The 134,948-nt window shown below is 48.0% G+C and overlaps 6 protein-coding genes and 1 long non-coding RNA gene across 12 annotated transcripts; 3 read left to right on the top strand and 4 right to left on the bottom strand.

The window, feature by feature from the left end:
• The first annotated feature begins 8,689 nt into the window (after positions 1 to 8,689).
• NHP2 (NHP2 ribonucleoprotein) lies at positions 8,690 to 12,671 on the top strand. The gene is made up of 4 exons (XM_059917849.1): positions 8,690 to 8,954; positions 9,164 to 9,233; positions 11,527 to 11,632; positions 12,306 to 12,671. The coding sequence occupies exons 1-4, from the start codon at positions 8,795 to 8,797 to the stop codon at positions 12,429 to 12,431; spliced, it is 462 nt and encodes a 153-aa protein (XP_059773832.1). The 5' UTR covers positions 8,690 to 8,794; the 3' UTR covers positions 12,432 to 12,671.
• An 896-nt stretch (positions 12,672 to 13,567) lies between these two features.
• Positions 13,568 to 28,151, bottom strand: RMND5B (required for meiotic nuclear division 5 homolog B). Its single transcript, XM_059917848.1, has 11 exons — positions 27,909 to 28,151; positions 27,629 to 27,750; positions 23,323 to 23,485; positions 20,156 to 20,301; positions 19,887 to 20,027; positions 17,257 to 17,357; positions 16,908 to 17,074; positions 15,771 to 15,936; positions 14,468 to 14,570; positions 14,222 to 14,376; positions 13,568 to 14,134 (listed from the first exon to the last, which is right to left on the bottom strand). Exons 3-11 carry the CDS (start codon positions 23,459 to 23,461, stop codon positions 14,071 to 14,073), a joined length of 1,182 nt encoding a protein of 393 aa, XP_059773831.1. The 5' UTR covers positions 23,462 to 23,485; positions 27,629 to 27,750; positions 27,909 to 28,151; the 3' UTR covers positions 13,568 to 14,070.
• A 2,901-nt stretch (positions 28,152 to 31,052) lies between these two features.
• On the bottom strand, positions 31,053 to 43,223 carry N4BP3 (NEDD4 binding protein 3). Of its 2 annotated transcripts, none has more exons than XM_059917840.1 (5): positions 42,972 to 43,223; positions 37,422 to 37,772; positions 36,384 to 36,899; positions 35,713 to 35,940; positions 31,053 to 35,588 (listed from the first exon to the last, which is right to left on the bottom strand). In XM_059917840.1, the coding sequence occupies exons 2-5, from the start codon at positions 37,740 to 37,742 to the stop codon at positions 35,061 to 35,063; spliced, it is 1,593 nt and encodes a 530-aa protein (XP_059773823.1). In that variant the 5' UTR covers positions 37,743 to 37,772; positions 42,972 to 43,223; the 3' UTR covers positions 31,053 to 35,060. The 2 variants fall into 2 exon arrangements, with proteins under 2 accessions (XP_059773823.1, XP_059773824.1); XM_059917841.1 differs by having other exon boundaries at positions 37,422 to 37,769.
• A 23-nt stretch (positions 43,224 to 43,246) lies between these two features.
• On the top strand, positions 43,247 to 88,246 carry LOC132362815 (uncharacterized). The gene is made up of 3 exons (XR_009502502.1): positions 43,247 to 43,609; positions 82,289 to 82,336; positions 87,865 to 88,246. It is a non-coding gene; the product is annotated as an uncharacterized LOC132362815 (long non-coding RNA).
• Positions 88,247 to 89,986: 1,740 nt separating this feature from the next.
• Positions 89,987 to 100,018, bottom strand: B4GALT7 (beta-1,4-galactosyltransferase 7). 5 transcript variants are annotated; one of them, XM_059917842.1, is made up of 7 exons: positions 99,860 to 100,018; positions 97,926 to 98,081; positions 95,831 to 96,193; positions 92,734 to 92,977; positions 91,562 to 91,645; positions 91,192 to 91,296; positions 89,987 to 90,659 (listed from the first exon to the last, which is right to left on the bottom strand). In XM_059917842.1, the coding sequence occupies exons 1-7, from the start codon at positions 99,907 to 99,909 to the stop codon at positions 90,504 to 90,506; spliced, it is 1,158 nt and encodes a 385-aa protein (XP_059773825.1). In that variant the 5' UTR covers positions 99,910 to 100,018; the 3' UTR covers positions 89,987 to 90,503. The 5 variants fall into 5 exon arrangements, with proteins under 5 accessions (XP_059773825.1, XP_059773826.1, XP_059773827.1 ...); XM_059917843.1 differs by having other exon boundaries at positions 92,734 to 92,959; XM_059917844.1 differs by lacking the exon at positions 97,926 to 98,081 and adding an exon at positions 97,656 to 97,735 and having other exon boundaries at positions 99,860 to 99,942.
• A 2,546-nt stretch (positions 100,019 to 102,564) lies between these two features.
• On the bottom strand, positions 102,565 to 106,243 carry TMED9 (transmembrane p24 trafficking protein 9). The gene is made up of 5 exons (XM_059917839.1): positions 106,011 to 106,243; positions 105,741 to 105,841; positions 104,863 to 104,988; positions 104,355 to 104,501; positions 102,565 to 103,399 (listed from the first exon to the last, which is right to left on the bottom strand). The coding sequence occupies exons 1-5, from the start codon at positions 106,192 to 106,194 to the stop codon at positions 103,250 to 103,252; spliced, it is 708 nt and encodes a 235-aa protein (XP_059773822.1). The 5' UTR covers positions 106,195 to 106,243; the 3' UTR covers positions 102,565 to 103,249.
• Positions 106,244 to 106,417: 174 nt separating this feature from the next.
• Positions 106,418 to 132,041, top strand: LOC132363951 (transmembrane emp24 domain-containing protein 9-like). Its single transcript, XM_059919681.1, has 4 exons — positions 106,418 to 106,687; positions 130,825 to 130,950; positions 131,519 to 131,665; positions 131,791 to 132,041. Exons 1-4 carry the CDS (start codon positions 106,601 to 106,603, stop codon positions 131,938 to 131,940), a joined length of 510 nt encoding a protein of 169 aa, XP_059775664.1. The 5' UTR covers positions 106,418 to 106,600; the 3' UTR covers positions 131,941 to 132,041.
• The last annotated feature ends 2,907 nt before the right edge of the window (positions 132,042 to 134,948 follow it).

The following is a 134,948-nucleotide window of genomic DNA, read 5'->3' as shown; positions in this document are numbered from 1 at the left end:
GCTGACATTTCATATTTTTGTAGGTCATTTATGTTTCTTTTTCTGTGAACTTTCTGTTCTGTTATTGTCCAGTTTTTCTATAGAGTTGTCTCTTAGTGCTCTAGAAAAGCTTTTTGTATTTTAAGGAAAATTTTCTAGTGCTTTTGTGGTTTTATTGTTTATATGAAAAATTTTGATCATCAGTTTTACTGGCGAGTGTGAGGAACAAGGCAGGGCTCCAGCTTTGCTTTCTTCCAGATGGCTTGCCATTGTCCTGATGCCATTCATTGAATTCTTTCCCTTTCCATCCATTCATTTAAAATGCCTTTGTGATATACTAGATTCTAATATGTGTTTGGGTCTATTTCCAGCCTCTCTTTTCTTTCTCTAGTACTAAGTTACTTTGATGGCTTGTTTTTTTAAAAAATTGTTTGTTTGTTTTTAAACTATTTTATAAGGTTTTGGCAGTTTACCAATTAAACCAGGTCTAGGGAAAAGCATGTTATAAGGAGAAAGGAAGTGTCTGGGAGTCAAACAGATCAGGATTTGATCCCAGATATATAGTTTATCAACTTTTTAGCCCTGAACAGATTCTTCAACTTTACTGTGCTTCAGTTTTTTCGCCTTTAAAATAGAATGAGGTTTGAGTGAGATGCTGCCAGGAAAGCGCTCCCTGCTGCTGTTAGGCACATGCTGGATGTGTGGCTGTTCACTTCTGGGCCACCAGGCACCGCCAGGGCCTGAGCTTTAGTGGGCCAGGGTGAGGCATTTGCAAGACCAAGGGGGTGTGTCCCCGCACCCCAAATCCTCCAGGTGCAGGAATTCCCTGCCCAGTCAGCTCTGAGTCCATTACTACTGCCTGCCCAGCCCTCTCCCTCGATCTGCTATTCAGAGAGAGAGCTGTCCCTGAAGGGAGGCCAAGGTGTGTGTGTGGGGGGCGGTCGTGGACAGAGTGTGGGTCCCTCAGTATACAGAACAGGGTGGGACGGATAGGTGGAAATAGAGGAGGGAACAGGAATCCATCTATGCTCTTGCCCTGAACCCTTGAAACCTGAGGGGTGGGCCTGCTTCCTTTTCTGTTCCCTCAGGATGATAGATTGGGGTGGGGAGGAGAGGTATTCATTTGTTCAATAAGCAGATCCTGGGGACTGGCTCAGTGTGTTAGTTTCCTAGAGCTGCACTAATTAAGTACCACAAATTGGTCGGCTTAAAACAATACAAATTTATTGTCTCATAATTCTGGAGGCTAGAAGTCCAAGATCAAAGTATCCGCAGGGCTGTGCTTTCTCTGCAGGTTCTAGGGGAGAATCTGTTCTGTGCCTTTCTCTTAGCTTCTGGTGTCGCTGCTATCCCTGGTGTTCCTTGGCTTGTAGACACATCTCTCTAATCTCTGCCTCTGCTGTTACACGGCATTTTTCCTCTTCTTATAAGGACACCAGTCATATTGTATCAGGGTCCATCCTAATGAGCTCATCTTTACTTGATTACGTCTACAAAACCCTATTTCCAAATAAGGTCACGTGCACAGGTACCAGGATTAGCACTTGAACAGATCGTTTTGGGGGACACAATTTGACACTGGGAATGCTGGCCCTTAGGAGGGTTAGGGTTAGGGTTAATGTAGGGCATCAGCACTGACTCTCCCTCCTTCCCACTTTCCCAGCCAGTGACCTGGGGCAGCCAGTGGCATGTGGATTTGATTTCTGGCAGGGATAAAATTAGTGGGGAGGATGATATTTTTAGAAGTCCAAGGGACCCTAGGGACCACCTAATCCAGACATTTAACAGATGGGAAGCTGAGACAGTTCCACGAGACACTTTGTGTTATGGTTGGACACTTTGTGCTGAGGCAGCTCCCGTGGGCCATGGACTGTGGCTCCAGTTGGTGGTGGGGAGAGGGGGAGGGTGGCCACTGAGTCCGTTGTCAGCCCTGGATTCCCAATCGCAGCCTGACGCAGACTCTACTTTGGGCCACCAACACCTACTGAAAGCCCGTGCTTTTCCCAGATGGGTTTTTTGTCTGGGGCTGCCTGGAGGGAGGAGGCTGTGCGGGCCGGTGCTGCCACTGTTTCACTTCTGACTCCCACTCACACAGTCCCGGGGCCTGTGGGTGCTATGCAAGGTGAGTTCCCTCTGCAATGCCCCTGCCACCCCCGAAGCCTCTCCTGGGCTGCAGCTCTGCCAACCCATTTCATCTGTTACCCTCTTCCATTGGCTTTGCACGCTCTCAAAAATCAGGGAAATCTCTCCTCTGTTGGAGACTCTCCTGTTTTCTTTGCTGTTTTGGTAGAAGTTGGTGATGTGTTGATGTGAGTGTGTGTGTATGTGTGTGTGTTTCTGTGTGCATGCACATGCATGCAAAACCTATCCTGTCTCCACAGTGCCAGCTGCCTCCCACTGCTTAACGGGGTTCTTGAGCATAGTGCTTGATGGGCACACTTTCTGTTCTTGTGCCCAGAAAATCTCATCCTTCTCCCTTGCTCTCCTTGGACTTGACACTGGCATGCCTGCCAGACTTCGTGCCATGGAGTGAGCTCTGGTCCTTAAATAGCTGATCCCCAAGCAGCAACATCCTGGGGCTCCAGCTGCAATTTACAGCTAAGGCCAGGACAGAGGATGCCAGCGTAGGCACCCATGGGCTAGAACTCTGAGCGGCTGGAGTTTTTGCTGCCAGCATTTTCTGTGGAGTTAGCAGACCATCAGGAGTAGAGAAGATGCTGAGGAGGTTTGCAACTCCACCATTGCCTATCGGACTCTCCAGTCATTCCAAAAATTGTACTGAGCATCTATATGTGTCAAACACAGTGCCAGGCATCAGAGGGAGCTAGAGAAAGTCCTTGCCTCCCCAGGGGTTCCATATGAACTCTGCTGCTGTGTTCCATGACTGGGAAGCATCAGGAACTCTAAGAACTGGAACCTAGGCAGGGATCTGGGAAAAAGCTGCTTCCTACTGAGATTTGTGGAATGGTTGGGGGGAGGGGGTGCTGGGAAAGCCTGGAGGTGAGGAAGGGGGAGGGCAGGGCTGAAGACGGCCTGGTCGCAGGGCCCAAGAGAATGGCCACTCTCAGCACTTACCGCAGCCATGTTCATTGTTGGGGTCCCTCCGTCTCACAACACAGAAAGCTCCAGGAGGGCAGAGACTGTCTGTGGAACTGGTACCTGGCAGGGAGTCAGTGCTCAGAAAACATTTGAATGAATGAACTTCACAGAGTTTTGTTTAGATCTTGAGGCTACTGGGGAGCAGGAGTTTAAGTGCAGGTTAACCTAGTTAGTTTTATGCTTTTGGAAGATCATTCAGGCAACTGTGGGAAAACGGGAATGGACAGTATGCCTGAGGAGCTTCCTCTGCTGTTCGCTGAAGGGGAATCAGATTTGAACCTAGCACCTGAAGATGGAGGAGGCCACCTACGAGGACCAAAGAGCAGCTGTAAGAAGCTAGAAGGATCCCTGGCCAATAGGAAGCTAGGATCCCAATCCTACAACCACAAGGAACTGAAATATGCCAACAGCAGGAATGAGCATGGAAGAGGATCCCAAGTGCCAGATGAGATCACAGCAGTTGGAAACTTTGATTTTTACCCCTGTAAGCACTGATCAAGGAACCCAGCCATGCCATCCTGGACTTCTAACCTGTAAACCTGGGGGAGAATAAAAGGATATTGTTTTAAGGCACTAAGTGGTCATATATTACAACAACAATAGAAAATGAACACACCAATTGCTGGAATCATTCACTGAATTGAAAACACAGGTAGAGGGGCAGGTCAGGACAGGCTAGCTGAGAAAAGACACCCAGGAGGAATTGGAGATGATGATAAGCATCCCCACCTCATCAGGTTGTGGAGAGGATCAAATGCTTAGAAAGTAAGTGCTGGATAAACGTTGGCCGCTGTGGGTGTGGCTGGAACTGCGGGGAGACTTGGGGCCCAGATGTAGGTGGAGATCTGGGAGTCATTGCAGAAGGGCCGCTGCCTCCAGACACTGAGCCTATCCCATAGTTGTTGATTCCGTGGGATGTGATAGGATGGAGAAAGCAGGTGACACTGCCACTGCCCAAGCTCTGCTGTACCCCCTGGGCCTGGGGTCTGTCAAGTGGGCTGGTCCCAGCCCTCTCTGACCAGGCTCACATCTCCTCTACTTTGAGTGTATGCCTACCCTCTGGAGAAGTGAGGAATTACCAGGATTGATTGTGGCCAGCTCTGGCTTATGAACTTTTTATTACCGTGCTCTGTTGACAGCTGGTTTCTTGCTTTGCCTTTGGAGAGGGGCATGGAGGTCATGGTCCTACTCCTAGAATGTGAGAACTGGAAGCATCTTTGGGGCCTGTCTATTCCCTCTCCTCTGGTAACAGCAGGGGAATGATGAGGCCCAGAGAGGCAGGGACTTCTCCCAGACCACAGAGCAAACCAGGGACCAGGCTCCCCTCTCCCTCAGTCAGTCTTTAGCTGGGGATGGAGAGAGGTGGGATTCAGGGAGCAGCTGGTGGTCCCCTTCCTAGTCCTGTCCTCCTCCTCCACAGCCCCCACTACTGCTGAGGAGGAACAGAAACCTGACCATACTCGGTTTTGTCTGGGCCTTCCTTTTCTACACATGGAAGGAGGAATCTATTTTTCCTCTTTCTTCAAGAGGGACAGAGAGGAGGGCAGACAAGCTGGAGTGGAGCAGACTGGGGAGGAAACTGGGTTGAGAGTGTTTGGGGCTTGATAGGGAGAACTTGGGTGTCAGAGTCCATTTGATTTAAATGAGGAGTCAGCAAACGTTTTATGTTAAGGACCAGAGAGTCAATATTCTAGGCTCTGTGGGCTACACAATCTCTGCTGCAACTATTCAACTCTGCTGTTACAGTATGAAAGCAGCCATGGGCAGTATGTAAACAAATGGGTGTGGAGTTTCTAATACAACTTTACTTATAAAAAAAGACAGGGACTTTTTTTAGAAGACCCAGTGCTGCCCCCCCAAAATTAATTAATTAATTAATTTTAAAACCCCACATATGCCCACATGAAAACTTGTACATGAATGTTCACAGCAGCACTATTCACAATAGCCAAAAGGTGGAAACAACCCAGTCCATCAACTGATAAATGGATAAAATATAGTATACCCATACAATGGAATGTTATGTAGTAATGGAGCACTGACACATGCTACAACATGGACAAACCTTGAAAACATGTTAAGCGAAAGGAGTCAGACACAAGAGGCCACATACTATATGATTCCATTTCTGTGAAATGTCCAGTACAGGGACATCTATAGAAACAAGAAGATTAGTGGTTACTTAGGTCTAGGGAGGATGAGGGGGTCAGAGGTGATAGCTAAAGGGTGCAGGGGCTCTCTTTGAAGTGATGAAAATGTCCTAAAATTGACTGTGGTGATGGCTGCACAACTCGGTGAATACACGAAAACCAATGAATCGTATACTTTAAACGGGCAAATTGTATGATATGGGAATTATATCTCAATTTTTAAAAATCATCTACCTCAGTTTTCTAAAAGAAGGGACCTTAGTCCATCTAGGTCTTTCTTATTTTATAGATGAGGCACTGAAGCCCAGAGAGGTTAAATGACTTGCCCAAAGTCATTTGTCATTTAGAACCCTGATCGACTACCCATTAGCCATTACATTCTCACCCATTTTACCCTGCTTCAAGTGAGCGGGAGTGGCCATTCACACAAAATCAGTGAAGTCACACAAACCACCTTGGATCTGGCACAGATCTCTGAGACTGGTGTTAGAAATACATGGTGTGGTTTACTGAGGACAGATCTGTTCTTGGCACTTCATTGTCTTATGGCTCAAAAAACTGACACTTGTGACCTGGCCAAGCCAAGATTCCCACACTTTCACTATCCAGCCACATTTCATAAACTTTAAGCTAAAGTTGAATACCAAGTCACAGGAGATGAGCAGAGCATGAGCTTGGACACTAGCAGACCAGGATTCAAATTCAGCTTTGTGTGAGCTGCATGAAGCTATTACCTTTATGAGCCTCAGGAAATTGTGAATAATAAAGGTATTCTTTGTGAGCACTAGATGAGATATCACATGTAATGTGCTTGGCATATAAATATTAATTCCTTCCTCCTTCCATTTGAGAACTGAGAGGTCTCCATGAGACCTTGGTGAGGTCAGTCAAGCACATTTGCTTGAACTGGGTTTCCTGGGGATGATAATTCTTTGTGGAGTTCATCATGCCCAGTGCACACATCTAGGAGTACCTTTCCCCTTTGCAACCCTGACACACTGTCACCCAACCAACAAGGCTAAAAGAGGAATAGAAAACCACCCTGCACCCTCTTGCACTGTTGGTAGGAATGTAAATTGATACAGCCACTGTGGAGAACAGTATGGAGGTTCCTTAAAAAACTAAAAATAGAACTACCATATGACCCAGCAATCCCACTACTGGACGTACACCCTGAGAAAACCATAATTCAAAATGACACATGTACCCCAAAGTTCATTGCAGCACTATTTACAATAGCCAGGACATGGAACAATCTAAATGTCCAATGACAGATGAATGGATAAAGATGTGGTAAATATATACAATGGAATATTACTCAGCCATAAAAAGGAACGAAATTGGGTCATTTGTAGAGATGTGGATGTACCTAGAGTCTGTCATACAGAGGGAAGTAAGTCAGAAAGAGAAAAACAAATATTGTATATTAACACATATATGTGGAATCTAGAAAAATGGTACAGATGAACCTATTTCCAGGGCAGGAATAGAGACGCAGGCGTAGAGAATGGACATGTGGACACAGTGAGGGAAGGGGAGGGTGGGATGAATTGGGAGATTAGGATTGACATATATACACTACCGTGTGTAAAAGAGATAGCTAGTGGGAACCTGCTGTATAGCACAGGGAGCTCAGCTCTGTGACGACCTAGATGGGTGGGATGGGGGGGTGGGAGGGAGGTCCAAGAGGGAGGGGATATATGTATACATTGTACAGCAGAAACTAACACAACATTGTAAAGCAATTATACTCCAATAAAACAAAAAAAAATACTAAGATTGAAAAAGAAAAGAAAACCACCCTGCAGAGCCCTGCCAGCTGTGTGCTCAGAGGAGCTCTGCTCTCACAGCCTCACGTGCCACTTGGGGAGGGCTCCCCAGGGAGGGCCAGAACTTCTACTGCAGGACCTAGGGGGAGGGAGAAGGTGGGGGAGGGTTTGGGGTGAGAAGTGGTACAGCAAGTGGTGGACAGTAAGGCAAAGCTGACAGTAGCCACCAGTCCTAAAGCTCAGGAGGGACTATCTTTTCCCAAGAAATTCCAAAGTGCAAACATTTAAAAGGCCAAATTTCGGTTACATTGTGCATACAAACTTTGCTTATTTTCAAATTATATTTTGTTGCTTATATAACTATTCTCATTGTTCAACTGATATATTTTTCTCTTTGTGAAATTATTTGGGGTCTACGGTTAGTATGGATTGCATCCTACTTTTTCTTATTAAAATACTAAATTTTAAAAAGCTACTTGTTTTTTATGTAACGACTGCACTTGGTTACAGGGTTAAAAGGTCAGTTTTCAGCTGGCTTAACTGCCTTGTGCTGGCAAGGCCACGTGCAGACTTCTAAAGTTCCACTTTCTGGCCTGTTTGGCCACCACAAAAATGACGGGCCTTACTGACAAATTAGTTGCCTTTGTCAATCCTATAAGCAAAGGCAACTAATTTGTAACAATGATCTAATTAATATTCATCCAGTGTTCCAAGACAGGGTACATGAAGTAAGTCAGAGGTGCAAGATCCACCCCAGTCTAGGCCTGCTCGCCTCCCCAGCGTTACAGTCCATTAATCCTCTAGAGTTAACTGCAAACCGGGCGCCTACTCAGAGCTCTCCCCCACCACACCCCGAAGTCTCAACCCCAGTGTTCATGCTGTCTTCCCTCTCAGCTCTCGCCAGCTGTCTCCGCCATGAAAACAGAGAGTTAGGGGATGCCGGTGGGAGGTCGGCGGGAACTGCAATTTTAGATAGTTTGGTCAGGAGAACCTCTCCCGTGGTAAACATCTGAGCAGATTCCTGCGGGAAGGGTGGGAGCGAGCCACCGGCTCCCTGGGGAACAGCGGTCTAGACCGAGGCACTCAGTGAGTGAGTGGGTCCATCCCTTGCCAGGAAGGAGAAAGCAGAGTGTGAAAAATCGTGCTGGAACGAAGGAATCGTTAGCACTGTCAGGCTTTACCTTAACCTTGGCACCTAGGGTACACCAGCCAGGACCAGTTCAGGACCCGGGACCTGACCAGGCTAGGCACTGCCTAACTAAGGGATCAGATTCTAAGGAGGTTTGGAATCACACCGAGCAGACTTCCCATTCTTCCAGTCCGGTCGCAGACCCCGCGCTTTCGGCAAGGATCCTGTCGCCTTAGATGTGGTCACGACCCTACAGGTACAGCCTCCTCCTCCTCCTCTTCCTCCCACCGCCTATTCTGTGACGCCGAACTCTCAGACGGGCCCAAGCCTGGGTCCTAGCGCCTTCTCACCTACTCCAGGGCCCGAATCCCTCAGGGCTCCGCCCTTCGCCTCCTGAACCCTCCGACTCCGGCCCTAATCCGCTCCGCCCCGCCCCGCCCCGCCTCAGTTATGGGAGTGGCCCCGCCCCTACGGCCGAGACCCCGCCCCTCAGTGCTCTATATTTAAGGAGCTGGGCGTCAAGGATTGGTCAGAGTCGGAGACCTGAGTTCCTAATTGGTTATGGTGTACTGCCTGCTTCCCGCAGAGCGGCATGACCCGGAAGTGATTCCTGAAGCGCCGGCCGCGTGGATTAGCATCTTGGGCACTCGGTTGCCGCGGTCGCTGCCATGACCAAAATAAAGGCAGATCCAGACGGGCCGGAGGCTCAGGCGGACGCGTGCTGCGGAGAGCGCACTTACCATGAGCTGCTGGTGAATCTGAACCCCATCGCGCAGCCTCTGGCTTCTCGCCGCCTCACGCGGAAGCTCTACAAATGCATCAAGAAAGGTGCGGCGTGACTTTCCTGGTGGTCCAATGGTTAAGACTCTGCGTTTCCAGTGGAGGGGGCATGGGTTCGACCCCTAGGTGGGGAAGTTCCGCAGGCCGCGTGGCGTCGCCAAGAAAAAAAAAAAAGGTGCGGTGGACGCCGGGGTGAGCCGGGACAGGACGCGGGTGGCGGTCGGAGGTCCCCTCGACTGATTCTTCTGTCGTTGCAGCCGTGAAGCAGAAGCAGATTCGGCGCGGGGTTAAGGAAGTTCAGAAATTTATCAACAAAGGCGAGAAAGGGTAAGAACCCCCTCCCGCCGGATTTTGCATTTCTAAACGATGACGAAGGTATCCCTGCTACTTAGTAGGTAGTCGGTAAAAGAGCTATGACTCCTCCTCATGTGCAGAAGGTAAATTCCCTTCCGTACGGATGCTGATACATCACTTACACGAGCGCAAAGGGACACCATGGGGAAAGTGAAGTCCAGGGGAAGCGAATTGTATAAGCCAGCTCACTTAGGGTAGATCCCAGCTTCATTCATTCAGCGACTATTCACTGTCTACTCTTTTTCAGGCACTATACTATGGGGAGACAATGAATAATCAAATACACACAAAATTACAAGTGTCATAGGTAACCGTGAAGGAAAAGTACAGGGTGCAGTGAGAATGACTTCATTACCCTACATCTTTTCTTTCTGGCATTTATCAGAACCTGAAACTTATTTGCATTTTTATTCCCTGTATCTCCCACTAGGGTCAGAAAGTAAGCTCTTTGAGAACAGGAAAAAGCCTCTCATTGCTTTATTTTCAGAAGTGTCTGGTACATTGTAGGTGCTCCAGAGAGAAATAATGCTTGGGGGGATTTGATGCTCTATGGAGTCTGACCCAGGTGGGGTAGCTGAGGTCTGAAGATATAGGAATTAGTTTGTGGGCTGGGGGGGGAGGGGAGGCATTCTGCCAGAAGAAAGTGGATTTCAGGGCAGGAGAGGGTAGTAGTGGGCAGAAATGCTACCTTTGCATGGGGTTTTTGTAAGCCATGGTAAGTTTAGTTTTTGTACTCAGAGCTTTGGAGGCCACTGAGGGTTAAAGCCAGGGAGTGACATAATTATGTTTACACCTTAAGAAGATTTTTCTGGCAACTTTGGAAAGGATCAGAGGTGGAAGAATAGATGGGGAAATTGAGATAGAAGGCTACTGTGGTATAGAAGAGGCAAGGGCAATTTTCGATTGGGTTAGTGATGGCGAGATGGAAAGAATTAAAGCGGATGGATGAGAGGACTTTCCGATATGGAGTGAAGAGGTGTGGGTTCCAGGCGAATGGACAGAGGGCGCACTCACTGAAATAGTGAATAGTGGAGGGAGCCAGGTTTGTAAGGGAAGGTCATGAGTTTGGTTTTAGACAAGTTTTTGAGGTGCCTTTTAGACATATGAACCCTCTCCCTAGCAGAAATGTCAAACAGGAAAGTGGCTATAAGGGTTTGCAGTTTGGGAGAGGGTCAGGCTGGAGAGAATAGATTTGGGAGTTGTCAACACATAGTTGGCGCTTGAAGCCTTGGTTATGGATGGGGTCAGCTGGGGAGAAAGTACTGACAGGGCAGCCAAGGACCAGGCTGTGGGAACACCAGCATTTAAAGGCTACTGAGGAATTCCCTGGCGGTCCAGCAGTTAGGACTCCGTGCTTCCGCTGCAGGGGGCCCAGGGTTCGATCCCTGGTTGGGGAACTAAGATCCCGCAAGCCGTGCGGCAAAGCCAATAAAATAAAATAAAGGCTACTCAAAGGAAGAGGAGCCTGCAGAGGAGGAGAGTATATGAGGCGAAAGGAAAACTAGGAGTGTGGATGCAGTGCTTTGAACCAAGAGCTCTTTCCTTGTGTTTTCCTCTCACTCCCCTAGGGAACAGACTCTTCCCTCTGTGTCATCAGGGCTGCTGAGGCCCTTGTCCCAGAACCCCAACACCTTGCCAGCTAAGAGCCCTAGCTGAGGATTCTCTGGCAAGCTTTCATTGGTTCCCTGTCACTCTTGCGAATGATCCTGGAAGCACTCAGGGCCCTTAAATGTGACGAGTTTTTCTAGCCTTCTGCCTGCCCCATCCCCATCCGGGACTCCGGAGCCATCCCTGGTTCCCCAGCAGTAGCCAGCCCCTGTGTGTCTGGTGTCCTTCTGACTCTCCCGACCTTAGATGCTTCCCCTGCCTCCAGCTCCTCCACGGGCTGCCTGACGGATGTTCATCGTTCAGCTTTCCTCTCCAGTGTCACTTCCTGATTCACTTCCTGATCTTCCAAGGAGAGCTGAGCTCTTACTCCTTGGCATCTCTCTCATACCTCATCTGTCCCAGCACGTTATGCTTTGTCACACTTGGTGGCATTTACTTGTTGCCAAGCAGTAGAGATCACCTCCCCAGAGGAATGCACTCACCAAACAAACCTGCATGAATTTCTAAAGGTTGGGAGACACACATTAATAATTGGACTCTTTGAGGTCGGGGGCAGCTTACCCATCTCTGTACCCCCAAGGCCCAGCTCAGAGGCAACACTTATGACTGAAAGAGGGAACAAGCAAGCTGGAAATGACAGTGGTTTCTCTTATTTCAGGATCATGGTTTTGGCAGGAGACACATTACCCATTGAGGTATACTGCCATCTCCCAGTTATGTGTGAAGACCGGAATTTGCCGTACGTCTATATCCCCTCTAAGACGGTAAGGAGCACATGTGCCCCGGATCTTGGTCAGCACAGGAGGGAAGGTGTCTGGGATCAGGTATGTGGCAGCAGGCCATAGTGGGAAGGAGCGTGAGCTTTGGAGTTAAGACAGGCCTGGATGGATTCTTGGCTCTGCTGCTTCCTAGATGAGGGACTGCAGATAAGTTACCTCTCTGCACTTCCATTTCTTTCTTGTAAAATGGGAATCCCCTTCTCCATGGACTATGGGAATGAAACAGAAGGTGAACTTGGATATTTAAGTCCTATTAGGCAAGTGCAGTTTCAGAGGGGATGTTCTAGGGACCTGAAGCTGTCCTTACCCTTACACAGCAGAGGCCAGGTCTGGAGTCCAGGGAGTGGGGGATGGCAGGGACCTGGAAAGCATAGGCGCTGCCCAAGGGGACAGCCCCTGCTGGGCTGGAGCCCTTTCACAGTTGCCATGTGGAACTGTAGGCCCAGTGTTGCTGGACCACAACTCGAAGGTTGGCTGAGTTTAAATGGTGGCAACCAAGTCAAAATGTTAACATTGACTGACTAGCACGTGTGTCAACACTGACACTAGCAATAGTCTGTGGGCTGGATTAGGCTGGTGGATCATCAGTTTGTGACTCCCTGGTATACAGGTTGTGCAGCCTTCTTTCCAAACAGCCCTTCTTTTTCCTTCTCTGCAGGACCTGGGTGCAGCCGCTGGCTCTAAGCGCCCCACCTGTGTGATAATGGTCAAGCCCCACGAGGAATACCAGGAGGCCTATGACGAGTGCCTGGAGGAGGTACAGGCCCTGCCCCCGCCCATGTGAAGGACTTAGGCAGCAACCTGGGCACCTGCTCCAGAAGCTGTTGGATTGGTGGCGCACCAGCTGGCTGGCCTCCTGCTGCCCACATTCACGGCATCTCTGTGGTACCCTGAGGCACGTGTTCTTCCCAGATGGCTCCAACAGCTACTTCACGGCAGCAAAGCCAGCATCTTCTCTATCAGTGCTATTTTCTGTTGAGCTTCAATGAAGATGACGTGGGAGAAGTAAATGCTGAAACTAAAATGTGCTGAGTCTGTGGGTGTTTTTTTAAGCAGCAGCTGCTGGTGGGGCTGAGGAGTTGGTGGGGAAGAAAGAGCAGAAGCAGCCTTTCTCCTCAGAGGACCCGAGGACTTGAAGAATGTTCAGTGCTAATGCTTGGCCACCAGAGCCAGTGCTAGACTCAAGCTGAGAACGGACCCTACTGCCCACCCTGAGCTTTCCACTCCCGCTTCCAGAGTAGCTGGGAGCTGCAGGGCGAGCCAGCTGAGCCCAGGCCCCACTTCATCTAAGCCTGTAGCTCCTATGTCGGGGACACCCCCATTCCTCTTTTCTTTTTCCCCAAGAGCCTTAAATGCCACTGGGAAGCTGACAGAAGCAATGTACCCTCCCACACAGTAAATTTTAAATAGGTATATGAAGTTAATTGCAGAACCCCAGGCCATCTCTCCTGCTTGGCATAATGGCCCCATAACCTAATCCCTTCAAATATTTTAGACTTACGGTGCCTTCCTGTTCTCAAAGGCCCAGCACAGGACTCAGTACACACAGCAGCCAAGCTTCAGGCACCCTGGAATAAACTGGAAGGACCTTGGGCTTGAGGGTTGGATCTGGTTTAAACTCCAAGCTCTTCTTGACAAGCTGTGAGCCTTTCTGGGCAAGTCATTTCATCTTCCTACATCCCTTCACACTCATTTCTAATAAGGAGGTAATACGATTTTATATGTGTATGTGTAAAAGCACCTTGCCCAGGGTCTGCCATCTCCTAGCTTTTTCTCCCAATCAGATGCAGGTTGGGTTCTTTCGACTGGGCTCTGTGGCTGCCATGCTCCCAACCAGCAGCAATGGTTAGGCCATGCCCAGTACCTGTGCGCAGTGGGCACATGGTAATTCTTTGCCAGTGAAGCTAAAGGTGGGCAAAGTAAGGAGAAGGTCTGTGAATATATTTGCTCAAAGTTATAAAACAACGGCATTCAGTTCTATCCCAGACTATTTACAGTGGGAAATTGATGCATACAGTTGTGAGGCTGTACAGTGGGAGGAGTGGACACAAGCCTTGGTGTGGCAGTAAGAGACCTGGCTGAGGGCAGGATGGAAGACATCTGCTGTGCCCGCCAAGTCCTTTGCTTCTCTGTCAGTTGCTACTAAGTCAATAGCAAATATAATGAAGGGGAGACAGAGCAGGAGTACAGAGGCCAGAGTCTCCCTGCCCTTAGAGCCAAGGAGCCAGCTGCCGGATGTAGGCTGCTTCATCTCCCTCCTTGGCCTCTGCCAGAGGGCCACTCCAGCCCCTGCCTGTGGTGGCACTCCTCAGCCAGTTGCTGTGAAATGAACCACAGTCCACAGAAGCCAACCACCCCCACGGAGACAGACCAAGGCTCATGGGTGAAAAACCTCTTTCAGCAAAGTTCCTCCCAGGCAGGAATCAGAATATGATGCGTTTCCCATCTGCTGGGTTCTGCTCCATGGGACAGTAGGGACACTTCAGCCTACAAAGGGAGGAGAACCAAGAATGTCTCAGGGGGCCAGCCAGCAGAAGGATCACGCCCAGGTGGAGCAGAGCACATGGAACTTACTTTCCTCCGTTAATGAGCTTGTTGAGTGCATCTCGGGAGATGACATGGCCACAAATGAGCTTGATGGGAGGGTTGGAATCTGACGTCTGCTGGCGGAGGATGGGGCACGCGAACACTGAGTGGTACCAGCACTTCATACCTAGTTCGATCTCAATCTGGGGAGGCCAGCAGAGGGGTGAGTCCCGCTTCCCATGGCGGCTGTCCTCCCCAGCGCCTCCTGCTGTACCTCCCCCTGCCAGGCCTCACCGGTAACTCATCCTTGTGACTCCAGACCCCAGTGCACTGCCTCTGCTCGATCACAGCTTTAATGTTCATCAGCACTGGCAGCGCCACACAGCCAGAGGCAAAGCTGCAGAACAAAGAGCAGGGGCTGGAGTGACCCTGACCAAGAACCCAGCAGACAGACAGAAGGACCAGCACATTGTTGGAATGTGACTTGGGACAAGGTTTCAAAGTGGCACTTGATCAAACCGGTCCTTAAAAATCTCTCAGGTCACGCATAAAGCCACATATGTACTTATGCGTCCAACTCTAAAGAGTCATTCTAATGCACCCCCAAATTTGAGAACCTATAATAAACACAAAAGGAACATCCAGGGGACAGATAATCTGTTCATCCCAAGCACTGATAAGTCCTTGGTGTGACAGGGACAGTGATGTCTGGAAGGGCCCCATCCTGCCTGTCTACCCCATTCCGTTGTCACAGTGCACCTCTGTAACTGCAATCAACCAGGGCACTTAGAAATGGGAAAAAGCAGATTCAGTTCTCACAAGGATTGGGCGGGGGGTGGGGAGCCGGCTGGCTGGAGCCTTGGGTACCAAACGCCTACAACATGCAGGGCAGTTGTGCGCAAAAGAACCGTCCTAAGGCACCGGTGTTCCCACTGGGAAAGACTGTTCTATAACCAGAGTCTGTGGTAACGAATTGGAGGGTGGAGCCTATCACAATGGGGCAAGGCGTGAGATTCCACAGCCAGCCTAAATAAAATACACCACTGTGGTGCGGTATGTGGCGGGGTCAGGTCCAGGTGACCTTTATTCCCTGTGAGGCCCTAGGAGCCTGTTTTCTCATGTAAAATAAGGGTAACAGTACCTCTAACTCCTTGGTTTGTTGTGAAGCCATGAGAAGAATATTAACTATAAAGGAGTCTTCTGAGTGAAAGCTCTCAGCACGTGTGACTCAGCAACTCAAGTCTCCCTGAAGGGAAGTCGTGTTTGAGAGATGAGGTGGCAAGAAGGCCAGGCTGTCAGAGGGTCCTGTGATAATCCAGGGGTGAGGTGCAGGAGACACAGACCTCACTCACGAGACCTTACAAAATGGGAACCTTGGCCCTGCCATTGACCTTGTGGTGATCCCAGGCCACAACTCTTTCTAAATCTGTTTCTCCAACTGTAGAAAGAAAGGTAATTCCTATCTGGAAGAATGACTAAGACAGGCAGTTTAGGTCTGTGAAGGCACCAAGCACCATCCCTGGACGTGGCAGGGCCTTGGAAAATTGGGTTTCCCTCAACCCTCCCATTTGTGCTGCCCCCACAGGGCTGGCTGTACCTGACGCTGAGGGGTGACTCCACAGAAAGGCCCAACAGGGAACAAGCATCGCGTGTAAAGGTCTCACAGATCTCGGCCCAATGGCTGTTGTCCAGGAGGTGGCAGTAGGGTGACTTCTCCAAGCCCAGCCGCAGGTATACCAGACTGCCCATCATCACCTGGATCTCTACAAGGCAAGGGGGAATCAGGGTACAAGGAGGCAGCCTTTTCCCAGGGCTCCGCGTCCAGCCCTGCGGAGGCAGGGCTGCAGAGGCAGTATGAGGAGCAGGCTCAGCCCCATGGCTCCCAGGCCCGAGACCTGACCAAATGGGGGTTAAAACGCCCTCTGGCAAAACCAGTTTTCCCTACAATCCAGTGAGGAAGTGGGGTCTCAGGCCTGCTTCTGTGGCAATCATGACCCCACAGCATGAGGTAGGGAGGGGTTTCGGTTTCCCTCCCATGCTTTCAGCTGCACCAAGGAGCGAGCTCAGGCCAGCGCTCATGTCTCTATTCTCCAACACTAGCTAATCCCCCCCTTGCCTTTTTTTTTTTTTGGCCACGCCTTGTGGCATGCAGGATCTTAGTTCCCTGACCAGGGATCAAACCCATGCCCCATGCAATTGGAAGTGTGAAGTCCTAACCACTGGACTCCAAGGGAATTCCCTAATCTCCCTTTTTAAAAAGCTTTCAGGAGGCAGCAGTATCTAGCTAAGACTTCATAACATTGCTGGGTTTTCATGCTGTTTATCTCTAAATAAAATGTGAAGTAATAAATGTGAGTGGAGCTAAAGAAAAAAGTTACTAGTAGTCGGGTGGTTACTAATTGTGAACATCTGGAAGGTGAGGCTCAAACAACTGAGGTTTGGAATTCCTACTGTGAGGCAGAGCAGCATGAGGGCACGCGTGTCGTGGGCAGGCCTGGTGAGCTCTGGGTGGGGGTGTGGCACGTGGCTGGGGACCAGAGGTGGTGTGAGATGAAGCTAGGAGGGTATGGCAGAGGCGGTGAGGAAGGGCCTTGAGTTTGGAGTTCACCTGGGCGACAGTGGGGGAGGGGTTCCGGTAACACACAGCCCCACGTGGGGCAGGGACGGGCCATCCCAGACGTGCTGATGTCCGCCAGAGCCCAGCAGTGCCCACCCTGGCACTCAGGGCACGTACCCCGCTGGTGAAGCCGAGCAAAGGGCTGGAAGTGCCGGGCGTAGCTGAGGGCCTCCAGCTGCTTCTCAGGGCCACCTGCCAGGAGGCGGATGAAGTGCAGTCGGTGCAGCTTGAACTCCAGGGAGCTGTTGAGCTCGAGCAGGCGCTGCCTGTGGGAGACGGCCCATCTGGGAAGAAAGGGGCCAGCTGAGTGTGGAGCTGGTGGGGCGAGAGAAGGGGCCCTGGCAGAGCCTCCAAGAGCCTATGTGAGGCCCGTGAGACACAGCTGGAGACGTGTCAAGTACGCTGAGTGAGGTGAAGAGCACAGACAAGCCCTGTCCCCTGCGGGCCCACCCAAGGGCCAACGTACTCCAATGCTGGCCCCAGGTCTTGTTCATGCAGAGCTTCCAGGATTCGATTCAACTCCAGGAAAGGCTGCTTGAAATCCAAATCCACATTCAGTGTTGATTCCTAGAGGGAGAGAGAACAATTCACCACTGGAGGACAGTGTTTCCAAAATTCTCTGCTCTACGCCTAATAAAACCTCATCCACCAAAGACAAGCTAGAGAGGGCCAGGTTTTGCATGAGGAGCCATGGTCTCTTGCCAGCCACCTGGACCCCTCTTATTCCCAGTTCAGTTCTGGGAGGCTGAGTGCTACATGCTGGCCTCCTAGAGAGCAGACTGCAAACCCCACCCCACCTGCTGGGGTACTGGAGACCCACACTGAGTAGCATGGAGCGAAAATGATTCCTTTTCAGTCCCCCTAATTACATTAAGGGAAAGTATCCTTTACTTTCACTTCTAGTGTGTCTTCAACACCTAACAAGTGCTACTTCGTCATTTTACTAATCTTCCTTTTTAAGAAAGGGAATACCAGGCACTCAGACCTCTGGCTGGCAACCAACTCTAGCTAGAAATTAATAACTTCACTTTTCATTGTATATATATATATTTTATATTTTAAAATTTATTTTATTTATTTGTGGCTGCGTTGGGTCTGTTGCTGCGCGCGGGCTTTTCTCTAGTTGAGGCGAGCAGGGGCTACTCTTGGTTGTGGTGCACGGGCTTCTCATTGCAGCTTCTCTTGTTGCGGAGCACAGGCTCTAGGTGCGCAGGCTTCAGTAGTTGTGGCACGCGGGCTCAGCAGTTGTGGCTCACGGACTCTAGAGCACAGGCTCAGTAGTTGTGGCGCACGGGCTTAGATGCTCCGCAGCATGTGGGATCTTCCCGGACCAGGGCTTGAACCCGTGTCCCCTGCATTGGCAGGTGGATTCTTAACCACTGCGCCACCAGGGAAGCCCCCATTGTATATATTTTTATAGCTACTCTCTTTTTACATCAGGGGCACTGATTTCTAAAATTTATTTAAAGAAGCAACAAAAGCAAAAAATAAAAAGTAGGACTACATCAAACTAAATTTAAAGCTTCTGCACAGCAAAGGAAACCATCAACAAAATGAAAAGGCAACCTACCAAACGGGAGAAAATATGTGCAAATCGTGTATCTGATAAGGGGCTAATATCCAAAATATACAAAAACTCATATAACTCAATAGCAAAAAAAAAAAAACTTAAAAAATGGAGAGAAGATTTGAATAGACATTTTTCCAAAGGAGACATCAAAATGGCCAACAGGCACATGAAAAGATTCTCTACCTCAATCATCAGGGCAGGGCAATGCAAATCAACACCACAGTGAGCCATCACCTTGTACTTGTTAGAATGGTTATTATCAAAAAGATAAGAAGTAACAAGTGTTGGCGAGGATGTGGAGAAAAAGGAACCCTCGTGCACCACTGGTGGGAATGTAGATTGGTGCAGCCGCTATGGATAACAGTATGGAAGTTCCTCAAAAGATTAAAAATAGAGCTACCTATGATCCAGCAATTCCACTTCTGGGTACTTATCTAAAGAAAATGAAAACACTAACTTGAAAAGATATCTGCACCCCCATATTCATCGCAGCATTATTTACAATAGCCAAGATAAGGAAACAACATAAGTGTCCATCAATGGATGAATGGATAAAGAAGATGGTGTGTGTGTGTGTGTGTGTGTGTGTGTGTGTAAAATGAAATATTATTCAGCCATTAAAAAAGTAGGAAAGGGCTTCCCTGGTGGCGCAGTGGTTGAGAATCTGCCTGCCAGTGCAGGGGACACGGGTTCGAGCCCTGGTCTGGGAAGATCCCACATGCCGCAGAGCGGCTGGGCCCGTGAGCCACAATTACTGAGCCTGCGCGTCTGGAGCCTGTGCTCCGCAACAAGAGAGGCCGCGATAATGAGAGGCCCATGCACCGCGATGAAGAGTGGCCCCCACTTGCCGCAACTAGAGAAAGCCCTCACACAGAAACGAAGACCCAACACAGCTATAAATAAAAGTAAATAAATAAATAAAAGTTAAAAAAAAAAAAAAGTAGGAAAATCCTGTCATTAACATGGATGGACCATTATGCTAAATGAAATATGTCAGACAGAGAAAGACAAATACCATATGAACTCATATGTGGAATCTAAAAAAGTTTTTTTTAAGAAAACCAAGCTCATAAATACAGAGAACAGATTGGTGGTTACCAGAGGTGCAGGGTAGGGTGTGGGAGAAATGGGTGAACTGTTTTTGTTTTTTTTTTAGTTTTAATAAATTAAATACAATTTTTAAAATAGCTATTAACCCGTTTAAGGAAAGAATGCATCAACGGAAAGGAGCTGGTCTACAATGGAAGCAAAGTTAAGGGGTGACCTTGGAGGAAACGTTGGACTTCCCATGTGCAGTCCAGAGGGGAGGATGCCCTGCCAGGCCAACTGTCCACTGGAAACAGGTCTCTGGGAACAGGTATCCCTATCAGACAATCAGAGCTGATGACATACATATTTGAGTCATGTAAATAAACTGACCTGTCTGGATACAAGAAAAAAATAATAACGGGGTCCTAATATCAAGAAAACTACCAAGTAGAAAGCAGAACAGGCAGGTACCAGTGCCCTCCCAGCGGGCTCGTTACCTGGCACAGCTCCTCAGCAACACTGAGCATGCCCTGCTGGTACAGGTGCTCCAGGATGGCCATCTGCAGGATCTGCTGCTGCTTCTCCCGAGAGTCCCACACTGCGTCGGAGACTACACCGCAAATCTCAGAGTCAAAGTTCTGACGAGGATGAGAGACAGGGCCCTGTGACTCAGGGTCTCACTTCTCACACTGGCTTCCTGAGAAGCCCTGCTACACGCTAGCAGCAGGTGTTCCCGCCCCCAGTCCGGGGCCACCCACATGCTCACCCTGTCAATGGCTTTGCCCACTCGGGAGACACTGCTGTGAATGTCCTTGTGGTCTGAAGCCAGTTTCTGCACGGTGTCTTTTATCTTCCGGCAGCACTGAGACATCACCAGGGAGAGGGTGGCTGAGAGAGGGGTCCCCTGGAGGGCTGCAGAGAAACACTGGCAATGAGGCAGGACACAGAGGAGCAGACCTTGTCCCTGCCTCCTTATTCTAAATGCCAGCATGGAGGCCGGGAAGCAGCCCTGAACTCCAAAGTGAAAGCTTCTACTACAGGTCCTGCCACTTTTTAACTACATGACTTGGAATTGGTCAAGTGGGACATGCCGGTTCATCTCTCAGAGTCTTCATTTCCTCATCTGCAAAATGGGGGTGATAGCACTGGCCTTGTAGGTTGCTGTGAAATGAAGATGATTTGGCACTTACTGTGGGCAAGTACTTGGTTTTAGCTCATTTAATCCTCATCACCATTCTATGCAGTGGGCACTGTTAGTATCTTGTACTACAGCTGAGGAAGCTGAGGCAGTAACTTGCCAGATGTCACAGCAGTGATCTGAAGCCCAGGCTCCTCACCACCACACCAGATGGCTCCTTATTATCTTGAGGGAGACACCCTGTGGGAAGGCTTTGAACCATAAAGTATTGTCCCCATGTTAATGCCTCTAATTAACCCAGAGGACACCAGGCAGGCCAGGGTCCTCCAGGGAAGCACAAGGACATTTCTGGCTCAGGATGCCAGGTTTACAGTGGTTTCCACCCCCCATGGCTGGATGAGCCACACGAACTACCAAGAGCACGTGGGGCTTGGAATAGAGAAGGGCAGACAGGGCACGGGTCCCTTCTTCCAGCCCAGCATCTACACCCCTTCTTTAGATGGAAGCACCTTGGTTCAGGGAAGAAAACACGACCCAGGGAAGGGAACGTGACCCAAGAGGGCCAGGGAGCGTCTCAAGCTCCGAGACCAGAAGCCCTGGAAGACAGAAGCATTCTGCCAGGTTGCTAAACAAACAAAAGTGAACTGGAGTTGCTGGAGCACCATGGCCACCTCAGGGGAGCACTGCTCTGAGAATGAAGCCAGTGTAGATTGAAGGTATCACATGAGCACTTAGATCCAACTGGGCTGGACCTTTCAGTTACCTGAATCTATAAATCCAGCAACCATACCCCCTTTGTTTGTTTAAGCTAGTCTGAACTAGGTTTCTGTCACCTGTAACCGAATGAGTCCTGACAAATACAAACAGGAGGTGGTGGCTGGGCCTACTCCTACTAGGATGGCTATAACCAAAAAGACAGGTGATAACAAGTGTTGGTGAGGATGTGGGGAAACTGGAACCCTCATACATAGCTGGTGGGAATATAAAATGTTGCAGCTACTTTGGAAAACAGTGTGCCAAACAGTGTGCACACAAAACAGTGTGCCAACATTTTCTTCAAAAAGTTGAACAGAGAGTTACCATATGACCCAGCACATAAAAAAAAATGAAGTACATGGTACAATAGGGATGAACCTTGAAAACACACTAAGTGAAAGAATATAAAAGGCCACATATTATATGATTCCATTTATATGAACTGTCCAGAATAGGTAAGTCCATAGAGAGAAAGTATATTAGTGGTTGCCAGAGGCTGGGGGAGAAGGAGAAATGGAGTGATTATTAATGGGTGGGGGATTCTTTTTAGAGAGATGAAAATGTTCTGTAATTAGATAGTGGTAAAGACTGTACAATTCTGGAAATATACTAAAAACCCACTAAATTGTACACTTTAAAAGGGTGAATTTTAATGTGAATTATAGCTCAATCAAAAAAAAAAGGACATAGGAACTAGGGGTTACCTCTGGTCAAATCTAAGACAATTTGATCATCAAAATAAATAATAACAGTAATGGATTATAACCCATTGAATAATATAAGAAGTTATGAGTATGAACTTGGAAGGAAGGAAGGAAGGAAGGGAGGGAGGGAGGAAGGAAGGAAGAAAGAAGGAAGGGAAAGCTCCTTTCTTATAGTTAAATGCCAACTAATAAGTGTATAGGGAATGATAGACCAGGAAAAATCACCCATGTTGCAACTAACTTTGTAATGATTGGTTCACGCAAGAATCATCAATGAATGCTAAAACCAGTGGGCAGAGTCTGAGAAAGCACAGGAAATTTATATAGTCTCAAAGTACCTCCCCACAAATTACTTATTGATTAACTCTAAAGAAAGAAATATTAACCTTAGGGTGTAGGAACCTGGCAGACACCATTTTAACCAAAGATCTTGATCAAAGTTAACATCACCCATAATGGAACAAGCTGATACCTTGTACCTCCTGATGTGATGCACTGAGAAACACATCAGTTCTGAAGTACTCTTGCCCAAAATGCAAAAAAATAATGAGGAAACAGCAAACAAATCCAAATCGAGAGACATTCTGCAAAATCACTGGCTTTAATGTTTCCAAAATGTCAATGTCATGAAAGGCAAAGGCAGGTGGAGGAAATGTCCCAGATTTTAAAAACTAAAGATTAGACACAAGAAACTAAGTGCAATGCTTGATCTTGGATCGGATCCTGGACTGGAAAATAAAATTTAAATGTTTTACGAAAATTATTGGGTAGTGGCAAATTGAAATATGAGCTATATTCATTAGGTCATATTATTAATGTCTAACTTCTTGATTTTAATAATTATACTGTACTTACGTAAGAGAATGCCCTTGATCTTAGGACATATACACCGAAGGCTTAGGTGTATGATATCTGCAGCTTACTTTCTAATGGTTTTAAAAGTAATACGAATATGCAAGAAAACTGATAAAGCAAATATGGCAACATACTAGCAGTTGGTGAATCTTGGTGAAGGGTATATATGAGCTCTTTATACTGTTCTTAGGACTATTCTGTAAACTTGAAATTATCTTAAAGTGTCTTAGACATTCAAAATAGAAAAGCAAATTGAAAACAAAACGTAAATGAAGATAATCTCAGGTAAATTAATAATTTCTGTTGGGCTTTTTGAAATAGCTCAGAGACTTATTCCCCTTCGAAGAGGCCTAGGGATCCATGTATCAATGCCCTAACCATCATCCTTCCAGAACCCTATTATCAAGCAGCCTTGGGGGGGGGGGGGTCTCCTAGGCCCCAAGGGAGGCAGGTGTGGGGCTCTAGTGGGGGGACACCCACCTGCGCTGGCCAGCTCAGCCCGCAGCTGGCCCACGTAGTGCAGCAGCTCCTCCAGGCTCTGCTCACAGTGCTGCCCATAGGTCAGGAACTTCTGCAGGACCTTGTCCACCTCTCTCTCCACACTCGCACACTGCTCCATGGCAGCCACTGTGTCAGGCCCCACCTGGGCCAGAGGGGCACAGTGAGGACGGCTCCCAGATCCCACCTCACCGTTCCCGTCTCAGGCATCAATGCTTAGAAATTCCCAGCTTAACATATCTGTACAGAGCTTCCATCACCCCCAGCCAGGGTGCCCAGTGGAGGTGCAGGTAGGCGTGAGGACGGGTTTTCTGAATCATGGTGAGAAAATTACTCTGTTTTCAACTCTTTTCATTAGAATCCTTGTTCATCTCTTTTTTATTTTTTTTGGCTGCGCCGCAGCATGCGGGGATCTTAGTTCCCCGACCAGCGATCGAACCTGTGACCCCTGCAGTGGAAGCGCGGAGTCTTAACCACTGGACCGCCAGGGAATTCCCCTCATCTCTTTTTTAATCGGAAAAGACAGCAGGCCTTGCAGAGCCCTGAGCAGGGAATACTATCTATGCTATCTAAGTAGAAATCCATACATACATCGCATATTCTAATGTTTCATGTATTTTCATACGTTCATTATGGCCACCTCTTCACTTAGTGGACTTGGTTTTCCATGTACTATAGTGACAGAAGCCATGAAGGCAGTCCTTGAATGGCTAATGCTTGAAAGCACAGCCTATGGAACAAATGCTGACCACAACGACCTGAGAGGCCTTGCCCACCACTCCTACCTCAGCCTCCCTGCCGCTTGCCCACAGACAGGCAGCTCATATTCCCTTGTTCCCTCACAGCTCTGTGCCTTGGTATGCTCTCCACCACCCCTCACTTCCTCGACTACTTGAGAAGCTGGCCCATCCTTTCCAAGGCAGCTCAGAGGTCATCTCCTTCTGCAGCTGTCCCTAGCCTGCTCTCACCTGGCTCCCTCCACTCTCACTTGGCACCCTTCTATTTCAGTTTTGATCACTGGGTAACGATCTGTTTGAGGGCTTGCCTCCCCCACTAGACTAGAACATCTCTTGTTGTAAAACTCTTCCTCCTCATGATACCATTGATGAAAGTTGACTTTTCTTGTCCCACCTTTCCTACCACTAAGGTCCCACTCCTAAGTCTCTTCAACACTGGGCCACTGCTCCCCTCCATTTCAGAGCAGCCTTTGACACTGAACACATGGACGATCCTTAAAATGTTGGTGATAGAGTTGACTTCGCTCCCCATCTTTCCATCTATGGGATTTGAAGTGAGAGGGCTCTGTCAAATGCACCTCTCAAACGTTCAAATCTAGCCAGTTGTTCATTCTCTCAAAGAAGGGTACAGAGTAACATCACAAAGAGAATTCTGTGTCCAAAGTGACCATCGGGATTCTCCCAGTCTCACCAGACTCTCTTCCCATTCCCACCAGTACTGTTAGCCCTGGCTCCATCATCTTGGCCCAACCTGTAGCCACTATCTCCTTATCAGACAGGGGGTGAGTGATGGAGAAATGGTACCCAGGGCCTTGAGATGTATTTATGCCCTCCCTCCTTATGGTTGACACTATCACACTAGAATTTGTTAATCAGGGTGTCTAGAAGACATGCCCCCCTCTTCATGCTCCCTGAGGAAATACCCTATAACTGGAATATGAACCATTACAGGCAAAATATAACAGGGACACTTGTTGGAAATAATATAATAATAATTATTGCTATGAATAGTTAATATTTCATAGGGGCTTATTATGTGACAGGCGCTGTTCTAATGACTTGGCATGCATTAACCAATTCACTTAATTCTTAAAAAAGCACTATGAGGTAAGTACAATTATTAGACCTACTTTACGGATGAGAAAATGAAACTCAGATTAAATAAATTGCTCAAGGTCACGTAGCTGGGAAGTAGAGGACCTGGAACCGAAGCTGGGCCGTCTGGCTCCAGGCTCCAGAGCCCTTCTCTGAAGCACAGTCCTCTCTGGACCAGCTTAACAGGCCACCATCTCACCAGGAAAGGAAAGCAGCCAATATCTGTGGTTGGAATGAGTGTACAGCAATGATCAATGATGACAAGAAACAGGAAAGTAACCACAGAGCCTGTGAGATGATCTACCAGGAAAGATGGCAGTACAAAAGAATGTTTGCCAAGAGTGGGAACCAGAATCACAATTTACTGAAAATAAACACAGCTCAAGAAAGGTTACAACCTCACCAAGGTCACATCAACTAATACCAGGATTATCAAAGGGAAGCCCAAGTCAGCATCCTGAAATTGTATTAAAAAGCTGAGGGAGGAGATGGGTACAAGAATTTTCATCCCATTGCTGTGTTGTGGCAGGGAGTTTGAGACAACCCAGGGGTCTACGGGAAGTGATAAGTCAAGTAAAATGTGGGAGATGCATCTATGGAAACCTGGGTAGCACTGAGAAACCATGTTCCGGATATACCCACAGCAACATCGTAAGATCCCAAAACATGGTACTGAAGGGAAAAAAAAGAAACAAAGTGAAGTCCAGGCAGAATACCACTTATGTTTTTAAAAAAATATATGCATACAACCAAGGACACACGCAAATAAAAGGATATGTACCAAATACATCAGAGTGGTTTGCTGCAGTTGGGTGGGGGGGGGGGAATGGGGGGAATGGGGATAAAGGGGAATATGCAAACAAATGCAAAGGAGAAAAAGGGCCTGTATGGACCAGTTAAATGTACACTGAACTGATAAATGTGATTATCTCAATAAAATTTTTTTAATAAAATAAACGAGATGGGAAAACAGAACTGCTTGCAGGTATTCCATCCGAAAAGCCCAAGAGGCCAATTCAGCCTGTACAGGGTTAGCCACTCTGCCTTAATCACAGCCGGTCATCTTCACCAGGCACAAGGATGGATGAGTGTGAGTTTGTCTTCAGGATTAATCCAGGGAATTTCATTTCCATTATCCTAAGCCCTCCTCCCCAAGGTCTCACATGGACAGAAATTATCTACCAGGGTGATCACCCCAAAACAACACATCAGATCCTGTCACCCCTTTACACATCACTGCCATGGTTTGACATGCATGCCCTCTGCAATTGTACATTCACTTCCTTTGCACAAGCTATTCCTGTGTCTAGAGTGCCCTCCATGCTTCTCTGCACGGAGAACACAAGATGCCGTTTAATCATGAAGCCCATGAAGCTCTCAATGAAATCTCCCTGCCTCCTCCTCTGCTTCACAAACCAAACCTCTCTCAAGGGCCCCTATACCCCACACATCTGAGTTCTCAGCACTGCGGCACAGTAAACCGCCTATTCACACGTCTGTCTCCCCGCACTAGACTGAGCTGCTCAGGGCTGGAGTCCAATCTCATCCTCTGTCCCCTCAGTGCCCAGCCCAGGGCCTGGTCCACAGGGGGTACATCCATTTCCTAACTAGGGGGCCTGAGCTCAAACTTGTCACAGTTGGGCAGGAAGAGACATGAGTGTAATACTGAAATCCCCACCAAGGCCTGCATAGGGGTTTTGTCCCCAGTCTTCAGCATCCTAACACAAGACAGCCCCTTCTGGGGCCAGGGGAGAAGAAGGGAAGTTTGCGCAAATCACAGAAAGGTCCCCTTTGCCTGACACAGAACTGGAACAACCTCCACTGACCCAACACTTAATCTTTTCACCCCCCATCTCTATCCAGTCTTCACCTTACACATCACTCCTCTGCTTAAAACCCAATAGATTTCCACATACTCAGAATAAGTATGGGAGATGGGTCTACAAGGTTCTATGTGAGTCAACTCCCAACCACCTCTCCAACTTCATCTCCTACCACTCTCTTCCTCAATGGCCATATTCCAACCACACGAGTCTTCTTTCTATATCTTGAACATCAGTTTATTTCTACCTCAGCGCTTTTTCCCTCTGCCTGGAACACTCTTTCAGATCTCCCTATGACTGGGTCCTTATTAGGGTTTCAAACGCATTTCTTCAGAGATGCTCTCCTAGACCACAGTATCTAATGCTGCCCCCTCTGCCCCACCCCATACCTATTAGTCTATCATATCACCCTGTTCCTTTTCTTCATTGCACATCTTTATTTCAAGTTTCAAATCTTTCTTCTGTCATTAACCAAACCTGGAAAGAGGAAACAGCCCACCAGTCTTCTTGGACTACAGCCCCTCCTGGGAGTTTCACCTGCATTAGCATGCAAATTACTGGCAAACTCCTACTCATCCTTCAAAAGACCTTAGTCGAATGCCCTGCCTGGCTCCCACGTCCGCAACGGGTTACCTCCGGCTCGGCAGGGTCGCAATAGGCTGGGACGTGTGAGTTCGAGCTACTCCCCAGGTAGGGGCGGCTCCCCGAAGGGCCTCTGAGAATGTGGGGGTCCAACTCCCGGTCCTGGCCGACGTCTGAGGAGAAAACAAACCCAAGGGCGGACTGGTGAGGGGGCTTAGTCCCGAGGCTTTGCAGAAGACCCGGGGCCTGGGAGCCTGCGTAGCCGAGCAGCCGCCCACCGCGCTCCACCCTCGGACCGCACCTCCCGGCAGGGAAACCAGCCAGCTCTCACCTGGTCCCGCAGCCCGGGCCCTGGTTTCCGGCGTCGCTGTCAACGGAACCGGAAGCTGCGGCAGTTCCTCCGAGGCTCCGGATTCGCCCACTCGCGGCTCAGCGGAGGGGTGGCCGAGCCTCCCCCTCCCGCGCACGAGTGGAGTCGCCCGCAGGGTCAGGGCGGCAGCTGGAAACCGCACCTCCGACCGTCGGGGGGCTGCGCCGGGGCTCCCCCGGGAGCCCGAGGCCGCCGGCCCGGCCCCGACTCTGCATGTCTGATGGAAGGAATCGGAGCGACCCACTCGCTGGCCAGCGGGGGTGCGCGCGGCGGCTCCGCGTTCAGAAGCCCTAGACCAGAAATAACTGTGCCTCCCCCGGTGCGCGCCCTCCCACCCTCATTCAAAGTAAAGACAATACCGAACAACACAATGCATGTAAGGTCCAACAGTTAGGCTTTCCCGCGATGGCTCCTTGATGCTCTTTTTGAAACATCAAATGATGTTTAAAAGAGAAGTCCCCTTTTTTCTGCCCCAGCCCTGCTGCTCCCCTAAGCCCGTACTTAACACACTGGGCAATTAAATTCTGCTGTGAGGGACTCAGCTCTGCCCTGCTGCCCTAAATTGGTCTCTCCCCTTCCAGAATGGAGGGGAGACAGGGGTTGCGCAACCGCCCTAAGGAGGAAGGGTAAGAGTTAGGAAGGAGGTGAGAGGAGATGGTGACCCAAAGCCCAGGCCAGGGCTGAGTTCACGACCCTCCAAGGCCCCCTTGCTCTGCAGGGAAGGGGCAGAGAAGCCTCCCGCCCCCTCCTCAGGCTTCAGGGACTTGGACTAGAAACAGCCCAAGAAAAAAGACTCGGTCTCTTTTCCCCTGACTTTAGCTTCCTTTTAGGGCCAGTCTCATTCCAGGGCATCTTACCCTCCAACCCTCCATACCTCCTCCCCACCCCCACAAAACACCCTTGCACAATCCAGCCCTGTTTTCCTTATAATATTTGACTTTAAATTATCTTGAGCGTTTATTTGTTTATTCTGTCTTCCTGCCCCTAACCTCCCCCCCTCCCCCCCACCTTTTAGGATAAAAGCTCCATTGGGGCCAGGAGTTTGTACTCATCGCTGCTGTATCCCCAACACTATGTGCTTGGAACACAGTAGCTCCGCAGAAATAGTCTGAAGTAGCCGATATCCTCCGTTTATGAATGGGGAAACCCCGGTTTCAAACCTGATGAAACACGCAAGGAAGAGGATAGTCCACAGCCTGTCCAGCAGCAGCCCGCGGGGGCGAAGAGGCCTGTCCCTGCGCTGTGAGCCTGGGTGGTCCTGGCCCAGGCGGGAGTTGTGGGGGTCGGAGGGTTGAGTGAACCTTGCCTGGGGCCACAGTCCGAGGCTGAGGCTGCATCCAAGCCAGCAGGACCTCACAGGGTTTCGCGAACGCCCCAGGCTTCCCCACTTCCTCTGGGGAAGCCTGCCTCTCAGCTATACCGGGTGTGAGCAAAGCCTAGCTTCTGCCAGAACTTAGAATGCCCAGCTCATACGTCAGGCTCCTTCACCTCTGTCTGTCATTGTTTTCCCCAGTATGTGGCTCTTCTTACATCATGGTTTCGTTACTTTTCAGGTTGCACCATGTTTTCTTACATGGCTGATTTTGTCAATCTTTCCTTGTTGGGATTGTGTGGTTTTGTTTTGTTTTGTTTTGTTGGAGGGTGGCTGCTTCAAAGCAGAAAAACTTAGCTGTTCTCCACTAACTCAGTACAGTCTTTTTACCTTTTGCTAGTTTCCTAGGATTTGATTTTTAAAATTTAATTCCCAATGCATGTCCATTTTATTTTGCAGGGGGTGGTGCAAAGTATGACTTATTTTTTCCCATATTTTTGTCCAGTTATCCCAGAACTGCTTAAAAAATAATCTTCCTTACCCTCTCATTTGGAAGCCCGTTACCATAATATTAAGATTTTTCTACAAAATGAAATCTATTTCTTGCTCTTCATTCTTCCCACTGAGGTATAATTTTATTTTTATATGAATGTCGTATTGTTTTACTCACTACTTTGTAATATGTTCTAATATGTGGTGGGATTAAACACTGCTCACAAAAAGGGCAAAAAAGAAAAACAAACACAAGGTTATTGAGAAAGCAGATCACTGGTTGCCTGAGGTTGGGGTAGAATGGCTGACTACAGAGGTACACGGGGATTTGGGGGGGATGATGGAACTATCCTGTATCCTGGCTATTCTGTAGGGCTGGTTGTACAATTCTCTGTACTATCAAAGCAGTGAATTTTCCTGTATGTAAATTATACCTTAAAAATGGCAGGGGGCAGGGAGGCCAGTACACAAAGAGCATACTAGATAACAAAGAAGGAAGGAAGGAAGGAAGGAAGGAAGGAAAGAAAGAAAGGTTCTTGATAGAGAGGACAAGCCCTGGAGTGCTCTCCTGAAAAACAGCCTTCCTTGCCTCCCAGAGTGTGTCCAGGAAGGCCAGGCTAGGAAAAGATGAACCTCCCCTGATAGCTGGGGGGATGGGGGGCAACGGCAGGTAGTGCAGCCACCACCTGCCTTCTGCAGAACCTGGGAGCATCAGGGCTCAACATCGGTTCAAGTTGCCCACTCAGGCCCTGCTCTTCCTTCCACCCTCCAGGTGGCTCCCAGACAGTCTCCTGTTTCTCCCTACCCCTGCCACTCCTTGCAAAGCTTTGGTTCAGGCCAGGAGCAGCTACGTCATTTGCAGGCCCCAGAGCAAAATGAAAATGCGAGCCCCTTGTTCAAACATCATTAACTTCCGGATGATGACAGCAGAGCATTGCACCAAGTCTAAGGCCCTTCTGAGTGTGGGGCCCTTGGTGACTACACAGGTCACACACACACAAAGCTGGTCCTGGTTCTGGCCCTTCTCCTTGGCTGCCTGAGGGACCCACCCACAGTCACAGGAGGTGAAGTCCTTCTGTGCCAGCTTGCCAGGCTGTCCAGCTTGCCTCCTTTCACCCCTTTCCAGACAAGACCCTCCCATAGACATGCCCCACGCTTCCCTGTGGCCAAACCCAGGCCTATCCTGGAATGCCCTCATCTCACCCTACTCCAGAGGAAATACCCCCAACTTCCCCTCCTCTGAGAAGATTACCCCTTTAAAGAAAAAAATTACTCATGACATGTGTTAAAGAATGGTAAGGAAGACTTTATTCAAGGGGGGCTACTGGAATGGGGTTTTGTGGTAGGGGCCAGAGAGTGGCCTCAACTCCAAATGTAACCAGGAAACATTGAATTCATAGCCAAGGAGCAGGGTGGAGGTCAGCAGATGGAAAATTACTAAGAGGAAACCTCAAGGTGCAGGGGGAACTGGCTAAACAACCTCAGAGGATTCTCAATGAAGGCAGGCCAGAGTGACCAGACATAACCTGGGAGATGGTGGAGGCTGAGGAACCAGATTAGCTATGGAAGGTGATCAGATATGGAGGATGGGAGAACTCTGTCTAACCTAACTTAGCAGGATTCTCGCTAGAACTGGACTGCACAAGGAAACAGGAAGGCACACTCAAAAAGAAAGCTCGGAAGTGGCCGACCAAAGTTTGGTCAACATCCGTCCCCCCGCCCCCCTATGACCTGGAGTGATAAGTGAGCCAGCTCTCCTCTGAACTCCCATGGCACTCAAACTTCACCTCTCATGACCTATTTCACTTTTGTTTTTGTTTCAAGAAACAGCACATTCTTTTTCTTTCCTGAATCCAATACAGAGGACTAAAGCCCCACCTACTAGGGTGGTGGGTTATGCAATCTGAACTGTCACCTGCACGCTCTTTGGAAAAAGTTTCCCTAATACCTGCAGCTCCCCCAGTCTCAAAGAAATTTACTCTCAATCCCCCAGACGGGCTCCCTCTGCCTTCTCCGTGATCTGCTGACTTGCTCACCACTGTGGAGGTGCCTCTGTTGCCCCCACCTCTGTACGTTTGCACTCTTCTGGCCCAGTCACTACTGTGGACTTGTGTGTGTGTTGTCTCTCTCCCCCACCCTCCAGGAAGGGCCATGGGGGCAGAGGCTTTGACCACCTTGGCTTCCTCCCCGAGGGAGGCACTCAGTACATCACTGTGCAGTGAATGGCAGTGCTTGGCACAGACCTGGTTCAGACCAGGTGGCACGAAAGGTGAATGAACGCTCAGAGCTGGAGCCTTTGCCATCTTTCCCCCGCCCCACCAGCTTGAATCCATATGCTAGTCAGGGGAGGGGTGTGGTCTCTCTTGACTCCAAAGCCCCCCAGTGCCTGCTGGGCTGGAACCAGACAGGCTCTGGGGATGAAAACAGAAGAGCCGGCCCTGCCCCAACCATGCCCACAGCCCAGTGGAAACAGAGGCAAACTGACAATTCCAACAGCACAGAAAAAGCTGGTGGAGAGACGGAGGGGCTGCGGGCATAGGGAGTGAGGAATTGCCTAGGCAGGGTGTCAGTGCAGGGAAGCCTTTCCTAAGGAGGCAAGATCTGAGCACCGTGAAGGGGCATCTGGAGAATGAGGGCTCCGAGGGCTGCCGGCATCAGGAGGGGCACCACTATCAGTGACCCTGGAGGGAGACTGTCAGAGGCCTCAAGTGACAGGTTAAGGGGCCCAGGGAGCCACTGGAGGGTGTGAAGCTGTCTGAGCTGAGAACAAAGGGACCGAGGGCAGGGAGCCCAGTGTAGGGAGCTAGTCTCAGTCTGGAGAGAATTAGCTCTTGGGCCTAGTCTGCTGGGGGAGGGGGTCTGAGGAAAGCTGGGGAGCTGAGGGGTCCACCAAGGGCAGGACAGAGGGGCTGCCCCAAGCAGTAGCCACTACAGTGGCACCTGTGATCGGCTGGCCCCAGAGCCGCCCAGCCGGCTTGGGGACAGGGAACTGGTTTTCCCAGCAGGGATGAGCTCACAGGGATCTGGTTCCCTCTGAGCCACCCCAGCTTCGGCTCTCTCGTGCCCTCCCCGTACATCTGGGCCTGGCCTTGGTTTCTGGCACAGTTGCCAAGTTTTGGTACCGCCCGCCCACTCCCCGCTGGCTATACTGGCCAGCCCAGCTCCCTAATTGCTGGGTGGGGAGCTATTCTGCAGAGCTGGGACACCAAAAGGTGGACCCCAGCCACTGTGGGGCACGTGGGCACCCAGCCTGACCAGCTCCAGGCCCTGGGGGTGACCCAGGCTTCAAGCTAGCACTGAGCTCTGGAGGGCCCTTTGGGGGAACCATTGACCCGGAAACCTCGATTAGAAGGGGTGTGTGAAATGGGTATCAAGGCCTGTCATGGACAGGCCAGCCTAACCCAAGTGTCCCTGCTTTCCCTCCCCAGGCAGAGGACCTGGGCTCAGGGGTGAGCCCAGATGGGTCTCAGCTAGGCCCAGGGGTCTGCCCTGGCCACAGGCTCCAGCCAAGCCTGGCCAGTGCTAAAAGGGGCTGAGACTGGTGGGAAAGAATGCAACAGAGGGAGGGACCAGGAAGCAGCCCTCCAGGCCTCCAACCCAGGAACCCCAAACACACCCCCTTAGACACACCCACCACCCACAGCACATCTCTACTATACACACCTGACACTCACACAGACATAAACACACCACCCTGACGGCAGACAACACACACCCCGCTCTCTGCCCTAAAAAGGTGGGGCACACTGGCTCACACTCCACAGCTGCATCCAAACCCCTGCACAGCGACTCCACTCCACCACCAGGACCCACCTGCTGGGGCCTGAGGGGGCCGCCAGGCGTGGCCAGGGAAGGAGCTGATCACAGCCATAGGGAACAAACTGGGGGTCTCTGCAGAGATTACCAGAGGTGGCCACTACCCCACCATGACAGGGCCTGGGAGGGAGACGTCTGTGTCCTGGCTCCCTTGTGGCAGGAAGCGCATCTAATTCAACCCTGACCCCCCATTGCCCTGACCCCCCATTGCCCTGACAGCCTAACACAGCACCAGGCAGGCAGGAAGCGCTCCTTGCATGGCAGCAGTTACACGGATGCATCTGTAAGGACACCAAACTTCAGAGCAAGGGCTAGGGAGATGCCTCTTGCACAGCCAGACTGGTTCTGTGCTCCAGATCACCCACCCAGGAGGGAGCAAGGGGCCAGAGGGGAAGCCAGATGTCTGAGAGGGCAAGGATGGGAGTGGGTTTTAGGGGCCAAGGACCAGGCTTGGCTAAGAGCAAGGGTCAGGGAGCCTAATGCAGGGCCAGGGATGGGGGTGCTTCCTCCCAGGAAAGAACTTTCCAGAATACAACTCAGATCATATCTCACTCCTGCTCAATACCCCATGGCCCCCCATGCCTACAGGGAAATGTCCACATTCCCTGCTGTGGTTCTGGCCCTTTACCAAGCTTTCTCTGCCTCATCTCCTGTACCTTCCCAGGGCCCTCATCCCAACGGAGGGAGGGGTGCACAAGCCAGAGAAAAAGGTGGGAGGTATGTTCTGGGAGGGGCAGGGCCCCTCCTGGAGGCTTAAGGTTCTCCAGCAGAAGCTGTCTTAGGCCGGCCCCACATCCAGCTGGGCCTGGGAAGCTGGGGCCCAGACTTTCCAAAAAGAGGACCTTGGCTGACTTGCCTTCTGAAAAGTCCCACTGATGCTAAAGAAAGGAATTTCATCCCACATGGCAGCTAAGGAACTCTGTGGTTCCAGGGCAAGGATTCCTCCACTCCCCACCGTGCATGTCCAGCAGCTGCACACAGAGGCACAAGGCATACCCTCCCCACTGACCATGAACATGGTGGAGCGACAGCCCGGTACAACAGCCCTAACCCTGACCATCCACGATCCTCTGGACTCAGGTCAGGGACAGGCCCAACATCATCACCTGGTGCCTCCTTGTAGAAAATGTGATTTTATTCTGGGGAGGCCAGTGTTCCCACCCCCAGCCTCCCTCCCTCACACTGGCCCTTTTGCATCACAGGGCTCTTCATTCCCAAACCTCCTTTCCTGGGCCACACCTACTTCAGAGAGCAGGGCTGGGCTCTGCCTGGGTATTCCTCCGCCAGTAGAGCCTTGCCCTGGCTCCTGCTGCTGGCACCCCATCCAGCCCACAGCCCCACTGGATCCCTCCTGTCAGCGAGCCTCTCCATCTTTGGCTGGTCTCAGCAGATTCTGCCCCAGACCAATGTAAGGAAGGAGCTGGCCGTCTCAGAGTGGGCTTGTCCAAGCCATCTTCTGACAGTGCTTCTGCTGTCAGCTCACTCCGCTGGCCTCAGATCTTGGAGGACTCAAGCCGAGGGCTCCAGGGCGCGAGGGGCTCCCGCAGTGCCTGCAGCTCCTGTTCCAGAGCCTGGTTGCGGCGGTACATGTCCATGTAGCCCCCCTGGATCTCCCGCTGGTAGCGCAGCACCCGCTCCTTCTCCTCCTGCCATATCCGCCGCTCCTGCTCAAAGCGCAGCGCCTGCTCCTGGCCCCGGAGCCGCTCCTTCAGCAGCTCAGCCCGCAGCTGCTCGGCACCATCTCCGGCCTCACTGCCTCCTGCCTCCCCCAGCAGCCCCCTGCTCTTGCAGTCATCGGTCTCACAGCTGCCTGGGGCCTCCTCCCGAGGGGCCTGCTCCTGCAGGCTCCGCACAGCCTCTCGCAGCTGGGCCAGCTCTGCGTCCTGGGCCTGGGCTTGCACCCGGCTGCCCCTAAGTTGCGTCTTCAGGCTGAAGATCTCAGCAAGCTTCTGTGCCAGCTCAGCCTGGGCCTCCCGCAGCTGCTGCTTCAGGAGGCTGATCTCTGCTGTCTTCTGGCACACCTGAAGGGGGACAGGGATGGGCAAGAGCCAAGCAAAGCAGGGTAAGGGGGGACCAGTTGGAAGGCAGGCAGAGGATGGGATGACAGTAATGAAGGCAGGAGTTTCTGAATGCCTAGTCTCTCACCTCCCATCGGGCTTCTTCCTCTGGTCGGGCACTGGGATCGGCCTCTGGGCCCAGGCCCTGCTGTGCCCGCAGCTCCTTGCGTAGGCGCCTCTGCTCCTGCTGGGCCATGAACAGCTGTAGCTGGAGGTTGCGCTCACTACGCTCGGCCTTCTGGGTCACCTCGTGCAACTGCTCCACGTATAGGCGCTTCAGCTCAGACAGCCACAGCCGCTGGCGCTCCTCCAGCACCTGCCAAGGGGAAGAGGCACCTGCCATGCCCTGATATCCACACACGGCCCTGCCCCCCGGACACCGACTGCCTGCACTCCCACGGCTGGCCCACAGATCCAACACTCCAGCTGCTTCTAACGTCCTGTGCCTCAACACCACAGGGTCCAGGGTCCAATGCTCTGGCCACACATGTGCCCTAACCCAGGATGTCCTCCAGAGGTGAAGTGTCCTCAACACATGGCCCTCCCAGGGAGTCTCCCTCCTACCCAACTCCCAGCAAGGACCACCAATGCCATGACATCCCCACCACGTGGGGCTTGGGGAGAGGAGCCAAATCACCTCTCTCTTCCTTATTCTCTTGTGCCCAGAGCCATGTGGGAGAGCTGGCTGATGACCCTCTGTCTGCCCTGTACTCTAATGCCAAGGGACAGACCAGCCCCCAAGGCAGGGGCTGCTCTCACCTGCGTGAAGGGGTTGGTGCCGTCCTCATCACTGAGGCCCCTCTTGAGCTCCTCACAGGAGTCGGGCAGCACGGCCACCGTGTCCTCGGCAGCGGGGCAGGAGAACTCGTAGGGGGGGGGTGGTTCGGGCAGGCAGCTCAGCACAGCCTCCTTGGGACCCCGTGAGGCCCGGTCCAGGGAGCCCCCGAGGTGGTTAATGTGGCCCAGGGAGGAGCAGAAGGGGCCGGGGCCGGTGCTGGGACCGCGGCCAAAGCTGCCTCCGCTGGAGGAGTCGGACAGACTTGGCTCGGGCTCGGGGCCACCCTCATCCAGGCTGAGGGCTTGCAGCAGCTGGGCACGGGCCTGGGCCTGGCTGGCCCGGGGCCCCGGGCTCAGGGGCGGGTGGCAGGCCAGCGTGTGCAGGCTGCCATTGCTGCGCCACAGCTTCTGACCCTTGTGGGCCGCCAGGCTCTGCATGGACAGAAAGCCTTTCCCGGTGCCCACTGCCGGCTTGAATACTGATGGGCGAATGTGGCACTGCCAGGAAGAGAGGGCAGGAATGAGACCCTGGGCTGGCTGCTCTGCTCTCCCTCCGATGCTCCCTCCCGCAGCCTCTGGGAATCCTCTTTGAGAACATGGGGGACATGTCGCCAGGAGGCAGTGACCGAGTCTCAAGCCAGCCCATAGCAACACTTTCACGGGACTTCCCTGGTGGCGCGGTGGTTAGACTCCGCGCTCCGATGCAAGGGGCCCCAGTTCAATCCCTGGTCAGGGAACTAGATCCCACATGCATGCTGCAACTAAGAGTTCACATGCTGCAACTAAGGAGGCCACCTGCCATAACTAAGGAGCCCATGTGCTGCAACTAAGGAGCCTGCTTGCCGCGACTAAGACCCAGCACAACCAAATAAATAAATTAAATATTAAAAAAAAAATTTCCGCATGTTATTTAAAAAAAAAAAAAAAAAAGGCTTTCACATCCCATCCCAGCATCAGGGTCTCCAAGGAAGCCCCCATCCCCACACTACCACAGTAGGGAGGGGCACAGCAGAGGCACACCTTGTCAAAACGACCCCGCTCAGGCAGCGAAGTCTTGCTGAAGTCACCAGCCCGAGGATGTTCCTGGTAGTAGAGGGTGGTATAGTCGGCAGGCTCGTTCCGAGGGGCCTTCTTGGTGGTCTTGCTGTCCTTCTTGGGGAGGTGCAGGTAGCTGAAGAGCTCGCGCTGGCCCACGCCTTTCCGGAAGAGCCCATCAGGCTGGCGGGAGCCCCGAGACCCTGCGAGTGCTGCCCGTAGCTCTTCAGGGGAAAAGTCCTGCCGTTCCAACAGGCTGCCCACGTTGCCCATGGCAATGCCAGCAGCGCCTGGGGCTGTGGCCATGAAGTTTCACCAGGGCACAGGCAGCTGCTTCTGGGGGTCGGGAGGCTCCATCAGAGCAGGTAGGTGCTTTCTGCCCAACTCCCCTGATGCCCTAAAACCAGTGCTTGCTCTCTGTGTCAGCTCCCCACCTGGCCCACCCAGGAGTGGCAGATGTGGGTTCTAGAGAGAATCCAGGACAGGATTCCTAGAGAAAGGAGTAAAGGTCCCAAGGCCACCTGTCTAGTGCTCCAGCTCCAACTAGGGGCCAGTGTGTGACTGGGGTCACGGGGGACCAGGACCTGAAGCAGCAGGATAGGGGCCCCTCCCAGGACTGGGCCAGCTGAGGACTCCATCGCTGTCTGACTCTAACTTTGTTCATTCTCCTGCCAGGCACCCAGTGTGGTGGGTGGGCAGAGGGCACCAGGGAACCAGGGCCGGTGGCCTCAGAATTTCCATTCCTTCTTCCCTTGGGAGGGGGAAAACCCCATTCAACCCCTCTTCCTGTAGAGGGTCAGAGTTTTCCCAAGGGAAGCACCTGGCACGGGTGGGGTTGGGGGCTACCGCAGGAGGGATACAAACAGGAAGGGCCCGAGGGGAAGAAGGATGGTGGGAACAATGGCCACACGTTCCGGAACAGGTGTCCATGTTGGGGCAGTGGTGCGAGGCAGGGGGAAGGGGCAGCCAGAGCCCCTGCCAGCCCCTGTATATGCTGCTCCTCCAAAGCCCACCGCCAGGCAGTGGGGCCCAAATCCTAACCCAATGTGTGGAACCAATCAGTGTGTGGGCCCTGGCTTCCTCATCTGGACAATGGCCATGACAACTCTTATCACTCAGGGATGCTAGGAGGACTGGCTAAGATTAGAGGACAAAACGCCCAGTCCAGGGCCTGGCCTACAGCCAGGATCAACACAGGCTGGCTGAAGCTGAGCTTAGCTGGTAGACACGTGAACGCCACCAGCAAGTTCCCGAGCGACCAGGTCTCCCACCTGTGCTGGGACCACACTGTGGAGGGCAGCGCCTGTCCCTAGTGCCCGGCTGGATCCCCTGTGTCCAGCCCAGCACCTGGCACACAGTAGGTGCCCAGAAAGGACTTGCCAAATGAACGAATGCCACCTTCTCTGCCTCCCAGCCAGCTGTTCCCATTCACGGACAGACACCCAGCAGGCACAATGCAGCTGCCCATCCACCCCCGCACCCCCTGCCCCGCAACCCAATATGCTTCCGGGACACTGACTCCCGCTCCAAACAATGGTTAGGAGGTTCCATCTTCCTCAACCATTTCCAGGTTTTGTGTTTGTAGAACACAAAGCTCACAGGGAGTGGGAAGGAGGGAGGGGGGTGGAAGGGCACGGCCCTGCCCCCACACCCTGTGGCCCTCAATCTCACGCCGGGCAAAAGCAACCTTCCCAACCATCCCCTACCAGCCCCCAGACAGCTCAACCCCTCTGGGGGTGTCACAAGCCACACAGGGTTAAGGGAGTCATCCAGATAAGGAATGACACGTGCTGGGCACCTACAGTGACATGGCCCTGTGTAGGGGTCTCACGGAGTCCTGGCACATGGTTAACTATCTGGTTTTTTAGATAAGGGCACTGGGGGCGCCGAAAGGTGAAGTGGCTTGCCAAAGGTCAAAGAGCTGGTCAGAGTGAGGATGTCTGTGATTCTAGTACCACGACTGCCAAATGTCTAGTGGGGACCCAGGATGCACCCACGGCCCAAGAGTTGGACTTGAAGCATCTTGCCCCCCAATCTGACACCCCCCTCACCATGACAAGCCCACCCAGCAACAGACACCGCTGTGTCGGAGAGCCCACTGAACTCCTGTCACTGCTTCTTGGGGAGGTAGACAGCAGAGAACCTGGTCTCCAGCCCACTCTCACACCATCTCTCCACGGGGCACCTCCCTTCGCCATGCCTCAGTTTCCCCACCTTTCCCCAAAGTGGGAAAGACTCTACCTGCCCTGCCATCCTTATAGGGTTGCTGTGACAGTCACAGAGATGGGGAGGTGAAAGGGCTTGTGAACTGCAAGCCTGGTGACAGCATGGGGGCTGGGATGGTGGCAGTGGTGCCAAATATGCCCACTTTATCCCAAACACACAGTGCCTCACGTTCCCCTGGCCAGAGCCTCATTTCCTATCTCAGGGAGCAATAACCGACACTCCATAATCCCCACGAAGGGTCTCAGGTCCAGGGGAGAGGCAGCCATGGGCCAAAACAGCACATACACCACACACATACGGCAGTCCAGTCAGCGCCACCAGCGGCACAGAAGTTCCTCCGTTAGAGGACACAGAGAGGATCCAACAGCAGACACAGTCACGCGCAAGGTCATCCACACAGCACTGATCACCTTCCAGACACACACATAACACACGAATACATACTGTCTTCCCTAGCCCCAAGGCTGCTAGATGTAGGGGAGTGTGTATGTGTGTGTGTGCGCGTGCGCACACACGGGACCGGCTTTTCTCCGCAAGTGAGTTGAGCAATTTGAAATAACTATGGAGCTAGATGGAGGGGCAAAAACAGCCCTTCCCTTTGTCTTTCCCAAAGGCCCCCACCCTCTCCCCTCCACCCTCCACCCCTCCTAGATAACTTCTCTGGCTATATTATTAGCTCCCCCAGTGGGGCTAAGGCCCCTGGCTTTTGAGAGGCTCCACCCTAACCAGGTTTCAGTCTGGGGACAGTCCTTTTTCCTAAAGGAGACCATCCACCTCCCCTGCCTCCCCCACACTCCCAATACACACATTCCTTCCCACTGCTTGGAAGCCCAGGGACTGGTCCACTCAGGCCAGGGCAGCTGTGCAGGAGAGGATGTGGCGGGGGAGGAGGGAGGGAGAGACAGCAAGTGCCTTGCAGCCCCACTGGGACCGCCAGAGCAAAAAACAGGGCCTCCTCCTCCAAGTGCCTGGGCTTCCCCGCCCAGAACTCATTACGTGCCTGGGGCCCAGAGCTCTGCACAGAGCTGAACCTCACCACCACCACCCCACTGCCCTGCCAGCAAGGTTTCGGCTGGGCCACATAGGTCCTATTCTGCACAGGTCCTGGTTGGCCCCAACAGGGCCCCTTTACTCCTGCTTCCACCTCCCCCTCCACCCGCTCCAAGATTAGCCAGAAACACGGAGAGCCTAGACACTGGGAGCATCTCCTTTGGACCAACCCTTGGTGGAGACAGGAGAACAGGGCTGGGGGACCACCCTGGCCATGAAGCAGAAAAAGAGAGGACACTCAGGGAGGCATCCCAGTGTCCCTTAGTGGGTGCCTTGTTGAGTCAGCCTGATGCTGGGCCTACCACATGCTCACAACACACATGGGAAGGGAATAGTGTCATCCCCCACTTCAGAAGAGAAAACTGAGGCCCAGAAGGTAAAATAATGTGCCTAAGGTCATGTTCAGTGCATTGGAAAAAGTACACAGGCTCCCCACGTTTAGAAGCCTGCCCTGACCCCACTGTGCATCTCCTCTGGTGTGTACCCAGAGTACTCGGGTAGGAAGCTCCCAGTCTGGCCTTGGATGCCTTTAGCCCCTCTTGAGCCCTGGCCCCAGGGGAGGGTCCCACCACCTGCTGTGGGATCAGCTTTGCTGAGGGGCATGACTGCAGCTGCCCCTGAGGAATGGGACTGGAATGTCCCAGCTCCAAAAGAGGGGGCAGTCAGTAAGAGGGGCCCAAGGAGGGAATGGGAGAGGCTGGCATTCCGTAGTCCCACCTCGACCTGTGAAAAGGCAGAGTCCAGCGTCTAAATGCTGCAGGAGTGATTCTTAGTATCACTATATGGTCACTTACAGTTGCACAGCACTCTACAGTTTTTATCAGCCCTTTTGTTTCATCATCTCATCTCCACGACAGCCTCATGGAGGCGGGAAAGACAGTAGTTACCCTTACCCCATCTTACAGCTAGGGAAACTGAGGCCCAGAAAGAGGTGAGCTGCCTAAGATCCCACAAGACGCGCAATCCCAACTCCCCAGGCAAGGCCCTCTCTTCTGCTCCAGGTTGTCCCAGCCAGGGGTTACCAGCTGCCCTCCATGGGCACACACTGCTGTGTATTATATCTGCTCAGCTCCCCACACTTGCAAGGGCACCTGCAACCAAGTTGGTTTGGATCCCAGTCCCCTCAGCCTGGAATCCCCCCCTGCTTGCCCCTGGGTCAGGAAGAAATAGTGGAAGCACGGCTGCATTTGGACTCTGAGCCCTGGAAGCTGCTAGCTCTATAGAGGCGGTGGCGGGAGCAGGCTGGCTGCATTCATTCAGTCTCGCACATACACACCCACACACAGCCAGCCGGTAGAGAGAGAAGCCCTGCCTAGGAGGGCTCTGGGAGGAGGCCGATCACCGGGCCCAGGATAGCCTCCGGCCTCTCTCCCTGCCTAGGCCGGGCAGGGAGCACCGAGGCCGAGGGACAGGCTGAGCCCCTGGTGCAAGCAAGGAGAGCCCCGATCTGCTCGTGGAGGCGGGGAGATTGCCGGGTAGGAGATGACAGGTCCCAGTCCTTTTTCTGGACGCAGTCAGGGCCCCGATTTCCGCCCGGCCCCAGGCGGGCCCTCACTTTGGCCAAAGGTTGTGGCCAGACTGGGATGGTGCTCAAGACCTGGGAGCGTCCCCTATTCATGGGACCCCTGGCAGCAGGCTGGCAGCTGCCGCTCGTACAGGGTAGGGGGTTAGTGGAGGAAGGGGGTATCCCGGAGGGGGCGGGAGAGGGCAGGAGAGGGGTCTCGTGGGTAAGGTGGAGGGGCAGACGAGGTTGGCATCTCCATGGAATTTCCCCGGGGAAGGCTGTGGCCGAGGCGAGGGCTCCCCCAGAACTGCGGGAGGTCCTCCAGCTACCTGAGGGGCGGAAGGGGATGTCTCTTCCAGGCTCCTCTCTAAGGCTTGCCCCGAGCGGATAGGCTGGGGGCGCGGAAGCCGAGGTCAGACTCCAGCGCCAAGGGCACCTGCCCCACCCCAGCGGTGGTGCAGGGGTCCCAGGAGCTGCTCCAAGAAAAGCGCGTTTGCAGCGTAACCTGCCGCCCGCCCTCCCAGCAGAGCGTCCCTGCTCGCGGACGGTCCCCGATCCCGCACCTCGGTGCTTCGGTATCTGGAAGCAAGGGGTACCTGGGCGCACACCGCACCTTGCCACCCTCGCTCACTTCTCAGACGTGAACCTCGGCTGGCGTAGGGCTCCGGCTTAGCCAAGGTCGCCGGGTTAGCTAGACCTCGGCGGTCGGCCCCACCCCCCGAGTCCGGCCCCAGGCCGCTGCGCGCCCCACTCACCATGCCGGCTCCGCTCCGCTCCCCTCGCGCGCTGCAGCTCCCTTGCGCGGATTTGAACCCTCCCTCCAGGGCGCCGTCTCCAGCCGAGACTGCGAACCAGGCTGGAGCGGCCAGGCGGCAGGCGCCGGAAAAACGCGGGCGGGCGGGCGCCGAAGCCGGATTGGCGAGGGAGGAACGCCAATTCGTTCGGCAGCGCTCCCTAGCCTGCCCCAGAGGCGGAGGGAAAACCCGGCCTGACTCACTGGCGCTCGGCCGGCCCACAGCCGGGCCCAGGCCCCCGGATGTGGGGGGCGGGGAAAGGGGTCACCCCCGCCCACTGCGTGCCAACCTGAGCCCCGCCCGGGGTCTCGGCTCCAGCTTAAGCCTTCCCGCCGAGATGTTGCGCGGCGGTGGCGCCTGAGCTCCCTGCTGGTTGCGCTCTGCGTCGCGGGCGCCCGATGTGCGCCAGCTCGGACCCGGACCAGTCCGCAGCCCGAAGCGTGGCCGATGCTCCCAGAGGGCACCCAGCCCGTCCCGCTCCTCCGCCGCCGTCTCCTCTCCTCCTGCCTCGCCCGCCCGTCTTGGTTTCCAGAACCCGACAGCTTCGGAAGAGGCGCGTTCCGTCCATCACCTCCTTGATTCTCGCCGCCTCCTCTTAGGTAAGCAGTATTATTCCCTTTTGAGGCTGAGCAAAACAGTAGTCCGAGAGGTGTGGAGACATTTACCCAAGGTTTCGGGCTCGTTAGCGACTGAATTGGGCGCTAAGGTTTTTTTTTTTTTTTGCTGCCAAAGCCTTGTAGGGGGAGCAAATTCATATGCCTTCAGGGGCCAGGCAAATAATGTGAGTCAAACGGGCAATAGAAGATGGAAACCGAGACAGAAATGGACACCTAACGGCGTTCAGATTCAAATAACAAAACACCGCGTTTCCCACAAAAGGTTATAAACATATAGTGAGGTATGACCCAGCAGTTCCACTCCTAGGTATACCCCAAAGAATTGAAAACAGGGACTCAAACAGACACTTGTGCACGAATGTTCGTAGCAGGACTATTCACAGTAGCCCAAAGGTGAAAACAACCCAAGGGTTCACCAACAGATGAATGGATACACAAAATGTGGTATATCCACAGATGGAATATTATTCAACCATAAAAAGGAATGGAGTCCTAATACATGCTACAACATGGATGATCTGCCAATTTTGCTAAGTGAAAGAAACCAGACACTAAAGAGTACATGTGGTATGATTTCACTTACATGAAGCAGGTAAATCCAGCAGAAGGCAGATTAAGGCCAGAGGCTGTGGGGAGGGAGGAATAAGGAGTGACTGCTTAATGGGTATGGGGTTTCCTTTTGGGATGAGGAAAATGTTTCGGAACCAGATAGAGGTGGTGGTTGCACAACAGTGTGAATGCACTAAATGCCATTGAATTCTACACTTTAAAAATGGTTAATCTGGGGACTTCCCTGGTGGTCCATTGGTTAAGACTCACCGCTCCCAATGCAGGGGGCCCAGGTTTGATCCCTGGTCAGGGAACTAGATCCCCCATGCCCGCAACTAAAAATTCTGCAGACTGCAACGAAGATCCCATGTGCTGCAACTAAGACCTGGCGCAGCCAAAAAAAAAGTTTAATTTTATGTTATGTGAATTTTACCTCAATTAAAAAAAAAGACATCATTACCCATTAATCAGACTTGGCCCACAGGCCACCAGTTTGCAGCCCGTGTCTTCTATGCTGCCCTGACCAATGTCCTAACAATAGAAGTGCCAGACTTCAGAGGACTTGTCTAATTAAGAAAACTCATTAATAACTACTTTGGGTGTCAGCCCTTGGGGAGCCCCCAGTCCGGTAGGGTTACAGATGAAGTTTCAGCGCAAGGACGCGCTTCACCTTTATGGGCACCTGAGGGAAGGCCTCACTGGGGAAGTGGCTTTTGAGATGGCACTTGAAGGATGAAAGCCATTTCCATGGAGGAGGGTGCTCATGATGGAGCAAGAGCCTACGGCTGGAGAAAGCAGCACATGGCTGGGTAAAGGCAAGCTTGCTAGTGAGCCTGGAGCCCTGGCATGGGAAAGGTCAGTGGGAGAGATGGAGCACAGGTGGCACATTTGAGCAGACCCAGGAAGACCTCTTGAACTAGACAGTGGGAGCCTCTGAGGTGTTAAGAGAGGGGAGTGTGAGGACCAAGCCGGACTTTGGGGCGTATACACAGGCACTGTGAAGTGGTTGAGGCAGGGAGGCCCGATTAGAGGAGTGTCAGGGAACAGAAACAGGGCCACGGAGGGCAGGGGCAGTAAGGAGAGGAAGAGATGAAAGACGTTCATGAGATGGTCTGAAAGAATTGACTTGTCTTGGCAAGAAATTCCGTGAGGAGGAGAGGGAAGGGATCAATGATAAGTGACTTATCCAAGGTCTTCTGACCCCCCACCCCCAACCCCCAGCCCAATGTTTTTTCCCAGCAGTAAGCTGCCAGAGGGAGGTGGGAGGAGAAGCGTGTTCAATATCTTAGAACATCCCAGCAGGAGGGAAGGAAATCAGAAAGTACTCTGGAGCCCAGAGATATAAAAGACAGGGTGGGGAGGGGAGAGGGGCAAGAGTGTCTCCGCTGAATGGAATACCAAGAAACTGGCTTCAACCAGAGACAGCAGCTGCAGGTGGAAGGCTGGTGGACCCTTGGCTGCTGGGCATCAAGGTGCAGAGCGCAGTGGGCTGGGTAAGGGGTAGAGAGAAGCCTGGCTCCACCCCTCTAGCAGAGCTGTCATTCACAGAAACAACTCAGGTCTGTGGCCCCCTCCAGCCTGGACTGGGCTACCTGTCCCCAGCCTCCTGCACAGGCTCTGGGCTCTGTACTGCTAAGAGGACCCCACCACCACTTCCCAGAAGTTGAGGAGCTGGCCTGGCAGAGTTCCTTCCTGCCTGGCTTCTCGGAGCCCTTTGAGGTTGTCCCAGTCACCTGGATGGCAAGGCTGAGGGGACCAGCTGCCTTCAGTTCTAATCCAGAAAGTGCCTCCTCCTCCCCCTCCACGGCCATGCATCCTCATATCTTCCTATGCATATTCAGAAGCTTAATACCTTAGGACGTTAACCACAGAGCATGACAGTGAACCCTTGGTTGCCCTCAGTCCAACTGCCTCTGATGGAAAAACTAGGGTCTAGAGAAGACACATGACTTGCTCATTCAAAACACATTTCAGAGCTAGTTCCTGCAGAGCTGGGGTGTGGAAGCTAAAACTCTTGCCACCTAGGAGTTCAACTATATTCCTTCCCTCCACGCTGGCTGCCTCTTGTTCTCACCTCTGTCCCCTTGGCCCTTAGCTTCTGATCTGCCTTTCTGAGGCCTTTAAGAAGGTGGGCTGGGCTCCCTGGTGGGGCAGTGGTTAAGAATCCACCTGCTAAGGCAGGGGACATGGGTTTGAGCCCTGGTCCGGGAAGATCCCACATGCTGCGGAGTAACTAAGCCCGTGCGCCACAACTTCTGAGCCCGTGCTCCACAACAAGAGAAGCCACTGCAATGAGAAGCCCATGCACCGCAACGAAAAGTATCCCCCTGCTCTCTGCAACTAGAGAAAGCCCGCGCACAGCAATGAAGACCCAATGCAGCCAAAAATAAAATAAAATAATTTTAAAAATAATAATAATAATTAAGATATCAGTTGCTCATAGACAAATATACTTCATTTCTATAATGTCTAATGGTTTTTGGAAACTGCAAAATAGTTAAAATATTTTCCTTATAAATGTATTAGAATTAATATTAGTAATAGTATATCCATTCTGCAAAGTAATAAACTAAGCTTCTGTTATATTTGTATTATAAAAAAGACAAATCAACCTAATTTTGACTATTGTTTAACAGCAGGGATGGATTCTCAAAAAGAGTTATCTCAGTGTCTCTTATAATATAAAGCTTCCTGAAAATTACCTCATAAAAATTTAGACAAGGATATATTAGCAAATCTGAGGATACTGATTTAATTAGAGAAAATGATAACATAGCCCCAAATTACATGAAGCAAAAATGCATATAATTGAACCAAGAAATAGAAAATTGCACAATAGTTGGAGATTTCAATACCCCACTTTCCATAGTGGATAGAACAACTAGTTAGAAGATCAACAAGGAAATATAAGACTTGAACAACACTATAACCCAAGCAGACCTAACACTCCATCCAACAGCAGCAGAATGCACCTTCTCCTCAAGTGCACATGGAATATTCTACAGGCTAGGCCATGTGCTAGGCCATACAACAAACCTCAGTAAGTTTAAAAGGATTGAAATCATATATATTATGTTCTCTGGCAAAGGAATTAAATTAGATATCAATAACAAAATTAATTTGGGAAATTCACAAATATGTGAAGATTAAACAATACACTTCTATATAATCAACGAGTCAAAGAAGAATCACAAAGGGAATCAGAAAATACATTGAGATGAATGAAAATGACAATCCAACATGCCAAAAGTTTATTGGATGCAGCTAAAGCAGTACTTAGGGGGAAATTTATAGCTCTAAATATTATTTGGCTGTAAAAATGCGTGAAGTACTGATACCTATTACAACATGGATAAACCTTGAAACTACTATGCTAAGTGAAAGAGGCCGGTCTCAAAAGACCACATATTATATGATTCCATTTATATAAAATGTCTAGAATAGGCAAACCTATAGAGACAGAAAGTCAATTAACGGTTTCCTGGGACTGGGGATTTGGGAGAAATGAGGAGTTACTGCTAATAGTTATGAGATTTCTTTTTTGGTGATGAAAATATTCTAAAATTGATTGAGGTGATTTCTCAACTAGAAATCACTGAATTATACACTTTAAATGAATTAATTAAATGGTATGTGAATTATATTTCAGTAAAGCTATTTTTCAAAAACAAGTTAAATTTGAACGTTGAAAATATCCTTTAAATATAGCACAAAAGTGAAATTATATATGTTAATTGGATGTTCTCCTTTATTTTAACCTAACTGGTGTCATTTTCAGTTTTGTAAAATATTCTACTCATTGTGTTTGCTTTTCCACCTTCTTTCTCCTGTACATTCCTTGAATTATCACATTTTTAGACACAACAACCAAGTGCATTTAGTCAAATTCGTGTATCACAGAGTTGATGTGGTTACAATAATAAATAATAAATGCCAGCAAAACTAAATGCCAGCAGCCTCAGTGAAACACAAAACAAAACAAAACAAAAAAAGAAGGTGGGCTGGGCAGGAACTAGGTCTCTGTCCCCCTCTACATGCTTGCCTGGACAGCGTGGGAGAGGCCAGAGTGGGTGGGGGTGGGGGTTGTATGCAGTGAACTTTGCTCACCTTCCTGGGCTCACAGGGCAGGTACCTCTGCCTGGGCCACCTGCCCCCAGACTCGGCAACCCTGCGGAGCTGGCTCAGGAGCCACACTGCCCATATGTCAAGGGGCAAGGCACTTAAGGCCTGGGGCCGCCGGGGAAGGGAAAGAAGCTCCCTGGGTGCGCCCACTTCCTGAATCAGCTGGCCTTGGACAACTTCGTTGCTTTCTCTGCAGCTTGGTTTTCTCATCTCAAAAAGGAGATCATAATTTGGCTGGGAGGATTAAATGAAGTATCATCTGTGAAGCACATGCGCAGCACGGTATCTGGCAGATAGTAGGCGTCTGTAAATGTCAGTTTGTCGTTCTCCTCCTTATGGGGAAGGTTGATCAGAAGGTCAGAATGCTTGCCACAGAGCCTGACTTAAAGTGGCTGGGAAGGCTGTTAACCCCCACCCAGCACGCACTCACGTTGTCTTGGGTCTGTTTCCCTGGGCTGGGTAGGATGTGCATCCATGCTACTTGTGAGTGGCCAAGACTGTAGAACCCTGGAGCCACCCACGGAGGCTTGGAATTTTCCCCTTCTCTCTGGCTGCCACCTCTGGCCTCATCACCTTTCTCCTTGGTTTTTGCAGCAGCCTGCCTGGGCTCCCTACTGCCTGCTCTTGGCCTTTCCCCACTCTGCCCTGGAGGGCACTTTCCAGCCTATGCATTATGTCTCCACTCTCCTCTGTTTGAGAGGTGGCGTCCCATCTTCAGGACTGGTCCCACAGCTCCTTCAGGCCCAGCTCTGGCCCCTGCCTCACGGACCTCTGTGCTGGGGACTGCCTCAGTGTCCTCCTCTGTAAGTGCTTGTTGTTGGGAAAATCCATTAAGGGCATCCACTGTGCCCAAGGCCCCTCCTCCCACCGCCAAGGCAAAACCACTCCCCCATCCTCTGTCACTGGGGCAGTGCTTGATGCAGTGCATCGGCACTTGTGGGTCATCTGGCTGTCACCCCCAGGAGACAGTGAGTTCTGAGCCCCCAGTCCACGTCCCCCAGTGCCTCCCCAAACCTGACGGTTGACCATGCTCAGCTCCGACCCACCATCTGCAAAAAAGCCACTTCATGACTGCTTTCTAACCAGGAGGAGGAGGATGAAGAAAGGCGGCCCTGGCTCTAATCCTGAGTCTGTAACTTCCTGGTGACCTCTCTGAGCCTCAGTTTCTTCACTTGTAAACAGGCAGAACCAGGTCATAAATGAAATGGCTTAACCCATGGGAAAGAACTGGCACTTACAGGGGCTTCACAGCTGTGTGTCCCCCGCCCACCCACTCTTCACTCCTTGCCCTCCTTTGTCCTCTCTTGTCCCCTGGGGCCAGGCCCTAGCCCGAGGGTGAAGGGAGGAGGGAGGAGAGCTGGCCATTCCTGGAGAGGCAGCAACTGAGGATTTCAGACCACGGCAAGAGCAGGCTAACAGGTAACTCCTGGTGCCCGCTGTAGCTTCTGCCAGGTCCAAGATTGTTCTGAACCCAAGAGCTGTGTCACAACCGGGGCATTGTGGCTGTCCGGGTGGAGGGAGTAGGACCCTGCTCACCTGCCTGCACCCCACGCTCTGGGCTGAAAGTGGACTCCTGGGACCTGGACTCCCCTCCTTGAGTCACTCGTGCTGGGGAGGAGCCTGAGTTCACCTCTCTTGCCCTCCCTGCCCACCCTCCCCTGGTGACCTGGGGCGGCCTCAGGCCAACAGGTGGAGGTGGAAGCTGAGAGCTGCCTGGACTTGCTCAGGTGCCTGCCCTGGGGCAGAGAGCTCAGATCTGCAGGAGCCAGCAGGACTGCAGTGTGAAAGCTGCCCGGAAGTCCAGGCTGCCTGGCCAGCCCACTGGCCCCACAGCCAGGCCCAGGCCCAGCTGCCACCCAGGGTGGTAGCAGGGAACCTTGCCCTGGAACTTGTGAGACCTGGGCTCCAGTCCCTTGGTTATAGTGATTTATGGGTGGCAGGCAGTGGGGAAGTATGGGAGGGAGGGGGAAGGATTGAGAGAAGTCTGGGTAAGTCCATGGCAAGATGAAAGGGTTGTGGAGATCGGTGGCCCAATATAAATGTACCTAATACTGAACTGCACACTTGAAGATAGTTAAGATGGTAAATTGTGTGACGTGTATTTTACCACAATTAGAATTTTTTTAAAAGAAAAAAACTACACTGAAGTGAACTTAGATTTTCATATTCCAGTGTTCACTGAAAGGTGCTATTAGTAGAGAATTTTTTTTAACAAAGACTTTACCTAGATTACTTTTAAAGCTTAATTATGGACATTTCCAAACATGCACAAAGGTAAAGAGAAGAGAATAAAAGACCTCCAGGTATCTATCACCCCATCATCTGATTTTATTCATCTCCATATAAACCCTCCCCCACGCCCCCAGCCCCTCCCCCACTCTGGGTTATTTTATTTTATTTATTTTTGGGGACACCGCTCAGCATGTGGGATCTTAGTTCTCTGACCAGGGATTGAACCTGCGCCCCCCACATTGGAAGCACGGAGTCGTAACCATTGGACCGCCAGGGAAGTCCGCTCCAGGTTATTTTAAAGCAAAAACCAGACATGATGATATTTCATCCATCAATATTTCAGTGTAGACAAGCATTTTAAATTGTAATATGCATTTATTTTAGGCCGGGTGATTTCATAGGTATGAAGGGTTCAGACTCCTCAGGGTCTGCCAGATAAGGCCACCTGGTGGTCTCTGCTTTGCCCTCCACCAGCACCAGGGTCACTGCTCTCCTGAGAGAGAACAAGGAAGCTCATTCCTCTCTCTTGCCCTCAAGGGAGGGCCAGGAGGAAAGACCTTGGGGTCACCTGTAGGAGTCCTGCATGTGTGGAAAAGATTGCTGATGTGCTGAAGTGCAGGCTTCAGTGCCAAGACAGGAATGCTTCCCACGGTGGGTGGGAGCCACAGGCCTGACCAGTTAGGTTGTGGTCTTGGGGATCTCAGCTATTTTGCCACCCACGCACCCCCTTACTCACATGTCCACCCAGCAGGCACCTTATCTGCCCTTCCATTTATCCATGCCCTGCCCTGGGCCCTAATACATGAAACACCACAGACCTTGGAAGTCTGCAAATCAGCCCTCTCCCCTGTGTCTTCTGCCCAGGCAGAGGTTTCCCCAGGCCCCTGCTTTGTTCCCCTTCCTCAGCCCACTGAGTAGATATGCCTGACACAGCCTGCCTATCTGGCTTCCATCCCCAACCCACAGAGGCTCGACTCAGACTGAGAGACTGGTGACGGCTGCGGCCTGTATGCAAACATTCATTTGGCCCTACCCAGGAGAGCCAGACAGGCTGGCATACACCCTCACCTGCCTGGCACGCCCCCACCCCACCCTCTGACCAAACCTCTTCGGGCAGCCGTTCCCCCTCCCACTGCTCCACCTCCTCTGACATCCCGGCCACACACAGGTCCTCATCTGGTCCTCAAGGTCCTCGAAGCAGGAGTTGGTCCATGCCCCTGGTAGGTTTGATGGCAGGATGGGCACAGGATTGTGCGTGTGGTGTGGACATCAGGGAGGTCAGGCCCTGGACCAGTCTCTTACTCTGCACACAGCTTTTAGCCTCAGGGGGCTTACCAGGCTGACAGGGACAAAGACCACCCCACCCGTTGTCCCTGGGTTAGTTTACCCACAGGAGCCAGTGGGAAGGTCCGCAAATCTACTGAACAGTTTGTTGCAGGTCCATCCCCTGGGCAGCAGATGCTGAGATGGAGTTAGGAAAGGGAGAGTTTATTGGGGGAACATCTATGAAAGAAAAGGGAAGGGAGCAGGATTGGGCAGAGGGCACCACCAGCCGATACAGACCCCAACAACTGTGCCCGGCGAGGGGCTCCAGATCTAACTGCCTGTTGGAGGATCCTTGATCGAATAGGTATAAGGTCCTTATACTACCGCCTTGCTGGCTTCCAGAGAAGAGTGTGACCTCCATCTGAAAGCTGAGATGGACCCAGAATATGCAGTTAGCTGGGCACTGTCATCCAGCCACACTCCTTGCAGCTGGACAATGAGTCCTTTCTTGCAGGGGCACATCACCTTGTGCTACCCAGTCACACCAGCCAGGCTGTGTGGCTGGGGGCCCTGGGCTGCAGTATAAAACCTTTAGCATGGAAGCAGGTTAATGGTGGGATCATGGTCTCCTAGACTGTCTCCCCCCAGCAGGTGCGGGGTATGGTCGAATGCATACGTGAACAAGTGGATGAACTTACTCTTCAAAAATTGAGTTAGTGCGATTCTGGAATTTAGCATCAGGCGACCTGCACTCACCTTGAGTCTGGGCCTTTATTAACTGTATGACCTTTAACCTGCTCTAGACCTTAATTTCCTTATTTGTAAAATGAGGGTGATGATGCCTGTTGTAAGATTTAAACATGGTAACATCTCCGAAAGCCTGGTTTAGAATAAAACCACGTGTCTGACATGATCTTACTTATGTGGAGCGTAGAACATCACCCCGTGCAAGATAAGGGATAGGCAGAAAATACACCAGAAATGTTAACAGTCAGTGTTTCTTGGTGATTTGTTTTTAGATTTAATTTTGAAATAGTTTTGGTCTTAGAGAAAAGTTACAAAAATAGTGAAGTTTGCTTATACCCTTGACTCAGCCTCCACTCATGTTAATGTCAAACATAACCAAGTACAGTGTTGACAACTGAGAAGTTAACAGCGGTTCGGTACTGTAAATTGTGGACTTCATTTGCATTCAACCAGTTTTTCTACTAATGCCCCCTTTCTGGTTCAGGATCCAGCCCAGCACCCCACAAGGCGTTTAGTTGTCATGTCTTCTTAGTCTCCTCCAGGCTCTGACGTTTCCTTAATCCTTACTCATCTTTTGTGACCTCACTTTTTGAAGAGCACTGGCCAGGTGTGTTGTAGAATATCCTCAGCTTGTGTTTATCTGCGGCTGAGCAGCATGCGGAAGGGTACCACAGAGATATGTGCCTTCTCAGTGCGTATCAGGGGCTATAAGATATCAGTGTATCTCCTTACTGGTGACTGCGAAGACCTTAGAACACTTAAATTCCGGTTACTACCCTTTGATTTCCGAGCTACTGTTCTCTGTATAACTCCGCAGGCTTTTTTTTTTTTTTTTTTTAATATTTATTTATTTTGGCTGCGCCGGGTCTTAGTTGTGGCATGCAGACTTCTTAGTTGCAGCCTGTGGACTCTTAGTTGTGGCATGCATGCGGGATCTAGTTCCCTGATCAGGGATCAAACCCGGGCCCCCTGCACTGGGAGCATGGAGTCTTACCCACTGGACCACCAGGGAAGTCCCTCCACAGACTTTATTATTGTTCTTTCACTCAGCCAGTCTTCAGTTCGATTGACCCACGTATTTACCATGGTTTTTGTCCTTCATTCCTTCCTGCATCCATGATCTGCCATCTCAGATAATTTTCCTTCTCTCTGCAGAACAGCCTTTAGAATTCCTTCAATGTATAATAGTCTCCTGGTGGCATACTCTCTCAGTTTTTTATGACAATGTGTTTATTTAATGTTTCTTCTTAAAGGATAGTGTCTTGGTGTATAGAATTCTAAGTTGGCACTAGTTTTCTTTTTAGTACATTGAAGCTATTGTTCAACCATTTGCTGGCTTCCATTTTTGCTGTTGAGGAGCCAGATGTAGTCGAATATTGTGAATCAGTCAGGTTTTGCTAGAGTATGATGCAGTAACAAACAGCCCCTGAATCTCCTTGGTTTGCAACAACAGAGGTTTGTTTCTAGCTTCATTTCCATGTCCTGCAAGTGTTGGCTGCAGCTCCTACCTGGGACATGCTAGTCTCCTAGCAGAGGGAAAAGAACCATGGCAAAATCATGTGATGGTTTGTAAAGCTTTTGCTGAGAAGTGGTGGCAGATGTCGTTTATCCACACGTTATTGGCCAATGCCTGACTTCAGCAGGGTGGAAAAATACTAGCCTCCCACTGGGGTTGGTAACAAATACAGCTGACCTTCCATATCCAAGGGTTTTGCATCTGTGGATTCAACCAACCATAGATCAAAAATATTTGGAAAAAACTCCAGGAACTTCCACAAGCAAAACTTGAATTTGCTCTGTGCCTGCCTACTATTTACTTAGCATTTACATTGTATTAAGTACTATAAGTAATCTAAAGATGATTTAAAGTATATGGGAGGATGTGTGTAGGTTATATGCAAATTCTACACCATTTTATATAAGGGACTTGAGCTTCTTAGAACCAATCCCCTGTGGATACTGAGGGATGACTGTAATTGGTGACAGTAATGCTATCTACCACACTGTGGCTTCTTTGAAGAGTTCTGTAGCACTTAGGGTACACCCAGGAAAATATAAACTATGTTTGTTTTTTCAAACAAAGGGGATATAATACACAAGATGGATTGTTTACACAGATTTTTGAGGGCTGCAAGAGCAAAAGAGGATGCTGAGTTTACCCAGATATTAGTAATTACAGGAAGCAGCTGCCACCCCTTGGCCTGGCAGGATAAAAGGGAAGAGGCAGGGTTAGCAGGACCTAGGGGCTTGGAGGAGGACCTGCAGCTGGGACTCTGACCATAAGAAGGGCCCTGCTGGCTTGGGCTATTACCTGGGAGGGGGTTTGGTGTGGCTGGTGCTGGGAGCGTTGAAGGGAGCTGGGGCTGCTGAAGCGAAGCTACAGGAAGGAATCCCCTTCTCCCACCTGTTAATCTCCCTTTAGTGCCTCCCATTGGCCTAACGGAACAGAAAGTCAGCTGGCAAGGGGGCCTGGGAAATATGGTTTTCAGACCCTCGCCCCAACATCACAGAGAAGGTTACGGAAGGGTGGGCTGAGACCTGAGAGACAAGAGGTAAATAACCAGCATTATTACCTGTTTTTCTCTGGATGCTTTTACTATTTTTCTATTTGTCTTTGATTTTCTACATTTTCACTATGTTGGGTCAAGACATGGATTTCTTTTTATTTATTCTGGTTGGGATCCATTTGAGTTCTCAAATCTGTAGATTAATATCTTCCATCCGTTCTGGAATATTCTCAACCCATCTTTTTAAAAAAATTTATTTATTTTATTTTTGGCTGCGTTGGGTCTTCATTGCTGTGCACGGGCTTTCTCTAGTTGTGGTGAGTGGGGGCTATTCTTCGTTGCGGTGTGGGGGCTTCTCATTGAGGTGGCTTCTCTTGTGGTGGAGCACGGACTCTAGGCACGTGGGCTTCAGTAGTTGTGGCTCGCAGGCTCTAGAGTGCAGGCTCAGTAGTTGTGGCGCACGGGCTGAGTTGCTCCGCAGTATGTGGGATCCTCCCGGACCAGGGATCAAACCCGTGTCCCCTGCATTGGCAGACCAGGGAAGTCCCCTCAACCCATCTTTTGAATGTTGCCTCTGTTCTGGTCTCTCTTTCTTCTTTCCTTCTGGAACTGCAGTTAGAAATATGTCAGATCTTGTAACTTCTGTAGCCTCTGTATTTTCCACCTTTTCGCCTTCCCATACTTCTTTCTGGTTCGTTTCTTCTGAGTAGCTTTCCTGTTCTCTAATTCATTCTTCAGCCATGTCAAATCTGCTGTTAAACCCATCCGTTCAGTTTATAATTTGGGTTTCGAGTTTTGAGTTTCTATTTATTCTGTTTTTGCATATGATATATAATTTTATGGAGTTCCCAGTTCCTTGCTGAAATTTTCAATTTTAGTGTTTAATTTCTTAAACATAGTAAGTATAATTTGTTTTATAGTCTGGAGTTCCTCCAGCTCTATTTCTGTTGATTATTATTTCCAAAGGTTTTTGCTCAAGGAATCTTGCTTCCTCCTGTGTCTGGTTATTTTTGTATGTTGAATATTGTGTTTGTGAAATTATTTGTAGAGATAATTTGAAATAGGGTGATTTTGTCATTCACCAAGGAGAATTTTCTATTGCTTTTGCCAGGTGCCTGGAGGGATTAGCAAACTGAGATCATGTTAGTTCATACTTAGGGCATGATGTTTTCTGGGGCACCTGGATGAGTCAGAGCTTGACTGCCATTCAGGGCAGGGCTGGTTTGCTTTCAGTTAACCCTTACTTCTGGGGTACAGTCCTTTGGGGCTGAATCCAGTGTCAGGCTGGTTTGTCAGTCCCCCCCCCACCCCCACCCCGGCCTTGGCAGGCCCTTGAATCTGATTTTTGTCTCTAGCCATGCAAGGCCACTAGAGGTGAGCTTGACCTCTCAGCCACTTCTTTCCAATTGGCAAAAGTTTCTGGGGGCAACCACAGCATCAAGTATCAGGGTCACCTCTTTGGAATCCTGTCCTCCCTTGGACCTCGGCACAGCAGTTCCTCAATATCTTGTTAGCTCTTTGATGCTTTTAAGAGTAAGTGAGTGTGTGTGTGTGTGTGTGTGTGTGTGTGTGTGTGTGTGTGTGTGAGAATTCCCTGGCTGTCCAGTGGTTAGGATTCCAGGCTTTCACTGCCCAGAGCCCAGGTTCGATCCCTGGTCAGGGAACTAAGATCCTGCAAGCCGTGATGCGGGGCCCAAAAAAAAAAAAAAGTGTGTGTGTGTGTGAGAATTGTATGAGCATTTGCCCAGCTCCTTTAGCTGTCTTCAGCAGGAGGTTTTGTCCAAAATATCTAGACTGCCTTTACTGGAAGAAAGGTCCTGGTTTGCCTTTTTTTTTTTTTGGCCGCGCTGCAGGGCTTGCAGGATCTTAGTTCCCCGACCAGGGATCGAACCCGGTCCCGGCAGTGAAAGCGCCGAGTCCTAACCACTGGACCGCCTGGTTTGCCTTTTAAACTATTAAACTGTCAGTGTGGAGAGTGGATCAGAAAGTACAAGAGTGGTTTTGGGGAGATAAGTTATGTTAATCCATGTGGAAGATGCTGTAAGCTTGGATGAGGGCATTGGAGGCAGAACTGGAAAGAGGACAGATTTTGAGAGCTACTCTGGATATTGAGATGATGGGCTTGGTTTTTTGTTGTGTTTGGCATGAGTAACTGAATGTAATAGTCCCAGTCTCAGAGACAGGTGTCTGAGAGGAAGAACAATTTGGGAAGGGAAGATCAACAGTTTGGCTTTGGGTATGTATATTTGATGAGGCTTTGGGATGTCCAAGAGAGAATGTTCCATGGGCAGTTGCATATTTGGGTCTGGAGTTCAGGCAGTGATATATAACATTGTGAGTCTTCAGTAGGAAGGGGGCACTTTGACCCTGTGGTTTTCTTGAATGGAAATATTTTAATTAGAATTTTTTCCAACACTGATGATTTTTTCTTGGGTCAATGAAGCATTTTTTGAATAAATTGCATTAAAGCAAATTATTTTATAAATTTATTTATTTTTGGCTATGTTGGGTCTTCATTGTGGTGCGTGGACTTCTCATTGTCGTGGCTTCTCTTGTTGGGAAGCACGGGCTCTAGACGCGCAGGCTTCAGTAGTTGTGGCACGTGGGCTCAGTAGTTGTGGCACGTGGGCTCTAGAGCGCAGGCTCAGTAGTTGTGGCTCACGGGCTTAGCTACTCCGCAGCATGTGGGATCTTCCCAGACCAGGGATCGAACCTGTGTCCCCTGCATTGGCAGGCAGATTCTTAACCACTGTGCCACCAGGGAAGCCCAAAGCAAATTATTTTGATGAAAAAAATTTAAATACAGAACAGTCAAACGACTTCTTATTTTTTGCATTTAAAGTTTATTTTGCAAAAAATTATTTTCATGGTTATCACTGCTTTTCAATTTTTTATTCAATCTAATTTTAAAATGAAATCAATTTCTTCTCCAATCAGTTTGCATTTCCTTTTGCGACTGTTATTTCTATCAAGTCCAACCTCCTGGATCAGGTTTTGCAGATCTAAGCTACGTCAAGAAGATTTGAATTTTTCCAACATTTTAAAGCCAATCATACATTTTGCCGGTGCAGTTTCAGCTGTTGTCAATTTTATTTGGTGGTGTTCGGTGGAAGAGTGATAGTTTGTCTCTGTTTCTTAGGGAATCCAGGAGAAATTTTTGAGGAGTTTTGTGATCAAGACAGAAATGGAGAATGAGAGAATAGAATAGCTGAGGAATACCAGGACATGGGGATAGAGGGAAGGAAGAGAGGGGAAAGGGCAGAGGGGGGCAGAAAGAGAGGGGGAGGGAGAAATGGAGGATTTGGGGAGACAGGAGAGCATACAGGGTACAGCAGGACAGAATACCTTGGGGTTTAAACAAGCAGGGTAAAAAATTGCCCTGCTGTCGCCCTCTGTATAACACTGAAGCCCTGAGGTTCAGATCCTCTGGAGAGAGAACGGGGTTCAAGGTCAAGGCTGGTGGGACTACCAGATGTGAAGGCAAGTCAAGGAGGATGAGGAGCCAGCGAGACCCTCAGAGAGGGAGGAGGAAACCTGGCTCGGACCCCCGCCTACGCTCCGGGTCTGGCTGGGCCCAGGTGTGCACGCGCTGCCCTGGCCGTCAGGCAGTCGGTCGGGAAGGTAGAGTGACCGGGAGCCCCGCTCAGCTGACCTGATGGGAAGACGCGTGGTGGGAGTGCTTTGCTGTGCTGAAGGGAGAGGCCCCTGCAAGGACGGAGTCCTGCTGTTCTTCCTCAACTCCAGGGGCCCCGGATCTCCTCACTGTTCATGAGCCCAGCCTGGGGGTCACCCTGCAGAGACTGGACTGGAGCAAGGAAGCAGGGGTGCAGGTGTCTGGGATTCTGCCGGCTCTTTGATCCAGAATGGTGGCTCGGGTCTGGGTTCATAGGGCCGAGCCACCCTCACCAGGCCCCCCAGCCGGGTGCTGCTGCCCTGCCCTGAGCCACCTGGGACACCGCACAGAAACCGCCCCCACTCCCCACATGGTCAGTTCTTTATCAAGTGCTCTCAGTTCCACAGCCCTGGGACCTGTCTGTAAGGCGGCCAGGTTTAGCAAATGAAAACACAGAACTCCTAGGCAAATTGGAAATTCAGGTAAACAATGAGTTATTTTTTATACCACTTTTTAATACTAAAAAAATAGTCTGTCTGAAATTGAAATTTAACTGGGGGTTTCACTGTTTTGTCTGGCAACCTTACACTCCTCCCGCAGTTCTCCCCTCCTTTCCATTCCCACCCCTGACTCAGGCCCACCTGAACTACTGCAGCCCCCTCGAATCCTCTGCAGCTGCTTCTACTCTGGCCCTCCCTGGGCCATTTTCCACACCAGTCACCAGTTTACTGGGCCAACAAACATCTCTGATCTTGCCACCTAAAACCCTGCCCAGAGGCTGCAAACTCAAGACCCATAAACATGTTTGGTGGTGGTGGTGGTGTTTTCCATCAGAACATTTCACTATAAAGACTGGATTTCTGGCTTCTCTTTTTTAAAAATGTGAAGCTATGGCAGCCCTGAGCCCAGATTCCCACCTTTGCCTCTATCACAGGGAGCCAAGAATGCCTCTCCCTTTCAGAAAGGCCCTAGTCTGCACTTCCCCTGGGTCTCATGGGCCACATTCATTTCCTTAACCTGCCCTTGTTCCATCTGAGCTTTTGACCCCTGATCTGCTAAAGTCAGATTACCAAGCTTGACATTCAACGCCTTTCCAACTCAGAAGACATCTCCTCTCTCCCACCTTCCTTCTCCCTCCATTCCTTTTCTTACCTTCTTCTCCTGGCCCATGGAACGCTGGATGGCTTCTTAGCCTGTCCCATCCTGGCCACACTGTTCCTGCACCTACTGACCCGTCTGCCTAACAGGTGATCCTCCTTCCTGTGGTCATATCCTGGCCCAGGCGACAAGGACAGCCTCCCTGAGACGCCCTCTGTCATCTCCCCAGTGAAAGGTGCTCTCTGCGTCTCTTCTCTGGCCATCCACAAAACCATTTATGTTCATTGCCAGCTTCTTTCTCAACACACATACACACAAATAGATCCCCATGGCTGAGCATCCACTCCGTAGATGCTGGGGAAACAAAAGGAAAATGACCTTTGCGAGCTCCCAGGTAAGTGTGGCAGAGCTCATGGGCAGGGCTGAGAACAGGTTCCCCTACAGAGAAAACATTCAGCTGCCTCTAACTTGGAAGAGGAATTTCCCAGACTGAGGAAACAACCAGGAAACTCAGGAAACTGAGCCTGAAGGGGTGTGGCCCACCTGGAGCCAGTGGGAGCGACTTCCTGGGAAAGGGGGAAGGTGCTGGAAGCAGTGGAGCCAGATGTGAGCAGTCCCAAAAGCCAAGCTCAAGACTTGACTCTAGCATAAGTAATTAAAGACCAGTGGAGCTTTTAAAGCAAAGAAATTAGGTAATGAGTTACTAGAGTTACTAGAATGTAAAACCCATGAGGCGCAGGGATTCTGGTCTGATTTATTTTCAGAAGGCTGGTAACTAAATAAATATTTATGTAATGTGTGAATGAGTGAATGAATGTGTTGCGCGAAGGTCATTCTGGCAGCAGTGAGAGGACTGACAGGAGTGGGAAGAGCCTGGGAAGGGAAGTCAGGAGGTGTGGGGAATACCAGGTCCCAGGTGAGGGTATGCATGGACAGGGGGAATGAGCAGGGGGACGGTGGGGCCACCTCTAAGGTGACTTAACTGCCTTTAGTCTGAGGGTTTGGCCTTCATCTTTGCAGCAACTCTGCATGGTGTCTGGCCCAGAGTAGCTGCTCAAGAACTATTTGTTGAACTTTCAACAAAAGAACGTCCTAGGTCTACTCAAAGACAGAACCACATGCTCTTGTCTCCAGCAGTATGGTGGCTGGTCTGGAATTTCCTCCTCCAGAAACTGGTCGTTCTTACAACATTTCTTCCCAGTTTACTTAGAGCTTTTGCAGACATTGCTTCATTTGATCCTTATCACAGCCCTGAGAAGTGGGAACCATTAGCTCCATTTCACAGATACAGAGACAGAGGCCAAGAGAGGTTGTATGACTTCACCAGGGTAAAACGTGGGAGAGATGGAATTCAGACCCAGGTCTGCCAGTGTCCACATCCAGGCTTCTTTCATCATTTAGCTGGAAAGATGTGAGTAGCAAATGTGAAAAGGCACACGACGGCCTGTGGATTCAGTGCTGAGCAGGTATTAATGGTCACAGCTCATGTTCATTGAACACTTCCTGTATGCCCGGTACTGCTCCAAGCAGGTTGTAACAGGGAAGAACAAAATCTGACTCCATGTTGGATCTGTTTCTTTTACTTTGACCTTTGCTTTCTGTTACTGTTGTTCTGTCTATAGCTATAGGCATACATAATGGCCTGCCTTGGGGAACCCTGCCCCTCTGCCTGAATGTTAAACTAAAGTGCCTTTGTTCAGCTCACAGGGAAATACCCTGACCCTGCCCACCTGTGAATGGCTGCAGAAAAGAAGAACTTAACACATCCCCTCCCCCGAGGCTGGCCAAAACCAGGAGATATTTTGCAAGACTTATGGCCTTTTTACTTTACTTCCTCACCTCCTCCCCCCTCTGCTCTATAAAAGAAATTAGCATCCAGACCCCGATAAGATGGTACTCTAGGACGCTAGTCTGCCATCTTCTTGGAGACCTGGCTTTCTGAATAAAGTCGCTATTCCTTGTCTCAACACTTCATCTTCCAACTTATTGGCCTGTCATGCGGCCAGCAGAGTGAGCTTGGACTCAGTAACAAGGTGACACGAGTCACCTCATTTATTCCTCAAACACCCTCTGAGTTTGGTCTGTCACTCTCCCCATATTACAGATGTGGCAAAGTATAAGGGGTGGGGAAGGGCTGACACTGCCAGGGAAGGCCTTGGGTGGAGGTAAGCCTGTGGGTGGGGGAGGAGGAAGGCATTCCTGGAGGGAGGCCTGGCTTGAGTAAAGGTGTGGAGGATTGGGCAGAAAAGTGGGGGGCTTCCGTCAGAAGAGGGGGAGAGGCTAAGGGGCCATGTTAACCAAGGCCCTGGCCTGTCGGCTCTCTGGAAGGAACCAGACCTGGCTGATTGAAGTCTGGCCACAGTAGGTCCTAGGGCGGGGACTGGGGTGATGGGCGTGCACTGGGCAGTGGTGAGGAGGAGGCAGGAGAGGGAGAGATGGCTGCTGGTCAGCATACTGCAGGCCTAGTCCAGGTGAGAGATGGTGAAGACCTGAAACAGCAGACATCAGGAGGGAGGGAAGAGCCTTTCCCAAGGAAGGATGGATGGGATAGGTCAGCAACCACCTCTGAGTGTCACATTCAGTTTTAGGTGGCACATTCTTATCAATAGATGCCTGTAGACCAGAGATTACATACTGGTGTTCGTAGGTTTTTGTTTTGCCTGCACAGTATTGACTCATATAGTGTTTTGTTTTAATTAATTACCAACTTAAAAAATCAGGACATTTCAAATACAAATCCAGATTTCCTGTTTCTACTGGAAAGTGAGAGAACTGGCAATACTGGGGCCCCACTTCTGCATGGTAACAACTGGCTTGTTTCCAATAACCAAGGTACCAATTGTTGTTTCCAGTAACTGAGGTACATACTCTCTTTGCTGCAGTCGCTGCCACTCTCTATTGTACTCCACGCACCTCACACGCTGATGTCACTGGCTTGGCCCCCCCGTAGACACTGAGTTTGCAACACCTGATTTGGATAAACTGGAGCATGTCTGGAGGAGGGGACAGATAAGTTAGTGACTTGAAACATGTTATACAAGACCAGCCAGAACAATGGGGGTTATTTACCCTCTGGAGGTGTGATCGTAGCCTTCATGTTTAAAGGGCTAAGATGCAGGCGGAGGAGGCAGGTCTGTTCTGTGAAACCCCAGAAAAAACTTAGGACCAGTGAAAATGTGTGTGTGGGAAGCAATTTTCAGCTCAACCTAAGGCCACTTTTCAACATCATAACTGTTTCAAGATGTAACAGGTAATGTCAGGAAGTGGCCAACTCCCTGGCGTGGAGGTGGGGGCAATGTTCAGGCTGAGCCTGGACGACAGTTTTGCCTCAGCCATTCAGAGGGAATCCAAGTGTTGCCTGTGTAGCTGAACTGCATGCCCTTCACGGTTTCTTCAGCCCTTCAGGGCTGGATTCTGTGCCCGTAGACTGGATGCCCGGGTGAGGGAGAGGGAATAGCTAAACTGGCTCCTGTGTGGCTGTCCTGGAAGCCTGAATGTGGCTGCTGCTGCTGGGAGAAGCGGGGAGTTTAGGCTGCAGCTGAGTGGCAGGAGGGGCAGGATAGTATGTTTTCCGTGGTGCAGCATGAAAAGCTTTGGGTCAGACCAGTTGGGTCTGTAAGAGGAGAGGCATGTTGGATGACCTCCAGGGACCCTGCCTGCTTAGGCCACCCGATGCCCTGATAGGAGTCTGGATGGCTAGGCCCTTTGTCCAAGAGGGGCAGGGTAGGAGTCAGAGTAGTGGGTGTTGGGGGCTCCTGAAGGCAGCTGCTGTAAACGTACTTCCTAAATGGGAAAGGGAGCTGTGATATTGTGATTTAAAATGATAAATATATATTTGGTCTTCTTGTTTCTGGCACAGAGCTCCTAAAACCCTTGGAATTTCCTAATCGATAAGAGAGATTTAAAGTGTCTTTTGTTATGTTAATGAGGTGACTTTTGGACGCACCTAAGGATGAGGACTGTTTGCCTGGAGAATCAACCATGTGATTAGAGGGTTGGAACTTTCAATCCCACCCCCTGACCTCTGGAGAGGGGAGAGGGGCTGGAGGTTTGGTCAGTTGCACTGGTCAATGATTTAATCCATCATTCCCTGGTAGTGAAGCCTCCATAAACATCCAAAAGGATGGGGTTTGGAGAGCTCCTGGGTTGGTCAACACCTGGAGATTGGGAAGAGTGGCGTGCTCGGAGAGGGTGTGGAAGCTCCGAGCTCTTTCCCCATACTTTGCCCTGTGCATCTCTTCCATCTGGCTGTTCCTGAGTTATATCCTTTTCTTTCTTTCTTTCTTTTTAATTTTTATTTTATTTTTTATTTTTTAATTTATTTTTGGCTGTGTTGGGTCTTCGTTGCTGCACGCAGGCTTTCTCTCTTTGCAGCGAGCGGGTGGGGGGGGCTACTCTTTGTTGCGGTGCACGGTCTTCTCATTGCGGTGGCTTCTCTTGTTGCAGAGCACGGGCTCTAGGCGCACAGGCTTCAGTAGTTGTGGCTCGTGGGCTCTAGAGCGCAGGCTCAGCAGTTGTGGCGCACAGGCTGAGTGGCTCCGAGGCATGTGGGATCTTCCCGGACCAGGGCTCGAACCTGTGTCCCCTGCATTGGCAGGCAGATTCTTAACCACTGCGCCACCAGGGAAGTCCGTTATATCCTTTTCTAATAAACTGGTGATCTAGTAAATGTTTTTCTGAGTTCTGTGACCCACTCTAGCAAATTAATTGAATCCAAGGAGAGGTTCTTGGGAATCTCTTGATATAGCCAGTTGGTCAGAAGTGAAACCAAACGCCCCCCAAACCAAGTTCCCCTGCTGAGTTTATGATTAACTTCTCTATCCAAAACTTTATTCCCATTCTTGTCTCACCCTTGTTTCCCTCATGATTGAGGAGGATCAAAGAAATGGGGGGATCAAAACCAAGCAGGACCCTGCAGGGCCCTCCTGGATACAAAAGCCCCTCTTTGTCTCCTGTTTCTTATTTATGGAAAAAGGCTTTAGTCTCCTAGACCTTCCCTGAGTTCCAAAGAGGAGACTCAAACAGTTACTAATTAGGAAAGTGAGGGAATGCAGAAACAAAGGAAAAGCTGTCAAACAAGGGAAGTAAAGATAGCTAAAACAATAGTTCAGCCATAAAGCAGAGTCCTAGCTCCTCCTCAAGGGATTCACATAACAATCTGACACATATCTTTGAGCTCTTCTGCAGAAACTAAGACCCACCCCCACCACCCAGGTGGAGGATGGTGACTGCATGCTGACCACAAGCACTACACCCCAGACTGGTTAGAACCAGAAGGTTGATTAAGATTACAGAAACTTCACCCTATTACCTTACCATGAACCAGTCAGAAGAAAGTCCATGAGCTGCCACCCTCACCCCAAATACTGCCTTTAAAAACCCTTCCCTGGGGCATTCCCTAGCTGTCCAGTGGTTGGGACTGTCACTGCCATGGGCCTGGGTGCAATCTCTGGTCAGGGAACTAAGATCCCACAAGCTGTGGCGGGAAAAAAAAAAAAGAAAAGAAAAGAGATTTATTTGAGCCAAACTGAGGACTATAGCCCAGAAGCCAGCCTCCCAGATTAATCTGAGAAACTGCTCCAGAGAAGCATGGTTTTCAGCACAGCTTTATGTCTTGTCAGAACAAAGAACCACAAACAAGTCAGCGATACATTTCTTGAAGGTTTCAAAAAAACCAGACCAGCACGTACACAGCAAGTCAGTATGGCCTTAGCACCTGGGAGGGGAGTCTTATCATTGAAGGAGTACCAGCATTGGCGTCCCAGGAAGGGAGGCATTTAATCTTTATTTTTAACATGAACATTCTTTACTTCTGGTCAATGTGCCCTGTTCTTTAATAATTAAAGCAGATGTACAATATATGTTTGATAGGCCACAAACAGGTTATTCTAGTTAGCATAAAATTCAAGTTAACTCATGTATAAGCCAGAATGACTTCCCCATACCTCAATATGTAAACATTTCTCTTATCAATTGCTTGGCGATGTGGGAGAAAAACCCACACGTTGGAACTGGGGTGCAGAATTGGAGGAGCATATACTTCCCTGAGTTCATCTTTTTGTTGCAGGAAGGGGGACCCCTTCCAGGGCCCTAGAGTGGGCTCTTGTCTAGCACTTGGAAATGAATTGTCTGAGGAGACACATGTGCTGGCAAAGCAAGAGACTTTATTGGAAGGGGGACCAGAGTAGAGAGCAGCAGGGTAAGAGAACCCAGGAGAATTGCTCTGCCACGTTGCTCGCAGTCTCAGGTTTTATGGTAATGGGGTTAGTTTCCGGGTTCTCTCTGGCCAGTCATTCTGACTCAGGGTCCTTTCTGGTGGAACGTGCATCACTCAGCCAAGATGGATTCCAGCGAGAAGGATTCTGGGAGATTGGTAGGACACATGTACTGGCATCTCCTCTCTCCTTTTGACCTTTCCCAAATTCTTCCAGTTGGTGGTAGCTTGTTAGTTCTGTGTTCCTTACCAGGACCTCCTGTTGTAAGATAACTCATGCAGGTGGTTACTATCGGCCTGGCCAGGGCGGGCAGTTTCGGTTAGTGGTTCCCCTGACTCCCTGCTAAGAGACTTCGTACTCAGGATACTTCTTGGGAATTGGGGCGGAGGTCTCTTTCTTCTGTGACTACTTCCTGCTGAGAGTGGACATAATCCTGCCTAGTAGAGTAGAAATCTCTCTCCAGCTGATCTAAATCGAGGTATTCTGTGCCCAAAACTGGCATTCACCCTTGTAATAACAGCAATTTAGCCTGAAACTTGTTGGACCCTGTTGGACATGAACCTTGTAAGCAGTTGAAATAGACAGGGGCCAAACAGGAGGCCTAACAGGATGGTCATTGCTGGGCCCAGAAAAGGAAGGCAAAATTTGGGGTGAGGGCTGCAGGGTATGTGACTTTCTTCTGATTGGTTGGTGGTGAGGTAACAGAGCGGTGCTCCAGGAACCTTGAATTCAGCCTTAAGTTACCATCCTCCACCTGGGTGGGGGCCCCAGCTCTGTGGAAGAGCTCAAAGATATTCTTATGCATACTCCTTGAGGAGGAACCAGGATCCTGCCACAAGGGTGCACCACCATTTGATTGTTCCTCCCCTGCTTCTGCATCCCCTCCCTTCCATGATTAGCAACTGTTTGAATCTGCCCTTTGGAACTCAGGGAAGGTCAAGGAGGCTGAATGAAGCCTATATCCTACAAACAAGAAACAGGGGACACAGAAAGGATTTGTACTCTGGAGCCCCACAGAGTCCCACTCAGTTTCAATTCAGGGAACTAGGTGACAACTGCTCTGGCCACTTTCTGCTAAAATGGGGCATAGTCCTGCCTCAATTTGGAGAATAGAGTCCTGGATCTGAGTCTTGGATCTGAGTCTTGTATGATCAAAATCTCAATCCCTTGGCCTGCCATTTTGGTGTAACAGACCCTATTAAAAGTAGTTGGGGGCTTCCCTGGTGGCGCAGTGGTTAAGAATCTGCCTGCCAATGCAGGGGACACGGGTTCGAGCCCTGGTCTGGGAAGATCCCACATGCCGCGGAGCAACTGGGCCCGTGCGCCACAACTACTGAGCCTGCGCGTCTGGAGCCTGTGCTCTGCAACAAGAGAGGCTGCGATAATAGGCCCGCGCACCGCGATGAAGAGTGGCCCCCGCTTGCCACAACTGGAGAAAGCCCTCGCACAGAAATGAGGACCCAACACAGCCATAAAATAAATAAAAATAAATAAATTAAAAAAAAAAAAAAAAGTAGTTGGAGGAGTGACAACTAGAATTTTATAGACAAAATAAATCTCATTCCCTGAGGAATTCAGAAGAATAAGTCTGAAACCCAGTCTGGACCTCACACCCTGAGGAGACTTGTAGCCAGGTAGCCAGTTGTTTGCTTTTATCTAAGTAGGTTTAACTTCCAATGTGGTATTAATATATACATAACAGGAGCTATTGGCCACTCCACGTCTCCTTTTTCTACTATCTGATCTAAAGCAATTTCATTTTCTGAAAATTTAACAGTTACAAGAGGATATCTTGAAACCATAAGGTTGCAGCTATCAGCTGCCAGCAGACATTGTTTTGAGAATGGCTGGTGGCATCCCAAGTCTGACACAGCTCAGAAAACTCAAGTTCTTAGCAATACAAGGACTTGTCTGAAATCATGTCCATAATGCCACCTAGTATTACCTTGGATGTCTGAACCACAGCTACTGCATTTTGACTTTCAATTGCATTTCTCTCCTTAATGGCCAAAGCAGATGTCACCATTAATGATTTTAGTGATTTTCTAGATATGAGAAGATGCAAGAATTTGGACTCATAAATTCTTTTCCTGAAAGTATCTAACTATCTGAAGGCCTGTTCTGCCAGTTTTTCCAGAGCACAGAGTGCCTCATTCCTGATCTCCACCCTGAACTCCTTTCAGGGTGTGTTGAAGGTCAGTGGCTGCAGTGGCCATTGACCTAATCCTTGCAGAGGCAGATGGCAAGTGCCAATTTTCAGTTGGCAGGGCCCCTTCAGGGTCATAAATTTGACCATGGTTTAGGGGGCATTTCATGACCATTTCATCTCATGGTGCTAGGAATGTTCATTCCTAGGTCTGGCAAAGATTTTGCTGATAGGCCACTCAATGTGCTATTACTGGACTAGGCCTTATTAACAGTAGCCAAAAGTCTCTGGACCACCTGTCTTACTAGTCTCTTATGGTCCAGGAAAATATTCCCTCTTGTTGCTTCTTTCCATATCTAGAGTTACACTGTTACAATCATTGATCTCATATGGAACTAGATATCATCATTTTATCAGAGGCTCAGTCACACATTTGGTAATGCAAGAAACAGCAATTTTGTAAAACAGGCAATATAAATATAGTACTGTTAGCAGTGTTAGTAAGGTCATAAGCAAGAATATAAGTCAAGAACTTCCATTAGGTACAGCCCAGTATATCCCAGGTCGTCTGACTTAGTCTGTTCTGTACCAATCCTTATCTTTAAGGGAAGTTTTATATTGGTATTGTCCATGAGGCACCCAGCCCTATTTCCTAGTGTTACCAGGCTGGTTATCCCTAGTATGGTTTAATTGTCCCCAACCTAAGGGAGCCTTTAAATTTAAATGACCATAGCCTGATATTAACTTCCTGGTTGCAGATCATGGACCATTTGATCTTCAGCCAAAGACAGATTACTGAGTTAAGTTTCAAAAACAAACTTAGAGTGTCCTATTAATAATTCAATTAAACTTTGCAACAATATAACATAATAGCAAGGAATTATCTGAGAAGTGAGTCTTAGTGAATATAGACCTCAATAAACAGAATTAGAATTTGATATCCATTGAAATATCTTTTTCTCTCTAAAATTACCCTCATTTTTGTCAAATATAGCCAAATCAAGATTAATTTGTTTCTAAAGTAAAACTGGTCCATCAACCACATAGGCTCTTCCACACTGACTCTGGTGTAATTTCTCAGGAGTCTCAGACTGAATTCCCCAAAAGACCTCTCTGGGCCAGGAAATCCATGCTGAAAGTGCGTCATCACATTTTGCCTTGGTGAATTTCTCGCTTTCAGAGGTCCCCAAAATATCAAGATTCCTACACCTGTTAGGAGGTGGCCTTCCTAATTTATCTGATAAAGCTGCTGGGAACCTGAAAGTTTCCAGTTTCTGGAGGGAGCAGATAGAGAGCAAAGATAAATATTTCAATTCTGCTTACAAAGGTATAATTTACCAAATTACTGTAAGTCATAATTAGTTTGAAGGGAAGGGTTTTCCTTACAGCTGGAAAACACAGATTTAAACCAGTAATTTTTCAGATAGAAACCATAAAAATTATATCAGTATTCACCAGTTCACTCAGTCCTATGTAACTAATCCTTTCGTTAACAGTTTTATGAAGCCATCAGGTTTTTCCTTAGGATTCTTTAATATCTTACGCAGGGCTTCCCTGGTGGCACAGTGGTTGGGAATCTGCCTGCCAATGCAGGGTACACAGGTTCGAGCCCTGGTCCAGGAGGATCCCACATGCCGCGGAGCAACTAAGCCCATGCGCCACAACTACTGAGCCTGCGCTCTAGAGCCCGTGAGACACAACTACTGAGCCCACGTGCCACAACTACCGAAGCCCATGTGCCACAACTACTGAAGCCCATGTGCCTAGAGCCCGTGCTCCGCAACAAGAGAAGCCACCGCAATGAGAAGCCCACGCACCGCAAGGAAGAGTAGCCCCCGCTCGCAGCAACTAGGGAAAGCCCGCGTGCAGCAGCAGAGACCTAAATAAAAAAAAAAAAAAAATCTTACCGAGCTCCCCAGTACAACCTGAGATTTATCAAAGTACAATAACTGTCTATAAATGACAGAAAGACTTAAAAAGTCATGGTTATTAAACATCTGATCACAATGTAATTGACAAAAGAAACTTACTGCTGTGACATGCAACATTTTAAAATAGCTAAAATTTTGACTGATAACATTTTACTAGTACATACTAGATTTTTAAGAATTCCATGTAGGGCTTCCCTGGTGGCGCAGTGGTTGAGAGTCTGCCTGCCAATGCAGGGGACACGGGTTCGAGCCCTGGTCTGCGAAGATCCCACATGCCGCGGAGCAGCTGGGCCCGTGAGCCACAACTGCTGAGCCTGCGCGTCTGGAGCCTGTGCTCCGCAACAAGAGAGGCCGCGACAGTGAAAGGCCCGCGCACCGCGATGAAGAGTGGCCCCCGCTCGCCGCAACTAGAGAAAGCCCTCGCACAGAAACGAAGACCCAACACAGCCAAAAATAAAAATTAATTAATTAACTAAAAAAAAATCTCAACCGTTAAGGTGTTTAAAAAGCAAAGAGGGAATTCCCTGGCGGTCCAGTGGTTAAGACTCGGCGCCTTCATTGCCGTGGGCCCAGGTTCGATCCCTGGTCAGGGAACTAAGATCCCAGAAGCCGCAGGGCATAGCCCCCCCCCCCCCCAAAAAAAGCAAAGAAATTGTCTGGAAGATACTCATGTACTTACTTGCTTTGGAAGAAAGTTTTCTCACTATTGAGCGAAATGTCTGACCTTTAATGAAGACTGGCCCAATGCAAGGTTTGCAGGGGACCAACTGACTTGGCTTTGTGGGTGGGAAATCTGTAATGCAGGATTGTCTATAGGAAGCGAATGACCACAAGGGGGCAGTAAAAGCCAGTGGATGAGTGAGGAGCTCGTGCTGGGAGGGGGGAATGAACAGCCCCCATTCAGCACCTGGAGTCTCCCTGAAAGTTTCCCTTTACTTATAACACAGGGACCCAAGAGCACCTAACTTTTATCCTGGCACGTCTATAGTGAGACGTCTCCTTGTCTGTATTGATTGGGGGAAGTAGAAGAGGGGAGGAACAGGAATTATCAGGAAAGATTATCCCCACCCAGAGTCCACACCATGTCTTTCCCCTTCCCAGGAGGAGGCAGAGGCCTGGGGTTGGGGTTGGGGCGGCCAGGCTCTTGTTCTTAGCTCCGAACTCCTTCTCAAGGGCTATCAGGCTGTGCCAGAAGGAGTGGAATGAAAATGTTTGGTGTTTTTCTAGAGGAACTGAGGCAGGAGATAGATGGCCCCAGGCTGAGCAGCTGGAGTTTGTCCCCTGTGGACAGATACTCCAAGATGAAGATAATAGCAGGAGCGGAAGAGGAGCTGAGCCCTGCCCAGAAAAAAGATAGAGAGACCACATATTTCTCATTCTCGAGGTTAAGGAGACCTTCTCACTACACACATGCAGAAAGGCTCCTCAGGGGGCCAAAAGGGAGGGGGCGCCACCCCATAGTAGGTGATGTCAACCTACCCATAGCCCTCTTCGCTAGAATCCATCTTGGCTAAGGGATGTGCACGCACACAAGGGAGGACCCTGAGATAAACCAAATATGGACTCAGAGCCAGGCAAAGCAAGGTGATTGGCCAGAGGAAACCCAGAAGAAATGCCCCCGTATAAATAGTGATTCAAACTACCACGAGGGTGCGACTGTTTCTCTGAGCCTGCACGTGTGTCTATCCACACGTACCATTTTTCCTCCTAATAAACACTTTACTTGTTTCACTACTTTCCATCTCTTTGTGGGAATTCATTTCTACAAAGCCGACGGGCCAGGGCCTTGTCTCTGGCCACTGGCCCTGGTGGTCTGGCCAGGGAACCAAAATCCTGCTTCAAGCCACTGCAGGTCGAGGCTACCCAAGATCAGAACTGCTTTGGTCTTTCAGGAGGTTGAAAAAGGAAAGTGGCCCCACTTCTGGCGCATGGTTTCCTGGTCCTGCTCAGACCCTGCATTCTGATAGAGCAGCCCTTTGGGTAGGTTTTGGCTCCAACAGAATGGTGAAATTGGCGTAGTGGGTGAAACCACCCTCCTCTGAAGTTCTCGTTGGCCAGTGACGTTATCTCCTGCAGGAGGGCAGCAGAAACCACTCACAGAGCTGGACCCTTGCTCTGAGAGATACGAGGCATTGTTCCAAGGATCTTCCTTCCTTCCTGCTTCCCTCCCTCCATCCTCCTCTCCCATCTTTCCCTTCTCCCATGGAAAATTTCACACAGAATAAGAGTAGAGCAAAGAGAACAATGCACGCTTGTACCTCCCAGTCAGCTACAGTGAGCATCTCAGGACCGCTCTTGTTCCATCTTTATCCCTCCCCTCCTCTCCCACCACTGGGTTATTTTAAAGCAAATTGTAGCTGTTATAACATTTATCCATACATTTTAGGCTTCATCTCTAAAGGATAAGAATTTTTTTAATCCAGTCACAATACCATTATCACACCTTGGCATCTTTTAATACCCAATCCTTATTTATGTTTTCCTCATTTTCTCAAGAGTATATTTTTATAGTTGATGGGCTCAAATCAGGATCCACCTAAAATCCACACTTTACATTTGGTGGATATGTCTCTTAGGTCTCTCTCTCTCTTTTTTAAAAAACATTTTAGTATTTTAATGTTTGATGAGAACAATGTTTCCAAAGATGTGTTCTTCTTTTTTAAAAAATAAATTTAGCTGGACAACTCAGCCAGCTGGCACATTTAGCACTCCAACTACCATGCAAGATACTTGGTTCAGGTCAGAGTGCAAATTTTCTTGATCATCTTTATGTAAGTATTTCCTGTCCATCTGGAGAGAAGGTGAGTAAAGATGTATTTTGTTTACAATTAATCTGTGTTTTAATATTCACTCTTCAAGTATTTGAATTCAATTGATTTTGAATTCCTAATAAAAATATATTAGGATAAAATATAAAAATATATAAATAAAATTTATATATAGATATATAAAATAAAATATATAATAAAATAAAAGTATATAAAAATAATAAAATGAGCCCTTATGTGCCCAACATCCAGTCTTAAGAAATGGAACTCTAAGAATATCTTTGAAGCCTCTCCCTCCTCTCCATCCTCACCCTCCACGATAAACCTGCCCTGAATTTTTATTGTTCCTTGCTTTCCTTTATATCTTACCACATATGTATGTATGTGTGCTGTTGAAGAATACATTGTTTAGTTTTGCTTGTTTTTGAACTTTATAAAAAGGTATTATATTTTCTGTATTCTTCTGTGATTTGCCTTTTTCACTCAACCTTATGTTTGCAGGATTCATTCATGTTGATGTATGCAGTACATTTGCACTGCTTATGGCATTTCATTGTGTATCACAGTTTACTAATCGATTGCTTCATTGGACATTTGGCTTGTTTCCAGTTTTTGCTTTTGTTTTCTAAATTACAAGCAAGTTGACCTTGAGTCTTCTTACTCCCATGACCTGGTGCACACGTATAAGAGTTTATACTTGGCTAAATGATGCCAAAACACAGTTGATGAATTTACACTCCTACAAGCAGTGCATGAGACTTAGCAACACAGCATATCATTGGCTTTTAATTTGTGTCAACCTGATGAAGATAAACTAGTATCTAATTTTTCTGATTACTATGAAGTTAGGGATTTTTTCAGGTTTTTTGGCCTTTATATTTCCTTCTCCGGGAAGCAGATTATTTGTCTATTGTTGACATAGAGGGATTTTTTTTTCTTTAAATATATATTATGGATTCTAATCCTGCATCAGTTATATGCGTAGCACAATTCTTATACTGGTTTGTAGCTTATATTTTCATTTTCATTATGGTGTGTGTGTGTTTACACTGAAAAATGCTTATTATGGAGAATTTTGGACATAGGAAAACATAGACGAATACAGCCTAGTGTACCCATCATCCAGACTTACCAAACTTTAACCCTTGGCTGATCCTGCCTCTTCCACACACATCCTTCGCTTCCTGTGTTATTTTGAAACAAATCACACACATCATATATTTTCATATGTATATTTGTATATTTGAAAGGATGCACCCCCTGTCTGGATGCCTTCCCCACTTGCTTTGTACTCTAACTTGCCTTGTGCTTGCCCATTCCAGGCTGCTGCCCTTGTACAGTTCCCCTGCTTACGCTGTTCAGGCTCTGATACATCTCCTGTGCAGATGCCTCCATGCTGCTTGAACTCTGATGCCCACTCTGTGCCACCGTTGTTCTCCCTTCACCCTCCAATGTGATAAACTACCTGACTTGTCCTCACCTAACTTTTTAGTACTGAATGTTTCAGGAAGGGAAGGGGAGGCAAAGTAAGGAAGTGGAAAGAAGGACAAAAGGAATAAAACGAAGAGGAGTCTAATCCCAGAGAGTGCCATCCCTCACAAAGGCATCTTTTGATGAATTAGATATTTCTAATTTTAATATAGCCAAATTTATCAAACTTTTCATTTGCAGTTTTTACTTTTTGTATCTTGTTTAGTGAATTATTTCCTACCCTAAGATCTTAAAGATATTTCTCCATATTGGCTTTTAAAGTTTTGCCTTTCACTTTAAATCTTTAAGCTATCTGTAATTTATTTTTTATATAGTATGTGAGATACAGATCCACTTTCATTTATTCCATATGAAAACCAGTTGTTCCAATACTTTTTATTGAATTTTCTTTCTTCATTGAACTGCAGTGCCCTTTCTGTCATATATCATATTTCCATTTATGAGTCTGTTTCTGGGTTTTCTCTTTGGTTCCATCAGTCTGTTTGTCTATCCCTGTGCCAATACTACACTGTAATACCATGGCTTATAATAAGTCTTGATATCTGGTAAGCAAACTCCCCACTCTGTACTTTCTCAGGAGTGCCTTGAATATTTTTTGCCTTTGTTTTACCATGTAAATTTTAGAATTAGCTTATCAAGTTCTGTGAAAAGCCCTTTTGGAAATTTGCCTGGAATTGCACTGAATTTATAGATGAGTTTGGGGAGAACCTAATTCATTATCCTGCTGAGTTGTTAACACGGTATTATTTGAGTCATTAACATAGTTTATCTCTCCATTGATTTAGGTTTTTGTGATGTTTACAATGAAGTTATGTAATTTTTGCTTGTTAGATTTATTTCTTTTTTTAAAAATTTATTTTATTTATTTATTTTTGGCTGAGTTGGGTCTTCGTTGCTGCGCGCGGGCTTTCTCTAGTTGCGGTGAGTGGGGGCTACTCTTTGTTGCGGTGCACAGGCTTCTCATTGCGGTGGCTTCTCTTGTTGCAGAGCATGGGCTCTAGGTGCGCAGGCTCAGTAGTTGTGGCTCACGGGCTCTAGAGCGCAGGCTCCGTAGTTGTGGCGAACGGGCTTAGTTGCTCCAGGGAAGCCCAGTTTTTTTTAAAAAAGAAAAGTTCCGTAACAAACTTTTGTCCAATGGTTTCATCCACTGATGGATTTACCTTAATGAACTACTTCATGAAGAGTTGCAAAATGATATTGTCATTCTGTCATTATTTGTAAAGATCACCTCTCCCTCATCAATTGGCATTATTTGATTACTGTGTAAGACTGCTCATACAAGACACACAGAATAAATGCTTAAATATTTTCCTTTACTTGCCAATTTGTTAAAGATTCAGTGCCTTCTCTGGTTATCTCCAGTGGTAACCAATGATCAACCTCTCCCTCTCTCTCTCTCCTCCCCACTCCTCCCCACCCCCTGCATTGGAGTATGAGTTCACATGTTATGTATACAGATCTTTGACTTACAATGGAGTTATGTTCTGATAAACCCATCACAAGTTGAAAATATCTTAAGTTGAAAATGCAGTTAAAACACCTAACCTACTGAACATAATAGCTTAGCCTACCTTAAATGTGCTCAGAACACGTACATTAGCCTACAATCAGCTAACACAAAGCCTATTTTATAATGAAGTGTTGAATAGCTCATGTAACTTATTGAACACTGTACTGAATGTGAAAAACAGAAGATCAAAATTCAAAATCTGAAGTACAGTTTCTACTGAATGTGTATCACTTTCATACCATCATGAAGTTGAAAAATCATAAGTTGAACCATCCTAAGTGTCAGGGATTATGATATGTTTTATGCTGTGCATTTTTTTTTTTTGGATGCTTAAATTGTGCTGTGTTTTCTAGTGGGATTTCCTGTGTCTTTTTGGGTTTTTGTTGTTGTTTTGTTTTTGTGTGGTTTTTTTTTTTGGCTGCATTGGGTCTTAGCTGCGGCACGTGGGATCTTTGTAGCGGCATGCAGGATCTTTTATTGCAGTGTGTGGGCTCCAGAGCATGTGGGCTCTGTAGTTGCAGCACGTGGGCTGTCTAGTTGTGGCTCATGTGCTCAGTAGTTGCGGTGCATGGGCTTAGTTGCTCCGCAGCATGTGGGATCTTCCCGGACCAGGGATCAAACCCATGTCCCCTGCATTGGCAGGTGGATTCTTAACCACTGCGCCACCAGGGAAGTCCCAACACAAATATGTTTAAAAGAATAAAAGACAAGCTTGAGAATATCTGTAGGGAACAAAAAACTATTAAGATGTCCTGAGAGCCTCATAACAACACTGTGAGATGGGTATCATCCCAGTTTTAGATATGAGAAACTCAGGCTCAGAGGGGTTAAGTAACTTGCCCAAGGTTGTGCTCTAGTCAGTGGGTGGAGCCAGATTCAAACCCAGGTCTTTCTGACTTCCAAACCCTATTTTCTTTCTGCTGTACCACAGGTATTATTTTACTTAAAGAGTAGCTAATAATCCTATCAGAAAACACTAAGGGAGGATTTCATCTTCCTCATTGTTTTTTTTTTTTTTTTTTTTTTTTTTTAACAGCAGGTGTGTTTACCATTATCAATTTACTTTTTTTTTTTTTTAAAGGAATTCCTTTATTTTTATTATTTATTTATTTATTTATTTATTTTTGGCTGTGTTGGGTCTTCGTTTCTGCGCAAGGGCTTCCTCTAGTTGTGGCGAGCAGGGGCCACTCTTCATCGCGGTGCGCGGGCCTCTCACTATCGCGGCCTCTCCCATTGCGGAGCACAGGCTCCAGACGCGCAGGCTCAGTAGCTGTGGCTCACGGGCCTAGTTGCTCCGTGGCATGTGGGATCTTCCCAGACCAGGGCTCGAACCCGTGTCCCCTGCATTGGCAGGCAGACTCTCAACCACTGCGCCACCAGGGAAGCCCTTCCTCATTGTTTTTTACCATGCTTAAGCTAATATACATCTTGTGATAATCATAACGTTTATGAAAAATTTTACCCAAGTCAAGGTCAAAGTGAGCAGCTTATCAATTATGGGAGGGTCTGGGCTTTATGCACAGGGGATTTGAGTTCACCACAGCAGAGATTTCAAAAGCATCCCAACATAGCAACCTACATGCCCATCGACAACTGGTGAATGGATAAAGAAGATGTGGTAGCATATATATACAATGCAATATTACTCAGCCATATAAAAGAGTAAAATCTTGCCATTCGCAGCAACATGGATGGGCCTGGAGTGTATTATACTAAGTGAAATAAGTCAGACAGAGAAAGACAAATACTGTATCTTTTTGCTTATTTGTGGAATCTAAAAAACAAAACAAATACAACAAAATAGAAACAGACTCACAGATACAGAGAACAAACTAGTGGTTACCAGAGGGGAAGGGGGGAGGGGCAAAATAGGTGAAGGGGATTAAGAGGTACAAACTGCCAATTATAAAATAGATAAGTTACAGGGCTGTGATGTACAGCACAAGGAATATAGTCAATATTTTATAAACCTTGTATGGTGTATAATCTACAAAAATATCAAATTGCTATGTTGTACACATGAAATTAATATAATATTGTAAGTCAGCTATACTTCAATTTTAAAAGAAAGCATCCCGGGACTTCCCTGGTGGTCCAGTGGTTAAGAATCCACTTTTTGTTCAAATCTTGCCATCAACTTCCCTTTGCACCAGAAAGCCACCCCCATATCCACCCCCATATAGACTACCTAGAAGGAGACAGACCCTGGAATCTGTATGGTTGGAGGACAGCCCCCATTCTCTGTGCCACACTTGCAGAGACCAGAAAATACCCATTTCTTTTTTTGTTGTTGTGGGTGGTTTGCTTTTGTTTTGCTTTTTGATCTAGACCACTACAAATGTTGTAGGGAACACAATCTAGCTAATAGCAATTAGTTTTAAAAGTCAGTGAGTTCAAGGTCTGAGGCCAAGTCCCTCATGTGTAGTTGTGGAAATGGCCTGCATCTCTCTGCAAGGCATACCTGTGAGGCCCTCCAAATCCTCAGCAAGCTCCAGTGGCCTTTTAGGTTAGAATTGTTGACATGATGAGGTAATGTGACACTCTCTGAAATGAGATAAAGGTGGCCTCATTCATTGTTTTGAAGCCTTCCAGTGGTAATAAAAGCTACTATTTATTGGGTACTCCTTATGTATCAAATATCAATACCATATACTATACCAGATACTGACATTATCTTGTTTATTCTCAGCAGCGATGTAAGGTAGGCAGGTATTAAAAGTTCTACCTTAGAGATGTGCAAACCAAGGCTCAGAGAGGTTCAGTGACTTGCCAGTGGTCGCAGTGAATTAATGGTGGAGGTGGGACTCACACCTCATGTGGCTGAGGCCAAAGTTCCAGTCCTGTGACCCTGGCCCACCTAGCCCCAGCAATTTCTCCTCTTCCGGGTGGAGAAAAAGGGCCCTCTCCTGGGCCCTTTTGTTTCTGCCTCCCCCACTTCCCACCTTGGCTTCATTTCCATGAAATGCAAGATGAATTAATTATATGCTAATGAGTCTTCTGCAGCAGAAAGTGAGAGGGGGATGTGACAATGTGCTAGGACAGTCTCGTCTCCCTGATCTTGGAGAGGCAGCAGTGAGCAGTGGCGTGAAGCGAGATCTTAATTCCCTGCCCAGGAATTGAACCTGGGTAGCCTGGATGAAAACCAGGAATCCTAGCCACCAGACCCCCTGGCTCTTGCCCGCATTGAAAAATACATTTCTCACGGAGGCAAAAACTGTAAAAACAGGTACAAACTTTATTATTAGAGACATAGCACAACAAGTGGGAGAGCACATAGAGAAACAGTTTGTTTAGTGAAGATAGAAGCAAGGCAGAGAGACACACCTGCAGAGAAAGGGTGTGGGCATCCTCACTAGTGAGGAGGAGTGCGGTAAAGAGGCGGTGAAGTCATTTACATAGGGCAGTTCTTCCGGGTCTTTGTTTACCTTTGGCCAATTATCTCGTTTCCTTTTCCACACCTGACCTGCCCTAGGGCCCTCCCCAACATGCGTGCGCCACTTTTTTCCAAGATGGATTCCAGCCCAGAGGCCTATGGGGCAGCATCACATATTCCGGGGTGGTGCCCCCTCTTTTTGACCCCCAAGGAGCCTTTCTGCGCATGTGCAGTGTCTCCCTTTCCCCAAAGATGGGAAATATGTGACCTCTTGATCCTTTCCTCGAACAAGGGTTTAGCCCCTCTCTGTTCCTGCCATAAAAGTGTCCCATGTCCAGTTACCTACCCTATTCCTGTTGTTTCTTATATCGAAGTGCAGATCCCGAAATATAGGAGTCTGGTCATAAATATGTACTCTGGAGCCCATTTGTCTCTTGCCTCAGGACATGTAAACGGGCCTGGTAATGAATGTCCGGCCTGGAGCCCATCTTCTTCTCACCCCAGAAAGTGTGAACAGGAGGCCAGTTGTAAATGTCTAGCTTGGGGCCCACCCATCTCCTGCCTCATGCCATGCTGAGGTGAGATTCTAGAACACTACACAGAAAGGGTAGTGCTGGTTGGGCAAAAATTTATGTCAATTAGGCCTTGTGGTTTTGCCAGCTGTCAGGGTGAAAAGAAAATATTCCCTGGGACAGGGACACGGTTCCCGAACCTCCTTCTCTAATTTCCCGAGGGTAGAACTGACCCTCCTCCTGTGTTGTAGCCCCCAGGACTGTCTGAGGTCTAAAGCCCCTGCAGTGAGGACATAGGGTGGGTCATAACTGTGAGGGAGGAAAAGTCAGCTCAGGAGGCAGGTCAGCCCGCAAAGCACTTTGGACTTCCCGTCTCCTTACATTCGGAATTTTCACAGCATGTTCCACCGACTGCAAGCCTGGTAGGAATTGAGCATCTCTGAGTCTCTCTAGGCTTCCTCCTGTCCTGGCAGAGGGGCTTCCCAGGAAATACCTGCTGTTGGGCCTGTGAACTGGGCTCTGCTCCAGCGATCTCCCAGATGGGAGGGAACCGTCATTTCAGGAGAACCTTCTCTATGAGGCTCTGGGCTAATTAGGAAAAGGGAAACGGGCTGCCCAGAACAGGTGCTGCTCTTCAGGGGACTGTGATGGTTGTTCTTAAAAAGGAAATTGGTACAAATGAGCTTAAATTAAGCAGAATTAAGGCTGGCAGGGAGCATGGCAGCTGCTGGCAGACAGGTAAACAGGGTGGAAAGGGCCAGTGAACAAAGATGGAGCCCAGGTGTGGGGAAGGGGTGGTGCCAGTCTTCAGGGCAGGACAGAAGAGCAGGACATCAGCCTTTAGGGCAGAGGAGGCCTGAACAACAGTGGCTGAAGCTGGGGGCTGGAACCTGCACCAGAGAACTTCAATTCCATAAAAACTGAGTGCCTACAAGGCAGCAGGCACTGTCCTAGGCACTGAGGCTATAGCAGTGATACCCCAGCTCTGAGCCTGGGGTATCCAATGTTCTAGAGGGATGGGGGAGGGGGGGAGAAACAATAAATATGATTTCAGTTAATGGTAATAGCTGTGAGAGCAGTAAAACAGGGTGATGTGTATATGTGTGCACACGTGTGAACTCTGGAATGGGTAGTCAGGGAGGCCCCTATGAAGTGGGGACACTGGGGATGGTCATCAAGGACAAACTTCTTCCTCCCTTCCTAGGTGAGGAAATACTCAGTGCTGCACTTTCAGACAACAAAATACCTTTCTAGTAAATAAAACAATACTTCTTTCTAATCCAGTATCACAGCCTGGGGAGTCCACAACTAAACCTTATTTGTGGGTGAGGGGGCATGGCTCATACAGATGCAATAGCAGAGGCAGTTCTCAATTCTGTCAGCCTGAAGGGCAGGGGAGGATTCTGTCACTTATTGAGCAACTACTACATTGCTCATTTGTAACTTATCTTTAATTTTTTTTCCTTTGGAAATATTTTAGATTTACAGGAAAATTATAAAGATATTACAGAAAGTTCCTGTATACCCCTCACCCACCTTCCCCAAAGGTTAACATCTTACATAACCATGGTGCGTTTATCAAAACTAAGAAGTTGACAGTAGTACAATACTCATAACTAAATGCTGTAGACTGAATGTTTGTGCCCCTCTCCCCCCGAATTCATATATTGAAATCCTAACCCCCAATGTGATGGTATTAGGAGATGAGGGCTTTTGGGAGGTGAATAGGTCATGAGGGTGGAACCCTGAATAATGGGATTAGTGACCTTATAAAAGAGGCCCCAGAGAGCTCCCTTGCCCCTTCTGACATGTGTGGACACAGCAAGAAGATAGACATCCATGAACCAGGAAGAGGGCCCTCACCAGACACCAAATCTGCTGGCACCTTGATCTTGATCTTCCCAGCTTCTAGAACTCTGAGAAATGTTTGTTGGTTGAGCTTATGATGCTTTTGTTAAAGCAGCCCAAACAGACTAAGATACTAAATTCCTGAAAGAAATTTGGATTTCATGTTACTTATCTTTTAATATGTTATTTAATCATCCAACTACTCTGGCCAAACTGAAGTTCCGAGACATTGTGACTTGAATGAGATGATACAGCAGGTAAGTGGGGGAAATTCAGGTTGCAGTCCAGGTCTGTCTGACTCTGAAATGTGTGCTCTTTCTAGATGATGCTGTCTCTTTGAAGGAGGAGGCCAGTGTGTTAGTCTAGGTCCTTGGAGAAGTGGACGCCAAGACATGATTAACCACGTGATTAACCATGCAATTAGTTTACTGGGGGAAATGCCTGAAATAGGGAGGGAGCCAGAAGAGGTAGGGAGAGTTGTCAGATTTCCATGCGAGTCTGACCCTGAGTGAGAAGGAGAAAGATGTTTGGGTGCCAACAAAGGAGTCCTTTCTGAGTGGATGACTAGAGCAACCTGTGGGAGGTGGGCTCTCAATAAACCATGTGATGGATTTTAAGTGTGGCAGCTGGAGCCCTCAGCCAGTTAAGGATTCTGGTAGTAGGAGTTTGAGCAAAGTACAGTTTCATAGCTGCCACAGTCAGAAATGCAGAGAAATTTTGTATTTCCTTTCAGGTCTGCTCATGGAGGAGATTGCTGATCAGAAGGGTGAGGTCCAAGGAGGTGAGCAAGTGAAGAATCCTTGCCCTACTGGATCCACCAGCTCCCTGGCAGAGCTGGTAGCTCAGGAATCCCAAAATGATGGTTAATTTTATGTGTCAACCTGATCTAGGCCACAGGGACCCTAGACATTCTGGTCAAACATTATTCTGGGTGTGTCTGTGAGAATGTTTTTAGATGAGATTAACAGTTGTATTGGTAGACTGAGTCAAGCAGATTGCCCTCCCTAATATGGGTGGGCCGCATCCAATCAGTTGAAGGCCTGAATCTAACAAAAATTCTCCCCCTAGTAAGAGAGAATTCCTCCTGCTTGGTTGCTTTTGAATTGGGAACCTGCTTTTTCCTGCCTGCAGACTAGAACTGAAACATTGGCTCTTCCTGGGTCTTGAGCCTGCCAGCCTTTGGACTGGAACTCCAACATTGGCTTTGCTGGTTCTCAGGCCTTCAAACTCAGAATGAAACAAAAGAATTGACTCTCCTGAGTCTCCAACTTGCTGACTCACCCTTCAGATCTTGGGACTTGCCTGCTTCCATAATTACATGAGTCAATTCCACATATATATATCTCCTATTGATTCTGTTTCTCTGGATTAACCCAGACATTACACCTGGTTATTACACCTCATTTACTCACTCTCAAGGCTGACCACAGTATCTCATAGGGTTCCTTTTCCTCTTCTGCCATCAAACTCCACTACACACTTGAACTGTAGGCTGGATGGAGAAATGTACCCAGAAGAGCATGGGAAGGTCCAGAAGAACCAGTTCAGTCCAGAGCTAAGCCTCCAACTTACCTCTGGGTGTGTAGAAGAACTGCTCTCACACAGCCACGGCATGAGGTGATGGGACCTGTGACATGGCATCAGGGAGTCCCTCCAACTGGCAGCTGGCTCTCTAGTGAAAGTAACAAGCCCAACCAATACTGAAGAATAGACCCACCATCTCATCTCTGTATGGTTTGTGGGTTCTGGGGGATTCTGCCATCTCAAACGTGCCTGGCTGCTCTTCCTAAAGATTCCTTAACCTCTGGGAGGACTGGTCCTGGCCCTGCTCCAGACCCAGTAACAAGACTTCTTCCCAAAGTGGAGTAGGCCTGTCCTGTAGCTTGGGAGCCCTTGGATAACCTGTCAGTGTCCACAGGGCAGCCATTCCTGCTGGCCCCCAGTACTCCTTGCTTTGTATCTTGTCTGAAGCTTCTGGGCTCTCCTGCAGCTTCTTTCTAGAAGCCTCCTGTGCTTGGTCCTGAAATTCTGCAACCAAACATTCACCCACATGAGTAATCCAATTAGATAGTTCTTGACTTAGCCACCTTCCCTTCCACCCTCAACCCAGGGAGGACCTCTCTGATTCAGAAGTACCTGCACTGAGGGAGCCCAGCATCCCCAGGCACCTGCTAAGTAAAGGCCTCCTCACACTCGTCCCTCCACTGCCTTGCTTGCATCCCAGCATCCTCAGAAGCCCTTTCCTCAACCCAGGGTTTTCAGCAGTGGCATTATTGAACTTAAGGTTGGATAATTATTTGTTGTGGGGAGTTGTCCTATGACAACATTGCTAGCCTCTTACCAACTAGATTCCAGTTGTAACCTCAGTTGTGATGACAAAAGAGGTCTTCAGACACTGCCAAACACCCCCTGCACTAAAGTCTCTCTGCTTGAACTCTAGAGCCACAGTAAAACCTGGGCTGGGGCTGGGGGCTGGGCAGACACGTAGAGGAAACCAGTGGGAGGAAAGCGAGTGCCTTTGACACCACCCCTACCCCAACCTCCATGAAACAGGGCTACTTAGACTTTTCAAAAGCTGCCTCCTCTTGGTTCCCACCACACAGTTTTGTTTCCCCCTTTTAAAAAAACAGACTATTTTGGGGACTTCCCTGGTGGTCCAGTGGTTAAGACTCCATGCTCCCAATGCAGGGGGACCGGGTTTGATCCCTGGTCAGGGAACTAGATCCCGCATGCCGCAACTAAGAGCCCGCATGCTGCAACTAAAAAAGATCCCACATGCTGCAAGGAAGATCCCACATGCTGCAACTAAAGATCCTGCATGCTGCAAGGAAGGTATTTCATGCAGCAGCGAAGATCCCATGTGCTGCAACTAAGACCCAGTGCAGCCAAATAAATAAATATTTTTTTAAGAATTGACTTTTTAAGAACATTTTTAGATTTACAGAAAAATTGCAAAGATATTAATCAGAGTGCCCATCTACCTGCACCTATCATCAACAACTTCAATTAGTAAGGTACATTTACTACAATTAATGAACCAATACTAACACAGTATTTTTAACTAAAATAAAACTATATTTTATTCAGATTTCCTTTGTTTTTAGCTAATGTCCTTTTTCTGCTCCCAGATCTCATTGAAGATACCATATTATATTTATTGTCATGTCTCTAAGGCTCCCCTTGGCTGTGACAATTTCTCTGACTTCCCTTGTATGTGATGACCTCAACAGTTTTGAGAAGCACTGGTCAGATGTTTTGTAAGATGCCCTCTATAGGAATTTGGCTGCTGTTTTTCATATGATTAGACTGGGGTTATGGATTTGGGGGAAGAAGACCACAGACATAAAGTATCATTTTCATCACAACATATCAAGGGTACATACTATCAAGATGATTTATCACTGTTGATGTTGTCCTTGATCACCTGGCTAGCGTAGTGTTTGTCACGTTTTTCCATTGTACAGTTACTCTCCCCACCTCACCCCCTTTCCACACTGTCCTCTTTGGAAGGAAGTCACTATACGCAGTTGACAGGTAAGGAGTGGGGACTTATGCTCCCCTTCCTTGAGGGCAGAGTATTGACATAAATTATCTGGAATAATTCTGCATAAGACATTTGTCTCTTCTCCCCCACTTATTTATTGATATTTATCAGTATGGATGCATGTATATTTATTTTATGCATTGGGTTATAACCCAATATTACTTTCTTTTTTTTTTCTTTTTCTTTTTCTTTTTTTTTTTGCTCAAATTGTTCCAGTTTTGGCCATTGAGAGCTCTTTAAGTTGGCTCCTGTGTTCCTTTGACTATATCCCCATCAATTTTTAAAAAGCATTTCCTTACTTTCTGGAACTAAAAGATGCTCCAGACTCATCTTGTATATTTTCCACCCCAGTCCTTGACTCAACCATTTGTCTAAGGAGCCGTGGTTCCTTTCATTGGAGAATGGTATTTGAAACCAAGATCTGGGCACTAGTTGTGCTCATTGCCCCTGGAGTGTCATTGCTTCTAGGTCCTCTCAGCTGACAGAACAAGGAAATATATGTGTGTGTGATACACATATCTAAATATTTCTCTGTGCAATTAAGCTTAATGTAAACTCATACTGGTTTATCCAGCTGTAATCCATCATCACATGCCTCATTCTAGCCTTCTGCCCTTTGCTTATTCATAAATTCCCACTCCAACAGTAAGAAACCTGGCTCCCACCATCCATTCACCTAATTGCTCAATCCTAATATACAGAATTGTTATACCACACCCCATATACTCATGGGAAACAACTAGAGGATAGTGCATATGTGCACTTCCTTTTGACTTTAGTCTTACAGATTCCACTCGTTTCTAGCGTTATTTAGGTTAGCACCTAATCCCCCATCCCCTTCAGTGAGGCAGTTTTTTTAGAAGATTTTTTTTTAAATTTTATTTATTTATTTATTTATGGCTGTGTTGGGTCTTCGTTTCTGTGCGAGGGCTTTCTCTAGTTGTGGCAAGTGGGGGCCACTCTTCATCGTGGTGCATGGGCCTCTCACTATCGTGACCTCTCTTGTTGCGGAGCACAGGCTCCAGATGCGCAGGCTCAGTAATTGTGGCTCACGGGCCCAGTTGCTCCGCGGCATGTGGGATCTTCCCAGACCAGGGCTCGAACCCGTGTCCCCTGCATTGGCAGGCAGATTCCCAACCACTGCGCCACCAGGGAAGCCCAATGAGGCAGTTTTGTACATTGTAATGTAGTTAGATTTTCTTGTCATAGTCTGCATTCCTTCCTGGGATCCCTTTACCTACTAAATGACTAAAATTTGCATACATTGACTCACTTTTTTTTTCTTTTTTTTTTTTTTTTTTGGCTGCGCCCTGTGGCTTGCGGGATCTTAGTTCCGCCACCAGGGGTCAAACCCATGCCCTCTGCAGTGGAAGTGCAGAGTCCTAACCACTGGACCGCCAGCGAATTCCCAAGGCTGATTCTTTATGCTAAAAGTTCAGCGGGTTTTGACAAATGCATAATGTCATGCACATCAACTACTCTGTGTGCACCATTACACACAGAGTAGTTTCACCACCGTAAATATCTCTTGTGCTTCATCTATTCAACATTCCTTCCCTCTCCCCAAACCTTTGGCAACCACTGTTTCTATAGTTTTACTATCTCTATAGTTTTGCCTTTTCCAGAATGTCCTATAATTGGAATCATATACTACACAGTTTTTAAAATTTGTTTTAAATTTTCTTGGCCATGTCGCACATCTTATGGGATTTAAGTTCCCTGACCAGGGATCGAACGTGGGCCCTTGGCAGTGAGAGCGGAGTTCTAACCACTGGACCACCAGGGAATTCCCTATATAGCTTTTTTAGACTGGCTTCTTTCACTCAGCAACATGTATTTAAGGTTCTTCCATGTCTTTTTATGACTTGGTAGCTCATTTCTTCTTAGTGCTGAATAATGTTCCATTGTATAAATGTACCACTAGTTTGTTTATCCATTCACTTATTGAAGGTAATCTTGGTCACTTCTTGTACTTAGTGATTACGAATAAATCTGCTATAAACATTCACATGCAGGTTTTTGTGAGGACAAATTTTCAAATTGATTGGGTAAATACCTAGGAGTGAGATGGCTGAATCATATGGCATGATTATGTTCAGCTTTGTATGAAACTACCATACCATCTTCCAAAGTGGATGTATCATTTTGCATTCTCACCAATGGTGAGAATGTTTCCCTTTGCTCCATATCCTCACCAGCATTTGGTATTGTCAGTTTTTCAGATTTTAGCCATTCTAGCAGGTATGTAGTGGTGTGTCATTGTTGTTTTAATTTGCAATTCCCTAGTGACAAATCATGTTGAGCATCTTTTCATATGCTTATTTGCCATCTGTATATCTTCGTCGTTGAAGTGTCTATTCAGATCTTTTGCGCATTTTTTCACTTGGATTTTTGTTGTCTTGTTGAATTTTAAGATTCTTTGTATATTTTGGGTACAAGTCCTTTATCAGATATATGTTTTACAAAGTTTTTTTTCTAGTCTGTGGCTTGTCTTTTCATTCTCTTAACAGTTGCTTTCACAGAGTAGAAGTTTTAAGTTTTAATAAAGTCTAACATCAATTATTTCTTTCATGGATCATATTTTTGGTATTGTATCTAAAAACTTACTGCCAAACCAAACATCACCTAGATTTTCTCCTATGTTTTCTTCTGCTCAGAAGGCAGATTCTGGGGGTCCAAATCCCAAGCTCCACTACTTACCAGCTTTGTGTCCTTGGGCAAGTTTCTTACCTCTCTGTGCTTCACCGTCTTCATCTATAAAACAGGTTAATAGGACTTCCCTGGTGGCACAGTGGTTAAGAATCTGCCTGCCAATGCAAGGGGACACGGGTGCGAGCCTTGGTCCAGGAAGATCCCACATGCCATGGAGCAACTAAGCCCGTGCGCCACAACTACTGAGTCTGTGCTCTAGAGCCCGCGAGCCACAACTACTGAGCCCACGTGCCTAGAGCCCGTGCTCCGCAACAAGAGAAGCCACTGCAGTGAGAGGCATGCGCACCACGACGAGGAATAGCCTCCGCTCACCGCAGCTAGAGAAAGCCCGTGTGCAGCAACAAAGACCCAACGCAGCCAAAAATAATAAATAAATTTTAAAAACAGGTCAATAAATAAGGCCTAGCTCTTAGGTGAAGGCCTACATGAAATAAAGCAATGTATTAAATTTTGTATATGTGAACGATCAACAAGTGCTGGTTGTTATCATTACAACCACATTGGCCAAGCGTGTGCCAGGTGCTCCTATACCCTGGGTTCATGTCATCCACACGCTGACCAGCAAGGCAGGGACGTTTGTTCCATGCCACAGAGAAGCAGCCAAGGTGCTGAAGAGGCAGAAGAGCTGTCTGCTTCTTCCCATTACTGACCACCTCTCAGCCTTCTCCCACTCTCCCTGAGTGGCTCGGGGGAGGCCCGCGCTGGGGAGTGATGGGGGCTGAAGATTCAAGCTGCATCAGGCCTGGCCTGGGGTGCTGTCTGGTGTTTGGATGATGGAGGTGGTGGCAGTGGCCGTGGGGGAGTGTGGGACCGTAGGGTTAGAAATGCACCCCAGCCCAGGCTGAGTCGGCTGATCCTGCTTTTCTCCTGCTCATCCCAATTCCCAGTGCAGATGGAAAGGAAGGAATCCCCCATCTTTTTGGTCTTCATACCTACCAGGTGAGTACAGAGTTGGAGGCGTTGTCATATCTACTCCCACCAACTCCAAGAGGCTTCGTGTTTTCTAAGTCCAAGATGATAGTCAGGGTTGTCCAGGAGACGAGCATACAGAAGGTGCACCATTCTCCTTTCCCCTCTCCTGGGCCTCAAGTTGAGAAAGTCCCTTGAATACCCTTGCACTGTAATCAAGGTCTGTTTGCCCTTCACCATAGAGAGTAAAACTGAACTGCTGGGCGAGGTCAATTTAGGATCCCAAGGACCCTCTCTTATAAGTTTGAATAGTTACATGGAACCTGAAGCTCTTCACTCCCTCCACTCATTTTTGCTTAAACCTCTTGGTTTATGCTTAGGTTGTATAGTGCACAACCCACACAACTGCACACAGCAGCCCTAAGATCATCCTTGGAGGAGTCTTTTTGGAGCAGAGCTGCTGAATTCTACCCTCCTGAAATCGGGGACCTCAGTCCTTCCTCTTGCACTTCAGGTGTCCTATTTATTGTTAAACAAACTAACCTTAACTGGTCCCAGTCTCCTCTGACTTCTGCCCCAAATCTTTGGCAGTCAAATGCCCTGAAGGAGTGATTTACCTTTCAGGGCCCATCACTTCCCTCTCTCATTGACCCTGGGCTTACCTCCAGATGGTTCCTCCAAGATGACTCCTCAGTTCCACCAGCTCCCTCGGCTCCCCTCCCTCACCTCTCTGTGGCATTTGGTGACCACTGGTAATCTCCCCTCGTGCTTTGGGAATACTTGAGGGGTTCTCCTACTTCTCATCTTCCTCCCGCCTCAGAAACGTGGTCTTCCCTCCCTGAGCCATGACCCAGTGAGTCTTTGCAGATGCAGCCTGCCTACCCTCAGTTCAGTCCTGTGATCTATTTCTGTCCATCTCAGTGAGGCAGGATGAAGCACCCCTTCCAGTCGGAGCCCACCAGAGCCTGGCAATGGTCAGACTGTCCAGAAGGGCAGCAAAGCCTGGAGTGCTGAGGGAGGGAGTAGGGACCTTGTGCCTTGGGGTTCTCTCCCACCTGAGCTTCCCCTGGCCTCGTCTTCCCTAGCCCTGCCCCAACTCCTTGCCAGCTTATAACTAAGAGAAGCGTCATCTTTTGCCCCATCCCCTTCTCCTCAGCCACAGGTGACAAACTGGTGGTTCAAAACACATTTGGTTTGGCTTGCCATACTTGTTAAAAGTTTGAATTAGTTGCTATCATTTAAAAATTAACCAATTTCACTCAAGAATCCAGAATTCTACTTTCTTTTGAGAAATCAGAAGATCTGGCAACACCAGGCCCACACTCCTTCAGGGTGACAACCAGCTAGAGCTGGTCTCAGCTGTTCCCTTTAAGTGGGGCTTGCACACTGGTCTCTGCAGTTTTAACCCTCCTGATGGCCCTGGCCACCCACATCAGTGGCCTGGCAGTCCAGGAGAAGGAACAAGATCTTGCAGATCTCAGCACACAAAGGAGGGTAGGGCAGGGCAAGCAGAAAGGCAGGGTGGAGAGTCTCAGTTGGAAGCCATGTCCCAGCCTCTCTCCATCACTGTTTATTGCTGGCAGCGTCCCAGGCACCCTGCGTGTGTCCTCTCCTGGCTCAAGCCTGCCTCTGGGGGCCGGGCTGCTGCAAACACGTGGCTTGCTGTCCACTGATTCAGGCCACTCCACGTCCTATTGGAGCTGGGCCCAGGGCCTGAGGCTTTGTCCTGGGCTTGAGTAGCAGTATGCCCTGTAGGCACAGGCTTCCTTGCTGTCCAGCCAACTCAGCTGAATGTGCACCAGGGGGTGGCAGCCTTGTCACAGTCCAACATGATGTTAAGAACAGTGCAGGGGGCCCCACCCACAGACAGGGCTGTACGGGAATCCACGCGGTACTTCACGGTGCTCAGGCCTCCCTCCCGGTCCACCCTGAACTGCTCCTGGGAAGGAAAGGGGGAGAGCACGTACTCAGGGGTTTGTGGGTGCCAGCTGTCCACTGATCCCCCACGACCTTGTCATCAGAGGTCCTGTGATCCCCACAGAAGAGAGGGAAAAGGGAAGCTCAGAGATGGGAAGTCTCTCGCCCATGGCTACACATCCTCGTCAGCAGGACAGCAGGGGTTTTCCAGTTGAACTAATCTGGCTCCTAGAGAAGAGGTTATTTGAGGGATGGGGACTCCTGTATCCCAGGTCTGCCTAGGATTCTGGCACCTTCAGCTGAGTCCCATCCCCGCTCCCCACCCCAACACACAGCCCGTGTGGACCCTGAGGTCTCGGCTGACCCACAGAGCCCAGGGGCCATGGCAGCCACCAGAGGAGGGCATGGTGCCCAAGCAGAATGCCAATGACTGACCTGGGCCAAGCAGGGGAGGATGGGACCACTTGGGCTCAAGGAGAACTTGGTGAAATGCTTGGGCCTGCTGGTTCCCCATGTATGACCTATCCATCCCCGATCAAGGGACCAGCCAGTACCTGTTTTTGAGCCGCGATGCGCTTCTGGTCCCTCTTCCTCCAGGCTGGGTCATGCAGGTGGCGAAATGTCTTGTACCCAGTTGTGATTCCCGAGGGGCGGAAAAGCTAAGGAGACCAAAGGAAGTTGGATCAGGCTGCCTCTCCTGGAGCCCTGGCCCTCACCACTAGTCCTCTGGGGTCCCACTGCCTGCCATAGCCCACAGGCAGGGGCCTGCATTCCCATTCTTCAGGAGAGGTGTGCTAGTCGGGGGCAGGGCTGGGATCAGAACCAGGGGTGCCGTCTCCCAGCCACGGGAACGTCATCTGAGGGCAGGGAGGAACCTCAGGGCAGCCACGATGGCTGAAGAGGTGGGGCGCTGGGGAGCATTACCTGGAGCCCGGCTCCTCTGATGCGCCGGTAGAACTCGTCGTCCTCACGGCCCCAGCCCCAGAAGCGGTTGGACATCCCGTTGCACTGACACAAAGACAAGCAATGTCACTTGCCCCATCCTCCCAGGGTGCTCTTTGGTCTCCTACCACTTGGGAGTCCCTAGCCCAAGCTGGGCCAGGCCAGGCCCCCTTTCCTCCTCCTCCCCAGCAGTTCTGAATGTACACTCAGATGCTTTCAGTTCCCACAACCTCTGAGGTACTGGGGGAATAGTCAGCGCATCCCAGTCCCTTTGCCTGTTTTAATGGGGCCTTGGATTTGTGCGAGATGATTAGTTTCTCAAAAATGTCTGACTGGCGGGAGGAGATCTCTGGAGAGCTAATGATGGGAACAAGTGCCAATTGCTGCTCTATTTCTGCCTGGCCCCATACTCCCATTTCTCCTGAGGGGGCTCTGCCCTGCTCTCTTCCTCTGTGCGGGAGAGGGACGGTGGGCTCTATGGCAGACATCAATTTTTGCCATTCAACTTCAGGCTTTATTTACATTAAGCTGGCTTCAGCCACAGCTTGAAGAGAGGAGCAAGAGACGGTGGTCTAAGCCACTCAGTTCTTCCTACCCCGCCACCCACTCCCACCCCCTACCACAGTGACTGATTCAGGGATAGACCTGTGACTTAAGCCAGGCCAATCAAGAGCCAGCAGGGGGCAGCTGTGGGTCTCCTGTCTGGGCTGTTGGAAATGGGCGGCTCCATTTTCCACTGGACTTGGGCCTAGACGGATGCAGGTTGCAGCTACAACCACCACGTTGCATCCTGAACGTCTGAAAATAAAGCCAGTCTAGAGAAGGCAGAGCTGAGAGATGGAAGGTGAAATGGTGTCCTGATGACATCATCTGAGAGGCTGGGCAAGACAGCCCCACCCAGACTTTTCCATTTTGAGAGGCAACGAACCCCAGGGCTTCTGAAGCCAGCTAGCACAGGGGTTCTGTTACTGTGGCAGAATCCTCCCTAACTGGCTTGCTTGGTCCCGCTCCTCTCTCATGCCTCTGGCTGCTCCTGGGCTCCCCAGGCAGGATCCTCCATCTGCTGGGCCCTAGAAATGCTGCTCCTCTTGCCACTGCCCCCATCCAGGTGGGTGCTCCCTGGCTCTCAGCAGAGCAGGTGCGCCAGGCCTCACCAGCTGGTAGTGCTGCTTGGAAAGCAGCAGGATGCCACCGACGTAGGTCTTGTAGTGGTAGAGCGGGTGGAGCTCCGGGGAGGCCACGTGGAAGGGCCCGGTCTCTGGGAAGCCATAATCCAGCTCCTCATTGAGAGGGAGCAGGTCCACGTCGTGCATGGCGATGTAGTCTGTGCTGTTGCTGCTCTCCAGAAAGCCCGCGTTGATGAGTGCTGCCCGGTTGAACCTGTGCAGGGCACCGAGGCTGGGCCAGGGGCAGTGAGCTTGCTCTCCCCCAATCTCTGCATGAGAGCCTGTCCTCCACAGCACCCACCCCCAGTACCCATGCTGCCCTCCAGCCTGACACCGACTTCATTGTGGGGCTGCCCAAGTGCACATCTGCCCCTCCACCTATCTTACAAATGTTTACTGAGCACCTATTATGTGCCAGAAACTATTCAGAGCACTGGAGATACAGCAGTGAGAAATCAAAGCCCTCAAGGAGCTGACATTCTAATAAGAAGAGACAAAAATAAACAAATAAGTAAATATGTAACAAGCCAAGGAGTGGTTAAGTGCTGAGAAGAATAGTAAAGCAGGGTGACGAGGATAAAGCATGCTGGGGGGTGGGGGTTGTCCTTTTAGATGAGGTGGTCAGGGAGGGCCGGCGTAACAGGGTGACACGTGAGCAGAACCTGAAGGCCTGAGGGAATGAGCCCTATGGAAATCAGGGGAATAGGGCTCCGAGCAGAGGGAAGAGCAACTCCCAGGGCCCGAGGCAGGAGCAGATAGCAATGTGGTGAAGCAGAGTGAGTGAGAGGTCTCAGGGAATGAGGTCAGAGGGTGACAGGCCCCTGAAGGACTTGCGCTTTGACCCTGGATGAGATGGGGAGCCACTGAAGGGCTTAGAGCAGAGGCATCATGTGCTGTGACTCAGCGTTTAACAGGATCACTCTAGTTGGGGTGTTGAGAAGAGACTGGAAGGTGAGGGGTGGAAGCAGGGAGACAGGTTGGGAGGCTATTACAATAATTTAGGCATGAGATGATGATGCCTTAACTCAGGGAGGTGGCAGTGGAGATGGTGAGAAGAGGGCAGATTCTAGATGCATTCTGCTGATGGACTAGACGTGTTGTGTGAGGGAGCAGGAGTTGAGGATGACCCGAAGGCTTTCTGGCCTGAGCAGCTGGGAGTGTGGAGTTTCCATTTCCTGAAATGAGGAAGCGGGCAGGAGAAGGTCAGGGACAGGTGGGAAATCAGGAATTCAGTTTTAATCATGTTAAGCTTGAGATGCCTCTTGAGACCACCAAACAGAGGGCTGCACAGGCAGCTGGCTGGGTATATGGGTCTGGAGTTCAGGAGAGAGGTCTGGGCTGGGAATACAGACTTGGGAGTCATCAGGGTAGAAATGAGATTTGATGTCTTGAGACTAGATGAGATCCCCTGGGGAGCGACTGGAGCCAGAAAAGACGGTGCCCAAGCACTGACCCCCAAGGAACACCAAGGCTGAGAGATCAGGGGGATGAGGCAGAACCAGCAAAGGAGGTGGGGAGAGGTGGCCAGAGAGGAAAGAGAAGCAGAGCACTGTCCCAAAGGTCAAACTGAGGTGTTTTAAGAAGGAAGAAGTAATCCACTTGGCAAATGCTGCCGGGAAGTCGATAGGATGAAGGTTGGGAACTGGGCTTTGGATTATCAAGGTGGGCTCGTTGGTGATGTCAACAAGAGCTGTTTCAATGTCATGATGAGGGTAAACGTCTTAGTGGAATAGGTTCAAGAGAGAGCGACGGGGGAGAAAGGGAAGGCGTTTTGCTAGAAAGGGGAGCAAAGAAAAGAGGCAATAGATGTGGGCGATACGGGATCAAGCGGGGGTCTCTTTTTTCTTTTTAGATGGGGGCTATTTCAGTATGTTTGTTGATTTGAATACTCCAGGAGGGGGGAAAATTGATCATGCAGGTGAGAAGAGAGCCAATGGCTGGAGTGATGTCCTTGAGTAGAAGAGCAGAAAAGGGACCCAGTGCCCAAGTAGGAGAGCTGGCCCTGGAGGCGCATCCTCGGGAAAGGCAGTGGGAAGCTGAGGACACCTGCACAGAAGCTGTAAAAGGAGTCCAGGCGTGGGGACCTGGGTTAGTTCTCTTCCAATTGATTCTGTTTTCTCAAATAGGAAGCAAAGTAATTGGCTGAAGGTGAAGATAGGGAGGAGTGAGGAGAGGAGCGGGTATGCAAGGTTGCCGGGGAGGGGAGAGGCAGCAGACCAGAGGAATGAGAGCCCTCCTGGGCCAGGGCTCATTGTCAGGGAGATGAGCAGTGTCTCCAGCTACATCCAGCTGCAGGTGTGTAGCAGGCAGAGTCGAGTTTCATCCGGTGGGAGTTGTGCCAGGGAGAAAGTGGAAGGGAGTTGAGGTGCATGTGAGGGAGTGACTTTCACCAAGGACCATGGTATCCAAGTTAGGTCAGGAGAAAAGACGGACAAGGAGGATGGAGAGCACTGGGAGAATCGTGGACTAAAGGGCCTGTCAGGGTCCAAGAATTGTTGGGTCCACATCTCCCAGTGGGAGCGAGCTGGAGGGAAAGGAGGTGGGGGTGGAGTGTGAGATGCTTGGATTGTGATCATGGAGGGGAGCAGTTTTTGGTGAGGGCAAGGATTTTAGGATAATGCCAGACTGTGAACAAGTTAAGCCGTGGCTTTGACCCTCCCTTTCCCTAATCCCCGCAGCCAATCCACCAGCAAGCCCTGTCTGCGCTTCCTCCACATCACTTCTCTCCACCCCTTCTGCCACGCTGCCTGAGCCCCCATCAGCTCAGGTGACTGCAATGACTGCCCAACCGGTCTCCCTGCTTCCCCCCTTGTCCTGGTATGGCCCCGACACATACAGCAGCCACAGGGACCTTTGTGAAATGGAAACCAGATCAGGGGCCTCCCCAGCCCCAAACCCTCCCCCCAAATTCCTGTCACACCCAGTGAGAGGGGTCTAGCACCTCCCACCCTCTCACTGCTGCCCTGGGTGGCCTTTCATGGGCCTGGGCCACCTGGTACTGGATTGCTGTCAGGAAAGGGAGCAGGCCCCAAGAGACCAGGGCAGGCCCAGGTGAGCGGGTGCTGGCTTAGGAGGTGGTCCTTACCTGAAATGATCCACCTGGTTGAGCACATAGATGTGGTGCTGGATCTTCTTCCTGCTCAGGAAGCGGTGCATGTGGGGCACAAAGACCAGGAGCTCCTCGAAGCGTTCTCGAAAGGGCACCAGCACTGCCAGGCGGTGGGGGCCCCATGATTCATCTTCTTCCCAGTGCTCAGGGGGTGGCTCTGGTGGGCAGGCCCGGGATGGGCCCGGGGTCTCCTGTCCTTGTCCCCTGGCTGCCCGGGCCATGTCCCCAGAGCAGCTGAGCTGCAGCCAGAGCAGGGAGAGGAAGCCCAGTAAGAGACAGGCAACAAAGAGGTGGAAGACGGAGCATTTCCGGGGGAGGCCGCTGGGGATCAACCTGGACCTGGGACAAGAACAGGGAGCAGGTCAGAAGGGCAAGGCTGAGCCGAGGTCCTGCGACAGACCCCTTCTCTGGCTTCCCACAAGTAAGGTGCACGTGGCTGGTCTGCCCCAAGCGCCCAGGAATTAGTGCAGAAGCAACTTTAGTGCTTTTGTTCGTGCTGCCACCATGCATCAGAATCCTGCTGAGAGCTCTAGGCTCAGCCTGAGCCCCCCTACCTCCAGGAGGCCCTCCAAACACTCCCAGGTCTCAGAGCTGCCCCACTTCCTCGATGCTCTCTTACCTTCTGTGCCTGAGTCCCAGCCAGACCAAGAGCTGCTGGAGGGCAGAGACAAGACTCCTTGTCTTTTGCACTTGCCCCTCCCCAAGACAATGGGTCATGTCCAGAGCTGATGGCAGAAGCCCGCCTTAGAGACCCCACCCACTACCTTCCGCCTGCTCCCCTGCGGGTTCACTCTCATCAGAAAGCTTGGCTTCATCCTGTTTCTCAGACCAGAAAGCTCCCCAAACAGGGGCATGTGCCTGTTTCAGCCCCCGTGAAAAGATCACTCTTTACTCTGAGAAGATCAGGTCTGCCCCCAAACCAATGTGCGGCCCAAACCAACAAAGGCAGTTCACTGAATGCATGTCAAAGCTTCAGTCCAGGGCAGCCCATGTGACAAGGGATGAGAGACAGAGAGGGAAGGAAAGATGAGGGCTGGGAACAGCACCCAGGCTTATTTCAGAAGCTGGAAAAACAGTGGAATATCTTAGACTTTGGGGTAGTGCTGGGAGAGACTGCCTTTCAGGTTATGAAATACAAAGAAATGGGTGGAATTCACCTGGTTTCTTTGCCCCTCTCTCTGGAAGTTCCTGAGAGCAGTGAAGGAGGAACTAAGGAATCCAAGAAAAGGGAAGCTTCCTCTATTCTAGAATAATCAGCAAAGCAATCTACTTTATAACCTCTGAGAGTCACTAATTAGCTACCAGGTCATATAGATTCTACCTCCTAAGTGCCCTTTGATCCTTCCTTACCCACTGCCTGTCTTTTAGCCCAAGTCTCATCTGGTCCTTGCCCTGCTCAGACCCCTTCAATCTCATGGATGATCCTCCTGTTTATAAGATAATGGCCAAATTCCTTGGCCTGACAGTCAAACCCCTCTGTGACCTGGTCCCATCTCCAGTTGCTCCCTGCTACTCACCCAGTGCTACACGTTGGGCAACTCAAGAGTTTCTCCACTCACCATATTCCTTCCTGCTCTAGCCCTCACACAGTCCACTGCTTCTGCCTAAAATGCCTTTCCTTATTTTATCTGCCTGGAAGCACCCCACTGATCCTTCAAGGCCAAACGCCAATGTCATGGCTAGCACTGCCACCCCCCACCCCCACGTGCACACAAACGGAGATACATACTCCCTCCCTCCTTTGTGTTCCTATGGTATCTGGTACTGCCCTTTTTGAAGCACTTAAGAGTTTTGTAATCACCTGTGTCCATGCTTGTCTTCTTCGCAGGTAATCAGATTCACAGCTGTGGCTCTAGCACAAGTCATACAGCAGAGGGCTTGCTAAGTGAGTTAAAGGAAGGGTTCAAGCATTCAGGGCATGCTTGTCACACACTAAAGCCAGACCAACTCCTGCCTCTCTCTAGAGGCACAACTGCCAATCTGGTAACCAGCAGCCCTGAAGCCAGGCTCAGGACCCACACACAGCAGAGAGGGAGACTGATAGGACACCCTTGCAGGGCTTCTGACTTACCCCCCATTGTCCTGTGGTGGGGGTTTCCGCAGGGGAGGAGCAGAGGCCAATCCTCCTAGTGGCCTGGGAAGGCTGGAACCTCTACAGATTCTCCCTCTGGGCTCTTTCTTGGGGTAGGGTAGAGACCGGGGAGATGGACATGGGGAAACATCCCACCTTCAGGGGAAGAAGCAGTGACCATTATCCAGGGGTATGGCATGGATTGGGCACTCCATGCACTTTCAAGTGCTGTTCCCTCGGTCCAGCTTTCCCCTCCTACCAGGATCACGTCCCCATGGGCACTCTCTTCCTGTGCTGCAAGGGCCCAAATCACTGAACAACTGAATTCAGAGCTGAAATCCCAATTCCTCAGGACAGTGGACACTGAGAACTGTTGCTTCTGGTGCCACCTGCTGGCAAACTCCAGATCTGCAGTCTCAGCTGCTACCAGGCCCAGGCCATCGTTGTTTCTGGGGTGGGGAGGCAGACCAGATGAGGTTTTCTCTCATTCATCAATCTGTGTCCAAGGCTAGTAAGATTCAAACCCAGACAGGCTGTTTCCAGAGCCAGCACTCTTTAATTGTTACATTATCTGCATCTGTTGCATGGATCTTTGTATCCCTGTGTCAAAAGCATGAAATGATACAAGTTTTGTGGGATCATGGTTGTGTTCCAGAAGTTTATGGAAAGGAATTAGGAAATGGAAATTCTCCTCCATAACCTTCCCTTTCTTCCCTCACACAAACCTTAGTGATACAGGTTTGAATACTCAGCTGCGCTGGTTACAGCACCTCCAAACTGCAAAAGTAACTGGAAGAAAACTGGCACCTTCTCTGTGCCAAGCACAGTGTCAACAGTTTTATATATGTGATCTCCTTTAATCCTCATATAGACCTGCAGAGTAGATATTATGATCCCTGTTTCAGAGATGGAAAAGCTGAGGAGAAAGATTAAGTATGCTTCTGGTCACATGGCTATTAAAGAGGATTCCTGTCCAGGCCTAAATCCACAGTCCAGGCTTTCTACTATATTCCTGTCTTCTTACTTCAGCACCAAGTCTGAAAAATTCCCAACGATAAAGAGTTGTGCTCACTATATTCCAAAGTCTTTTGGCACCTGGCAAGCTTAACAGAGGAAAGGGAAAGAGGTGTCATTCACTAGGTATAGACCCACTATCATGTGTTCTGGGTGAGAAGAGTTTTGGGGGTACATCTCAAGACTGAAGTGTGGGAGTCCTTCCCAATCTAAACGGCCAAATAGCTCTCCCCTGCCCCCCACCTCCATTCTGCTCTAGTGGTAATCACTAGCTAAGGTCTGGGTCAACCTCACACCTAACACATGGGGCAGGCCACATTCAAGTACAGCTGCACAGGAAATGAACTAACGTTACGCCGGGAATACTTAGTCCCGGCGAGGCAGTAGCCAGCCAGGCAGAGCATAGAGCTTCTGTCTGGTGTATTCTTCTAGGCGATCTGCAGAGAAGGGGGAAGCACGAGGGAGGGAGGAGGGTAGCGTCTGAGGCTACAGGGATGTGATGGGGGAGGCAGAGATCAGAGAGACGGAATACAGACCCTCTGAAACCAGGGACAGACAGAAAGACAGAGATCCACTGAGAGAGGTCAACGGAGTCAGAGACCCGCATGAAAATAGAGGCCAGTGGAAAAACACAGAGACCCATAATGAGACAGACTCGCATAGAGGGACAGAAACTCACAAAGGGAAGTCAACGGAGAAATACAGACCTGCTGAGTGACGGAGACTGGTAGACACGGAGACCCACATAGAGAGAAACAGAGACCCAAATACAGAGAGAGACCCACAAGGAGAACCACAGACCCTCAGAGAACCCCGCAGAGACGGAGACGCGACGGCCTCGGGCTCCTAGATTCCGCGGGGCGGCCCGGAAAGGATCGGCACCCGGGAGGACGGGACCCGGGCCGGCCGCCGCCGCTCACCTGCCGTCCTCCCAGGGCAGCTGTGCCGTTTTCCTCCGGGAGGGGAACATCGTGGGGGGAGGCGGCGGCTCATGGGGCTCGAGTTCCCAGCCGGGCCGGCCCGGCCTCCCCGGCCTACGCGGCGCCTCCGCCTCCCGCCCCGCCCAAGCCCGTCCGCCCCGCCCCTCGGTCCACAGGGTCCGCCGCTCCGGCCGCGCCGTCTGCTCCCCGGAGCTGCGGCGTCAAAGGTTCCGCATCCAGAGGAACACGTGAGCGCTCCAACCGCCTGAACTGCTAACTGCTTTCCGGGGGCCGCTGGACATCCCGAGAAATTGAGGCCCCGGAGAGGGCTCAAGTCAATGGGCTTGGACTGGACTTAGACTCCAGACTTCCAAACCAGCGCTCTGGGATAATCTGCATCTTCCTCCTCTTCCCAAGGGAAGGCGTCCAAGTAGTCCTGCCGTCAAACCAAGTGCATTCTTTCTCGGTTGCAAGCTTGGAGGGGGGGCAGGGCCAAGCTCAGGGCTCAGTCTTGCGTTCAGCCTGATACCTCAAGTGACACACCAAGTAGTAGTTAGGAGACAGGCACTAAAGGCAAATTGGCTGGATTTGAAACCTGACTCTGCCAGTTCGGCTGTGTTTTGGGGCACAGCCTGCTTCTGTTTCCTCATCTGAGTATATAAATGGTTCCTGATTTATATGGTTGCTGTGAGGATTAAAGGAGAAAATGCAAAAACTTGGTACAGTGAAGGGCACAATAGTCAACGCTATATAAATGGCAGCTATCAGCCAGGAGAGGAGTACTTTGGTGGAACTGAGAACTGAAGAAGGGAATAAGATTGACTTCCCATATCTGCCCTGTCACCCTGAGAACTTAGGCCCCAGCTGGGCCAGCTTCCCACCTGGGAAAAGAAAGTGGCAAAGTTATTAGACTTGATCTCCTCTGTTCTTCCAGGCAAAGTTTAAGTTTCCTAATAAATATTAATAGCTAACATCCGTTGAGTTCTTACTATGTGCCAGTCATTTTTCTAAATTCTTTACTACTGTTATCTCAATCTGTCCTTATGAGTATTGTACTTATTATGCCCACTTTAAAGATGAAGGAACTGAAGCACAGAGAGGTAATTCAGAATGTAAGCCCAGGTAGTTTGGTTGCACAATCTATGGTCTCAACCACTCTGCTTCTGAGGGGACTTCACTATAGTAGGTAGGAAATTAATCATTCCCAGGAGCCCCCTTTCACCCAGCATACAACCCACCAGTCCCCTTCCTGCTGAGCTCTCCCAGGGCAGCGTACCTTATACCAGAACCTCGACAAATCCAGCCTAGATTTGGCTGATGACAAAGGCAAGGCTGACCCCTGCAGAGACAGTCAGGTAAGGCCAAAGATGGAAACTGGGAGATGGGCCTGACCTGGAAAGCACAAGCCCATCTTAGGGGGATAGCTACCATTCACTCCAGCTAATTGTTGTCGCATCAGGATGAAGCCCCCTTAGTATCAGATCTAAGTCAGGTTTCATGTAAAAATCCAAATTAACTTATTTTAAACTGTGACATCCACAATCATGTTGATAATTAGTACCCCTAATATGACAGGATGAGAATGGCACTTTCCTTTTGTGGTCTTTCAAAAACCCAGGACCCCAGTCTAATCATGAGGAAAAACATCAGACCAATTGCAATTGAGGGAAATCTACAAAATGCCTGACCAGTATCCCTGAAAACTGTCAAGGTAATAAAGAAGTCTGAGAAACTGACAGCCAAGAGGAGCCCAAGGAGACAACTAAATGTAACAATAGTATCTCCTAGATGGGTTCCTGGAAGAAAAAAGACACTATGTAACAACTAAGGAAATCTGCATAAAGCATAGACTATCACTATTGGTTCATTCATTTTAACATTAACAAATGTACCATACTACTGCATGATGTAAACTATCTTCACAATTTTTCTGCAATTTTAAAGCTGTTCTTAAAAAAGTTTTTTTTCCCTAAATGTGGAGGCCTAAGTGGCAATATGAGCTCAGACTACATTCTCCTGACAGTTCAAGTAGTCCCCAAACTTGCCTCCCAACCCCCAGTCTCCTTCTCACACACTGTTGGATTACCCTTCCTCAAGTTTTATTCAGGGTGTTCTAATACTCAAAACTTTGTTGAACACTGGGTAATATCCAAATTTCTTACCTGGCGTTCAAGGCTCTTCTAACTCTAACCAACTTTTCTTTCCAGCTTTCTCACAACCCCGCCCCCTCAACTTCAGCTGACACAATGCCCATCTATCTGCATACCAGCTGTTTGCCTGTTTTCCTCAACCACCCCTGTCCTGCCTTCTTTCATCAGAATCCTTCCTCTCCTTCAAGGTCACTGCTGAGATCCCATGCTATTGGTTAAGTCCATCAGTATCCCCCTCCTGCCCCCAACTCAGGGATTCCTGTCCTTTCCACACCTGCAGCATTCCTCTGTTCAATGTACAGTACCTTCACTAACTAGGCACTTCCTTGAAGCACCACAACAATTCTGTCCACCTACGTTTCACTTGTTGGATGGTCTTGGGCAAAACCACTACCCACTGTCACTGGAGGGTATGGAGAGGATGAAAAGTATGAAGTTCACAGGTGGGTACTCATCTTAGAATGTGAAGTGCTTTGCCCATTGGAAAAACTGACACTCCCTCAAGCACCTTGCAGTGCTATGCCCACTGACAGTACAGTAACTTTACACTGGACAAGAAGTTAATTTTTTTTTTATTGGGAAACCAATGTAACAAACCTAAACTTATTGAAAATGAAATCAGTAACTAAGACTCTGCAGGCCCCATCCCCAACCAGCACCAAGGCCTCTATTTGGCCTAACCCCAGTTTCTCTAGTCCCCAAAAGAACAACCATGTGAAGAACCCGGGGTCCACCTCAGGGCTACCTTCCCACACTGCAACTCCCTCTACCCCACCCTCAATTGACACACACACCCCGGATCAGCAGGCTGGGTCTAGGCCCAAGGAGGGAATAGTGAGGTTTCCTGGGTGGCAGGGAATCACGCCCCAACCTGGTCAAAATTCCAAGTTAGGAAAGGAAGACAGAAGGAGGACTTGGCTTGCCCACCCACTCCCCTCCCCCCAGTCATCCCAGACAATAGGCTCACATCCCTGATCAGTAACACTGTGATTCTGAGGTGTCAGTAGGGCTCCCAGTGGCTTCAGATTACTGCAAAGGGCCCAGGGGAGGGGGCAGGCATTTACGCTACCACCTGCTCAGTATTAGCCAGCCAAGCTGCTACCCTCAGCTTGTGCTGTGGTCCCTCTCCCCTGCAGACACCCATGGCTGGGGACCAGGCCTCCTGCCGGAGAGAAGTCAGTCCAGGAGGCCCTTGCTTCCCCAGCCAGGGAGAAAGGATGGCTTGGGAAGCCTGGGACGGCTACACCAGCTTCTTGGCTTCAAAGAAGCTCTTGAGGTGTCGCATCTGCCAGACGCCGATGGCTACGAGAATGAGGGTCTGCAGGATAGACCACCACAGCACCCTCTGGTTGGTGCTCTCGCTGGTCTGCCGGAAGCGCTCCTCTCGCCACTGTGGGAGGGGAGAAAGGAAGACGAGCCTGAGTTGGCTGGGCCCCACCTGGGGCCACTAGAACGGCTGGGTTCCCTCCCCGGAGGATGTCCCAGGGCCAACTAACTTTGCCCAGGTTCCAGTCAAGTGCCCGAAAAAAGCCACCCCACCTGGGAACTGTCTTCACCCTCACCAGCCAGATGACCTGAGGCAACCCACTCATTTCTCCTAGGTCTATTTGCTCATCTGTAAGGTACAGCCCTTACCTGGTCCTACCCTGATGCCTGTGGGAGTGGTAAAGTGGCTGTGGTATCACCCTATCAGACAGAGCTGTCCTGGAACACTCAGAAGTGGACTTGCTCTGAGCCCTCTGCCTCGGTCTCCCAAACTGCTCCTTGAATATTGTGTGCACAGGTTGCAAATTGGTGGTCCAGGGGCTGGATCGAGCCCATACATGTTTTTGTTGGCTCACACAGTGTTTTGACAACATTTAAAACCCAGAATTTTTTACATAAAAAACCGGGACCTCTAAATGCCTCTTAAAACCCTGGGATAGCAATTCTGCAATGCTGCCCTCAGCTGACCACAGTAGTTGTTTCCATTTAGATAGGTCACTATTCTACCCGTCATTATGGTCACAGATCCATTCATGATACCTGCCTGCCTCCTGGACACCGGTGAGATTGAAACCCCTGATCCTGGGAGCACTGAGAACCATGGAAATAACACCCAAGGTGTTGGTATCAATTCCTGCTCTGTCATTTTGTGTGTCTCCTAATAAGACAATGACAGCCCCTTAAGAGACTGCCTCCTCAATTACAAAGTAGTTAGTAATACCCAACCTACCTTTTAGACTTGCAATGCAGCACAGACATGTAAATCCCTTGGGTTCATAATAAATCTGACATGTGACTCCTGGCTAAGTCAGTGTGCAGCTTCTGGGAAGAAGCCCACTGCTCCTGGCTCAGCCACTCACCCGCTGGTAGTTCTGCTCTTTCTGGATCTGCTCTACTTGCTCCACCAGCTGTCGCACTCGTAGCTGCAACTCACTCAACTTGTCTTTGGCAGCAATTTCTGCATAGTCGTTGGCATGTTCACCTACCTGGATGTCCAGATGAACTCTCTGGAGACAGACAGACAAGGAAGATAGGAGAATCAGGTAGTCCTGCTCTGTCTTCCTGCCAGGGCCTAACAGCTGGTCCTCCCACCTTTCTTTATCTGTTCATTTAGGCAACACTGACTGAGGCCTCGTCAGTGTCTGGCCCTATGGGGCTCTAGGCCCAAGGGCAAGAATAAGCCTTGGCTGATACTCTGACCAAAGCATATACAAAGAGCTCCGCAACCACACCCTGAATGTTCACTGGAAACCCAGCTGTATTAAGAGACACAAAATCTGACATAGTCATCTCACACCTACAGTGGCACCAGTCCCCAGTCTTGACCAGGGGCTAGAGGCTGAAAGAGTCCAACATGGGTCCACTTACCAGCATGCCTCCAGCAAAAAGGGAGAACTTGGTGGAATTGGAGTGAAGACAGATCTGGTGCTCACCAGGGGTATGGGAGGTAAAGGTGAACCTGCCTTCAGAGCCATACTGCCGGGCCAGGATGACCTGGAGAGAAGGGACTTCAGTGAGTATTATGGTAGGAATAGGACTGAATGGTGCGTAAGGCTCTAAGTGCCTCAAAAGTTGACAAGCAGAGCCCTAGGCATCCTACAAAACTAAAAGCTCCAATGCTGCTTAGCAGCAGTTGCCAAAAACTTGCCTTCGAACTATCTGGAGAAGGGGCGAAGAGTCTGACATTAGGTTGGCATGTGACCACTCTTGGAAAGGGCTTTACTTTATTCATAGCTCATGCCCTTTCAACTCTTTTGCTGTCATTCTTTCAAATGAAAGGTGACAGTTGAACGGTTTTGAAGTTTTGTTTTTTGGTTTGTTTGTTTTAATATCCTTATTTGTTAAATTAAAAGCTGCTCATTCTTTTTGGAAAGTACCCTGTTCCGTGAAATTCTAAAGTCTTATGTCATAGCTTTAGAGTCGACAAAACTCTTTGGTTTCTAGCACCACAATTAATCCACTCATCACATCTATAAGACAGATGAATTTCTATTTCACAGACCAAGGAAATGGCTCAGAGAAGGCAACTGACTTGGCGGGTTCATGCAGCGGTCAGTAACAAGTTGAGAGAAGCAGCCAGCACCGAAAAAGCCCAAGGTTAGCCCGGAGGGAAAACCCAGGATCTTCCCACAACACCAACTGTTTAGCAGATGCGGAAACTAGGAGGGGACGAAGTACCGGCGCCTGCTTGGTCTGGCGCTCAAGTTCAGAGCGGAGGGCTCAGCGGGGCTAAGGAGCCGACTCACCTTGTCCTCTGGGTCCTTAACCTCCACGAACATGCCAAGCCCGGGGGTGGCCGGTTGGTACTCCTCTCGCTGCTTGTCATACAACTGCGTCCGGTAGTTTCCTGGAAGCAAGCAGGGCGAGCCCAGTCAGAGGAACGCGAGGTGGCGCTGAGTCCGCGGTCGGCAGGGCACGCCGAGGACGCCTGCTCCCAGCTCTGAGGAGATGACCCTCCCGCACCCCCCCGCCCCAAGACCGCGGTCTTGTTGAAAACTCTCTCCCTTCCCTCGTACCTATAACCATGGTCTCGTCCGGAATCTCCTCAATAAAGCACTTCTTTTCCGTCTCCCCGATGTGGAAGTAAAGCGCGCCTCCGCGGGCCGCAAACCACAGCAGTAGCAGGAGGGCCCGAACGACCCTACCCAACCGGGCTCCGGGGCAGAGCCCAACAACCCGCACGCCCCGCTGCGCAGCCATCTTACCCCACTTGCCCGCGCAGCAGCAGCCGACCCCGCCACGTAGCCCTGCCGCCGCCGCGCAGCCTGCCGGGACAGCGAGTTCCGCCGGGCGGACTACAAATCCCAGATGCCCCGAGACCGCGGCGCGGCGGTACCTGATTGGGGCGCCGCTTCTACCTAGGAGCGAATTGGGGCCGCAGAATTGAGAAATTCTTTCCTTTGACCCTCGTCGCGGCCCAGTGACTGGTGTTGATTATCAGTTTTTTACAGATCATGAAACCAACGCAGTTTGACTCGCGAAGCGAATTATGATCAGGGACAGGATTCGAACCTAGGAACCTTGACTTCCCTCGGCATAGCATCTGCCACTCGGTTTGCTTCTGTTTTTAAAAATAGAATTTTGAAAAAAATGGCACAAACAATCCATGAATTTATCTTCGAAAATGTTTCAAATAGTGAAGAAGAAGAAAAAACAAGAAACAGCAGCGGGAGCAGCCGCAGCCGCCGCCACGGTACCCCTTTGCCATGTCTTTGTCCCCCAAACGCCGTCCACTAGTCTGTGTGCTTCCAGGCATCCTACCACACACCCCCGCCCCACCCCCACTCCCCCCCGCTACTCATCCACGCCGGCTTTGCTGCCAGATACCAGCCTTGATGACTCGTCTCTGAACCGGGGTTCAGTGCCCCAGTGGCAGGCTGGTAAAGGAGTATTGGTGGGGGTCTTGGGGCGGAACTGCGCGTTTTGGAGAGCTCAGGGTCAGATCAGCAGAGATCTGCCTTTCGTGAATTGTATCCGAATTTCAGTGTATTTTGGTAGCTCTTCTAAGGAGTTGCAGTTTATGATTGTGCTACCTTAAGACTTCATAGAAGCTTCAGTTTTCTCTTTATTTTGAGGTCTCTTTGTTGTTTCATTTGTCCCTAGGGAGGGGGGTTTAGTGGGAATGCGTTTAGCTTTCTCCCTCATTGGAAAGTCTTTACCTGATTTTTCTTAACAGTAATAAAATTCCATAAAATGAATGTACCTTATTTTTTTTAACCATAACTGATGAAAGTGGTTAAGATTTCTATCCCACTAATTATTTGCTCTTACAGATAATGCTGCAGTAAAAATTCTTGTTCATTTTCTAAAAACCATTGCTGTAGGACATAGTTTTGTTGATAAGAGATCACAAAATTATCCTCCCAAAAAGTTTGTACCATATTACAACCTCACCAACAGTGTGTTGGAGTGCTTACTTCCTCATACCCTGGTCAAATGTTCTTAACCTTTTAAATATTTGCAATATCAGTGGATGAAAGATAGTATTTCACTATCCTTTAATTTCTATTTCCTTGAGGACTGAACATTTTTTTATTGGTCATTTGTTTTCTTCTATGAATTGCTGGTTGTGTTTTTCTTTGTGCTATTATAACTACATACTGTATTACTGCTGTTGTAACCACCACTCAGAATTAACAAATAATTACAGAATTAATAAATGATAACATTTTATGATAATACTTTCAGGTATTTTTAAAATTAAACTTTTTATACTGAGATAATTGTCGTGATCCAAACGCGGGTTGGAAAAGAATTTCCAGACACAAGGCAGAATGTAAAGAAGATAGAATTTATTAGAGGGAAGGGTCACTGCCAGAAGAGCAGGCCGACTTCCTAGTAGTCTGGGAGAGTCGAGCCCGAACATGTGCTATTGATCAGTTTTTATAGACAGAAAACAAAGGAATGGTCCGAGGTGAAAATTTCATTTACTGATTGGTCGAGGCACATATACCTTCCTTCTCTAGAGTGGGAGTGGGACAGGGCATATGCCTTTCCTTATTTGGGACAGGTCCCATTGCCCAGGTGGGCGTCACCCAGGTGGGCTCAGGAATTTCGTAACCATCGCAACATAGTGGGGAGGGCGATTAAGAGTCTGGTAGGGGGTGTAACCCTGCAACTTTTTCAGGCAGGGTCCTGAAAGCACCTTTGTCCTTGAAGCACCATTGTCCTTGGAGCACCACAATAATTATAGATTAACTTGAAGCTGTAAGAAGTAACTAAAGGAGATCCACAGTGCCCATTACTCTGTTTCCCCCAATGGTACCATCTTGCCCAAGTATAATACAATATCACAACCAGAATATTGACATTGATACAGTTAAGACACAGAACACTTCCATCACCACAAGGATACTTCATGTTGTCCTATTATAGCCACACCCACTTCCCTACTCCCTTACCCCCTCTGTAACCCCAGACAACCACTAATCTGTGTTTTCCATTTCTATAACTTTGTCATTTCAAGAATGTTATATAAATGGAATCATACAGTATGTAACCTTCTGCAATTGGCTTTTTTCACTCAGCATAATTCTCTGGAGATTTATTCATTTTATTGCATGTTCCAACTGTTAGTTTCTTTTTATAGTAAAAAAATAACCATTCCACACAATGTATAAAGATATAATTTTGTAACATCAACAATTGAAAGGGGTGAAAACAGATCTGTTAAATGAGCAGAGTTTTTATGTGTTATTGAAGGTAAACTGGTATAAATTCAAATTAGAGTGTTTTAACTTTAGGATGTTAAATGTAGTCTCCATGGTAACCACAAAAAAAAATAGCTAAAGAATATACACAAGGGACTACCCTGGCAGTCCAGTGGTTAAGACTCTGTGCTGCCACTGTAGGGGGCACAGGTTTGATCCCTGGTCAGGGAACTAAGATCCTGCATACCATGAGGCATGGCTAAAAATAATAATAATAATAATATGCACAAAAGGAAATGAGAAAGAAATTTAAATGTTTCACTACAAAAACTAATGCAAAAGAAATAAATGCAGAAAATGAGGGACAAAAACCTATAAGGGAAATGGAAAAAAATAGCAAAATGACAGAAGTAAGTTCCTCTTTATAAGTAATTACTTTAAATGTAATTTACTAAATGTAAATAGATTAAATTCTCCAATCAAAAGACAAAGATTGGCAAAATGGGTAAAAAACACAATCCAACTATATGCTATCTGCAAGAGACTCATTTTACTTAATTTTATTTTACTTTTTTATTTTATTGGAAAAATATTATATTTTGGAAGAACTCACTACTTAAGGTGACAGAATTCCACAATCAAATTACATGAAAATATACATCGCAATTTATTTGTACAATAGGTGAGAAAAATCTACAGTACAGAAGAATAGAGGCAAAGAAATATGAAGGGCTAAGGAGAAGGCTATGAGGGTAAACAGCATTTTTAATAGCAAACCCAGAAGTTAAGTAGAAAGCCTGTAGTTGTGCATGCTTTGTTCATCCAAACTTCACATTAGGTAACTGAAGGACAAAAATAAAACCAAATTTTGTATTGTTTGGGGTAAATTTCAATAATTTTAATCTGAATTGAATTCAGAACCAACTCTCTTTAGTTCTGGGGGATAATGACTGAATTCAAGAGCTCTCAACAATGAAAAAATGTTATTGCTATATCCAATCCAAGAGATGAGTGCAAGTATAATACAAAAGAAACAAAGCACCTAGTGATGACCATTCCTGTGAAGTCATCATTAAAAATCAAGTAGTTGCTTATTGAGTATTTCGGTATTTGAACTAAATGATTTGAAAACTTCCTGGCAGACAGAAGAGATAAAAGCAAAGGGGAGGGGACTTCCCTGGTGGCGCAGTGGTTAAGAATCCACCTGCCAATGCAGGGGACACGGGTTTGATCCCTGGTCCAGGAAGATCCCACATGTCACAGAGCAATTAAGCCCCTGCACCACAACTACTGAGCCTGCGCTCTAGAGCCCGTGAGTCACAACTACTGAGCCCACATGCCACAACTACTGAGCCAGTGTGCTGCAACTATTGAAGCCCGCACACCTAGAGCCCGTGTTCTGCAACAAGAGAAGACAGCACAATGAGAAACCCGCACACCGCAACAAAGAGTAGCCCCTGCTCGCTGCAACTAGAGAAAGCCCATGCACAGCAATGAAGACCCAATGCAGGCAGAAACTAAATTAATTAATTAATTAATTAATAATAAATTCCATTTACAATAGTATAAAAATAAAGCCTTAGGAATTAACTTAACCAAGGAGGTGAAAGACTTGTACCATGAAAACTGCAAAAAATTTCTGAAAGAAATTGTAGAAGACATAAATAAATAGAAAGACATACCATGTTCATGGATTGGAAGAATAAGTATTTTTATGATGTTGGTACTACCCAAAGCAAGTTACAGATTTAATGCAATCCCTATCAAAATCCCAATGATTTATTTTTGCACAAATAGAGAAACCCATCCTAAAATTCATGTGGAATGTCAAGGGACCCAAAATAGGCAAAACAATCTTGAAAAAGAAGAATCAAGTTCTTGATTTCAAAACTTACTACAAAGCTACAGTAATCAAAACAGTGTGGTACTGGCATAAAGTACAGACATGTAGGTCAATGGAACCGAATAGAGAGTGCAGAAATAAACCCTCACATATATGGTCAAATGATTTTCAACAAGGGTGCCAAGACCATTCAGTCTTTTCAAAAAATGGTGGGAAAATAGGTTATCCACATACAAAAGAATGAAGTTTAACCCTTACCACCATATACAAAATTAGCTCAAAATGGACTCATGACCTAAATATAAGGCCTAAAACTATAAAACCCTTAGAAGAAAACATAGGGCAAAAGCTTCATGACATTGGATTTGGCAATGTTTTTTTGGATATGACACCAAAGGCACAAGAAACAAAAGAAAAAATAGACAAATTGGACTTCATGAATAAATTTTTAAAATGTGCATCAAAGGAAACGATCAACAAAGTAAAAAGGCAACCCACAGAATGAGAGAAAATATTTGCAAATCATATATTAGACAGGGGATTAATATCTAGAATATATAGAGAACCCCTAAAACTTAACAACAACAAAAAAACAAACAACTCAATTTGAAAATAGTAAAGGACTTGAATAGACATTTCTCCAAAAAGATATACAAACAGTCAATAAGCATATGAAAAGATTCTCAACATAACTAATTATTAAGGAAATGCAAATCAAAACTACAGTGAGATAGTACCTCACATCCATTAGGATGGCTAGTATCAAAAAACCCAAAAAGCAGAAAACGAGTGTTGAAAGGATGTAGAGAAATTGGAACCCTTGTGCACTGCTGATGGGAATGTAAAATGGTACAGCTGTTGTGGAGAACAGTATGGTGGTTACTCAAAAAACTAAAAACCAGAACTACCATATGATCCAGCAATTTCACTTCTGGGTATATACTCAAAAGAATTGAAAGCAGGGTCTTAAAAAGACATTTTTACACTCATGTTCATAACAGCAATAGCTATAATGTAGAAATTCAAGTATCCATTGATAGATGGATGGATAAGCAAAATATGGTATATACATACAATGAAATATTCAGCCTTTAAGAGGAAGGAAATTCTTGTATATGCTACAACATGGACAGACCTTGAGGATGTTATGCTAAGTGAAATAAGCCAATCACAAAAGACAAATACTGTATTACATCATTTACATAAGATTCTTAGAGTAGTCAAATTCATAGAGACAGAAAGTAGAATGGAAACCCTGAAGGGTTATGGGAGGTGGGGAATGGAAAGTTGTTATTTAATGGGTATAGGGTTTCAGTTTTGCAAGATGAAAAGAGTTCTGGAGACAGTGGTTATAGTTTCATAACAATATGAATGTACTTAAACACTACTAAACTGTACACTTTGAAATGGTTGATAGTAACTTTTATGTTATGTGTATTTTACCACAATATATTGGGGGAAAAAAAGGAGGCTGCCACTGTCCTTGTCCTCACGGTGAGCCACAGCCACCCCTGGCCTCCGCAGGAGACCCTCCAAACTAGCAGAAGAAATAAATTTTGGATTTTAAAATCAATGCTGAGCAGAAGCAAGAACAACTACAATCCTGCAGCCTGTGGAACAAAAACCACATTCACAGAAAGATAGACAAGATGAAAAGGCAGAGGGCTATATACCAAATGAAGGAACAAGATAAAACCCGAGAAAAACAACTAAATGAAGTGGAGATAGGCAACCTTCCAGAAAAAGAATTCAGAATAATGATAGTGAAGATGATCCAGGGCCTTGGAAAAAGAATGGAGGCAAAGATCGAGAAGATGCAAGAAATGTTTAACAAAGACCTAGAAGAATTAAAGAACAAACAAACAGAGATGAACAATACAATAACTGAAATGAAAACTACACTAGAAGGAATCAATAGCAGAATAACTGAGGCAGAAGAATGCATAAGTGACCTGGAAGACAGAATGGTGGAATTCACTGCTGCGGAACAGAATAAAGAAAAAGAATGGAAAGAAATGAAGACAGCCTAAGAAACCTCTGGGACAACATTAAACGCAACAACATTCACGTTATAGGGGTCCCAGAAGGAGAAGAGAGAGAAAGAACCCAAGAAAATATTTGAAGAGATTACACTAGAAAACTTCCCTAACATGGGAAAGGAAATAGCCACCCAAATCCAGGAAGCTCAGAGAGTCCCATACGGGATAAACCCAAGGAGAAATGCGCCAAGACACATAGTAATCAACTTGGCAAAAATTAAAGACAAAGAAAAATTATTGAAAGCAGCAAGGGAAAAATGACAAATAACATACAAGGGAACGCCCATAAGGTTAACAGGTGATTTCTCAGCAGAAACTCTACAAGCCAGAAGGGAGTGATATACTTTAAGCATGATATACTTAAAGTGATGAAAGGGAAGAACCTACAACCAAGATAACTCTACCTGGCAAGGATCTTATTTAGATTCAATGGAGAAATCAAAAGCTTTACAGACAAGCAAAAGCTAAGAGAATTCAGCACCACCAAACCAGCTCTACAACAAATGCTACAGGAACTTCTCTAAGTGGGAAGCACAGGAGAAGAAAAGGACCTACAAAAACAAACCCCAAACAATTAAGAAAATGGTCATAGAAACATACATGTCAATAATTACCTTAAACGTGAATGGATTAAATGCTCCAACCAAAAGACACAGGCTCACTGAATGGATAAAAAAACAAGACCCATGTATATGCTGTCTACAAGAGACCAACTTCAGACCTAGGGGCACATATAGACGGAAAGTGAGGGGGTGGAAAAGATATTCCATGCAAATGGAAATCAAAAGAAAGCTGGAGTAGCTATACTCATATCAGATAAAATAGACTTTAAAATAAAGAATGTTACAAGAGACAAGGAAGGACACTACATAATGATCAAGGGATCAATCCAAGAAGAAGATATAACAATTATAAATATATATGCACCCAACATAGGAGCACCGCAATACATAAGGCAACTGCTAACAGCTATAAAACAGGAAATCAACAGTAACACAATAATAGTGGGAGACTTTAACACCTCACTTACACCAATGGACAGATCATCCAAAATGAAAATAAATAAGGAAACAGAAGCTTTAAATGACACAATAGACCAGATAGATTTAATTGATATTTATAGGACATTCCATCCAAAAACTGCAGATTACACTTTCTTCTCAAGTGTGCACGGAATATTCTCCAGGACAGATCACATCTTGGGTCACAAATCAAGCCTCAGTAAATTTAAGAAAATTGAAATCATATCAAGCATCTTTTCTGACCACAACGCTATGAGATTAGGAATGAATTAAAGGGAAAAAAACGTAAAAAACACAAACACGTGGAGGCTAAACAATACGTTAGTAAATAACCAAGAGATCACTGAAGACATCAGAGAGGAAATTAAAAAATACCTAGAGACAAATGACAATGAAAACACGACGATCCAAAACCTATGGGATGCAGCAAAAGCAGTTCTAAGAAGAAGTTTATAGCTATACAAGCCTACCTCAAGAAACAAGAAAAATCTGAAATAAACAATCCAACCTTATACCTAAAGGAATTAGAGGAAGAAGAACAAACAAAACCCAAAGTTAGCAGAAGGAAAGAAATCATAAAGATCAGAGCAGAAATAAATGAAATAGAAACAAAAATAAATAGCAAAGATCAATAAAACTAAAAGCTGGTTCTCTGAGAAGATAAACAAAATTGATAAACCATTAGCCAGACTCATCAAGAAAAAGAGGGAGAGGACTCAAATCAATAAAATTAGGAATGAAAAAGGAGAAATTACAGCAGACACTGCAGAAATACAAAGCATCCTAAGAGACTACTACAAGCAACTCTATGCCAATAAAATGGACAACCTGGAAGAAATGGACAAATTCTTAGAAAGGTATAACCTTCCAAGACTGAACCAGGAAGAAATAGAAGATATAAACAGACCAAGCACAAGTAATGAAAATGAAACTGTGATTAAAAATCTTCCAACAAACAAAAGTCTAGGACCAGATGGCTTCACAGGTGAATTCTATCAAACATTTAGAGAAGAGCTAACACCCATCCTTCTCAAACTCTTCCAAAAATTTGCGGAGGAAGGAACACTCCCAAACTCATTCTATGAGGCCACCATCACCCTGATACCAAAAGCAGACAAAGATACTACAAAAAAAGAAAATTACAGACCAATATCACTGATGAATATTGACTCAAAAATCCTCAACAAAATACTAGCAAACAGAATCCAACAGCACATTAAAAGGATCATACACCATGATCAAGTGGGATTTATCCCAGGGATGCAAGGATTCTTCAATATATGCAAATCAATCCATGTGATACACCATATTAACAAATTGAAGAATAAAAACCATATGATCATGTCAATAGATGCAGAAAAAGCTTTTGACAAAATTCAACACCCATTTATGATAAAAACTCTCCAGAAAGTGTGCATAGAGGGAATCTACCTCAACATAATAAAGGCCATATACGGCAAACCCACAGCAAACATCATTCTCAATGGTGAAAAACTGAAAGCACTTCCTCTAAGATCAGGAACAAGACAAAGATGTCCACTCTCACCACTATTATTCAACATAGTTTTGGAAGTCCTAGCCACGGCAATCAGAGAAGAAAAAGAAATAAAAGGAATACAAATTGGAAAAGAAGAAGTAAAACTGTCACTGTTTGCAGATGATATGATACTATACATAGAGAATCCTAAAAGTGCCACCAGAAAACGACTAGAGGTAATCAATGAATTTGGTAAAGTTGCAGGATACAAAATTAATGCACAGAAATCTCTTGCATTCCTATACACTAATGATGAAAAATCTGAAAGAGAAATTATGGAAACACTCCCATTTACCATTGCAACAAAAAGAATAAAATACCTAGGAATAAATCTACCTAGGGAGACAAAAGACCTGTATGCAGAAAACTATAAGACACTGATGAGAGAAATTAAAGATGATACCAACAGATGGAGAGATATACCATGTTCTTGGACTGGAAGAATCAATACTGTGAAAATGACTATACTACCCAAAGCAATCTACAGATTCAATGCAATCCGTATCAAATTACCAATGGCATTTTTTACAGGACTAGAACAAAAAATCTTAAAATTTGTATGGAGACACAAAAGACCCTGAATAGCAAAAGCAGTCTTGATGGAAAAAAACGGAGCTGGAGGAATCAGCCTCCCTGACTTCAGACTATACTACAAAGCTACAGTAATCAAGACAATATGGTACTGGCACAAAGACAGAAACATAGATCAATGGAACAAGACAGAAAGCCCATAGATGAACCCACGCACCTATGGTCAACTAATCTATGACAAAGGAGGCAAGGATATACAATGGAGAGAAGACAGTCTCTTCAATAAGTGGTGCTGGGAAAACTGGACAGCTACATGTAAAAGAATGAAATTGGAACACCCCCTAACACCATACACAAAAATAAACTCAAAATGAATTAGAGACCTAAATGTAAGACCAGACACTATAAAACTCTTAGAGGAAAACATAGGAAGAACACTCTTTGACATAAATCACAGCAAGATCTTTTTTGATCCACCTCCTAGAGTAATGGAAATAAAAACAAAAATAAACAACTGGGACCTAATGAAACTTTAAAGCTTTTGCACAGCAAAGGAAACCATAAATAAGATGAAAAGACAACCCTCAGAATGGGAGAAAATATTTGCAAATGAATCAACGGACAAAGGATTAATCTCCAAAATATATAAACAGCTCATGCAGCTCAATATTGAAAAAACAAACAACCCAATCCAAAAATGGGCAGAAGACCTAAATAGACATTTCTCCAAAGAAGACATACAAATGGCCAAAAAGCACATGAAAAGATGCTCAACATCACTAATTATTAGAGAAATTCAAATTAAAACTACAATGAGGTATCACCTCACACCAGTTAGAATGGGCATCATCAGAAAATCTACAAACAACAAATGCTGGAGAGGGTGTGGAGAAAAGGGAACCCTCTTGCACTGCTGGTGGGAATGTAAATTGATACAGCCACTATGGAGAACAGTATGGAGGTTCCTTAAAAAACTAAAAATAGAATTACCATATGATCCAGCAATCCCACTACTGGGCGTATACCCAGAGAGAGCCATAATTCAAAAAGACACATGCACCCCAATGTTCATTGCAGCACTATTTACAATAGCCAGGTCATGGAAGCAACCTAAATGCCCATCGACAGACAAATGGATAAAGAAGAAGTGGTACATATATACAATGGAATATTACTCAGCCATAAAAAGGAACAAAATTGGGTCATTTGTTGAGACGTGGATGGATCTAGAGACTGTCATACAGAATGAAGTAAGTCAGAAAGAGAATAACAAATATCGTATATTAGCACATATATGTGGAACCTAGAAAAATGGTACAGATGAACCAGTTTGCAGGGCAGAAATTGAGACACAGATGTAGAGAACAAACGTATGGACACCAAGGGGGGAAAGTGGTGGGGGGGTTGGGGTGGTGGTGTGATGAATTGGGTGATTGGGATTGACATGTATACACTGATGTGTATAAAATTGATGAGTAATAAGAACCTGCTCTATAAAAATAATAATAAAATATTCAAAAATTTAAAAAAAGAAGAATGAAAAAACAAAATCAATGCTGCTTTTTTTATTTTTGTTTTTGCATTAATTATTTTGGTTGTTATCTTTATTTTTCCTTTCTCCTTTTAAAAGGATATTTTATCCTTATTCTAACTTCTTGAATTGAATCAATAATGCAATTATTTTCATTCTTTCTTCAATAATGAGGAAATTTAAAAGTTATCAATTTTTGAATTGGCTGCATCCAATTTCCTAACTTTGATACACAATGTAGGTTGTCTGTCTTCTGGAATGTCCTTTTCCCAGATCCTGACGTGGTGAATTCTTCCTGATGTTCAAAGCTCAGCTTAAATGCCATCTCAGAGAGGCTTTCCCAACCCAGAGTACTATAACCCCCCATGCCAGTCACTCTCAGTCACAACATTCTGTTTTACTTTTACTAAAGCAAGTATTGCCCCTGATATTTTCTTATTCTATTCATGTACTTGTTTATCAGTTATCTTCCCCCACTGTAGAGGTAAAATATAAGTCCATGGGAACAGAGTTTGTCTTCTTAGTGCTGTGTATCCTGCTATGAAACAATGTCTAGTATCTAATAGATGATCAATAAGTATTTATTACATGAATGTATGAAAAGTATTCTCATTTCATTATTTTAAAAATAGCATAATGTCATGTTATATGTCAATTATACCCCAATTTGACTGTTAATTAAAAATAATAAATTTAAAAAAAAAAAAGGGAAGGAGAAAGTAACCATTAAGTAGTAGCCATCCTATCATGCTCCACAGTTTAGCCACTGACGAACATTTGGGTTGTTTCTAGCTTATTTTTATTTCCATTACAAATAAAGATTCAATAAACATTTATGTATAGTTTTTTTTTCTAACTTTATTTATTTGTTTATGTTTTATTTTTGGCTGTGTCAGGACTTCGTTGCTGCAGGCGGGTTTCTCTAGTTGGGCGAGCGGGGGCTACTCTTCATTGCGGTGAGCGGGCTACTCAGTGCGGCAGCTTCTCTTGTTGCGGAGCACAGGCTCTAGGCCTCGAGGGCTTCAGTAGTTGCAGCACATGACCTCAATAGTTGTGGCTCGTGGGCTCCAGAACGCAGGCTCAGTAGTTGTGGCGCACTGGCTTAGTTGCTCCACGGCATGTGGGATCTTCCCGGACCAGGGCTCAAACCCGTGTCCCTTGCATTGGCAGGCGGATTCTTAACCACTGCACCACCAGGGAAATCTGATGTACAGGTTTTTGTATGAATGTAAGCTTCATTTCTCTGGAACAAATGCCTAGGCGAGCAATTGCTGGGTCATATGGTAGTTGAATGCTAAGTTTTTAAAGAAACTGATAAACTCTTTTCCAGAGTGACTACTATTTTACATTCCCACCAGCAATGTATAAGTGATCCAGTTTTTCCATATTGTCACCAGCATTTGCTGTTGTCACTATTTTTTACTTTAGCCATTCTGATATGTTTGTAATGACACTTTGATAAGGATAGAGTAGGATAATGAAATAGTTTAGAAATTCCACTGGGGGATTAAAGACAGAAAAGGAATTTTAAGGGAGTTTGGGAGACTGTTGTAAGCTAATGAGCACTCAAGAAAAGAATCAAGTAACCTGGTAATAATCTACTCTACCTTGAAGGAAGACCAGGTGCATTCAAGCCCCAGACCCACTCAAGCCACAGATACTCATAGTTAATTAAAATACAAGACAATAGTTATGGAGTCTGAATCTTGTTACATGAAGTCAGGGAGTTAATGGTCCTTGAAGAGTAGCATTTCTGCACATAGCTACTACAGCAGTATAGGTGAGAGGTGAAAAAACTAGGGGAAAGGGAACGTTATGCCGAAACCTGAGATGAATTACCATATTTTAGTATGTCACCACCCTTTTGCTAATATACATATGATTTAAATAGCACCATGGGGCTTCCCTGGTGGCGCAGTGGTTGAGAATCTGCCTGCTAATGCAGGGGACACGGGTTCGAGCCCTGGTCTGGGAAGATCCCACATGCCGCGGAGCAGCTGGGCCCATGAGCCACAACTACTGAGCCTGCGCGTCTGGAGCCTGTGCTCCGCAACAAGAGAGGCCGCGATAGTGAGAGGCCCGCGCACTGCGATGAGGAGTGGCCCCCGCTTGCCGCAACTAGAGAAAGCCCTCGCACAGAAACGAAGACCCAACATAGCAATCAATCAATAAATAAATCTTAAAAATAAATAAATAAATAAATAAATAAATAAATAGCACCATGACAGTCCCAGTTAGACGATACAGGGTTAAAGGAGGAACTAATGATGTAAGCCTTGACGTCTACCCAAAAATGAGGAAGAAAATGGTCTTCTCCCCTCCCCACTTTTTCTTTCATTATAAAAATGTAGCCCTCTTTGTTCTCAGGGCTGCGCTCCCTTGCCTGCCGGCTTGTAGCTCTCACAAGCGTCCTATACTAATAAACTCACTCTTTGCCTGTTTCTTTGCCTCCTGCTGAATTCTTTCTGTGCCGAGACAAAACAACCTGAGCTTCAATAAGTCCTGAGACTAGATGTGTGGTTTCATTTAAAGACAGTGGGTTTGAGTCCCCTCCTAAGTCAGTGATTGTGGGTTCAAGTCCCAATCTGAGGTGCAGCTGGGTTCGAGTCTCATCTGAGGAATGTGGTTTCAACTTCATTGCGGTTTTAATTTGCATTTCCCTAATGACTGATGTTGAAAATCTTTCCATGCATTCATTTGCATCTTTATATCCTCTTTAATTAGATGTCTCTTCATGTCTTTTGCCTATTTTCTATTTGAATTTTTACTTTTGAGTGATGGAAGTTCTTTACATATTCTATATAGTAGACCTTTGTCAAATATGTGGTTTGCAAATATTTTCTGCCAGTTTGTAGCTTGTCTTTTCATTCTATTAACAAGGTTTTTTACAGAGCAAAATTTCAAAATTTTGATGATGTTCAAGTTATCAGTTTTTTCTTTTATGGGTTTGGTGTCAAGTCTAAGAACTCTTTACCCCTAACACTAGACCCCAAAGATTTTCTCCTATTTTTTTTTCTAAAAAGTCTATGGTTTTACATTTTATATTTAAATCTGTGGTCTATTTTAAGTTAATTTTTAAAATAAATTTATTTATTTATTTGTTTTTATTTTTGGCTCTGTTGGGTCTTCGTTGCTGTGCGTGGGCTTCCTCTAGTTGCAGTGAGCACGTTGCGGTGCACGGGCTTCTCATTGTGGTGGTTTCTCTTGTTGCAGAGCACGGGCTCTAGGTGTGCGGGCTTCAGTAGTTGTGGCTCTTGGGCTCTAGAACGCAGGCTCAGTATTTGTAACACACGGGCTCTGTTGCTCTGCTGCATGTGGGATCTTCCTGGGCCAGGGATCGAACCCATGTCCCTTGCATTGGCAGGCAGATTCCTAACCACTGCGTCAACAGGGAAGTCCTATTTTAAGTTAATTTTTGTATAAGGTGTGAGACAGGTCAAGGCTTTTTCTTTTCTTTTCTTTCTTTTTTCTTTTTTGTCTATGGGTGGCAAATTGCTGTAGCATCACTTGTTGAACAGGCTATCTTCAAGAGAATGAGAAATCAAGCCACATATTGGGAGAAAATCTTTGCCAAAGACATCTGAGAAAGGGCTGTTATCCAAAATAAACACAAAACTCTTGAAATCTAACAATAAGAAAATGAACCACCCTATTTAAAAATGGGCAAAAGACCTGGACAGACACTTTGACAAAGAAGATATACAGATGGCAAATAAGCACATGAAAACATACTCATTATCATAAGTCATTAGGGAATTTCAAATTAAAACAGCAATGAAATACCACCACACACCTATTAGAATGGCCAAAATCTAGAACACCAACAACACCAAATGCAGATGAGGATGTTGTGCAACAGGAACTCTCATTCACTGCTGATAGGAATGCAAAGTAGTACAGCCACTTTGGAATACAGCTTGGCAGTGCCTGACAAAACTAAACATACTCTTACCATATGATCCAACAATCATGTTCCTTGGTATTTACCCAAAGGAGGTGAAAACTCATGTCCACACAAAACATGCACACAGATGTTTATAGTGGCTTTATTCATAATTGCCCAAACTTGGAAGCAACCAAGTTGTCCTTCAGTAGATAAATGGATAAATAAAGTGTGGTACATGCAGACAATAGAATATTATTCAGCACTAAAAGAAAATGAGCTATCAAGCCATGAAAAGACATGAAGGAACTTAAATGCGTATTACCAAGTGAAAGAAGCCAAACTGAAAAGGCCACACACTGTATGATGCCAACTATTTGCCATTCTGGAAAAGGGAAAACTGTGGAGACAATGAAAAGATCAATGGTTGCTAGGAGTGAGGTTGGGGGAGTGGGGGAGGGAGGGATAAATAGGTAAAGCACAGAGGATTCTTGGGGCATTGAAACTATTCTGCATGATACTATAATGGTGGATACATGTCATCATACATTTGTCCAAAACTATAGAGTGTATAACACCAATAGTGATGCATAATGTAAACTATGGACTGTAGGTGATAATGGTGTATCAATGTAGGTTAATTGATTGTAACAAATGTACTTTTGTGCAGGATGTTGGTAGTAGGGAGACTGTGCATGTGCTGTGCAAGAGGTATACAGGAACTCTCTGTACTTTCAGTTCAATTTTGCTGTGAACCTAAAACTGCTCTAAAAATAATGTCCTTTTTTTAAAAAAAAGATATCTTTCTTCCATCGAATTGCTTTGCATCTTTGTCGAAAATCAGATTGGCTTGTGTTGGTCTATTTCTGGGTTCTTTATTCTGCCCCACTGAGCTATTTGTCTATCCTTTTACCAATACCACACAGCCTTGATTACTATCATCTTGATTACTCGATTATTATGTATAATGTCTTGAAATTGGGTAGACTGATTTCTGCCACTTCATTCTTCTTCTTCAAAAGTGTTTTAGTTATGCTAGTTCCTTTGCCTCTCCGTGTAAGTTTTAGAATAATCTTGCCTATATTTATAAAAATTCTTGCTTGGATATTGATAGGAATTGTGTTAAACCTGAATATTAATTTGGAGAGAATTGCCATCTTTACTATGTTGAGTGTTCCAATACATAAACACAGTATGTCCCTACATTTATTTGGGTCGTCTTTGATTTCTTTCATCAGGATTTGTAGTTTTTGGCAAACAGATTCTGTACATGCTTTGTTTAGATCTTACCTGAGTAATTCATTTTCTTTGGCATGACTGTAAATGGTGTTACATTTTAAATTTTGGTTTCTTTATGTTTATTATTAATACATAGAAATGTGCTTGATTTATATGTGTTGCTCATATATCCTGCAAATTGCTAAACTCATTTATTAGTTCTAGGAGGTTTTTGTAGATTCCTTGAGATTTTCTATATAGACAATCATGTCATCTACAAATAGGGACAGTTTTACTTTTTTCCTTTCCAATTGCATGCTTTTTATTTCTTCTTCCAGCCTTATTGCAGTTGTTACATCTTCTGGTATGCTGTTGAATAGGAGTGGTGAGAGTAGACAAAACAAGGTTTTGCCTTGTTCTTGATTTTTTTTTTAATATTTATTTATTTGGCTGCATTGGGTCTTAGCTGCGGCATGCAGGATCTTTGTTGCCGCGTGTGGGATCTTTTCGTTGCGGCATGCGAACTCTTAGTTGCAGCATGTGAACTCTTACTTGCGTCATGTGGGATCTAGTTCCCTGACCAGGGATCAAACCCGGGCCCCCTGCATTGGGAGCAGAGTCTTAGCCACTGGACCACCAGGGAAGTCCCGTTCCTGATTTTAGAAAGAAAGCTTTCAGTCTTTTTCCATGGTTAGATGTTTTTAAATGGTGTCATTGCCTTAAAATTTGAGTTTTGCTAAAGCAGTTTTACAGGAAGTTCCTTGATTTCCTATATCTTGTGAGATGAGGAAAGGGATATCTCTACATCTCACACATGTCATATTTCTCAAGCTATGCTGACATCAGGCTGTGTGCTTTTTGTCTGACACACTGTCTTGTCTGTTCCATTGGTTTCCTCTGAGTTCTTTAAGTCAGAATCTTCACATTGAGAACTGCACTGGTAAGAAGTAGACAACTCTTGGCCCATTCTGTTTCTGTGGCAGTGGAGAAAAAGAGAATCGTTTCTATCCAGACATTTACCATTCTTGTTGGAAATCTCCCCCACTGAGCATTGTACATAGTCAAAGCAGAAGATGGGTTCCATGTCCCAAACAGTTTTCCTAAATCCAGGGCCACAGCTTTGAGAACACTCAGAGATGGGAGTCTGAACAGTAACAGGGGAAAAGTTCATGAGGGATTAAATAATACAGGGAAAGTAAAGAAGGCAGCAGTAGGAGAATATGAATGTATACCCAATGTGTGTGTGTGTGTGTGTAATTAGGGACACAGGTATGGAGTTTATTCTTTTTTTTTAAATTTATTTATTTATTTTTATATTTATTTTTGGCTGTGTTGGGTCTTCGTTTCTGTGCAAGGGCTTTCTCTAGTTGCGGCAAGTGGGGGCCACTCTTCATCACGGTGCGCGGGCCTCTCACTATCGCGGCCTCTCTAGTTGGGGAGCACAGGCTCCAGACGCGCAGGCTCAGTAGTTGTGGCTCACGGGCCTAGTTGCTCCGTGGCATGTGGGATCTTCCCAGACCAGGGCTCGAACCCATGTCCCCTGCATTGGCAGGCAGATTCTCAACCACCGCGCCACCAGGGAAGCCCTGGAGTTTATTCTTGACATACATTCAGGGGAACAGGGAAATTGGAGATCAAATAACATCACAGTGTTGATGGTAACTGAAGAACTTACTTCACTTTGATTCCATCCACATATCCTTAAGTCAGAAGCTCCCTCATGAAGAGACTCCAATCTCAGGAAGCAAACACCAGTGCCACCTCTCCCACGCTCAGGGAGCAGTCCTGATGTTCTCTTCCTCCTCTCCAGTGGTGGCAGTGCCCATTCAACAGACAAGTATTCACACAGTTGGCACCTGTAAGCTGGAGTGATTGACACAACCCCCTGACAGGCAGAGAGTTCAGCAACATGGACCAGCAGCAAGGGGGCTGAGCCCTCGTCTGGAGCAGCTGTAGGGGCAGGAAAACATGAGGACCGGAGAAGGGAAGTAAGGTAAAAGGTCATACAGTCAACTAATGTGCCAGTACAGAATCCTGAATCTTAGTTTTGGGGATGGGGATGGGGAAGGATGGAGACCAGGACACACTTTAGGTCATTTGAACCTGTTCTTCAAAGCCAGAAACATGGCTGGGACTTGCCAGATTGGGTGCAGCAGTATCCTGGCAGTGGCAGCAGTAGAAACCCAATTGTCTTACTTTCCTCTTAACCTTGGCCCCAATCTGCTCCGCCCCAGTCCAAGAGAAGGCAGGGCTGTGACCCACCTTTCTCCTCACCCGCTCCACCCTGTTCCCCATCTCCTGACCTGTAAAGCCCTCAACGTAGGTGGGATGAGAATGCTGCCATGATCTTTTGGAGACCCAGTGGTGCAGACTCTGGTTGGGAAGTGTATTAACTATATTTTCTTATATTCTGTGTTCCTGATGCTCTGGCATCTGGGGCCTCACTACCCCTCCCAGGGTTAGTTCTTAGAGATAGCAAAGGACTCACCTGAGGGGGTACCTTTCATATGTAAACCAACCAATCCGAAGCCCATACCCCCTGGCCCCCAACCACCATCTTTATTGAACTCTCACGCACCAAGCCAATATTCCTCATGCCCTAATCACCTCAGGGTCAGGTACCAGAAAACCCATGACAGCCCTGACACCACAGAGCCTGCTGAAATTATTCAAACTAACCAGTCACCCACTCCTTCCCATGAACACCATAATAAAAGCTTTTATCCATGCTTTCCCCTCACTCCTTCTGCCTCCTGACCAACCCTGGTGTTTCCCCATGTGGCCCTACATGACTTGGTGTACCCAGTCTGCTTGGGAACCGTGAGTAACAAACTATCTTTTCTTTCTTTCTTTTTTGGCCATGCCCTGCGGCATATGGGATCTTAGTTCCCCAACCAGGGATCAAACCTGCACCCCCTGCAGTAGAAGTGCAGAGTATTAACCACTGGACCACTGGGGAAGTCCCCAAACTATCTTTTCAATAGTAATCATCTCCTGATCTGTTGGCCTCACCATGCCTGAATAATAGTAAAACTTACCTTTTAAAAACAGAGAGAAAAGAGGGAGGAGGGAGGTGTTATGGAAAAGAAGGGAGGAAATAGTGGAGAGGAAAGGGGAAGAAAGGGGAAGTAAGGAAGTGTCACTGTCTGGATTTGCCATCTTCCTCTTCTCTCCTCCCTCCACCTTGGTCTCCCCATCATGTCCCCTACCCTCCTTTTTCCCTGGTTTCTATTTCATTCTAGACAATGAATGATCTTTGAACCAAAAGAATAAGGTTTCCCATTTGCATGGAAGACTGGAGAGAAAGTCTTCATTCAAGGACAGAAGTGGTTACCAGTTCGGGAACTTGATGGAAAGGGTGATGATAAATAGAAGATGTCTGAGAAAGCTGCATCCCTTGTCCAGGTTCATCTATACAACCTCAGGCATGAGGGGAGAGGATTCGCCTTTGGTGAAAACTGAGCCCAGAGAGGAGTCCTGGTGCCTCAACCAAGTCTGTGCATTTCTTTACTCATCCAGAAAAGATGTTTGGAAGACAGTGGAGACCTTTGAGGATGCTGCAAACATTTTACTGTGGGAAAGTATAACAGTATTTTGGCTGGAGTAGAGCTGAGGCTTAAGTGCACTGGTATGTTGCATTTGGCCACATTATCCCTAGAAGTCCTCTGCGTCCTGGGATCAATGGCTTCCTGATTCTCAAGGACTGAGGAACATCCCAGCCACTCCCTTTGATTTGCCCTCCTTATGGGAACCCCTCCAGTGCAGGAGGGTTGGAGGACCAAGCCAGGCACAGACCCGTGGGATGGGCTGCCCGAAGCCCTGAAGAGAGATGGACCGGAAAGGGAGACAGTGAGAAAACTCTGAGAAAACTCACCAGGAGTGGAAGAATTCTGTCAGAGGGATAACTGTGAGCCTGTGTGGGGGTGGGGGGTGGGGGTGGTGCATGAAGCAGGAACAGTGGTTGGTTCCAGGTCCAGTGTGATAACTGTTCTTGATATCCCTGGATTCAGCACACACACACCCTTCAGTGCCCAGGTGTTCTGGGAAAGAAAGCACAGGGAAAAGAACTTTCATAGGAAATTCTTTTGTGGAGATGGTCAAAAGGAATATTTTTCTACATGCCAGGGAGGAAGAAGAATGCAGAGACCAGTGGACCAGAGGAAGGAACAGTGGCATGGCGGTGTCCTGGGGATGATGTGGAGGTCACCAGCAAACCAACAGAATCCACCCAGCACCAGAGCAGAATTGCACATGGAAGCTCTGATTTTATGTGCAAGAACATTCTAACCCTGATGTATCTCCACCCCCACCATCCCTAGCTCAAGATGCCTAATGGGAATAATGAGGAGGGGACATCATAAGAAAGGCCAGGAATAAGGTATGGAGATTTTGGTTTATGACTCACCATTACTCTTCTTCCTTCTTTCTCTCCAACCTCCTTCATTCTTGCTTTCTTCTTTCTCTCTCTTTCTTCCTCCAACTTCTCTTTTTCCTCGCTCTATCCCCCTCTTTCCCTCCATACTTCCCTTCTACTTTCTCTCCTTCCTCTCTCTTCCCTTTCTCTAACCAAACATCCACTGCACAATCATGCTGTTCCTAGATTTTCGCTAGGCTTTGGGGAGCAAAGAGATAATATGCGGCAGAAACCTGTCTTAATCTCTTCCAGCTATCAGCCCCAAGGGACTTGCATGTGAATGGACAATTATAATTCAACATGGTTAATGCAAGGTCCCAAGGAGCCCAGGGCAGGAAACACCTAAAAGAGTGATGCTGCACTTGAGTCTTGAAAGGGTGAATAGGAATTAGGCAAGCAGAAAAGAGGGCAGCAATGGGGGCTCAGGACATCCCTTAGAAAGGGAACAGCATGTAGTAGAGGCCTGCCAGAGTCTTCGATCTTAGGGGAACCACAGATAGGGCAAGTAGATGCAGTTCCCCAATGTCTCCTTGAAATCTCACAAATGGCACCCAGGTTCAGTGGTTTTGGCAGACAGTGTGGAATGAGATCACTGTCACGTGGGAGAATCCCAGAATGGTGGGCTCTCTGCTCTTATATTCTCAGCCCTGTCATCACTCAGAAACAGGTTTTATCATCAACACAGTACTTTTTCTACTTGGGAACCATCTCATCCTTCCCAACATCTGGGTTCTTGGCTTTGAAGTCTTGCTGTAAAGTCACTGGTGCACTATCTCCTTACATGCATGTCACTGCAGGCCCTAATAATTTCCCACTTTTGTCCCTTTAGGGGATTTCTGTGGGCAGTCTGATCACTGGCTATGAAACAGTGCTACTCACTGCGGGCCAGTGCTGGTCCATGAGTGTTTGTTATAGGTCTGCAATGAGATAAGCACAGAAATGGAGTGCTTAGAAACTTTTATAGAAATTTAACATTGATGTGACATTCAAGCACATAATCAGTTTCATTTTTTTTTTTTTTTTTTTACAAAAGTATTGGTTCATGAGGGATTGGAAAATTTATATATAAAACAACAACAAAAACCAAAACCAAAAACCAGTCCCTTACTTCAGGCGGTGGTACTGGCAATCACGATTCAGGACCGTGGACAGCACCTCATCCTGCCTCCCAAACCCTGAGTCATCACCCCTGCTCCCAGCTCCTGGTGAATGCCCTTGATGAACAGCTAGTTCCCAAATCCAACAGATGCTTTTCAGCTGTTGTCTTAATTGACCTTTCTAAAGTGTCTGCCTTTGTTAACACCTGCATCTATCATTTTCGTTTAAAGATCATTCCCAGGGAAGGAATAAAAACGTTCCCCTAGAATTATCAATGGGCCACACTGATAAAGTGAGGGGACAATTTCTGGTAGCTAAAACATATTATTAATCTTTTTAAATGTTTTTTTTTTAGAGATATCTTTTTTTTAAATTAATTAATTAATTAATTTTTTATTTTTGGCTGTGTTGGGTCTTTCTTTCTGTGCGAGGGCTTTTTCTCTAGTTGTGGCAAGCGGGGGCCACTCTTCATCGCGGTGCGCGGGCCTCTCACTATCGCGGCCTCTCTTGTCGTGGAGCACAGGCTCCAGACGCGCAGGCTCAGTAAATGTGGCTCACGGGCCTAGTTGCTCCGTGGCATGTGGGATCTTCCCAGACCAGGGCTTGAACCTGTGTCCCCTGCATTGGCAGGTGGATTCCCAACCACTGCACCACCAGGGAAGCCCCCATATTATTAAGCTTAAAACACTGTATTGACATTGCTCCTTTGCTTTTCAGTGGGCTCTTAGAGGACAGGAGACAGGTTTTACTCATATTCATGTCCAACATGTATCGTAAAGTCTTGCCCAGAGTTTGTGTGAGCAAATGCCTGCCGCTTATCACTGGATGACCTTGGGCAAGTTATTACTCAACCTCTCTTTGCCACTGCTTCCCCAGCTGTTAAACTGGAATCCTATTAGAGTCTACCTTATAGAGTTTTTAAAATATTAATTTAGTTAGTACGTTTAAAAGTGCTTAGAACAGTGGCTGGCACAGAAGAATAAAAAGTATTGTTATTTTCATCATCATTTTATATTACTGAATAAACCAATGAGCATCTATTATCATCAGGCACTAGATGGTGGAGGACTTCATCCCACCACCTGGGGAGGGCTACTGCTTTATATTGACGTTTGAGTATACACTGCCCTACTCAGAGCATCGTGAGCTTCGGAATTCCTGAGATTTGCTATTCCTGGGTCCCTGTCTTGTCATGTTGGCCCCACCCTCCCACACCTTTCAGTTGTGTATTCCCTTTCCTTTTCCAGTTGCATTCCTGCCGACTTCTTTCACCCGCCAGGCTCACTCACAGTCTTTTCTTTTGGTCCCACTGGATGAAGAGTCCCACCTGTGCAAGTGGGCCTGGCAGCTCCTGCCCGTTCAGTGATTCGGCCCAACTTACCTCCTCCCTCCATGTGACCATAAACTTTCTTCCCCTAGTCCCTTAACTGGCCTGCTGCTGTTAGGCAATTCTAGGTCTCTCCACCTAAATTGTTCTTGCTCCCTCGCTGCTCAGGGAGATTTTAACCATCCTTCAGAGCTTGAGTCAAACTTACCCCTTCCATAAAAGGGACATTTCTCCGTTCCTTTCCTGAACTACTACGTCAGCCTCTGAACCCCCCAGGGCTTCTCTGCAGTTCTCATTCTGTCTCACCATCACTTCTAACCTCCTCGAGGTTCAGGTCCAGGTCATGCCTGGACCTGCCCACACTCTCAACACCCATCTCAGGCAGCCGCTCTGCAAGTTTCAGAGGGCTAGTCCCTTCCTTCTTCTCTCTGAGGCTGTTACCACATCAGCAAGATGGGACTAAGAGCACCCACCTCCTTGGGTTTCTGCGCGCATTAAGCGAGGCGGGGCAAGGAAAGCGCGGAACAGCGCCTCACTAGTGGGGTGGGAGCTCGCGTGGCCCCTCCGCAACGCGAGTCCGCGCGGGGGCTCCTGGGATTTGTAGTCCGTGGCCGAGTTTGCAGTCTCGCAGGCCCCGCACAGACAGCCTCGGACTCGGCTGGGAAGGTGGCGGGGGCCTGCGGGACGCGAGGCGTTGGGCCCGGGGCCGGCCCCGGGCAGGGATGGGGCCGAGCGAGGGCAGCCGGACTGCTGCCGCTGCTGCTGGGGCAGCTGCTGGCGCTCACGGGCGGCGGAGGCGCGTTCTACCTCGAGGTCAGCGAGCTGGAGGAGAAGTGCTTCATCCAGGAGATCCCCGATGGCACAGTGGTCATAGGTGCGCGCGAGCCTTGCCCTCCCCGCACCCAGAGTCCCGGCCTTGCCCTCCCCGCACCCAGAGTCCTGAGAGGGAATGGGAATGGGGATGAGGCCCCGCGGGATCAGCTCAGGCCCATACCTCCCCTCTGCTGCCGGGGGTGGGCACGGGTGGGAAATGGGTGGACAGCAGTGTGGGCAAAGCATCCTCTCCGTTGCCTGCGCCGGAGTTGGGGGGCGCCGAGGAGGCAAGTCTGATCCAGACCCGGATGACAGCAGAAAAGCGGGGCAGGAGAGGGAAGGAGAGAGGCGGAGGGCTGTGGTGAAGCCCCGCAATCAGACACCCGGCTCTTCCTGTTCCTCCCCCCGGCCCCCGTGACTCCTGGAGGTCCTGGGCGGGCTCTTGGTCGTGAGTGTGGGTGGGGATGCATCCAGGCTGCCTCCCCATTAGGTAACTACAAGACCGAGCTATACGACCCCGCTACGGAAAAGTACCAGCCCTCCCCGCAGTGGATCAATTTGTTCGTTTTTGTGAAGGACCCCGAGAACAAGGTGAGGCAGGCCTTGACTCCCTGCAGCCCTCCCACCCCCACATCTCCAGCGTCTATGTCTAGTCCTCCCTAGTCCTCCATTTCTCAGAGGAGGGCTCATCTACTCACAGGCAGGAGGGCTCAAGGAACGCCATGCTCTTTGCAATCTGTGGAGTATTGTGTACTAGCAGTGCTGGGATCTGAGATTTTCAAGCCCAAACTGATGCCATTTTCCTCACACCCTCCCTGCTGGCCTGGCCTGTGGGGGTCAGAACCTGGGATACCCCCAGAGTTCCTCTCCTAGAAGCAGGTTTCTGGTCAGCTTCTCTGTGCTCACGGAGGCTGTTTCCTCTAGAATCTACTGGCCCGTCAGTACGGCCCTCGGGGCAGCTTTACCTTCACCTCCCAGTCTCCTGGAGAGCACCAGATCTGCCTTCACCTCGAGTCCATCCGGTTCGCCCTCTTCTATGACGGCAAGCTGGTGAGTATGCAGGGGAAAGTCACCAACCCTTAACATCTCAGTCCCTTGCGTGAGAAGGGTTCAGTAGGCAGTGCCTCTTGAGGAGGCCTGGGCTTTCCATGAAGTAAGCATACAGAGGACAGGTCCTGAAGAATGAGAGGGGACCCAGGAGGGAGTCACTCTGACTTAAAATCATCTCTCGGCTCCCTGCCATCCCTAGAATAAAGACCAAACTTCATAATGTGAAATTCAGAGCTGTCCAGCAGCTGAATGCTCCCAGGCTCTTCATTACCACCTCCCACTGACATGGAACTCCTAGGAGCTGCTTGTCTCAAACACTGAGTCACACACATTTTGTTCTGCACATTTTGTTCTGTCCCTTCTGTCTTTTGGACATGGAACTCCATGTAAGCAGGGCCTTGATCTGGTGTTTTGGCACCTGGAGCAGAGCTAGTCCCCACATCAGTGAGTGTGAGGCACTGAACTGCTCAGTTCAGTCAGGCCCAGACTGGCGTGTGGAAGCTGGGTTTCTGGCACGTGCGTGGAGCTGAGCTCCCTGACCCCCACCCTTGGCTCCTCTGCTCCCCAGGCCATTCACTTGGACATGCAGTTGGGTGAACACACCAATGATTATACGGAACTTGCAGCCAATGACAAGCTGACCCTGCTGCATCTGCGCATACAGCAGCTGGTGGAGCAAGTGGAGAAGATCCAGAAGGAGCAGGAGTACCAGAGGGTGAGGGGCTGGGCTGAGCCAGTTGGGACAGTGGATGTGTAACCTCCCAGGGAGTGGCTCTTTCAGCTCTTCCCCTGGGGGTCAATTCAGTTCTAGCCACGCCTTCCTGTTGTCCCCTCACACAGTGGCGAGAAGAGCGCTTCCGGCAGACCAGCGAGAGCACCAACCAGCGGGTGCTGTGGTGGTTCATTCTGCAGACCTTCATCCTTGTGGCCACTGGCATCTGGCAGATGCAGCACCTCAAGAGCTTCTTTAAAGCCAAGAAGTTGGTGTAGATGAGCCCCAGAGACCAGAGGCTTAGCCCCCACTCATTCCCCTTCTGCTGAATAATGGGAAGTGGCCTGACCTGGTCTGTCTCCTGGCTTCTCCCACCCCTCCCAACCCTGAGGGACTTCCTTGTTACTGGTGTGGGGGTGGGGTGGGGGGACAGAGGACCTCTTTAAACTGGTTTCTCAGCCAGGACTTGGGAGAGGATGGGTTTCCAGCTGGAGACATGTGGGTGGGAGGAGCTGTAGGCTCCTTTGTTGCTCTGTGAGGCTGAGCAGGAGTGGGGTGAGTGTTACCCCAACCCCCATGTTAAACAGGATGGGTGAACTAAGAGTGAATATAAATTATAACTGTCAAATTTTCTGACCTAAACATTTATTGCCTCCTACTCTGCAATTCATTATATGTGTCCAATCAGATGTTAATATTTGAGGCCCTGCATGCATTAGTGGGGGACTGATCCCAAAATGGATGAGGTGAAGAATACTTTTACCCCAGAAGCCTTAGCAACCTGTGGAACCTTTTCCAGAAAAGTCCAATTTGGGCCCATCTTTTGGGTAACCTGAGTGCTGATGGTGATCCTGTGCCCAACCCGCCTTCTCTCTCTCTGGGCTCTGGTCAGGCTCATGTGCTATCCTATTCCAATCACCTGGACTGCTGGGTTCTTCAAGGAGTCTGAAGGGCACCTCTGTCGTCCTGCTATTTTTCAGTTGACCTCTGTCTCTTTTTATGATGCCATTGGTTAATCCTTTCAGGAGATGCCTAAAGATTCCAAGTCAATGTTTCCATTACATTCAGCATCTCCTGTAACTCAACCTTCACAAGTGCACACAGGTGTAGATGCCCCCCATTGCTTCTGCCTGATCTAGTCCACATTTTACCAAGCCCTATGTTGGTTGCCCTGTTGGATTATAGCCATCTCTCACGTGAATTTGACATTTTCTGTTATAAGGAAATTCACTGGTTGGCAGCCTCAATAAAATCAAGTCCAAATTGTCAAGGTCAGGAATATCAATGAGGGAGACTCCCCATAGGGTGGGGCAGCTGTGACAGCCCTGGCCCCTGAGATAGATGCACCCTCCCCTAGGATACTCCTTAGGGATGACTGCAAGCCTCAGGGGTGCTGATCACTGGTGTGTCTGGCCACAATTAGCCTCAGAAAGTGTAAGTGAGAGTTAACTGAAGGCTGGGGGCGGGGACCACTGGAGAGTAACCTCTAACCAGAGAATGTGACCTTAGGGTCACTTCCCTTATGCGAAGCTGGGGGTGGGGGTGGGGAGGGTGCTCTGCTCTCTGCTGCAGGGGAAGCACAAGACCCAGGTGGGCACATTCTTGCCCATGGAACCTGTGGTATGACACCAAATGAGGCAGAATGTTGAACAAGACGTAAGGGTGATGCATGCTTCTGAGGAGAAGGGCATGGGCTGAGGGCAATATGTCAGAAGTCCTGGCCTAATCTAGGTAGTAATAGAAGGCTGCTTTTTAGAACTGAGACAGAGGATAGGAGTTAACTGGGGGAAGAATGTTCTGGCTAGAGGGAATAGCACATATAGAAGCCCTAAAACAAAAAAGAACATGGCTATTTGGGGAAGCTGAAAGAAGGCCACTATAGCAAAATCCCAAATCCAGAGAGGCTGCCTTCAGCCTGCTTTCTAAATTATGATTTCATGTCTAGGACTTGCCTCTTCCCCAGTGATTAACCCCAGAATGACCACCCTTTTCAGAGGGACCCTGTCCTCTACCCACAGAGGTGAGACCTTATCCTGACACTTCAATAGGGAAACAAGTCACAAAAGAGCAACAGTGAGTACATGGGAGAGCTGCACACACACAGTAGAAGAGAGCTCCCCATCCATTTCCACATGAAACCTTCACAGTCACTCTGTAGAGGAAATGGCATGTGTCCCTGATTTAGAAAAGAGAGCCAGCTAATAAGGGATGGGCCATGCTGAAACCTGGCCAATTAACTCAGTTCTTGGTGTTCTTCTCTCTGTTCTGGCTACTTTTCTCCAGGTAGAGGAAAGACCTCCTACAAAGAGGTAAAACACACTGCCTCTGATTTTAAAGAGCTGGCCATTTGAATTTCTAGTTTCTTGTGGCTACCATAACAAATTACCATAAAACTTGGTAAATTAAAACAACAGAAGTTTATTCTCTCACAGTTCTGGAGGCCAGAAGTACAAAATCAAGATGTCAGCTGGGCTGCACTCCTTCCAAAGGCTCTTGAAGAGAATCCTTCGTCTTCTTCCAGCTACTGGTGGTTCCAGGTATTACTTGGCTTGTGTCTACAACACTCCAATCTCTGCCTCCATTTCCTCCTCTAGTGTCCCCTCTTCTGTGTCATATAAGGACACTTGTCATTTGGATTTAGGACCTAACCAGGTAATCCAGGATGATCTCATCTCAAGGTCCTTAAATTAATTATATCAGCAAAGACCTTTTTTTCCATATAAGCTCATATTCACAGGGTCCAGGGTTTAGGGCATAGGCATGTCTTCTGTGGAGCCATCATTCAACACACGACAGAGAGCAAGAAGTGTATGCCTGATAAGGTCCCAAGTGATCTAACAAATGGGGTACTCAGGGCTCTCAGAATTCAGGATGGGGTGAGACCTGGGTGGATGGATGGATGGATGGATGGATTGATGAACGGGAAAAGGGATGCCAAGGAGGTCTTTATAAAAGAGACAGTACGTGAGTAGAACATTGAAAGATGAAATGGTTTAAATATGAAGAATAGGGAAGGAATTCCATTTTGGGGAAATGGAGCCTGTAGAGATACAAATGTACAAAAGATTTCAATATAATTCAAAATATAATCCAATACCCATGAATATATAACACTGTAAGACAGAGACTTTGAAAAAGAAAGGAATCAGGAAAATAAGTGTAGCATGAGTAGGATGAAGACAGGAGGAAAGTTAGATCAAACAACGGATGGAAATGAATATACCTACTGCAAATTGGACAACTAGAAGTAGGCTGTTATCAGAGGCTGCAGACTGGTGACCTGCAA

This window comes from Balaenoptera ricei, chromosome 3 (genome assembly GCF_028023285.1).
Source record: "Balaenoptera ricei isolate mBalRic1 chromosome 3, mBalRic1.hap2, whole genome shotgun sequence".
NCBI classification, from domain to species: domain Eukaryota; kingdom Metazoa; phylum Chordata; class Mammalia; order Artiodactyla; family Balaenopteridae; genus Balaenoptera; species Balaenoptera ricei.
This window is presented reverse-complemented; position numbering and strand designations above follow the sequence as displayed.

Bases quoted from the DNA above. Each gene is read 5' to 3' on its own strand.
- RMND5B (XM_059917848.1), bottom strand. From the start codon at position 23,461: ATGGAGCAGTGTGCGAGTGTGGAGAGAGAGGTGGACAAGGTCCTGCAG. The intron at 20,302-23,322 runs GTGGGTGTCCCC...GTTTCTCTGCAG, and splicing joins GGCTGAGCTGGCCAGCGCAG to CCCTCCAGGGGACCCCTCTC. The intron at 14,377-14,467 runs GTGAGGCCTGGC...TGGCCTCCCCAG, and splicing joins GTCACAAGGATGAGTTACCG to ATTGAGATCGAACTAGGTAT.
- N4BP3 (XM_059917840.1), bottom strand. From the start codon at position 37,742: ATGGCCACAGCCCCAGGCGCTGCTGGCATTGCCATGGGCAACGTGGGC. The intron at 35,941-36,383 runs GTGAGAGCAGCC...TCCCCTTGGCAG, and splicing joins GCACCAACCCCTTCACGCAG to GTGCTGGAGGAGCGCCAGCG. The intron at 35,589-35,712 runs GTGAGAGACTAG...GTCCCCCTTCAG, and splicing joins AGGAAGAAGCCCGATGGGAG to GTGTGCCAGAAGACAGCAGA.
- TMED9 (XM_059917839.1), bottom strand. From the start codon at position 106,194: ATGGCTGCGCAGCGGGGCGTGCGGGTTGTTGGGCTCTGCCCCGGAGCC. The intron at 104,502-104,862 runs GTAAGTGGACCC...GTCTGTCTCCAG, and splicing joins TTTTTGCTGGAGGCATGCTG to AGAGTTCATCTGGACATCCA. The intron at 103,400-104,354 runs GTGAGTGGCTGA...CCCCTCCCACAG, and splicing joins AAGAGCAGAACTACCAGCGG to TGGCGAGAGGAGCGCTTCCG.
- B4GALT7 (XM_059917842.1), bottom strand. From the start codon at position 99,909: ATGTTCCCCTCCCGGAGGAAAACGGCACAGCTGCCCTGGGAGGACGGC. The intron at 92,978-95,830 runs GTAAGGACCACC...CCCCTGGCCCAG, and splicing joins AACCAGGTGGATCATTTCAG to CCTCGGTGCCCTGCACAGGT. The intron at 90,660-91,191 runs GTACTGGCTGGT...TTTCCTTCCCAG, and splicing joins GCATCGCGGCTCAAAAACAG to GAGCAGTTCAGGGTGGACCG.
- LOC132363951 (XM_059919681.1), top strand. From the start codon at position 106,601: ATGAATTTATCTTCGAAAATGTTTCAAATAGTGAAGAAGAAGAAAAAA. The intron at 130,951-131,518 runs GTGAGTATGCAG...TCTGCTCCCCAG, and splicing joins TCTTCTATGACGGCAAGCTG to GCCATTCACTTGGACATGCA. The intron at 131,666-131,790 runs GTGAGGGGCTGG...CCCCTCACACAG, and splicing joins AGGAGCAGGAGTACCAGAGG to TGGCGAGAAGAGCGCTTCCG.
- NHP2 (XM_059917849.1), top strand. From the start codon at position 8,795: ATGACCAAAATAAAGGCAGATCCAGACGGGCCGGAGGCTCAGGCGGAC. The intron at 9,234-11,526 runs GTAAGAACCCCC...CTCTTATTTCAG, and splicing joins ATCAACAAAGGCGAGAAAGG to GATCATGGTTTTGGCAGGAG. The intron at 11,633-12,305 runs GTAAGGAGCACA...CCTTCTCTGCAG, and splicing joins TCTATATCCCCTCTAAGACG to GACCTGGGTGCAGCCGCTGG.